Source organism: Brienomyrus brachyistius, chromosome 6 (genome assembly GCF_023856365.1).
Source record: "Brienomyrus brachyistius isolate T26 chromosome 6, BBRACH_0.4, whole genome shotgun sequence".
In the NCBI taxonomy this organism is placed as follows: domain Eukaryota; kingdom Metazoa; phylum Chordata; class Actinopteri; order Osteoglossiformes; family Mormyridae; genus Brienomyrus; species Brienomyrus brachyistius.
The window spans coordinates 2,387,019-2,500,396 of NC_064538.1; the positions used below are offsets into that span (position 1 = coordinate 2,387,019).

At 46.6% G+C, this 113,378-nt stretch overlaps 3 protein-coding genes and 1 long non-coding RNA gene across 6 annotated transcripts; 3 read left to right on the top strand and 1 right to left on the bottom strand.

Moving 5' to 3' along the window:
• The first annotated feature begins 5,117 nt into the window (after positions 1-5,117).
• LOC125745361 (leucine-rich repeat-containing protein 38-like) lies at positions 5,118-21,937 on the top strand. The gene is made up of 2 exons (XM_049018121.1): positions 5,118-5,748; positions 18,254-21,937. Exons 1-2 carry the CDS (start codon positions 5,118-5,120, stop codon positions 18,493-18,495), a joined length of 873 nt encoding a protein of 290 aa, XP_048874078.1. The 3' UTR covers positions 18,496-21,937.
• A 7,406-nt stretch (positions 21,938-29,343) lies between these two features.
• On the top strand, positions 29,344-31,458 carry LOC125744853 (uncharacterized). Its single transcript, XR_007398506.1, has 4 exons — positions 29,344-29,373; positions 29,697-29,761; positions 30,814-30,912; positions 31,043-31,458. It is a non-coding gene; the product is annotated as an uncharacterized LOC125744853 (long non-coding RNA).
• A 5,431-nt stretch (positions 31,459-36,889) lies between these two features.
• vps13d (vacuolar protein sorting 13 homolog D) lies at positions 36,890-91,588 on the top strand. Of its 3 annotated transcripts, none has more exons than XM_049016301.1 (70): positions 36,890-37,385; positions 37,954-38,173; positions 38,258-38,335; positions 38,667-38,857; positions 40,166-40,246; positions 40,703-40,819; positions 41,809-41,913; positions 43,134-43,304; positions 43,675-43,775; positions 43,953-44,121; positions 44,544-44,645; positions 45,138-45,357; positions 45,550-45,774; positions 45,904-46,034; positions 46,132-46,198; positions 46,494-46,670; positions 46,755-46,885; positions 46,992-47,124; positions 47,221-49,491; positions 49,922-50,073; positions 50,348-51,430; positions 51,576-51,666; positions 51,814-51,940; positions 52,070-52,250; positions 52,914-53,138; positions 53,633-53,680; positions 54,253-54,469; positions 54,966-55,179; positions 55,445-55,616; positions 56,014-56,129; positions 56,339-56,566; positions 56,945-57,219; positions 57,453-57,586; positions 58,121-58,276; positions 58,367-58,568; positions 59,255-59,329; positions 59,988-60,185; positions 60,665-60,754; positions 60,851-60,991; positions 61,923-62,054; positions 63,501-63,606; positions 64,452-64,604; positions 65,153-65,288; positions 65,572-65,619; positions 65,768-65,918; positions 66,014-66,230; positions 66,458-66,705; positions 67,700-67,891; positions 68,809-68,935; positions 69,241-69,383; positions 69,457-69,587; positions 69,765-69,940; positions 70,231-70,354; positions 70,895-71,130; positions 71,520-71,622; positions 71,703-71,860; positions 72,505-72,613; positions 73,231-73,401; positions 73,478-73,582; positions 74,089-74,238; positions 74,848-74,997; positions 75,192-75,288; positions 75,453-75,601; positions 76,209-76,343; positions 76,461-76,628; positions 81,014-81,146; positions 82,270-82,465; positions 88,855-88,986; positions 90,799-91,039; positions 91,416-91,588. In XM_049016301.1, exons 2-70 carry the CDS (start codon positions 38,077-38,079, stop codon positions 91,545-91,547), a joined length of 13,341 nt encoding a protein of 4,446 aa, XP_048872258.1. In that variant the 5' UTR covers positions 36,890-37,385; positions 37,954-38,076; the 3' UTR covers positions 91,548-91,588. The 3 variants fall into 3 exon arrangements, with proteins under 3 accessions (XP_048872258.1, XP_048872256.1, XP_048872257.1); XM_049016299.1 differs by lacking the exon at positions 53,633-53,680 and adding an exon at positions 62,590-62,664 and having other exon boundaries at positions 52,914-53,096; XM_049016300.1 differs by lacking the exon at positions 53,633-53,680.
• Positions 91,589-99,156: 7,568 nt separating this feature from the next.
• On the bottom strand, positions 99,157-110,207 carry dhrs3a (dehydrogenase/reductase (SDR family) member 3a). The gene is made up of 6 exons (XM_049016983.1): positions 109,433-110,207; positions 102,610-102,753; positions 101,830-101,949; positions 100,744-100,982; positions 100,240-100,365; positions 99,157-99,718 (listed from the first exon to the last, which is right to left on the bottom strand). Exons 1-6 carry the CDS (start codon positions 109,625-109,627, stop codon positions 99,634-99,636), a joined length of 909 nt encoding a protein of 302 aa, XP_048872940.1. The 5' UTR covers positions 109,628-110,207; the 3' UTR covers positions 99,157-99,633.
• Positions 110,208-113,378: the final 3,171 nt, after the last annotated feature.

A 113,378-nucleotide genomic window follows, 5' to 3' on the forward strand; every position in this document is an offset into this window, starting at 1 on the left:
AAATGATTTTTTTTTCCTCTGCTGCCCCCTGGAGGACGGGCCCCCCTTTGGGTCTCTGCCTCACTATGGGTAACGCTTCGCTCTCCCTGTTTCATTCGAATGCTAACGCTAATGCTGACGTGGTGGCTTGCAGTCTAGACGTGCGGCAGATCTACCTGTAATCCTTCTTCCCATGTGATCTGGAGTTCCCTCGCTCCTCTGCTCCCCCCAGGCCCCGCCCACGTCAACAGCCTGTGGTCAACCAGCGGGCTTCCTGTGGCCTCTTGTGCCGTGATCCGTGGTCGTATCAGCCGATGGAGAGCAGTGCTGTCCCACGCACACGCGCACACGTGTCGACGTTCTGCCCTAAGCGGTACCCTCACGTGCTGCGAGACACAGTAATGGGATAATCTGAATGCGTTGGAGGGAATCTAAGCGAGTCCACTGAAAGGGTAAGAGAGGGTCACGCTAACTCCCATCTGTTCATCCCAGAGATGTGGGAAACAGGGACAGTAGACCATGTAAACATCTGTGTTTACAGCGGTACAGCACCAATCATTATAATTATCATTATTCTGACTGTTTTCATGCACACTAAATAATATAGAAGAAGTAAGCAACTTCAGCCATTTCCCACAATCATTTATTCATTGCCGCATATTAAGCGAGGCCCCAGAATCACAGGGTACGAGGCACCGGACCCCCCCCCCCCCCCCCCCCCGACACACACACACACACACACAGCATTCTAGGGGCAGGGGGACATTAGAATGAGTCCAGGGGTTCCCGAGTGACAGTGGCCCAAAACGATTTGGATTGTAATTGGAATGTCTTATGAGGAGAGGTTTGCTGAGCTGAATCTGTTTAGCCTCCAGCAAAGGAGACTAAGGGGGGACATGATCCAGGTATATAAGATTCTAACAGGTCTGGATGCTGTTCAGCCAAATGGCTACGATATTAGTTTAAATACTAGAACTCTTGGCCAGAAGTGGAAATTAGCAGGAGAACATTTTAAAATGAGTTTGAGGAAGCACTTCCTTATGCAGTGTGTAGTCAGAGTATGGAATAGTCTTCCTGCTAGTGTAGTGCAAGCTAAAACCCTGGGTTCCTTTAAATCAGAGCCAGATAAGATTTTAGCAACTCTGAGCTATTAATTAAGTTCTCCCCAAACGAGCTTGATGGGCCGAATGGCCTCCTCTCCTTTGTAAATTTCTTGTGTTCGTATGTTCTGGGTTGTGAGCACAATGTGACACTGCGGGGGCCCAGAGTCTCTTGCGACCCCCATGTCCAGAGACTCAGACTCCCCTATAGTGCATGTTTGTAGGAGAGAACCAGAGAGCATATGAGGAGCCAACAAGAGCATAGGGAACGCGAGTAAACATGCAGAGGCAGGGCAGGAATGGAGCCCACTCGCATGGAAGGGTGGGGGTGAGGGGGGGCTCCTTCCCGTCCGCTCATCTCTGACAGCAGACATCCGCTTTCCATCGACAAACCCGCTAACATCCACGGAGATGTGAGTCACAGCGCGGGCTGGCAGATGTGCGATAGGCATCCAGTCTGCTGGGTGACACGTCAGTGTCAGAGTGATGGGCTGATCTGCGAGAGATGCCAATCTGAGCGCTCCTGGGGGGGCCCGGCTGCCATTAGGCGCTGCTCTGTTTAATAAAAACTAGTAAAAGCTGCATTATCAAATCAATAAATGGCACTCAGTTCCTCTTCTGGTCGTAATTCATCCATCCATCCAACTTACAGCCACTTATCGTGGATACGGTTATAGGGATTGGCCCACCATTTTGGACCAAAGCTGTGTGTCTTAAGCATGTTTGTTTTACCTGTGAAATGTCTTAATGGTTTGATCTGGCAGAAATGTTTGCTCCGAGTTTATGGGGCGGTTTGGAATCACTTTCAGAGCGATGTGTCTAAATAGAAAAGGTGACTAAACATTCCTGTTGTGCAGCTTAGTCTGTGTCCCCACGTGGGACATTTCGGCTGTTGGGACTGATTAATACCCGATAAATTCTCTGCGGGAAGGTAATTTCTCAGAGATTATATGACCGGCTGTTTGACCCGCCCACATCATTTATCAGTCAGCTGTTTTTCCCGTATCAAATGATCGGCAGGTTATTATGGGCAATCCTGCGGTCACCAGCAGCTTGATGTATGTATTTTCGGCTTCGCCGACAGCAGCTACGCAGCACCAAATTACATTATTTGTCATTCTGACAAAAGACAGAAGCAGGCGGTCATACAAATAGCCGGCATGAGTTCCCTTGTGGGACGTAGCATCAAGCGTAATGGTAAAACAGATTAGCGTGAATGCTGAACCAACCTGTATATCATTTGGGACATTTCAGATAGTTTTCATTAGCTAAATGATTTGTAAGGGTAAGCAGTAATTTGTTTAACAAGCAGTCATCCAGAAGCATCTATTTGTTTTGTGACAAGTAAACCCTGTTAACAATTTTTTGTTCTAGGAATGTTTATTGGACATTACAATTAAGTAATGGAAACGTTCAAAGTGTCCAGTGTTTTGGGTGCAGATCCCAGAATGCTGTCCTACTACTTCAAGAAAGGGCAATGCTAGAGATATCGGACTCCCCAGTCCCAACCAATCCAGCTGTTTTCCAAATTTTCTAGGCCCCCTGTCACTCAGGGACCCTTGGAATCATCCTAACTTTCCCCCACCTGACTTCAAGTACTACTATAACAAAGGCTGACAATATAAAAGCACGCAAAGGGCATGATAGAGCAGGTGTAACACTCTTCCTTTACACCACAAAGGTCATGGGTTCAAGGCTGGATGGTCTCTTGGCAATAAATGCATATAGCACTTCTGAAAAAACAGTATTTTATTACAAAACAATATTTTTAAACATCGATTGATGATGTTAACATGCTGAAATTGACAGAATCTTTGTTAAAATGTAAAGCATGGTAATAACGTCCCTTTAATGTTACTGTAAGGACATTCTTTGCCAATTTGAGAAGACCTTCACAGAACGGTAGCTAATGTTCTGGGTACATTCCCTGTTAGTTGGGAAGCTATCGGGGCTGTTGTTGACAATGCACATTATTCATAAACAACGGCCTTTCCCGTCCTGCTGGTGGGGGTTAGGTCCGCTTAGGGGTGTCACTGCCCAGCCTGGGACAGAAGTGCCCCCCCCCCCAACAGCCAAGCGCAGATGGGGGACTGGCAAACGCTAGAGCAGAAGGTTATCATGGGCTTTTTCTGCCTTGCCACCTTTGAAGGTGGGCCAGGGCGCGTTCGCCAGCCCTCGGACCCAACGGCGACCTGGCACCCTAGCCAGACTCCGCTACGGCTCACAGCATCCGGCCTGCGGAGGGAGCCAAGACGACTGGCCCTGCCCCTGTATCTCTGCACCACAGAGGCTCGATCATCTGATAAGAGGGCCTGGTGGTATCCGAATTCTCGCCTGCGGTGTTGGTAGACTAATCCCTTCCTACCTCATGCTCCATGTCAGATTCACCCTAATTCTACTGCCGAAACACATCCGGCTGCAGCCGTCGTTGAAGATACAGGGCTGTCAATTCTATATCCAATTCTATATCTATATCCTTTACTGCAGTCAAGCTCCGTCCTGCATCCGATATTTAAGCAGAGGTAGAAAATGTGCTACAACTGTACACAAAGCGAACACTGTAATGTCGATTCCGAAGCTAGAAAGGTCACTTCTGCTGCCCATGTTCATCTTAAAGCTACATAGCAGGACAACTCTAAATATTTGTCTCTGAATGCAATATCAGTGCCAAAACAGGATGTACAGAAAACTCATCAGCTTTTAGCAAAAATATTGTTTTCCCTTTGACACATCTCAACATAAGGATCATTCTGTACTACATCCTATCTGCTATCAAATTCTCTTTTAAATCAGTATCTTTGCTAGCTTCAGTTGGCTTAGTTGCAGTGTGTGATACAGGAGACTAACAGAGACAGACTAATTTGTCCTGCTGTAGACTGGTCCAGTTTTGATAAGACAGGGCATTTTCTTTATTTTTCACACCAGCACAAAGAACTGCAATAACTATACTATATATAGTCATAAACTATATTCCAAATTCATATTCTTGAAAAATAAGGGAAAGTCATGGTCTGGGTGGATGGAAATGTGCCGATGGAAATGTCAGGTGGAGGAGAAGCGTTTCAGCCTTCGCGTAACGGGGACAGTGTTCTTTAGACAATGATGCCTCCCAGCGACTCACCATCACACATCTTATTGCACCTCCAGGATAACTATCTGGGTCCCAATGATTCCATCGTAGATGTTTAAGATCCATCACCATGGCAACAGAGCTGCGCTGCCTCTTTTGTCGGACTCCGCGCCTCCGAACAAAGGGAGCCGGAGCCGGAGAGGAAGGCAGACTGACCACCACTTCTGGCCACTCATCACGCCTTACTGGTAGTCTATACAAGTGTGTGTCGAATCAGATTCCCTGGGGCTGGCAGGCGTCCCATTCTCCTCTGCTGGGGCTGGAGAATAATGGAAGAGCCCCCCCCCACCCCACACTGCTGTCTGGAGCGTCCTTTTGTACCGGGGGAGCTCACAAAAGCAGCGAGAATCATCAGTCCTCCCTGACCGATTCCCAAACTACACGGACATTCCCTTCCGAATGGAGACTCCTCCCCCATTCCCCAAACACACACTCGTCCGCACACACATGCAGAGGTGCACACACGCGCATGCACACACGAATGCGCACACCCACATGCATACGCAGATAGCCTGCCCTCCCGCGCCACACCCCCCCCACGCTCTGCCTGCCCCCGGTCTTTCCCACTCCCCGCTCTGCTGACTTGTTTACTTCTGTGCCTGTCTCCCCTCCCTCTCTCCGCTGGCTGCACGGTGTCGCCCCGCCCCTAACTCCTTCAAAAGCGGCAGGCAGTGATGCCATCCCAAGCGCTCGCTACATGATCTCGCAGGAGACGGTGTCCCGGTGTAGCTCCCTGCCTCTGAAGCCCCTGCTCCGCCGCTAGATCGTAATCTCTGGGGATGGAAAGAATGCGTCAGCCTGGGAATTGATTCCCCTTCCTCCGCTCGCCCCCCCTCCCCCCCCCCCCTTTCCTAATCTCCCCCTAACCCCCCACATCCCCATCCACCCGATCCCCCCCCCCCTCGACAATGTTGCCATGTGTTCGCTGGCTCCAGTCACTCCTCGCTTTGCTCTCCTCCACCATGCCGACCTGGGGGCAAAACAGCTGCCCGAGCCGGTGCCTGTGTCCGGACCCGCACACCGTGAACTGCAGCGGCCGCGAGCTGACCAGCCTGCCGGACCCCATCCCTCTGGATGTCCGCCGCCTCGTGCTCTCCGACAACTCCATAACCGGGATCCCCTCCGACTTCCTGATCCTCTACAGCGACCTGGTCCACCTGGACCTCCGTAACAACCTGCTGTCGCGCATCGAGCCGGGCACGCTCAGTACCTCCTCCCGGCTCGTCTTCCTGGACCTCAGCTGCAACAACCTGACGGAGATCCCGCCGGGGACATTCGGCGAGTCGCGCAGCCTCATTAAGCTGCGTCTGGGGAACAACTCGCTCCTGAGCAAGGTGAGCGAAGATGCCTTCCAGGGCCTGACGTCCCTGTGGGAACTCGAGCTGCAGGGGAACGCCCTGTCCTGCCTGGACGTCCGGGTGCTGAGCCGCCTACCCTCGCTACGCCGGGTCCGCCTGGAGGGGAACCCCTGGGTGTGTAACTGCAGCTTCATCAAACTGTTCACGTGGCTGTCTGAGAACACGCTGAAGCTTCCTACAGGTAAGCCTCTTATGTGTCTGTCCTGCAGCCCGCCGGACCCCCAACCCGCTGCCCCCCGGACGTGTGATCCCAGATTACTCTAGGCTTGTTCGGCGTGTGAAGGGGCTCGTTCCCAAAGCTCAAGGATTCCTCGTTCATTGAATCGAATAAAATCCCCATCCCTGCACCCCCAGCACTTTCTCGGTAGATGCTCTGCTGCGGGGGGGTGGGGGGGGGGGAGCACGATCCGGCATCCCCCATGCATCTCCAAACCCTGCTCTCGTGTATTAATTACCCGCCTCCCCCCCATCAGCAGAGTGATCCCTTCCCCCGGAGTCACCCACTGGTGCACAATGTGGGGGATCAGCTGCTTAGTATCTGCCTGGGTGCCCGGGAAGCGTCATGGGCGTGGGGGTCTCAGACCCTGCCCGTGTCCTGCTGCTGGGAGTCACCGCCCGCTCCCTCACCTTCCCTGCCTCTACTCCAAAGCAGCAGCAGCAGCACTGTCACTTTTACACGGCCGTGCCGAATTTAGATTTTCAGCGTTTATTCTCACAGCTGGGAAGCGGATAAAACACAGGTCATACCGCGGTGGTGAGGCGTTGAATGAAAGATTGTAATTCTGTGCTCTGACATCACGGTGGCACATGACAACACCGCCAGGGTCCTTTCTAAGGCGTCTGTTACTGAAAGGAGAGTGTAGGAATAAACATTTGAGAGGACTGCATTTTATTTACCAAGTTCTGATGGAAAATGGAAGGCAGGGGTAGCTACAATAATTTGGCCAGACCGAATTGGGATTCCTCTTGCTAATTTGGCTTTCTTCAAACTCAGCGACTCTCTCTCTCCCTTTCTCTCTCTCTCTCTCCCTCTCTCTCGTCTTCCATTCAAATCCGAATCTCCTTATTGATGTATTGAAGCGAGGGACCCTCTGAGAGGAACAGGGTTCGGTAACTCTGGCTGTAGGACGAGGCCTCGGGATATAATTTGCGTTTTGTGGCTCCCGTGACATGCCGTGCTGTATAAATGAGCATATAATCGTTATGTAAATCACACTGGAAAAAGCTGTCTAAGCGCCTAATGACGGCACCGCATAACAAAAGGATGCGTGAATCACTGTGGGAGCTTTTTTTCGATAATGCATTAGACTGGTGTCATAACAGTGTGGAAAAAAAAAAACACTAAGTCTAATATAAAGCCATTTTCTAATTAGGGACTCTGCTTTAGCACAAATTTAATTTCATGGCCATTTATTCCCTGGTATCCTTCCTGCAGATGGACTCAATTTATTACCAGTGCGTGGGTAACATAGAGAATAACACCAGGATGCGGATGGGATCGATAGAAACTTAATCGTGCTCAAAAAACAGTCCTACAATTAGCCATAACTGACTTTTAACAAACTGGACTCCTGCCCCACACCCTGTTGTGTAATAGGCTGTGTGCTTTAATCATGACAGGGAAACAAATCACATGATTAAAGATATTTGACTTCCAACAAACTCGCCTCCTCTCTGACACACTGTTGTCCCGCAATGTGTCGTAGTGCGATGCACAGGAACTGTTGCGTGCACGTGTTTGATCCTCTGCGTAAAATGCGCTGTCAGGGGAAGGCTGAAGCTTAATGATATCAAGAAGGAAGCTCTCCAGGAGCCATGAAGAGCATGCAGTCAGGCAAGGTGTGTCATGAGCGTTTGGGATGCACACCAGGCCAAAGACTGACAGGGCGAGACCTTAAACTCCACACTTCACTCCAGCAGCTGCCAAGCTTAAGCCGATCTCTTTCCACTGATTAATATTTCAGATTTTGCTTTAAAAAATAACTAGGAAATTAATAATGTGAAACACAAGAATGTTTTAAAGTAAACAATAGAATCAATTTCTTATCTGAAAAGACTGAATTCTCTTGTTTGGTGAGTTGTACTGCTGGATGTTACCTGGACTATTTAAGCTGAGTACCTGCTGTTAAGATACAGAGTTAGAGATCCTTCTGGTACCAGAAGAGGGAACCTTAAATTAGGTTCCATTTTCTTTAAAATCTGAGGCATATTCCCTCGCTCATTCCTCCTGGATCTCGGCAAAGATGTGTGAGAATCAAACTCAAGTTGCAGAGAAGCGTTCCAGCGCATCCACATGGTGCGAGGACACACAGAGACAGGCTTTTAAGAAGTGCGACTCATTGTGTCATTCTTCGTAATGTTGACTAAAATACGTGTTGTTGCCAAAGAATGGGGAGAACATAAAGTATGGTAAGAGCAAACCTCGACCAGAACGCCCGAAGTGCACAGCGGAGACCATTAAAATATGTAAAGCAGTTTATAGAAGCGGATATTTGTGTCAGCAATGAGCTTAGAGTTATATAACACGTTCCTACACATTACAGTAAAACATAGCTGCTCTCTGACCTAGAGAAGGCTTACTCTCGTCTCTCGACATCTGCATCCATTGGTCTTAAAATCATTAGAGTAAACTGATTCACGATTCAATTCTTTGTCATTGTGCATGACAGTACAACGAGACTGGGAGATTCATTTCAGGTTGCCGAGTTTATATTTTGACACAAATTAATATCGCTCTGTTTTTGGTGGGAAATGTAAAACAGCCATAAAAAGCACATGAAGCAGAAGGTCAGGTCTCACTCGTGATGAATATTGTCTAACGGGCTACAGGCACAGTCGGTGATGAACAGTATTGATCGATCGCAGAGTTCATTTTATTCATAAAATAAAGCACTTTTCAGTGACGGCCAATGTCGTGCAGTTTGGCGAGGAGCGAAGGGCGGACTGCAACGGTGCATGTGTGCGTGAGCGAGTAAGGTAAACACACAGGTCCATGCGAGGGTGTCTTAACATGGCTGGACACGCATATCGGAGCACTGAGCTTGGTCAGGTTCCAAAGCATGAGATTACACTGGGGTTTATATTAGATGACAAGGGCTTCTGTAACAGATTGGATGTCCTTACCTCATGTTAAAGGGGCAGCTTACAGAATGCTAATGCAGTGGAGGTTAGCATGTTGTACTGGTCCCAGTGTCATGCAACGTGTTGGTTCAGTGAGTAGGCAGTCATTTGCTCAAGGTGGACCGCGCTGCAGTACATTGAGTGATTATTATACAGTTAACCAGCGTACGTCACAGCAAATCTCCAGTCTAATTCCGGACACTGAGGGCATAAGGGAGGGCCATCCTGGATGGGATGCCTGGTCATCGCGGGGCAGTGATGCCCTGGAAGATTCCAGGGCCCTTGAATGGCTGAAATATTTTCAGGGGGCCTATAATGTCTAGGTACGCCCATCCTCCCGCCCCCCCCCCCCCCCCACGATCACAGGTCACACATAATCACACATTACAGACAGTTTAAAGATGCTAGTTTACTTCTTTTTTTACTGCATTTTTTTTAAGTGAAAAAAGAAAACAAATAGAATAACTATACTAGTAATCAGAGCTGGAAAGTTTGTGTTCAGAAAGTTTAAATCCACTCTGTGAAACAAAATCCTGGTCTGGATTTGTACTTTCTGCAACTGAACTTTCTGCATGGCTAAGCTTTGACAGACATAATTTCATAGTTTTACACCAACATGAAGATCATCCATCCATCCATCCATTTTCCAAACCGCTTATCCTACTGGGTCATGGGGGGTCCGGAGCCTATCCCGGAAGCAATGGGCATGAGGCAGGGAACAACCCAGGATGGGGGGCCAGCCCATCGCAGGGCACACTCACACACCATTCACTCATGCACACCTACGGGCAGTTTAGCAACTCCAATCAGCCTCAGCATGTCCTTGGACTGTGGGGGGAAACCAGAGTACCTGGAGGAAACCCCACGACGACATGGGGAGAACATGCAAACTCCGCACACATATGACCCAGGCGGAGACTCGAACCCGGGACATGCAGATCATTTGAACATAATTTTCTTTGATTGCTTAAGACTTTTGCACACGATTGATTGAATATGTTTCATACTATTTATAGTAATCAAGACTATGGATCTCTAATCTAAAGGTCACTGCTTCATATACCTGGAGGGAGGTCTCTGAGGTACCAATAAATTATTCCGGTACAATAACTCGTTTGAAAAAGCACTAGATGCATTGCAATAACTGCCAGTTAAGCGATTAAGTGTTAAGCGATTTCAAGGGCCAGTCAGCTTGAGTTGCACCTTGAGAACATTCATGAGTAAAAGCTGTAGAAGCAGATGAATCTGCTGCTTCATACATCGGGACGCTTGCTGAAATGACAGTGACAGCAACCAATCCCCATCTTCAACCAGCTTCCTGTGCATTATGGATTTTTAAAGTGTAGCTTGTAGTGTCGTTCTTTAAATCCACGGTTCTTTGTTGTGTCATGCCTTCGAACCAAATTCTCACCTGGCGATTTTTCTGCACCTCGTGTTTTGAATGTGATTCATCACACCTGCTGAATAATTGTGCTGAATGTTAAGTCACGTCTCCATTCAGCAGACGGCTGTTTTTTTTTTTAGGTTTGTTGGACGTTTATCTCAAGCTGCTCCTTTCAGTGACCGAGAAGCAGAATATCCTATTTTCTAGTCTGTCTGTGTTTGGTTCTCACTGGTTAAAATCCCTGCACTTATAAAAGACTCCAAAAATAGCTCAGATTGAAATAAATAGCTGGAAGATTCAATAGCTGAATTTGAAGACATAGATATGCTCACATCACTCAAATCAAAACGTATTTATAGTTCATGGCCATTTGCATGCAGGATGTTCTGGTTACTTATGAAGGGAATTAAAAACACTCAGATAGAGAATATAAGGGCACACACCCTTTATAAAGGTCAATGGTAAAGATTCACGGAAGCACGAAATATATGAAGGGCAGATGTAGCTGCTGGAAGCAGGTGCTGGTCGTGTAGCAGATGGCATCAGCACCATGGTACCAACATATATCGCCGTCTAGTTTCGCAGAGGGGCGTGGCTATTATTAAGCCAATCGGAAAAGAGAACTGCTGGGGCAAACACAGCTGAGGAAATACAGCATAGGTGTGTCAACCTCATTTCAAAAACTGGGAGAAGAATTCCGTGCAGCAGCGTGGCCCGAGATAAACCCCTGTGCTCGTGTAGAAGGTGGTTCTCTTATAGGTTCTCATAAAAACATAATACATAAATACATTAATACATAAATACATTAATATTCCGTAGCCTCAGGTTCCCTCTGTTCTTGCACCTGCTATCTATTGGCCATTTATCTCCACATGTGAATGTTGCTTCATTTCTACAGCCAGTGGGCTCCATAAGACACGCAGACCTGTTTCCTGCTCCAGTTTCTTCCCATCTTTGCAGGAACTGGTAGGAGGGATTTGCAGAAGAAGCGGCCGTGTCTGAAATGGCTATTTGACTAGTTACTCATCTTTACTTTTTGTTTTCAGTAGGCAGAGGTGTTGGCTGCGGCTCCCGGTGTGCAGGCAGGATGAGTCTTGCTGTGTCGCATTAGTGTGGTGGGGGGGGGGCGGTGCATTACAGCTCGCAGTCTTTGGGCTGTGGACTCAAATCTAGCTCAGCATTGCATGTGTGTCCTGATGACTCAGTAGTTTTTCTTCAGATGATTCCTAGTTTCATAGTGACTGTCCCAGTTTTATTACGAGAGAGAGGATAATCCCCCCTAATATCTGATTCTAGCATTTTCTGTTTTCTTCTTTGAGGATGGACACAGTAATAGACTCACGTGACACAATTTTAGTTTTCTTTCTAGCGCTTCCATTTAAGTCACTGACTTTCTCCCTTTTCCCAGATATATTCTGCATTTCAGATGAAGTGTCAGGGTCACGGGTGTGACAGCATCTCTGCGGGGTTTTCTGCCATCGATCACGTGGCCACATGTAGGATGACCTGATTTCCAAGAGTTTTACTGCAGATGTAAACAGACACCCATCAAATGTCTCTGGACGGGGTTGCATAGCGAATAAGCATGACAATACGATACATGCTATAGTATGCAACATACTCTGTTATTTCTATTCAGATTTGATCAAACCGCTGTAAATATAGCTGCACTTCATTTTTGTTAATTAAACCAGTTGGTAGAGTAATTGCATTTCAGCAAAGCAATTTCCATTTAATAATGACGTGATCTCTGTCTGAGCACACGCATATCCTTCTCTCTGAAAAATGATGCAATCATACCCTTCTGACGTGCGCGTGTGGTTGGTAATATTTTGAGACCAACAACAGTTGCAGTCAGGCAGAAGTAGTTGTTTGAAATAGCCTTCAATCTACCTCAAATTTCTTGCATAAACTATTTAGGAGGTTAACCAGTGTAAACATGATACAGACCTGTCTGCAGTGCTCTTGGGTTAAGGATGAACAAATGCTATACATAATTAAAGGCGACACTGAACCGGATCCCAGTGACAACATACCTCTGCCTGTAGCCACTGCAAGCTCAGTAGCAGGACCACCTCCTACAGTGAAGCTAGAACTGGATACAGCAGCAGTGAGATTTTCGTGCAGTGAGAACTTAACGTGGTGTGCCCATCGGCGGCGATGGCAGCGTCAGCGGAGGGGACCCTGCCAGCAGGAGGTGGCATAAATGATCAGGGGGCACAAGGTTTTTGGGACCCGAGCTTGTGTTTGTAAGGTTCTGAATGATAATCCCACCATGGGTCAGGCATGTGTTCTCCATCTCCACACGGAGATATTTCACCAGTGAACACCTGGGTTCAAAATGTTCTGCTGTACTCTATGCTGCAAGCTGTTGTGATAAAAAATACATCCCAGGAATCAAATAGATTAATAAAAAAATGATGGGATTTAAGAATAAGTAAGAATATGAAAGCTGTTTATGTAATAAATGTTTGATTTCCATCTGTCCGGCAGAGGACACGAGGCCGGGGTCCACCCTGGGTGGGATGACAGGTAAATGTTGCAGTCTTAATTATAATGTTAGTATAAATAGATTGTCACAACATCTAAAAATAGCAAAGGACATGCCCTCTGTATGTGTGTGTGTTTGAGTTAAACCCCCCTAACTGAGTCTAACATGGTATCGGCCTCTCATGGTCACCCCCGTCACACTAAGAGGACATCCATGTGCAGAGAACTACGGGGGAGGTTTAAGTCACCGGATCCCCTGCCGGTGGAAAACCCCTCCTGGTCTGCCTGACTCATCCGAACCCCCCGCCCCCGTCCCCTGCTGATATACAAAGCACTGCCGATGACGTCAAACAGCTTTTGGCAGTCAGCGGTAGCCTGTGTTTGAAACAGTCCTCAAAATAGCACAGAACACCATGCTGATAATAGGGTCTTAGTCAAACGCCAAACATTACCCGTGCTAAAGGTGTTTCTAGAACTGCGATAATAACTGCCCTTCATGCTTTTAAGGGCTAACGTGTTGCTATCTTTTAGCTTTGCTTCGTTCCATGTGTCTTTTCAGTACGATGGCCTCCCTGCCTGCTTTTTTGACGACAGTCTCCATTTTGACTGGGCTGCAGGGTCGCTCTGCTTTCGCTGGAGGAGCTGATGCAATCGCGTGCCTGTGCTCCCCAAAACCACGACTCCCCAACCAATCAGTCGTCTCTCGCTTTCTTCCTTTGTTCCGGTTCGCAGGGCTGCCAACTCTGATCAGCTGGCTGGACTGAGATTTTCAATTCAAGACCAGTCTGCACACACATGCTCATACATTCATATGTATGTAACAGTTTTATTACCTTGTAAATAGGCTGCGGGGTTTTTGCAAACTACCGCAACACTCTTGATGTAGCTAATTTTAGGTTTATAATGGATTAATATAGATTTGCATTAAGATTTCTTGTGTAAGCATGGGAGTCTGAAAACACAAGCGTCACACAAAGGATTGAGAATCCAGAGGACAATAATACAGTGTGTGAACTACTGTAAATACAGTCTATTGTGTTATTCTGTTGTTAAAACACTCAATATCATTTTACCTGTAAGAGAGGCTAGTAAGTGATCAGAACGTGAATATCCTAAATAAATTCTCAGGAAAATATGTCATTTAAGGCTGTTATGTGCTCGTCACACTCATTTGCATTTGACTGACGGTGTGGGTCTGTATATGGTTTGTCACAGTTTTGTTCAGAACACAGGAAAGTCCTTCCTCTGAGCCAAAACCGAAGCCATTATCAAACTGGAAATTTAAACAAACAGCTCATTGATATACAGAGAAACGGGGGCAAGGGGGGAATGTCAAGCCAGATCTTATTTAAAAATTACTCCAGTGATGTAAACGGAGCCCAGTGAGGCTTCCTATTAAAGTTCTAATCTCCAAAAAAAGAACCAAATCAATTTCAGAAATAAATTATACACTTGCACACATGGTCTCGCGTCATGTGCTCCTGTCATTCAGGAATAAATAGTATTTAAACTGCTGAGTGACCTTTTATTGTGGGGGGGTTGGGTGCTAAACACGTGGACGACGTCTTTAAACCAGAAGCTGCTGCTTTGCCTGAATTGTTGGGCTGATGTAAATAATGATGCTTATTCTTAATAACAAAAAGCCAAGGAAAAGAATTTATAATTGCAAAACATGTGTAGAATGTGCAGCACAATATTGACAGAAGTATTAACATTGATGTGTATTGATAGTGACTACTTTTTTAGTTCAACCATCCATCCCTCCATTCCTCCATCCATCCATCCATTTTCTGTACACGCTTGTCCTATTCATGGTCATGGGGTATCCGGAGGCTATGGGCACAAGGCAGGGAACAACCCAGGATGGGGCGCCAACCCATTGCAGCGTTTTGAGTTTCTTTAAAATCAGTTCATCTTGAAAACGAATTGTAAATTAAGTTAAATTAGTCAGTGTTACCTCCAGTCCTGCGGTCCCACATCGCTATTCGTACACATAGCACATCACTGTTTAAACACAAAGGTTCACTGAGTCTCCTCAGCTCCTCTCCTTTCCCTGGTGTAAATAGTTACATCAGACCTAGGCAGACAGCAGCTCCTCAATAATTACTGATGCAATTCAGGTTAACTGCCTTGCTCAAGGGTAAAACGACCCAGCCCAGCCCGGGACATGAAGGCTAACCTTTCCAGTCAAACGCCAGCATCATTAACCGCCATGCAGCCCACTTCCCCCAAGAACACACCTTGAGAAAATTAGGTTTCCCTCGGTCAGGTGATCTGACCCCCCCCCGCCCCCCGATTTGGGCCTTTTTGGTAAAGGTGGTGTTGGTGGAGTGACCACTTTGCCTTCCTCTCTCTCTCTCTCTCTGATTCAGCTGTCAAAGAAACAGAAAACCCTCATTCATTGTGCATTTGCATGTTTATACCTTTACTAATTTTGCTTACTCTGCATATAACTATATTGCATCCTGTCCGCCTGCCCCTTCCAGGGAATCAGGGCTTTATGACTCTCGGTATATAGTGAGATAATAGTCCTGAATTTGGTCATAATCTTCTATCCATCTGTGCAATTTCTGTAACCGTTTCTCCTAATCATGGTTGCTGGGGGCCTGGAGCCTATAGACACAAGGCAGGGAACAACCCAGGATGGGGTGCCAACCCATCGCAGGGCACACTCACACCTACGGGCAATTTGGAGACCAATTAACTTCAGCATATTTTTGGACTGTGGGGGCAATCCGAAATACACAGAGGAAACCCTTCGACGGCATGGGGAGAACATGCAAACTCCACACACACGGAGTCAGACTCGAACCCTGATGAGGCTGTAATGCTAGCCTCTACATCACAGTGCTGCCTCTTCTCACAGCGGATGCTTTTTACGGTGAATTGTGCAATGCGAAATTTTTGCTTGTTTCTTTTCCGTCAGTTTTATCAAAGACGAACTACGATTGTATCTATTTTACTCAGAGCAAGTTGACTGCGGCAAACCGAAAAGCACCCTGGGGACTCAAACCTTGAGGCTATTTGCCAAAACCATAGCAATTAGCCTCCAGTAACTTCACCCATTTGCAGGGCTGGTTTGTTGATGAGCTATTTGTCACACCGACATAGAAAGTCATTAGAAACGACGAGTACCTGCTTTTACAACATCACTAATGAAAAGCAGATAATACCTCACTGAATTGTCACAGTATACATAATTTGGCTATAATAACGTGGGCACACACACACAGGCTAAAAGACCAATAATCAAAGATTATTTTTATAAAATCAAAGAATGACTGTATCTGCTCATGGAAAACTATCACGTGTATAAAAACTGAATATAAAGCACATGAATCAAACCCACAGGTGAATTAAATTAAAGGCTGTTGATGTGTGTTGAGCACTCCGTTTTAACCTGCAACTAGACATAATTTCTTTTTTACAATTTATTCTGAATGTAAAAAAAAAAGGCAAAAGGTTTGGTTTGTCCGTGTGAGGAGCCATGCAGATAGTCGAGGAATGTCACATGAGTCCAAACTAGCAAGAAGAGGAGAGATTGAATAGCCCATTTCAGTATTCCCCCTCGCCCCCCTCCCATCCCAGGCACATTATAAAAGACTCGGACACAATCTAAAGTGTTCCAGGTCCCATTCGGCTGGGTCACCTGATGTTCAGCTACTGTTACTGTTTACATTAATCTTAAAGCACAGTGATAGCAGCAACTTATATTGTTGCTTGAACCCCATGGCTGTAAATGTACACTAATGATGTATCTGGGAAACAGCAGCAACAACAGGTTATCTAACCAAACTGTACGTTCTTTAATTTTCTTTAGCTTTAAATTTGTTGGAACGCAATTTGAAGAAAACCACAGTCACATCCACCAATCAGCCATGACATTAAAACCACTTGTCTGATTTTGTGGAGATCCCCCTCGTGCTGCCAAAACAGCTAGTGAAGGCATGGACTCCACAAGACCTCTGAAGGCGTCCTGTGGTTTCTGGCACCAAGTCATTAGCAGCAGATTCTGTACAAGTCCTGTAAGTTGTAAGATGGGGCCTCCATGGATCGGACTTGTTCGTGCAGCACATCTCACAGATTCTCCATCGGATTGAGATCCGGGATTCTGGAGGCCAAGTCAACACCTTGCATGTTCCTTTGCATGTTCCTCAAACCCATTCCTGGACAGGATGCAGTATCCTGCTTAAAGAGGCCACTGCCATTGGGGAACACTCTGGCCATGAAGGGGTGTAGTTGGTCTGCAACACTGTTTAGGTAGGTGGTAAGTGTCAAAATAACATCCACATGAATGCCAGGACCCAAGGTTTCCCAGCAGAACATTGCCCAGAGCATCACACTGCCTTGCCTTCTTACCACAAGACCTGCCATTTCAGAGATGCTCTGACCTAGTTGTCCTGATCCAGATCCTTATCTTCCTACTTCCAACATATCAATGTAAAGAACTGACTGTTCACTTGCCTGAAATACAACGGTACCTTTGACAGATGCCATTGTAATGTTATTCACGTTACCACTCAGTGGATTTAATGTTATGGCTGATTGTTGTGTTCTTCACTAGATACTTCTAGGTGTTACTGCAAATAAAATGCTGAGACAGACCCCCCGGAGCCAGCATCAAATGGCCCCCGTGGTAGATAGTAAATACCAACTCAACAGTGCCAGTATGTAGATTGGTCTTATGGAACTTCCTTGCCTATAGAAATGTTTCTCTCCCCAAAGTGACCCTGTGGTAAAGCCAGTTGAGCAGGGGGTCCCTCCTTGTGCTCGTCAGAGAGCAGAAAAAAGCCCAGCAGCCTCTACTGAGCTGTCCCAGTCCGTGGCACAAGGTCAGCCTCATGCAGCGTTTCAGAGGTTACTCCCGTCATTGGCTCTGGTGCTTGTGGGCCGTCCGTCTTCACGCCGTCACGGCAACATCTGCTGCACAGTCTCACATCACCGTTGTTGGCCTGACAGTCTGGTGGGGGGCCGGTAGCGCACGGTCGGCGGTGGGGCGCGGTCACTAACTGCCTACACAGCTCATGACTCTCCATCAGCATTCACGTCTCGCGAATTAGAACTTTAACACAATGCTTAAAAGAACAGCAACAACGATATTGATTAACCCTGACTCCTTTTGGGAACATCGTAGACTTCAAATAGACTTTAAGTTTTCTGTTGAGATGTGATTGTGGATGTGATGTGTGGGCTAGAATTATCACAATTATGACAGATATAATATAAATGACATATAATAACAATTAAGAAATGTAATAATAACAATTGAGATCTGACAGCTAGTGTCTGAGTTGAGGAGGGTCTGATTCCCACAAGGGGCCCCGTATAGGACAGAAAATATAAGGGGTCCTTAAGATCACCATCTTGACAGCTTTTGCCCCCCCCCTCCCCAAGACCTCTGACATAATTTAGTCACTGTTGACAACCCATGAGTTACGGTCGTTCTGTGGGCCACTGACTGTCCTTCTCTTGCCATATGTAGTGCTTCATCTTGAATTAAACAAAGGGGTGATTGACAGTGAAAGGTAATTCTACCCCCTGTCATGTGCAAAGCCTTGCTAGACCCAAAGACTGATTGAAACCCTATGAAAGTGAAGCATCTTAATCCTTAAGTTTCCTTAAAAATTCTTTAGTCTAATCCTTTCGCCCTGACACTCCCCCCCCCCCACCTCCTTACCCTGTTCCACTGTAGGCATGAAGGGCATAGAGTGCATCATCTCCAAGAACGAGAACCGGACTGACCTCAGCAGACTCTCCAAGGAAAGCTTCCAAAAGTGTCGGGTGACCCCCATGGATTACATCATCGTCATCTTCTCCGGTGTAGCAGTCTTAGTGGCGGGGATCGTGGCCAGCTTCTTCCTGGCCACCACGGCCCACTGTTGTCAGCGCTGGAGTGAGACCAGCAAGGGTGACAATGACGAGAACGATGCCTGAGATGGGGACACCTGCCCCTGTCCAACCCCCAGAGCCTTCGACCCTGATGCAGAGAGACTGGGTGAGGCTGTGAAGGAGGAACCCACACACGCACACAGGTGTGAGGGCTACTGAGTACGTCTGGAAGGAGACTCCGCAGGGTAGAAGAAGGTATTTAGGTTACATTGGCCGGTTTGAGATCTTTCACGTTTTTTTTTTTTTTTTTAACAGAAACTATTTATCCAGGCCTTACTGCAAAAACTGCCAGGGAGAGATTACCTGATATCCCGAAAATGTCCTGCGATTCCTCACAGTTTAGCGGTAGACAATGAAAAGTCATTGGAGCTCATCGATAAAGTAAGCACCAGCTTCTGAAGTGAGCCTGCAATCCAGAAACACTTCAGAGAACCATTGAGCGACATGCGAGTGTTTACTGCAACATGCTCATAGTCAGAGGCCCAGTGTGGTTTTCTAATAGACGCAGCAGGTGACTTTGTAGTGGAGGAAACGTTTTCCAAAGAGTGCCAGATTTTATAGTATATGTTTATCTTTATTTTCTTGACAAAACTACCTCTTCTTTTCTCCTTAAAAATGTCAGTAAAAGTGATAATCTAATATAATTAGTTACAGATTAGAAATTTGTCCCATTAAAATGTGTCTAGAGTTTTTCATCGCATAAATTAAAAGTACAAAATATCAAATTAAAAAGAAAAAAAGCATCTGGTCATTACTAAATGTACTGTAAAATCAACCATTTAAAGTATATGCTTCATGCAGATATGCCTAAAATATCTCGTCCAATTTAGTGAGCGATTTCTTTGATGTGCAGAAATGTTTGACTGTTTAGTGTCATGTATTCATAAGATGAACCAAACAATGGTTTTTGCTATTTTCTGTGCTGTTACTTTGTTAAGAAAATGATGGTGGTGATGGGGAGGAGATGGGTTGTTAGGCAGTGTCCGAATTCAGCCGCTGCATCTTTCGAAGGCTGCATTCGAAGACCTAATGTGTGACAGTGGTCCCGTTTTGGCTGGAAATGCAGCCTAGAGATGCTTTATACTTATACCGAGATCCCAGGATTCATAGCATGAACTGTATTGAAGGGTACAGCCTACAAAGGCTACATAGATGTTATTCTTTGAAGGATGCAGCACCTGAATTTAGACACAGCCTTACAGTGGCTGGCTTAAGATGGGGATCTTTGGGATTACGCATGCTCCAGGAAGGGAATCGGCTTGGCCGAATATATTCCGTTGGAAAAATGTCCTTTGCAAATCTGTGTTGAGAACTTTGAGTTACTGCGTCTAACACTGTGTTCTGTGTCGTTTACTTGTGGGATTTCACATAGAAACCGTACTGACCGGTCTGGACTCCTAAATGACTTTGTTTCTTCCTGGAATGGAAGCAGCAGAGTCCTTGATTTTCAAAGAGTATGTTTGTTAGTACTATTCTAAGGGATCGTCAGCAGCTAATGGTGTTTCTGTGACATTGATTCTCACTTGGGTTTGTCTGAAGCTCCACTGTCACATGACTGGCGTCCGGTCTGGCTCTATAGGAGGAGAAGGCCAAGCTCCAGTTCAGGATGACAGCTCTACATTTGTCAAAATATCTTCATGTCTGTCTGAAGTCTCCAACTGACATACCCTCTCACTACAGATTGGTCGGCAGGCCCCCAAAAATGAAAAGGTTCTTCATAAATGATAGTGAAACAAGGCACAAAATTTACAATAAATTCAGGTACATGTGTGTTGTTAGTTACGCCGAAGATGCAGCAAACCCATCATATATCTGTATCCGTCATCTAAAGAGTTAGGGTTCATGTTGGCTTTCATTTGTTATTTTCACTGCTACTCTGGATTGATTTTCAGTATGTCTCATATTCGCAGGTATGTTCGACGGTATTGCTGTACTTTACTTTTGGTCATGCGTGTGTTACTTTAAATCCTTTTGTTTGCACAATATTCTCAGATGGGGTGTGGATCCATGCACAGGAAATCGTGGTCTTGAAATGTTTCTTCTTCTTCCAAGTTTAAAATTAGCAATATTTAAGGGTAAAAAGGGATCCCATTCACCTGAATAAAGCGTTTTGTGTTTCTCAAAAATCAGACCAGCGGTGGATAGTTCTGGTCCAGAAAGTAAAAATCCAGAACAACATTTCGTTTCAATCAGCCAGTATAAAATCTAAACAGTCACAGTCATAAAGTACTGAACTGGTTGATCAAAACAAAAATTTTGGTCTGGATTATTTATTTTTTATTCTGGACCTGAACTATCCACCTCCGAAACAGACTGATTTTGAGGATTAAAGTATAGCTTGATGTTTAGAAGAAACAGCAATGGTTAGCAGTTAGTCTGGTGACTACGGAGCAAGGCGGCAGTTCCAAGAAGGGTCTTGTCCTTGTGTAAAGACTTGCTTTAGATGAAGTAGCCCGCTAATCTTAGGATAGTAATGATAATCGTTATTCAACGAAAGCTGGTGGTTAACAGCTAGTAACAGGAGAAAGCAGGCTTCGTATAATCACTTCCCTTTGGGTAAGACCAGACAGCGATCCCACCCACTGTGGGTCTCAGAACCTCATTTTTTTCACAGCATGGAGTGAGAAAGGGCTGTTTACAGTCTATTGCTTTTCTGAGGCTTCTACTCAAAGCCGCTCTCAGTTTTCCATCCAATTGTGCAGGTGGATATTTCACTGGAACAATTCAAACTAAGATCACAGGATTTTACTTAACTATTCCCCAAAACACCAAGCCGCAATCCCCTTTCCGCCACTCTTTCTTAATAAAACAAAATCGACTATTGAAGGAAAAATCAATACAACATTCATCAAGTTCGGTGCTCTGCTAGAGGATGTTCTGAATTCTGGAATCAGCCTTCATGCTTCAGATGGCCAGATTAACAGAGAATCTACAAGACAACATACTGACACATTAACACCGGAGGAGCTTCTTCCTGAAAACAAAGGGGACTTAAGTGTGATTATGCAGCTGCAAATCTGACAAGGAAAACAGATTTATGTTCAGATCCAACCAAACAGCACACACAGTCCTGAATTTAATCTCCGGATTATTACTTTAATGATTCTGGAACTAGTTCTTTGTAGGACCCGAATAAAGTAGTTTGTTTTTTATGTTAATAGTGAAACGCCATTTGCTGGAAAATGCTCTTAAAATCCTACGTGCAGTGCAATTTGCTAACCTTACTCTCTGAAATAACTGCATTTTGAGTATGTCCTGTATGTGAATATCATTTTACAATAATAATACTGTTGAAAGAAAAGTTATTAACCTTTTATACTTATATATTCCACTTTATACCAAAATCAAACTCTTTCTTGCAGAGGCAAATATATGCCCTAATAACTATGCTATAAACATAATAAACACTGTAAAATGGTGGTATAAATATATATGTATATGCATAGTTATAAAATTCAAAATGACAAAAATAAATTTTTTCAAGAAATACCATTGTCTGTTGTGTGTCTGATAAAGGCAAACAGGAAATGTAAATGGATCATAACATGGTATTTACATGGTACACAGTAACTCTTTCTGCCACAAATACATTGCGAAACCCTGGTAGTCATTGCACAGTTACTGTTACTATCACAAACACAGTAAACAGCCTGGTCTTAATCTCACAGTGTCTCGGTTACTCCTTTTTACTGTGACAAACAGTGTGAAATACTCTGCATGTTTATTGCCCAGCAATTCAGTTACTCACTGTTACCGACATAGAGTGTATAAGACTCATGTTGTCTCCTTGCATTACGGTTACGGTTTACTGTTCACACAGTGTTAATCTCTCATAGGCATCTCACACTCTTTCAGTTACTCACTGTTTCCGTCACAGTGTCAAACACTTGTGCTCATCCCACACTGACTCAGTCACTGTCATAAACAGTGTTTAACACTCAGGCTGTCTTCTCGTTTCATAGTTACAGTTTACTGTTCACACAATATTAAATACTCTCATAGGCATGTCGCACTCTTTCAGTTACTCACCACTACTGACACAACCAGTTCTAAACACCAGTGTTCATCTTATGGTGTTTCAGTTCCTGTTACATCACAGACACTGTGTAAAATACTTTTGCTGTTATGGTTAGTGTTGCAAAATGCACCGAAAAATGTTTCCATGCTAACTCACAGTTACATTTACTCACCATTACTGTGAGAAATGGCAGGTCTCCCTTTGGTGTTTCAGAGAAGGACTGAAACCCAGAGTTAAATCCTGCCTGGATCAGCCACAGCTGCAACAGAAACTGATGTCATCGGTAACTATCCTGCAGCTGAATGGGTTCCACTTTATTTAAAGTCTTCTGTTCGGGAAGTTCTGAAAACAAAGTAGATTCATCCGCTCCGTCTGCATACCCATTGACTGAAGAATAATTGCTGATACACGGTGGTTTAACAAGTAATGATATTAAGTCGAAATTGTCAAAAGGATGTCAATTCGAATAACTGATGACATCAGAACGTGCCCAAATTATGACATTTAGCAAATGCTAAAGGCTAAAATAGTTTTCTAACAATGAGATCTTAAGGGACAGTGTATTCAGTGTGTTTCTGCAGAACCTCAGCATCTGAACAATGGAGAGTTCGTGTTCTGTGGAGCAGTCTGACAGCAGAGAGTTTTACCTCGGGGGCACAGGGGAGAATGCAAGAACAGACACAGCGGCAAGAATTATAATAGGACAGAACATCTCCCCAGCTAAGGCTCACACAAAACAGAGGATGGACCAGAGATATATGTGTGTGGGTTTAAGGCTTTTTGCACTGAGAGGAAGGGAGCGATGATAACATTAGATTTTTTTTGCTCGTGTGCATTTTTGGTTCGTGATGTTCTTTAAACGGGGGGAGAATAACAACACGAGGATTCTCCGATTGCCCATTTACTTCTCGCTGTTGCCATGGTTACATGGCTGGGGGCCAGGCTGTGGAAGGCTGAGACTAACACTGAGAGGGAGAGGCAAGCAGCTCATGGCACCAGGATGTTGGCACCTTTTCTCCGACGGGAAATACCGCGCGCAATGGGAGGAGAGCCTGCCTGCCTCCAAATGCCACTGCAAAGAAGCCCGTATGTGTGTTATATTATATGCATTCGTGCTTACATACTATATAGATGCTTTTTTGGTTGATGTCGATTTATTATTGCCTGCTTTGCTCACACTAGATTTTCCCTTCTGGTTCTTCCCAGCGATTCATACCAAGCCTGCTTGGTCCAGTTTGCACAGCACAGAATATTTTGCATTTTGCGTTTTTCTTCTTTCAATCACACACACACACGCGTGCACACACACACACACACACACACACACACACACACACACACACACACACGCAGAGCAAAATCCGGCTGGTGAGGAATTATTACAACAAGGGTAAATGTGTAAACGGCCACCAGCTGATCAAGCCGACACGTAAAATGAAAACCTATATTTATCGCTACACTAAATTCTGTGGTTTAGGCTGTATACTGTAAACAGCAGCAGAGATAATTTAGATGATATTTAGTATTGGGTGATACAGAATGGCAGGTTCTCTAGCAAGGAAGGACGACTCTAAAATGTATCGGAAGTGGACTAAATTAGGACTACTGCTGCGTGTAGTAAAACTAGTTATATCACCAAAGTACAAAAAGATTGAATGACTTTGGAGATCTTTCCGCTTGTTTTTACGGCAGCAGATGGTGCTTGACTAACCAGGTCACAAGGTACTTAAAAAGCAATGTATAAACATGCAAAATATTGCAAACTGGCTTATCACGTTAAAAAAAAAATATCCCCATTTATAATGCTATGCATACATCTATCCTACACCTACGGAGAATCCTACTCCTGGAATAAAGGCTGTCGTTTCTGCCTCATCCAGCCCAGACATCTCTCCAGGCCCAGATCCGCAATGGGAAGCTCCACGTGGACCTGCGATTGGTGGGACATGCAGCATTGTTTCATGTCGGGGACAGTTCATATTGCCTTTAGCAGGACACAGTACCTGGGGACTCCTGGAGTGGAAAAAGTGGGCCAGTATAAATAAAGCAGTTGTCACCTGGCCAGGGGTAACAAACTGCGTACCAAACTGGGTACCAAACTGGGTAACATATCCCAGAGAACAACCACCAATGATGTAAGCATTATGGGTGAAACTGTCAGTGAAACTAATAGCTGATGACCATCTCAAGAACACCATCTCATATTAGCTAAAGCAGCATACACTAAATAGACAAAAGTATTGGGACACACCGCTTAATCACTGAGTTCAGGTGTTTCATTCAGACCCATTGCCACAGGTGTATAAAACCAAGCACCTGACCATGGATTTAGGTCTGCAAACATTTGTGAAAGAATGGGTCATTCTGAAGAGCTCAGTGAATTCAAGCGTGGTGCTGTCATTGGATGTCATTTTGCAATAGGTCAGTTAGTGAAATTTCTTCCCTGCTAAATATTCCATGGGCAATTCCGCTGCAAAGCAGAAGCCTTTACAGTAGGAACAACAGAAACTCAGCCATGAAGTGGCAGATCATGTGAAGTAACAGGGTGGAGTCACCAAGTGCTGAAGCATGTAGTACATAAAAGTCACCAACATCCGTTCACTCAATATCTGCAGAGTTCCAGACTTCCTCTGGTATTAACCCCAGCATAAATACTGGGCACCAGAAGCCTCATGGAATGGGCTTCCTTAGCCGAGCAGTTGCAAGCAAGCCTCACATCACCAGGTACAATGCCAAGCGTCTGACGGAGTGCTGCAAAGTAAGTTCCCACTGAAGCAGTGGAAATGTGTGCTGTGGAGTGACGAATCACAATCCTCTATCTGGCCAGTCTGATGGATGAGTCTGGGTTTGGCAGGTGCCAGGAGAATCTGTCTGACTGCATTCTGCCAACTGAAGAGTTTGATGAAGGAGGGATAATGGTGTGGGGTTGTTTTTTAGGGGTTGGGCTAGACTCCTAAACTCCAGGGAAGGGGACACTTAATACTTCAGCATACCAAGTCATTTCGGACAATTCTATGCTTCCAACCATGTGGGAACAGTTTGGGGAAGGAAGGCCCTTTTCTGTTCCAGCATGACTGTGCCCCAGTGCACAAAATAAGGTTCAAAGACATGGTTGGGTGATATTTGTGTGGAAGAATTTGACTGGCCCACACAGAACTTTGACCTCAACCCCATCAAACACCTTCGTTTGCAAGTCAGGCCTTCATGTCCAGCATCAGTGCCTGACCAAATAAATGTTCTTCTGGATGAATGAGCAAAGATTCCCACAAACACAATCCAAAATCTTGCGGAAAGCCTTCCCAGAAGAGTGGCAGATGTCACAGCTGCAACGGGAAGACCAATTCCATATTAATAGAATGTCAGGTGTACTGGCCAGGTGTCCCAATACTTTTGTCCATATAGTGTACATGAACGCAGGTACAGTTAGGTAACATCCAAAAAGGTACAAGTCCTTATTTTAGGACTCTCTATTCAGGATATAAGCAAACACCTACAGCTAGTACACTAAATCATGTGTTACACACATCGTGATGCTGAAATTCATACTGTCATTTGTTGATAAAGTATCCTTAGAGACGGTCACAAAAGTGTACGACGTGGGAAGACAATGCTTGGTTCCCTGTACCTGTCCTGTCTACAGCAACATTGGCAGCCTGGAAACCCAGGCAGGAAGCTGAATGGAGTGAAATAGGAAGTAATGCTACACCTCAGTGGAGACAGAGAGCATGAATAATTTCACATGGGGCCACAGAGGGGTTTGGGTGTGAAGAGACTCGGGTTTCATGGTAACAGGAGCCAAGTTGAGCATGGTGGATTCAGTGACCAGGCCCGCATCAGGCCCGGCCCGGCAAGAAGGGTGCAAGGCGATGGGTGACGGGTGACACTAATCCCAAATTCAGCAAATCCTGGAGACAAGGAAATCAAAGCCGTGGGTCATGGGATTAATCCGACTTTGGTGTGATAACCCGTTAATCCTGAGTATGCTAATTTCGGTGTGCAACCTGGAGTTAAGAAATACCACACCGGATTCTACAAGCAGAATAACACCAGCAGATGTACATATGTCTTTTATTTTACAAGTGAATTTCCCAGAGAAGAAAAGATTATTAAAAACCAGACTCATAATAAAAACATAAGGGCTAGAAGTTGTGGAGTCATGAGTTGGAAGTAAGGGCTTGGTCTGGGGTGCCGGTGTTTGTTGGTCAACAGCATGAGTACTGAATTTTTCATAGGTGGCCGCTATCCAAGGTGCTGAAGGAGATAAAGAAGACATCAGAGTGGCAGCGGAACGCCACATTGGGACATTAATTACATCTTGTAGCCATTAACTCGATATACAGTTGAAAGATGAATCAATGCATGCTTAATTACGGTAAGAAAATTATTAGAAAATAATTATAACTATATAAAAGGAAGTATTTCTATATCAAGGGCTTCTGATGTGACTGGAGTTTCCCATTGGAGTCGTTGTATGGCTGGGTGGGCTAAGCCCCTGGGCCACCAGCCTCAGCATGTCTGTAGGCCTCTGTGCAAGACCCTCAACCCCTGGGTGCTGCTACGGGTGGCTGCCCTTCACTGCCAGCTTGCAGTCACCCTCAGAGAGCAAGGTGGTGGAGGCGTAAAGAGAATTTCCCTATGGGAACCAGTGAAGTATCAGTTATTGTTATTTCCGTACAAACCCTGACGCTGTGCTCCTGAACACTGTATCTCCAGTACTTCAGGGGAATATGCTCAGCAGCCAGTGTTCAGGTAAACCGGTTTGCTAAATCTGACAACCTGGGCCTCCAAAGACCAAGTCGTGCGGCTGCATCTGAATACAACCAGCATGCAGCCAGGGACAGGCTGAGGACAGCGAATGGCCGAGACAACTGATCTATTAGATTTTCAACATGGCGTGATTGCTGGTGCAGCATGTTGAGGCTCTAGCATGTCAGCATGTCACCCTGCTGGGATTTTCACACACTGCAGTGTGTGCAGTTCAGTAAGAACAGCAGAATGAACAAAAGACATCCAAGCGATGGCATAACTGTGACCAAAAACACCAGGGCGAAAACACCAGCGAAGTCAGGAAATGCGATTACACAGACCATTCAGGATTTTGTCTGGCAGCCTCTAATATTTGAGCTACGTCCTCGATACCTACTGTACACAATCATCAGGATTTAACGATGCACAGATACTGGCTTCCCGAAGGGAGCACACATAGTGCACAGTTATTGTACTTCTCAATTGGTTTTCTATATCTATGTTTTAACAGTTATTGTATCATACTTTCCTGACCTGATTTCCACATAACCACACACAATAGCAATATTTTCAATTTTATTTATATAGCGCATTTTCACAACATTACACTGTTTCAAAGTGCTTTATGTTATGCCCAAAGTCCCCAAGAAAGAGATGGCTACAAATCTTATGAATCTTTCTCAGTACTATTTACAAGCAGAACCATCTTCAATCAAGAACGAAAGGGGGCTAAAGGGGTTTAAAATGAATGTAGCACCATCACCTTACATATCCACATTTGGGGTTCAAATTCTACCTATTCTCTGTGCGGAGTTTCTTTGATCTCCCTGCTTTGTATGGGTTTCGTGCTGCAGTCCGCAGATAGATAATTCATTGTGTGCCAATAGCATGTGGCCTGTGATGGACTAGCATCTCTAACAGGGTGCCCACGTGCCTTTTGCTGCCTGGGATTGATTCCAAAGCCCCCTGCAAGCAGGATAAGTGTTTGGAAGATGGATAGTGTTATGCAAAGTTTTCCCGTGCCCCTGAGGAAACATTACACCACCTATTTTGAAGACAATGATAAATAATAGTATAGATCTTCTACTGAAGAAAGTTAATGTATGTTTTTGTTACTCAGATGGGTGATCAGACAATACAGGGTTTCCTTCCCTCGCAAGTCTTGTAAGAATTGATGTCGAAAAGTAATTAACCCAAATGAGCCGTGGATAATTTGTTACCCATGAGCGGTGTCTGATATATTACAATTATATTATAGATATATTACAATTATATTACGCACTTCATTTGGAAGCATTTTGGTCAGCCTGTTTTTACCAGATGTGCCGTAATGTGTATAAACCAACCTTGATTCTGAACTGAATTAATATCCTATGCTGTAATATTTTTTAATCCAGTCACACAGAAAATGCAGTCTGTAAATACACTGAAAAGCAGAGGATCTTTTGTAGAAGGTGATTTTTTCATGCATTCCGAAAGCCTAATGGATTCTCCCCGCTATCACATTTTAAGAAATGGGAGGCATACCAAACTCCAGAATCCCCTGTAAGAGAGGCAGAGCCACAGATCTGTTACTGATGTAGCGTCCGACTTTGAACGATGGCCAGTTTAAAAATGCATGATGCTTGCACTCCTGCAGGCACGCAAACACAGGAGCCTCTTCATACGGGAGGCACAGAGCATGCCCAGAAGACAGTAGTATTCCGCTAGGATGCTGACACCTGTAGTGCTGACACCTGTCATGTGATGCAGGCTTCTGACCGCCCTGCTGATAGTCACCTGCTGCCCTTTTATAGATCCTTTTGTTACCTGCATATGTTCTCAGGCTAAGTGGGACCCTGCACGCTACCTGATACACACAGAATCAAAGGTGTTTATTTTCCCCTTCCATTCCTGCTAAGTTGTCAATGTACCTCCCTGCCTTTTTACTTACATATTTCTTTGCGTCAGATCCTATCGCAGTGATGACTAAATAGCGTCGCAAAATATTTTTTCTAGCCCCTTATTCTGATCAAAGCCACTGTCACGCCATTGTCTGTTACTGGTGAAAGTCAATTACATACAACAATGCACTGCTTCCATCGCAGGAAAAGCCAGTGCAGAGCACACAAATATATCTCGTTTTCCAATCACACTGTAAAAAGTGCTACACCCACAAAGTAGGTTTTATATATTTTAAATATTTGTAATCTAGTTTATTTTATTTGTTTTTTATTAAAAGGTCTCAATATACTTTCTCTTTACTTAAAATATATCAGTTTTTTACATAACTATATATTGTAAATAAAACAATTGCAATTTATTCAGGTTAGTTATTTGTATGTGGTTGTTGTGTACAAGAAATGTTATAAAAGTGAGTTGACATACACATTTTATTAGAGCAGCTGCCGATGTGGCATGTGTGTTCATCAAACTTAAATATTTAAAAATTATTGTAAGTTGGCATTATCCTTTTTTCACTGGCGGGGACTTTCCCACGCAGGTGCAGCATTTTTCTCGGCTGTTGTTCGCTGCAGCGGATCTGGATTTCAGGGACTGGTTAACACGGTAAGTTGAGCAATTTAACCAAATGATTGGTGATGTAAAGTCACGCAAAATCGCTACTCCACTAAGGAGCTGAGGTTAAGTTTGCAAGTTGTACTGTATAGCTAGCTATCCTGCACACATCGCACGCTAAGTTGGCTGCACAGTGTAGAAGCAGTGTGGTCTTGTAGGCAAGATGGCGGTTGAGACCGTGTTGTTAATATGAAGTTAAATAAGTGCTGTAGTCATGTATAGTATGTGTCTCAAGGCTACTTTGGTTTTAATTTTACCAATAATATCACTTTTAATCGTAAGTTAGCGTTACTTTAAACTAGCGTAGAACTAATGTTAACCTGTTTTGTCTATGACGTTTGCCTTACAGTTTAATGTCAAATATTAGTTTAAGTTAACGTTAACTAAAGATTAAAAAATTAAATGAGCACATTCATACTACCCAGAGACTGATCATGAGACCCCCCCACCTCTCATTCTTTAAAAGACAACTACATGTAAGGCATTGTTCTAAAGGTAGCATAGTTTAAGGGGATAGTTAGCCCCCACAGTGAGTTAACATGACCTTGCTATTATGATGATCTAGTGTGAAAATGTATGCCCAAACATTCAGTGAAGTTACACTTCCTCTGTGTACTCCACGACTGTTCTATTGGTTAATAGACATGTTGGCTGCATATGTATGTAATTGCATAAGTAATGCAATTCCCTTGTCACCATTTTCCAAGACTGTGCCTTGCTCCTAAGCAGTCTCTTTACACATGAAAGGTCCACTAAAACTTGTTTAAGAAAGCATTTGAGGTGAGAAATAGACAATGTACTAGAAGCTTGATTCATATTAATGAACACAGCCTACTTGGACAGTTAAATCTCAAATTTGTGAATTGTCCCCTTGACGTTTTTGAGTCACCAACATGCACATGCAATATGCTTTTTTGTTTTGTTTTTTTGAGATGCCAGTGATAGTGTGAGATCTTGTAGTACAGAGCTACATGTATAGTAGGACCTTTAACAGCAATCTGACATCAGGCTGTGAATTTTGATCAGATTTTACTTTTTAACAGGACCCATCTGCCTCTGTGGAGAAAAGGAGAGAAGTGGTCCTGAGATGCCTGATTGAGTATGTGGGGGAGAGACAGGAAGACCTCATCAGTGTCCACCACGTATGTATCGTGCTTAGAGCTACTTGTCTATTTTTCTGTTTGTATGTATTCATATTGTGAGGTATACATATTTATCTCATTACTTGTTTGTCTGACCAAACTCTTGATTCTTTTTTGTCTCCACCAATAGAGTCATGATGAAACAGAGGTGCACGCTGAGCTTGGCAGTTGCCCACTGAAAATTTACATATGCCATCAGCCCGACATGATTGGGATCATCATAGAAGGACAGCCTGTGGTCAGAGGTGTGCCAAACCTGTCGAAAGCATGCTGCCTCCTGTTTGGACTTACCTATGCCCTCGACCTCAAGTATCCCTCAAAAATGGTGTATACCTTTGTATATATATATATATATATGTATGTATATATATTATATCTCTTTGTGGGATTGGACCCCATGCGTCCTAAGCCATCATCCAAGTATGCAAATCTCCTTACCAAGTTGTCTTAGATTATTTCTCAGTGGCATCTGACATTTATTGGCTGTTTTGTAGTCCCTGTTAAAAGTGAAACTGGTTGACATTGAATAAATGTTATTGTTTTCAATCTATCTTCCCATCTTTTTCTTCTTCAATTTAATTTGTAACTGTTTTTGACAAAGCCTGCTTATGTACAGTTAATCACTGTAGTACTTAGACTATATAGCCATTTAGATTTTTTTCTGAGGTTATAGACAGGACTCAATTAAAATGTTTATTCACATTTGATTAGGTTAATTGTACTGAGAAAATAAAGTTAATAAAACCTAATTAAATGAGTACAGGTTACTTGTAGCAACCCATAAATAAGTTACCTGTACCAATAAAAGTAGGTTTATCTAACTGAGCAATACTAGTACTATTAGTTAACTCAACTTGATTTTGTTGTGTTTGTATTAAGTAATGTTACAGTGTTTATTACACTTAAAAAAGGCTGCAAGTTGACTCAACTTAAAACATCCAATGCAGCCACTTGCCTCACTTTTTATAAGTTAGATCTAGGTATTACTTTTTACAGTGCAGGAGTGGTCCTGAAATCATTAATTTAAAAGAGTTTATGTCCTGTTTGGAGCCCCTGGGATTCAGTGTTTAGTGTCCAGCTGGAGAAATACATTTACCGTGTTCTACAATTGGGATTTTGGAGGAAATATACTTGGGAAACATGCTTGCATGATAATTAAATATAAAAGACTGGGAAATATGAGGGAAAATACTGGATTTGGCACAAAGGTTCTGTTTAACAACAATGTTCTTGATGGAAAATGAATTAAATTAGGCCTGTATGTATGGTCCATCCAATATAATGTAACAAACATGATGAAAGATGCTACACTAATTGACAATGACAGTGCACCTTTTCAGTGGATCCTTAGAGAGTGTTTCCCTCACTGCCCCCAGAAAGCAGCTTTTTTTCCAGACCTAATAGTAACTCTATTTCCAGTGCTGTGCTGGATGAGTTTGCCCTCCATTCCAGGGTGAATGTGCTCTGACAATTAAAATGAGGTGCCTAGGGCCAATAGTGTACCCGGGATGTTGAATCAACGTGAATGACTCGTGAATTCAGCACAGTCCTATATTAAAAGTTATGTCAGGTTTTGAACCAGAGGCCTGACCCAAAATCCACCGCACAAGGTGTTATTAAAGTTTAGACTGCAAATACTTCAAAAGGTGCAGAACATACCATGATTTTAGTAGGTGCGAAAATGTACAGACCTTATGAGCTGTTCTGAATGCAAAGTGAAATTTTTACCAGCAATTAAAAAATACTAGCGTCACCTAGCATTGGAAAGCTTTTAAATCCTGCTTTACTGATCACTAGTGTCAGGACTAATGTAAGGAAGGAGTGCATCAATGCTGATAACGGCAAGGAGCACATGAGAAAATGAAGACCATTGGGTAGTAATTTTTCAAGGGCCGATTCTGATATGTCATAATTTGAAACTGTTCAGTTCACCGATCTCCAGAAATATGAGCACGTTCACGGAATCGTGTGAGATTCAGCTTTGGATTGACATCTTGGGAGCCAGTGTCCGAAAAAGGATTTTTGATATGAATGTAGAACAACAGAGAGCATTTCTGCAGAATCATCATCATGTTTACAGGCTGCAGAAGGAAACTTGAGCACAAAGGAAACTCATGCAAACATAGGGACAGCATGCAAAGTGCAATGAACATAGACCCGGGGGCAGGAACTGAACCAATTACTCTGGAGGTGGGATGGGACAGTGCTGAAGTGACTCACCTTCCACCAATCGACATAGACCCGGGGGCAGGAACTGAACCAATTACTCTGGAGGTGGGATGGGACAGTGCTGAAGTGACTCACCTTCCACCAATCGACATAGACCCGGGGGCAGGAACTGAACCAATTACTCTGGAGGTGGGATGGGACAGTGCTAAAGTGACTCACCTTCCACCAATCGACATAGACCCGGGGGCAGGAACTGAACCAATTACTCTGGAGGTGGGATGGGACAGTGCTAAAGTGACTCACCTTCCACCAATCGACATAGACCTGGGGGCAGGAACTGAACCAATTACTCTGGAGGTGGGATGGGACAGTGCTAAAGTGACTCACCTTCCACCAATCGACATAGACCCGGGGGCAGGAACTGAACCAATTACTCTGGAGGTGGGATGGGACAGTGCTGAAGTGACTCACCTTCCACCAATCGACATAGACCCGGGGGCAGGAACTGAACCAATTACTCTGGAGGTGGGATGGGACAGTGCTAAAGTGACTCACCTTCCACCAATCGACATAGACCCGGGGGCAGGAACTGAACCAATTACTCTGGAGGTGGGATGGGACAGTGCTAAAGTGACTCACCTTCCACCAATCGACATAGACCTGGGGGCAGGAACTGAACCAATTACTCTGGAGGTGGGATGGGACAGTGCTAAAGTGACTCACCTTCCACCAATCGACATAGACCCGGGGACAGGAACTGAACCAATTACTCTGGAGGTGGGATGGGACAGTGCTAAAGTGACTCACCTTCCACCAATCGACATAGACCCGGGGGCAGGAACTGAACCAATTACTCTGGAGGTGGGATGGGACAGTGCTAAAGTGACTCACCTTCCACCAATCGACATAGACCCGGGGACAGGAACTGAACCAATTACTCTGGAGGTGGGATGGGACAGTGCTAAAGTGACTCACCTTCCACCAGTCTGTCTATGGACATTTCCAGCTATATTCAAGAAATCAAGAATATTAATATATTTTATTACTTTATATTATTTTATATGGGATGAAGCATGGTGCTGCAGTGGTTAGCATATGTTGCCTCACACCTCTGGGACCCGGGTTCGAGTCTCCGCCTGGGTCACATGTGTGTGGAGTTTGCATGTTCTCCCCATGTCGTCGTGGGGTTTCCTCCGGGTACTCCGGTTTCCCCCCACAGTCCAAACACATGCTGAGGCTCAGTGGAGTTGCTCAATTGCCCATAGGAGTGCATGCGTGAGTGAATGGTGTGTGTGAGTGTGCCCTGCGATGGGCTGACCCCCCATCCTGGGTTGTTCCCTGCCTCATGCCCATTGCTTCCGCATAGGCTCCGGACCCCCGGCGACCCAGTAGGATAAGCGGTTTGGAAAATGGATGGATGGATTGTATTATATTTACAAATCATAGCTGCAAAGGGTGGGCCAACTCATATTAAAGCCTATGTATTAACAATGGGATGTCATTAAAGTTCATGCGTGTGTAAAGGCAGGTGTCCCAATACTTTTGGAAATATAGTGTGTATGTATATATACATATACAGTCCAATTTGTATGGGTTTCGTCCGCAGATGCATCCAGAGAATGAATCATTTCAGAGGATGTCAAATGAAGGCTGGAATTCAATTAACCGCTAAATCACCCGTAATTCATGAATATCTTCACTGGAACAAAAACAGCTCCGTGGGGATGGGGACATTCCAGAGCCAAGGCCGGGAAACCCTGCTCGTGTCCTCCCGGTAACCTGATTGGCTGTCGTGCCTAAACATAAGCGTGGGCTTGGCGGTGAGGCGGGGGAGGAATCGGGGCTGCCGCTCGTTATAACGGGCCCCGTCGGCGAGTGCGCTTTGTGGCACGATGACAGCCCTGCTGACTCATTCGGCTGCAATCGCCGCGAACACCAGCGTATTTCGCGTATTTGCCCATCCGCCCATCAGTTTACGATTAATGCCATAAACGCGGGTTTCTGTATGTTAAGGCGTTTCAACCATGTGATCGTTAAATGTAAATAGACGAGACAGGAAACCCCTATGACTGAAGCATGGTTTTATAGATAAGTAAGATCTTAGGACTGGATGGTACGACACATTATATAATTAGGCTCCATAAAGGAAGACATTTAACGCATGTTCGTAGACCATGTGAGAGAATTAGTACGCATTCTGTTAAATTATTTAGAATGTTTTTGCAGATGCTAGCTGAAGATGGTATAGGTGGAATAGCAAGAGAAAAAAAAACATTTAGCTACCGCGACACATGTCAGGAATACATGACATGGGCCAAATGGAAAGGAAGAGTGAGCAGAAATACTTTTGTTTCTGTGCCTTCTCCTATGCCTCCCACTCCTTCCACGTGTCATTTACTGCCATTAAAAGTGACAGTCACCCAGTTATCACTTTTAGTTCCACCCAAGCGTGTCTACCTGCTAAACAGTCTCGCCTGGCGACCGATCGGTGAACTGCAAGTAAACTTTTATTTTCAATCTGCTCACTAGATGAAGTCCATTAAATTTCTGCTTTAAGAGAGATAGAGGGAAGTTAGAGAGAGTTAACGTAAATACATATTTTTTAAAAAATGTTTGTTGCTCTGTCCAGGTATTAGAAAACGTCAAACCCATGTCTTTTAATTCCAGAATGAAGATAACTTTCATGGACTAACCAAAGACGTTATTTTTAATTGCCTTTAAGTATCTAGCAAACATGGGAGCAGAAGGGTGGTTCAGTGGGTAACCCATTTTCCTCGGATTTCCGGGGATTAGTGGGGTTCGAATTCCATCCCCACGTCACATAGTTTCATTTTCTCCCTTGTATCGCTCCCTGCAGTCCAAACAGGGGATAGCCTAACTGTGCTTCTAAATTGCCCGTAGCAATTGATTCATTCTTAAAACTGCAAATTCATCAAAACTCTGCAATAGATAAATTGGGTAGGATCCTTAATTTATTTATTGTAGAAACTGATTCAATTTCATCCGAGGTTTAAGCTTGTACATCTGTAACATAATCACTTGATTTGCGGACAGTCTAATGAGTCTAGTGTACCTACGTGCTATATACTTTAGATTAAGTGGTTTGAACTACAGTTTCAGAAAAAGAAATCTGCACATCTTCAAATCGCTTATCCTGTCATAGATCCTGAAGCCTATTTGAAGCAGAGTAGCACAGAGGCTGGGGTGCATACTGGTCGGCATGGATAGGGATGCCAGTACAGGATTGCTAGCTTTGGTCAGCTGGCTGGAGTGAGCTCTTCAATTCCGCACACACATTTACATGTACGTAACAGTTTTATTACCTTGCAAATGGTCTGCAGGGTTTGCAAACTATCCAATAGCTTTTGATGTAGCTACTATGTGGTTTATAACGGAATAGTATCAATTTGCCATAACATTTCTAGCATGAGCGTGAGAGATGAAACTATGAGTGTGACGTCAGATGTGTCACAGTTGGCAACCCTGACAATATCACAGTGGGGCAGTGGGTTGCATATCAAGGGTTGTGGGCATGAATTTCATCAGTTTTCATCAATAGTTCGAAAACATGTTGTTATAGGTATTTAAATTGTCTTTAGTGAGTGTGTGCCAAGAAATGGACTGGCATTCTGCCTAAGGTGTTTCCTGGCTGACCAATCCATATCCACCGAGTACCAAAGTTTTTCTGCGTCTAGGTTTATATAGCATCCATCCGCTAGGTGTCCTCAGTATAATTTAAAAATCTAGAAAAATGACGTTTGTAGTCACGTGGCCGGAAGAGCTTGCTATATGTACTCAATATTGTTTTTTTTGTATGTCCGTGATGCTGACATCTAAGGGTAGGAGAGCAAAAAGCACAAGGGAGAAAAACAAACAGTTCGTTTTCTCGTGAACTTGTTGCTGCAGTGTCGCGACCGTAATGACTCAACCGCTGAAACCTGAATATGTCTGTAATAATTAACTGCCAGTTTGAATTAATTCTTGTGTAAAATATTGGACCAACCTTGTGCTGCAAAACAGTTTCAGTTTCCGTATCTCTCTGCAGTGACACTTCTGTAGGTGTGTAGAAATAGTCGTTGTCGAAAAGCACAACAAACTTGATAACGACTTGACTCTCTGTGTAAATAGCCTGCTACCCTGCTCTTTGATTTTGCCTGGTAGTCTCTGTTTTGAAGGATGCGTGTTTGCTCTACAGCCACATAACATGAAGAAGTTTTACATGAATCCTGTGACGATGCATTTTATCCAAACACCCAGATGTTTGACGTAAAGGACGTCGGCACCTAAACTCGTCACAAACAATGGTAAGTTGACAGTTTCTTGTTAGTGAAACCCAAGTAGGCGAGTCACCTCCGAGACCCGTATCGCTGGGTGTCCCTGAATTTAGGGCAGATCTGCAAGGCTAACAGTCATTTAATTAGCCAGCAGCTCACCGTGACAAACATTTTCGTATTTTGCCTAAACCAATTTGAATGTGGTGTCTGCCAGTTTGTAAGCTTATGATCTTGGTAACCAGCCAGTTTGACTAATTAGTTAGCCGTTTCTCTTCGGCTGAGCTGTTAGTTTTATATCTGAATTTTCATCCACTCGGATGTGCAACAGATGGACTGCCACCAAAACATTGCAATGGGGGACATAGCAAGACAAGAAAGTATGTAATACAATGTTAAAATTAGTGTTTGAATTCTTAAGTAAGTCTGTATTTTTTTAAACGTCTCTAAGAAAAGCATCACAACTCTTTTTGAGATCTGATACTCAATATTAAATGGTTGTGTTAAGGTTTAACCTTTTTGAAGGTTGGGGAATCGAGGTACTTATTTCCATAGCACTAGATATAGGTCACCTGACTGTATTGCATTCTCTCCTTACCAGGTCTTGGGGTTAGGATTTGGAGGGTAATTGCTGATGCGTCTCAGTACCTGCCCTATCAGTACCCAAAGTAAACCCTGTGGCCCCCAACCACATCCCCCTATTCCCACATTGTAATCCTTCACCATGCTGGAAGGACTTGTTGCCTGGGTACTGAACACCTACCTGGGCAAATATGTCAGCAACCTTAACACTGACCAGCTCTCCATTGCCCTGCTGAAAGGTACAATGAAAATTCGCATGCGCTGAGATTAGTGTGTCCGTGCGCTTCATGCTGAGTTTGACCCTTAACGCTGCCATGCTTTAGGGGCAGTCGAGCTAGAAAACCTCCCCTTGCGAAAGGATGCCCTTCGAGAAATCGATCTCCCGTTTGAGGTCAAAGCTGGTGAGTAAGAGCCTGTTAGTAGTTTGTTTGCGTGGGGTTTTAAGCATTAAAAGAATGATGACAAACATGAATGTGGAGTAGTGAGGTCTGTTATGGGAGACGCATGTTGCAGCAGAGCAGGGCGGTATTCATTGCTGCGGTGTTTGGTCCTTACTGACAAGTTTAGCATTGCGTTTTAATGTTACCAAACTCCTCCTAAAGATTATACTATCACTGCTTTCAAAATAATGAGCCATCTTAGCTAATGCTAAAGGGCTATGTTATTCTTTGCTAGTGCATTATCTGAGGAAATCTTAACAGGGCTTTGTGTAACCTCGTTGTCATGTTGCAGGCTTCATTGGGAAGATCACTCTCCAGATCCCAGTCTACCGGCCGCACAGCGACCCCTGGGTCGTCTCCATGTCCCAGCTTAACCTGATCATTGGACCGGCCGACCTGCAGGACTTTGATGAGCAGCAAGAGAGGGATGCGGAGCAGGAGCGCAAGAAGCAGCTGCTACAGGCCCTGGAGGACAAGTGGAAGGTGAGATGTCTTGAGTCTAAGCAGTTCGCTAAGTGTTCGTTTCTTTGTTTTTCGCCCGCATCCCCGAAATCACAGTGCATGTTATTCAGAACGCCAGTTTCAGTAAGTGAGGATCGGTGCACCAAGGCCCGTGCCAGACTGCCGCCTGATTCATTGAGCTTCTAACCCCCACAGCTGCCCTTGCTGGTTAGTGGGCCCACAGGAACGTGAACATATAACTCTCTCAGGCCCAGGACACGCTGGAGAGATTATATCTCTCAGCTGGATAAGGAACACCTTGGTATTCCCATGGATGAGCTGAGGAAGGTGTTTGTGGAGTGGGAGGTTGAGGCATGTCTGCTTGGACTGCTGCTCCCATGACCCAATGAGTGGATGGATGGATGGATTATTTATTTAGATTGATGGATTATATAGAATGACTTGTGGTTGAAGGAAATGCTGTGATGCTCTGTAAATGTGTCAGGAGGAGAAAGGAAATGTTACCCGACAGATGAGTAGAAGAATATGACTCTGGCTAACGGATCTGAAACTTCTCATTTGCTGTGCCCTTGAAAAGCACCCTGACATTTATACAGGAGGGGGCAGATCAGAGCTGTGCTGCATCCACAGTGTAACTGAGTGAGTGTGGGAGGTGAATGAAACGCTGGGCCTTAGCGCTGCAGAGAGAGGGGGTCAAGCTAGCGAACAGTCCAGCCGCTGGGTGCCAAACGATGTAGATAAGTCACATGGCAGGTGCTAGCTGGTAAATGCTGGCTGCTGAAACCACAGAGATTGATGCATATGACTGTCGTCTTGTATTTATTGCATATTTTTTTATTTCTTAGCTGCTTTATTGCTGTTATTGTTTCCTTATAAATAAGTGAATATGTGAGAATAAATAAGTATTTTTAAGCACATGTATAATATCCTTATTTATATATATATATCTGAGTATTTATATGTGTGTACATATGTTGTTATGTTGTGATACTGTAGTTAAAAGGTTTTCAAGCGTCTACTTTTTCTGTGAAATATCGCAGTGAATGGTATGGCGGGTTAATCATCTCTGCCAGTGATCATAAGTCACTGGTTCGAACCTCTGGGGCAGCAGAGTGCTTTCACTGTTGGGCCCTTGAAGAAGGTTCTTAACCCCCAATTTCTCCAGGGACAATCTGACTCTGTTCTCAAACGAAAAAAAAAAGTGTGTTCAGTGTGTTGTGGTAAATGAGTCTGCTAAATAGTGTAAAAGTGATTATTGTGTGTGCGAATGAGCTTGACTTAGCCTTGGGCTGCAAGTGTTGAGTTTTTGTTTGTTACTGTGCTTCACAGAATGAGCGAGAGCAGAAGGGAGAATCCTATTGGTACTCTGTGACCGCGTCATTGGTCACCAGGATAGTGGAGAACATCGAGGTAAGCTGTGGATGTTCTTTATGGCTCACTCCCCACTCCATGGATACTCTTATTTCGCTCAGAGTCTTGTGGACTGCTCTCTGTCTTCCAGATTAACTTAACTCGGCACTAAAGCTTAGTTATTGATGTATTTTGCAGATTTGACTGACTTCTCAATCAGCGTGTCTCATTGCCTTGGGGTTATATGCAAGGGCATATTTATAGGTTGAGTATGGGGGGGGGGGGGCGGTGGGTCTCCACCCAGTTTAAGGGTATAAAAGGGTATTGACCATTGTTTTGGGATTGTATTGTTTAGTTTTGATTTTTCTGCCCTCTGACAGAATTCTGATCCTTATTCCAGAACAGAGAGACACCCTTAACACTCTTTAGCTCTCCGCCATTTTATTTTTCGCCTTCTTGATGTGTTTCGGAGTACAGTTAAAATCGAAACTGGTGTCCGGTTTTGTTCCTTTTTAGCTGAAGATTCAAGATGTTCACTTGCGGTTTGAGGATGACTTTTCCAACCCATCTAAACCCTATTCCTTCGGTGTCTGCATAAAGAATGTGTCTGCGCAAAATGCCACTAAAGAGCCGGTGAGTGCTGCTCTAATGCCGTACATACAGTATCACCTCGGCCTGGCCGATACGTCGCCTTTTTATGGTCTATCAGTGTATCGTCACGTGAGATTTAGGATGAGACAATACCGTTTGTATTAAAATACTTTTATCGTAATGCACGTGATATTTGATAATTGACCTGTTAGCATTAGCTTGAATTATGAAGTCATAACACACTATTTCTTTGATGGAGTTAACAGATTCCCAAATGAGGGAATAGTATGAGAAAAGATTTTTAATAGTGTTTACAATCAGGAAATAACACTATTAAAAATCAACATGAGCACTTCGGTTGTGATGTTGCACAGAATCCTAAGATTCAGAGCTAACATCTAATTATTTAGCTGGGAAAGAATCACTTGGTTCATTTAATTAAACAAAACCTGATAGCTCAATGGGTAAAAATATGGTAATTTGCAATATTATTAGTAGTTTTTTTAAGGCCTTAAAATGAGGATCTTTTCTAGTTATGAAATGCGCTTTCAATGATTGTCAGGCTTTTGGTTTCAGAGCCATTTGCCAAATAAGTTTTAGATATAGATTTTTTTTTCTAAATATTCATCTTCTATTTTCAGAGCAATATCATAAAGAAAACTGTCTGTTGGTGGAAATTACGAAATATTTCATGTCATAACTGCTTTAATTGACCTTAAAGCCTTTATTTTTGTCTCATCACTTTTTAAATACTGAATAGTTGAAGTAGCGTATTTGCAAACAGGAAAGGAAACCTTTTATGTGCATTTGGTTTTCACCACACTTTGTTTTAATAAGTGTTTGTAACATCTCGCTTGCCGTTCTGACTGTCAAACGGAACATTTAGCCCATTTACTTGAAAATACTGAGATATTTATTGTGTGTAGCTATTCTGCCTAGAAATACAGAGATGTGGTTTTTAGTCCACATCACTGAGCCCTGAACCTGTCAGGCAAACAAGCAGCAAATATGGCATCTTTCCCCTGCTATAGGTACAGAAGCTCCTGCGACAGAAGCAGCTAGAGATCCGGGATTTCTGTGTCTACTGGGACACGGAGTGCTGCATGCTGGGAAATCTTCCTGTAGCAGAGATCCAGGTAAAACTCCATGGCTGTCAATATTTTATAACATCATTTTAATGCAGGGATTAGCGGTTAGCTCTGCTGCCTGGCGGTTAGCTCTGCTGCCTGGCGGTTAGCTCTGCTGCCTGGCGGTTAGCTCTGCTGCCTGGCGGTTAGCTCTGCTGCCTGGCGGTTAGCTCTGCTGCCTGGCGGTTAGCTCTGCTGCCTGGCGGTTAGCTCTGCTGCCTGGCGGTTAGCTCTGCTGCCTGGCACCTACATGATTGTGGGTCTGAGTTCCCAGCTGAGTGTATGTGTCTGTGCCAGTGTGTGTCTACAGGAGATTCCACTAAATGCTTTCATTGCCCCCCCCCCCCCCAAAAAAATCTCAAAACATGCTGTTAGGTGACTTGGGGACTGAATTGCCCTTAGGGTGAGAGTGTGGGCACTGTGATGGTCTAGTGTCCCACTGAGACTGTCACCTGTTGTGTGCTGTGTCATCACCACTACCCTGCAATGTATAAGGGGTTAGAGAAGATGGATAATGGTTTATGACGCATCATCGTGTAGTTTATTTGAGAACCAGGAAAAGCCGTAGTTCTAATGCAGCCAGTGTGGTGGAGTAGGCTACTGCTGCTCTATATTCAGAATGGTTAGTTAAAAATTAATACTCTAAAAACAGAATGCTCCATTTTTTTATTCATACCCTAGAGTACGTTAAACAAAACAAACGGCATTTTCCTAATTCCAAGGAATATGTGGTGTTTATCTCTTTAAAAAAAAAAAAAACATTTTTGCCTCATCTTTTATGCTTGTGTTTTACATTTAATGTTTTTTTATTGTAGAAGCAAATTCATTGGTGGTCATGTGTAAGACATGTTGCGTCTGGTTACAGTAACATTTCTCATTGGTTGATTTCAGCAGCATAGCCAAAGGTCTAATCTAGCATAACATACACTGCCAGCATGTTTAATATATGTGTCTGCACGTAGATCTTGGTTGTATGAGGTTAGACCAGATAAACTTTTTTTGATTGCAGGGAGAAATTGAAATACAGATACTATCTGAGTAGTGCAAACAAATGGAAAAATACGCAGTATGCAAATGAAAAATGGAAAATTATAGAATATGACAGAAATAAAGAAAATATCGTGGAAAATATGGTTTGTTGTTCTTAAGAAGATGATGATGATGATGTGCTTGAGAGTGGTTTTGTGGTCACTTACGGATCACTGGCTTCCCATAACGCGCCCCGCCAGGAGGCCATGACGCGCTGCATGCACAGCAGAGAGCACCAGTACGTCTTTGAGCCAGTGTGCGCCTCTGTGCTGCTGCGCCGGAATGCCTCCAAGGAGCCGCTGCGATCCCGCCACACCCCACGCATCGAAGGCCAGGTGCAGTTGGAGCCCGTGTCCCTGCGCCTCTCGCAGGTAATTACCCGTTGGGGGCGCTGCTGCGGTCCCGAAGGATGCAGTGCCTGTAGAACTAACCTCCAGGGCGGATTCTGGCTCAGGGTCCAGTGGGTTGGTTAGTGGTTAACAAGGCTCTAAGTCACTTTAGGTGAATGTATTGTTACCGTCGTTTGGATTGTAATGATCTAGTCCTGTGATGCTTAGTCCATCTTTTTGTTCTGCATTACCACCTACATGCCTGGTTCTGCCTGCTGGCTAATTATAGATCATTTGATTGCTGGAGATCATGTAATGCTGGACAAAGTCCTTATTTTGGCCCGGCTTCACCTTTGTCGAGTTGAGCGCTCCCTGTAGATGTTTGCACCTACGTCCGCTTTCTCCTGTTCAGGTGCAGTACCAGCAGATCATGGCCTTCCTGAAGGAGCTCGACCGCCGCGAGAAGGAGATGTGCTTTCGGAGGTGGAGGCCCCGGGTCCCCGTTTCCGGAAAGTGAGTGCGGGTCCTGGGCTCGGCGGCCGGCCGGTGCGCGCTCTTCTCGGCGTGCCTGATGCGTGTGCGCGCGCTCTTCTCGGCGTGCCTGATGCGTGTGCGCGCGCGCTCTTCTCGCCGTGCCTGATGCGTGTGCGCGCGCTCTTCTCGCCGTGCCTGATGTGTGTGTCTTCGCAGCTGCCGGCAGTGGTGGCGCTTCGCCGTCGACGCCAGCCTGAGCGGCATGCGGGAGCGGAGGCGGCGCAGTAATTGGGAGTTTGTCCTGCGGCGGGCGAAGGACGCGCTGCTGTACACCACCCTGTACATGGACCGGCTTAAGGGGGTCCTCCTGGACCCCATGGAGGAGGTAAGGAGCACAAGTCTTTTCTTTAAAATGAAGTGATGCTTCATGTGAAAATGGCAAAAGTACTGACGCACACCTGAGAGCAAAGGTTGGCATCTGAGCACGGGGTCAGGCATTTATCTGGGTCCCCTGGAGCATTTTAGGGGGTTTAGGGCCTTATTCACTGGAGATGTGACACATCTGCTAAGGATGGGATTTGAAACAGTGACCTTCTGGTTACAGGTACAGAGGCATAAATGTCAGTGTATGTTCGTTGCCTGTATATTTACTGTCTAGCTTGAGACACCATTGGCTGGGGATAAATTTTTGGTGTGGCTTAACATACTTGTCCAATAAATCTGATTCTGACCCTTATTCTGTTAACTCAGTGAGCCGCACACTGAGAAAAGCAGAGAGTGAACAGTTTCTGCCATCTCTCCCAACAGAGTGACCTGGAGAGGGTGGAGACTGAACAGAGCTTGGAGGAGCTTCAGTGTCTCAGGGAGGTCGTCCATCACCGCTTTCGTAAGCAGGAGGAGATCGCAGAGGCAAGTGGCTACAATGAGCTTTTCATGCTTAGTCCTGCAGTGTAAAATCTCTGCCGTATGGATGTTTTATGTGCTTTGTCTCATAATGGAGCGGCTTGTTTGCATTAAGCCTTAAAATCCCGAGCCTTTCAGGCTGTGCCGTTCCATGCCTGGACCTGGACGCCTATAATGAATCCGCCGATGATTAACGTGCATGCTAATTTTATTCGGGTATGGATATTGAAAATATGTGCAGTAAACCTCTGTAAACATTGGAGCACAGAGACCAGCGATCCCTACAATCTCTGTGTATTTTTTTTTTTTTTCCCCTCCAAAATAATTTTACCCAATTTTATCTGTCTGTTGTGGCTGTCTGTCGATCTGTGTATCTATCAGCCAATTGGATGACATTTTAAATAAGAGACTCTGCTGTGTTATGTCTCACATCCTCACTCAGATGTTGAACATTGTTTCACTGTAGCCTGATAGGGAACCCTCTCCCATGTGCTGTAGAGCGTTCGAGAACCCATGTCTGACCTGGCCGCCTGTCCCCCCGCTGCCTCCATCCCCAAGAGCGGCAGTTCGGGCATGCTGCAGTACCTGCAGTCCTGGTTCCCGGGCTGGGGGGGCTGGTACGGGGACTCGGACCCGGTCTCGGTGGGTAGCATGGAGGCTCAGGCAGCGGCTGCTGCTGGCAAGCTGTTGACTGACCAGGGCACGTGGGACATGCTGGGTGAGAGTTCAAATTGAAATCTTCCAGAGACAGGAGCTGTGGACCTTAGGTGTTGGTTTATAGCTAGAGCAACCTGCCAGGATGCTTTCTACGCAAGCAAGAACTAAATTTTTATTTATTTTTAGTGAATGTGTATAAACCTCTGAAACGAGAGCGATCTGACTGATGCAGGGAATGTATGTGTGCCTGCAGCCAACGCTGATGACCTCTTTGACCCGCTGGAAGACTCCCAAACTCTAAACACCTTCACCAGGAGGGACCATGTTTTTGCACGTCTTGACTTCCTGCTGGAGACGGGGGCTGTCACTCTCCTCCACCAGGACGAGAAAGGCGCGGTGCCCCATGACAACGGTGTTGCCCAAACTTGGAGGAGTCCTACACCTCTTGAGAGAGGGGTCATTCAGCTGGAGTTCTCAGGTACTTGGATTTTGAATTTATTTGTTAATTTTTTTGTAAACCTGTTGTAACACTTTTTGCGAAAAAAGCGAATCATTCTAATTGTCCAAACTGAGTCTTTTTTTTTTTTTTTTTTTTTTTTGGTTTCAGGAGTGAAGATTGGGGTGGAGTCGCTTCCCCGATCGGAGTCTTCTCTGCTGTCTTTGAAACTTGGAGGGCTTTTTCTGAGGGACCTCACTACCCAGGGAACGATATTCCCTGTGCTCGTCTCTCCGAAACTGGTCAGTGTCGATTCACTGACAGCCTTTTTGCATGAAGTGATTGCGTATGATATCACTTGTTCATCGTACTATGGTATCACTCTTTCCCTTGTACAAGGATAAGATTGCTGTGGGCATCAACCAGACATTTAATCAGGCAAGCGGTTCAGAAACGCCCAGCTCAGGCAAGTGTTATTAATCACAGCAAACCGATTCTTCTCGCCCTCCTCATGGAACCTTGAGCTGCATGCAAACATTGTTTGGATATGTACCGGTGCAATTGTGTAATTTGTAGATATTTAAGGCAGGTTTACAAAGTAATAATGTAGATTAAAATAACTAATGAAAATAGTGATATTGTAACGCCGGTATGTTGTTTGTTTTAAATATAAATAGCTTGTGGTTCATATTTCCATGTTTTGAATTTGTGTCAAGGCACATTGTAACAGTAGGTTTATTTAACCGTTCTGCTTAAATCAGGCTCAGACCAGTCATCAGCAGCACCAGTCTTTGAGATGATCTATGAGCGGAACCCAGCAAGGAGGCATTTCGAGAGGCGCCTGGAGGTGAACACTAGCCCTCTCAATATCATCTACAACCCACAGGCCATCAAAAAGGTGGCTGACTTCTTCTACAAGGGCCGGGTCCACACCTCCGGTAGGCTTCTTAGTATTTTAAGTGCAGGTTGTGGTGATGGAGGTTTTTATTGGCTGGTGCAGTAGCTGACCTTGTACACTTCAGGTTTTGGTTATCAGTCTGAGTTGGAACTGAGGGTAGCAGAAGCCGCCAGGAGGCAGTACAATAAGCTGAAGATGCAGACCAAGGCTGAGATCCGGCAGACGATTGACCAGCTGCTAGTTGGCGAGTTCATCGTAAGGCCTCTCTTAAGAAACTTCATGTTGATATTGTCCATCTACATATCTGATTTGCCCACTTCCTGCTGTGGTTTCCTTAATGATTTAGCATTTTCCTTGGCAGGAGAACAGCAAGCGTTGGACCATGAAGCTGGATATCTGTGCTCCTCAGGTGATCTTCCCAGATGACTTTCAGTCTGAAGACCCCATGTTAGTGGTTGTGGATTTAGGTCGCATTCTCCTGACTAATTCTCAAGGTACCGTTGGATGACTATCATACTTGTGTCATGATTGATTGCTGTTGGGTGACTATTATGAAAATGTACGTATTTATATGATATTTTTCATTGAAGATGAACCCAAGACAAAGCTGAAGTCCCCTCAATCAGAAGCAGATGAGCTTAGTGACGAAGAATACCAGACTCCTCTGGCCACGCCCCCTGCATCTCCCTCTCCTGAGCCAGAAATGGAGCTTGTAGATTCCATAAAGAGCACAGAGCTTCCCATCTGGAAGTCGGAGGGCACGCTGCCGTACAATCGAAAGTTCTATGAAAAGTACTCATTGTCCTTCAATGACTTGCAGATCATGGTTGGCCGGTACAAGGACAACTGGAAGCACCTCCAGGGAAGTGAGGTGGGGCCAACTCATGTTGTTGAGAAATTCAACGTCCTACTTAAGTTGGAGCAGAGGCTCTGCTATACTTCTGACCCTCAGCTCCCCGGTGCAGTTCTATCAGGAACTCTGCCTGACCTCAAAGTGCATGTTAACATGGAGAAAATGATAGCCCTCCGAAGCTGCTTAGCTACTCTGAGCGGCGCAGGAGAAGAGGAGGACTCCAGTCAAAAGATTACAGAGAATGGAAAATCGCCGGACCCTGTAACACTGCGTCATGAAAAAATATTCCAGAGAGAGGATGGCCTTCAAAAATCTCAGGGGTCTACAAAAAATCTCACTCAGAGTGTGATGACACTGGAGCAACACACAAGAGAGGTCCTGGTGGAGTCAAGACTGCTTCTTGCAGAGTTCAACATTAACTACATGCAGCTGGGCATCGAGAGTGGTGGCCGATATATTTCTGTACTTAAAGTTTTCGGAACAAATGCACACTTTGTGAAACGACCTTATGATGCCGAAGTTTCCCTCACCGTTCATGGGCTCCTTCTGGTTGATACCCTGCAGACTTATGGTTCAGACTTTGACCTTTTGGTGGCCTCCCACAAGCATCTCAGCTTTGATGTTCCTACAGGCAGCCTTAGGGAGAGCCAGCCGTCCTCCCCAATCTCACCTGATGGTAAACTTAATGAGTTATCAGATATTCATGGAGAATCCTTGCCAGATTTTGACAAAATGTCCCATATTAGTTCATTTCTCAAAGACCAGGATGCCCTCATTAAGCTAGAGTACCAGTTTGTCAGCTCTGACTGTCCATCTATGAACCTGGACAGCTCCCTCCAAGTGGCCACCATGCAAGTCAACAATCTCGACATTATCCTAAACCCAGAAACAATGGTGGAACTTCTAAAGTTCCTCCAAAATTCTTTCCCTAAAGAAGAGAGCTCATGGACTCCCTCACCCCAACAGTCTTATCACAAGTCTGATGAAGAAGGTTTGAATGAAACCTATCAGTCTACTTATGATCAGAACACAGAGGTAACTGTGGAGATACACCGATTGAACTTGTTACTCTTGCGCACTATTTCCACCGGCACTGTACTGGGTGGAGAGAAGAAAGGCATGAAAATTGCCACAGCCAGCATAAACAGTACCAAAGTCAATGTTTCCATGGGGAGTCGTCTCGATGTCAACGGTTCTCTTGGATGCATTCAGCTGGTGGACCTAACTCAGGAAGGAGGGAAAAGTCAGTCTGTGGTCAGCATTGGAAATGTGGAAGATCTTCCCCCAGAAGGGGAGATGGCCCTCTTCTCCGGCGCTGGTGGAGCACCGTCGGAAGCTCTGAATTTTCAGCTTTTGGAGAAATCACAAGGGGAGTGCTCCCTGCAGTTGCAGATGGCTTCTCTGCACTACAACCATTCTGCTAAGTTTCTGAAGGAGCTCAGTCTCTCTGCTAATGAGGTGGAGGACAACTTTCGCTCCATGTTGAAATCGGCAGCCACCAAAGTGTCCACAGTGCTTGCCACAAAGACGGCAGAGTATAGTGGCATGGTATCGATTTTTGAAACCCCATCCAGGAGGTCCAGAAGGCAGAGTCAGTGTAATTGGCCCAACAGTCTTGAAGATGAGGCTGATGTTGAGGTTCCAGTGGAGGAACCAAAAGTAGATTCTTTTATGGTCAAACTCAATTTAAACATTAGCATAGACTCCCCTGTTGTTTCCATTCCACGAAAGCCAGGCCACCCTGAGCTTCTAGTGGGACATTTAGGTAGTATAACCATTCAGAATTTTATGTCTGAGCAGGATAGCTCAGAGAGGGAAAAGTTGCAGGTTGAGGTTAAAGACATTTGTCTGTACTCACTCAACACCAGTCACTTGGTCCTCCGCAAGGCCACTCGTGCTGATCGTAGCTCCACCTCCAAATTCTCACCCAGTCACAGTAAGGGCAGCAGCCAGGAGGAGCTTCAGTTCACACGTCATGACTTTTTTGAGTCCCTGAACCGTGGGAGAGGTGAGATGCTTTTGTTATACCTTCATCCAGTTAGGAAAGACGAACAGTTGCCTGTTTTTCCAGTGGTATTTGAATAAATACTTTCCAGACCCACACAATCCCACAGTGGACTGGATGGATGGATGGGTTGCTTGCTTGATTGATTTATTAATTGATTGATTGATTTTCTAAAATCCTTTTAGAGGTTTTTGTGGTCAGGGGTTGTAGGAAACCCTAACATTTAATCTTGCTTCATTCAGTCCCTCTTAATAAATAGACCGTTGTATGTAATTTATTGTTTGTCCCCCTCAATATCAAACACTCTTCTGTTTGTGGCAGTTTCAAACCAGCATATAGTAGCTCCTGTAATATGATTGTTGGGTGATTAAAAAACCTCTTAGCCTCTGACCGAACACCGGTTAATCAGCTGTCATGTTTCCCTGTGTTTAAGCCTTTCACATCCTCAAAGACACCACGATCCAGTTCACCGTTGAGAAAGTTCCTGTTTCAGATGACACACAGTTTTCCTTCCTTTCTAACGATGAGCCGTTCCTCAGCGCAGGACAGCTCAGAGTAGAGGGCAGATTTGTCAATGCTGTACAGGTAAATTGCTCCAGCTTCTTAATTTATTTTATTTTAAGTTTTAATGTATCTAGTGCACAAGTCATTTGTTTCAATCCACTGTAGTTAGTGTATATATTTTGCCTCTAGGTGCAACCAGTCAGGGTTTTCATTGGGACCTATGGATCAAATGTGATACTTTTTTATAAATTTTACCCAATACCTGTTAATAACATTTTTTCTTTCCTTCGGTTTTTGTTGATGTAATCAGAGATGCTCCGTTAATGTAAACCATTCTCTCCTTGGTTTATTCTAGGTGTTTCTCGCCAAGCCTGTATATGAGCAGGTCTTGCAGACCCTGGACAATCTGTCCTTTATTGAAGATGATCAAGCAACACCGAGTCAGCCCCCAACTCCGCCGCCCCCCACTCCGTCCTACGCCAAGCTGCCTCGCTTCCCAGATTCGCAGGGCGGACTTTTTGCACACGACCCTCCCTTTGCTGGGCTGTCCTATGCTTCCCTGTCCTCCTCCCTCTCTACGCCCATTCCCCTGCCGGGCCACAGCCCTTCCCTCCGGCCCCCGTCTTTTACCCAGTTGAGGGCCATCTTTCGAGTGGCAGAGTTGCAGGTGCATCTCAGTGCTGACCTCAGCCAGGGCTCTCAGGGCCTGGTCAGCTTGTGTTTCCAGGACCTGGAGGGGGATTTCACCAAGGACCATCCTCAGTCTTTGGCAGTTGAGCTCACCCTTCGTTCTCTGCTAATGGAGGATCTTCTGGAGCCCAATCCAGACTCAAAGTACAAGCATCTCATGGTTTCCAGGGGTGCCCCAAAGCCCTCCACCTTCAGCCGCAAAGAGTACCTCTCACAGTCCTGCCCAACGGCATCCAGTGTCCTTTACCCTGATATGCCCCGTTCCCTCCCAGCCCAGATGGAGGAGGCACAGAATGTCTTCCAGTTCTACCAGAGACACCCCAACACACCATCTTCTGGTGCTCGGAAAACTGAAGACCCTGGTTGCCCAAGTACCCCTCCTCCCTCCCCAACCCCCAACATCCCGGCATCTCTCCAGGTCCCAGATTTTGATGATTCCTTGGTCCACATAAACATCCTCCTGGTGGACAAACGTCATCCTGAGTTCAAGAGCCGCTATGGCAGTGTCAGCCGCAGTGTGGATGTGGACTTCAACTGCCTAGACGTTCTCATCACTCTTCAGACTTGGGTGGTCATTCTCGACTTCTTTGGCATCGGCTCCACGGCGAACAACCATGCTGTGAAAGTTCCTCTAGACCCTACCCAGGAGACACACGGTCACCAGCCACTCTACACCTGTACAGAAGAACCAGGACTAGCCTATGAGGAGCAAGAACCGGAGAGGGTCAACACCAGGCTTGACCTGAAGGTAATTCCGCAAGAGGACTTTGAATACAAAGGATAAGATTAACAACTTGCATTTATTTAAACTTTTTGGTTGTTCATGCAAGTACATGTATTGATTCCTTCCCAGATTGATTGCTTTTCATTAATGTTCTTATTGGTCTTTCAAGGTTCATTCTCTATCCCTCGTTCTCAACAAGAAAACCAATGAACTCGCCAAAGCTAGTGTCTCCAAGCTGTCTGCCCATTTAGAGATGATTGGTAAGTTTACAAACTGGGTATCAAAGTCAAGTTAATATCCAGTTAATCCTATATCCTTGTCACAAAATGCCAGTGACCTGCTTAATGCACTTTGAACTGTGTTCCCACGCTTCCCAGTGTCTTCCTGAAACACGTCCTGTCTTTCAGAGGGAGACTTGACCCTGCAAGGCAGTCTGGGACGTTTATCGCTCAGTGACCTGACACCACATGGAGACCTGTACAGGGAGCGCTTCACCACACGGGGCGGCGAGGCGCTCGTTTTCAACCTCCTCAAGTATTCATTTACTACTCATGCTTACTGATATTCAGTTATACGTGAGACAGGCCCACATTCCGTACGCTTTGTCGTTGCGTTTGCGTTCCGCCCCCAGGTCTCTGAGGCTGCCCTCTCTGTCCCTTGCAGGTACGGTGAGCCAGACCCCTTCCTGAAACGTCAGTGCGACTTGAAGGTGTCTCTGCAGATGGCCTCCGTGCAGTACGTGCACACGCAGCGTTTCCAGGCAGAGGTGGTAGCCTTCATCCAGCACTTTACCCAGCTGCAGGACGTCCTGGGCAGGCAGCGGGCTGCGATGGAGGGCCAGGCTGTATGTCACTTTGGTTGTTTCTCAGTATGCGTACTTAACCGTACATGTGTTCTCATGTACCCGTTTTACATCATCAAAGACAAGTTCCAATACGCAAGAACATAAGTGCAGAGGAGAGTAAAAATCCCCGGATGCCGTTCTTGCCTCGCCCCAAATATCAAGGATACGTCGGTTGCATCCTCGCAGAATGAGGCCAATCCTATGATTCATTGTTTCCCAAGTTCATTCTTGGGAGGCAAGTTAGCAAGACCGGTCTTGCCAAGACCACAAGTACGATCTTTTCATTCTTGGTATTGAAAAACGCCCCTTGTTTTTATTTCAAATATGGTTTGACCTAATTTGAATTTGTAACTCCAAGCTTTACTTTATTAATCTTTGTAGTGTAACTTCAAGTCTTCCTCCAAGCACCTAAACAGCACTAAGGCTCTTTCAAAAGTGCCAAAACAGTGACTAATAATTAAATGAGGAGTCAGTTAGGCCAAAAACAAAACTGTGTTGCTGATTCTTTTGTAGTGTCATGTTTCCTGTTTGCAGTATAACGTTGTTTGTGGCATAAAGAGTCACGTTAATCAGCACGGTGTGTAATAAAGATTATAGGTGCATGCACTCGGACGTTGTGCAGATCCGGCAGTTTGTCAACGCTCTGTCGGCTCTGTCCGGCAGGTGCGGGAACGTCCTCAGCGAGCAGCCCGCATCCTCCTGGACATCGAGGCCGGTGCCCCGGTGCTCCTGATCCCAGAGAGCTCCCGCTCGCCCCGGCTCATCGTGGCCAACCTCGGCCAGCTACGTGTTCGTAACTGCTTCCTACCTGCCGGCTCACGTGGTACATTTTCCCACAAAGACAAGGTAGAGAAACTTACCATGGCACATGCCTTTTTCCCCTCTCTGGTGAGTCTCTGGCCCACACTCTGCCTGATTTGCTACCTGCCTGTTCTCTTGGAGCGTTTAGTTATGCCTGAGCTTGATTTCTGCACTGCGTCTCTCCCTATTGAGCCTGTTTTGGGGTTGCTTCCTTAACCTTAATTGTGTGTATGTGTGTGTTGTTACAAGCCTGTGCCTTTTACCCAAAGCAACCTTCAGGCTTGTAATTTTTGGTGGAAAACCTTTGAGCGTTTTGACAAATGTTAGTAGCATCTTCAGTAAAAATTTTGTTCGTCTTTGTTGTAATATTTTATTCTTTCCTTGGCTCGTCCCCTTCTCTTTCTTTGGAAATTCAGCATTGTAGAATATTTATCAGAGCCAAGCTTGTCATTTGTGTCACGTGCGGATAAACTACCTGCCATTAGTGGATCACCGTTGTTGTCATTTTAAATTTGCAGTACACTGCGTTTAGTCTTCCTGCTGTCATTCACGCATCATGTGTTCGCTTTTGTTTCCACGAGAATCTGGTTTTGCATGCCAGCTTCTTCAAGGATCCTGCCCCCTATGAGGTACCCTGTCACACGGGAAACCTTACTCTCCTTTGGCTCATTTTGACTCTCACATTCCCTTCTGTGCATGCGTGTGTCTATCTGAAGGTTTGGTTCTCTTTCATTAGTCAACTTGCAAGGGGTCTGATCATTGCAAGAGTTTGTTCATTTATTTGTGAGTTTATAGCGTCTCTGTGTGGCGAGTCACTGGCATTTCAAGGACGTTGCTGGCTTTCTCTGACTGCTGTGTCTGCTTGCAGTCAGCAAGTCGCGTAAGAGGCGGCTCACTGAAAGCAGAATGGCCTGCGTTCTGCTAACAGTGCAGAGGAAATGCCAGTTTTGCTCTCCTGTGCTTTTTTTATTACTGTTATTGTGTACTTATTTTTAATTGGCTAATGCCTGTTGTAATTGCGGCCATTACTGTGCGTTCTTCACAGGATGCACCAATAAAACCAGCCCGATGGTCTTTTGATTCAGCACCATTGGGTCCCATTTCCGTCAATCCAGCTTGTTCTGGTTCATGCTTTGGTGTCTGTAGTGGAAACATGGCTCCTGTCGCTTTGGACTCTGCTAACATGTGTTGCATTCTGCAGGACCGTGTGAGAAACGTTCCCCCTGCACCCAACTCTGGGCCCAGGGAGGAGTCTCCGGAGCCGGCCTCCAACGGCACTGGCACTGGCACTGGCACTGGCACTGGCACTGGCACTGGCACTGGCACTGGCACTGGCACTGGCACTGGCACTGGCTTTTCCTTGGGCCGGCCCCAGCCTGCCCCGGGGAAGATGCCTGCTGTGGATATTGTTAGTCCTGGTGAGCTGTCAGCGCTTAACTGGCTGTAAAACCCAAAGCCCCCCAACCCCCTGGCTGTTTTAAGTGTTATTTATATAGGCTGTGCTGTGGAAAAACCTTACTCAGCATTACTGTACGTTGGGAAGGTTAGAAGATGCCCCCTTTAAATGATCCATTTCCATCAAAGCCCCAGGCCCCTTGTGATCATAAAATACACCATTAATAAGATTCTACCCTGGGTGTTCAGGGCATCGTTAATTAGCAAATGAATTATTCAGCTTACAAAGCTTGACTAATGGGCAATCATCACTGCCCGTTAATTAATGTCATAAAGCATCTGAAAAGCAAATTATATAAATGATAAAATGACTTTATACCATAGTAAAATATGTACCGGTAGGAACTTACTGTTAGTTCTCACAAAAAAACACAGGACAAGTGCAAATTGGTCTAAAAATGACTTTGGATGCAGCCGCCCTTGTCACTCTCTGACCTCTGACCTCTGTGCCGCTGCCAGAGGAGCACGTTTGCCTGCTGGACTGCATCGCCCTAGACCTGCAGGAGATGGACATCTTTGCAGCGGAGCGGCTGCCCTGCGAGTCCTGGGACGGCACCAGGAAGCCGCTGGAAGGCGACCTGCTCTTCCCCTCCTACTCGGTGCGCCGCACAGGGGGCAGCCTACTGAAGGAGCGCTGCCGGCTCAGCCTGAAGGTGGAGAGGAACCTGGACAAGTGAGCAGGGGGCCCCCGTCTCTGTGCCTGCACCGGCCAGCTCGCTGGCTTAGCAGAGGCGTTATCCTGTTTATACAGCCGCCTGGTTCGAATAACTCGCTCTAAGCCTTTTGTTGCATGACCTGAAGGTGGATGCCGCTTAATCTCTTTCTGGGAATTGTTTATGCTCTGTGCCATTTCTAATGAACCATTACAGTTGTGTGAAGAAGTCAGTTCATTCCTTCCTGTAACCTCTTCCCTGCCTGAACCTCTCCTCCTGCTGCAGGGAGCTGAGCCATTCTGTGCCAGACATGTCTGTGCAAGGCAGCCTGTCCTCCGTGCACTGCTCCCTGGACCTGGACCGGTACCGGCTGATCCGGGGGCTCCTGGAGAATAATCTGGGGGAACCGGTGGAGGAATTCCTCCGACCCTACAACCTGCAGGACCCCAGCACCTACGTATGGCGAACAGCGTTTTGGGGTTTTTAGCACAAACACAAATGTGCAGTTGGTGGCGTTAATATTAAAGATGTTAATTATAGGCAAGAGGCCGGCAGAAAGGTTGCTGTACATTTAAGTGTCTGATGAAGGGTGAATGGCTCATAGTTGAGTGTGATTATTAGAGAGTTTTCCCTTGTGGGGACATTTGGACCCCTTGATGTAATATATACATGACACACACACACAAATATCCATTAGCAGGAATGTTTCTCCTGACCTTGTGATCTGCTTTGTATTTCAAACTCGACAGAGGTCATGTTTTTTTGTTTTTGCACTGCTGTACCTATTATGACACAATGCATAATGAAACCTTGTAAATGCAAACACTGCCCCCATGTTCCCTGGCTCCCCCCAGACGGTGCTGAGTGGGGATGTGTACACTGGCCTGTCCTTCCTCGTTGACATGATGGACGTCACCCTGGAGCTACTCGACACTCCGGCTGCTACGGGTTGGACGCGCTCTTTGGCCAGGTAGGCAGTTCAGTCTCTGGGAATCCAAATGAAATGCTCTTTGTTAGCCGTCCTGAACTGAAGCGCAGTGCATCAGCAGTGTGGCTGCCTGGCCGCGGTTACGTTTCGCAGGCGCTAGCCGCTTGCAGTAGCGTCCTTCCAGAGCTATCTTGACGGCTTCCCCACAGGCTCGCGGGTTCGGCTCTTTGACCGCCGTGCCGCCACTGCAGGTTCGACTTCCGCAAGTCCAAACTGCTGTTTGAGAGCTTCTCCAATGGGTCCAAGTCTGTGAACCTGGTGTCCCACTCGCTGCTGGCGTACGACACGCGTTACGGGGGGCCTGACTCCACGCCGGGCACCGATGCCTCTGGGGGAAAGCACAACGTGTTCCACTGTATCCTGCAGCCCTCCAGGACCGGGTCCAACCGGGCCACTCTGCAGATGGAGCTGCACTACAGGTTCGTTGGCTGTCCTGGGCCTGTCCTGTCCTGTGCCCAGTCCTGCCCTACTGTGTCCTAAATCCTTTTTGTTAGTGTCATAGTCATTTCAAACTGATCCAATTTAGAAATTAATTAGGTAATAAATTAGTGCTGTTGGTACCCAGTTGATGGAACTCTGTCGGAAAAGAAGGATCAATTTGTGACTTTGAGGGTACAGTTACTTGACACTGGGACTGTTCCCTCAAGGGTCTGCCTCTGTACTCTAGCTGTAAGTAAATTTACCTTTTAAGGTACAGAAATAAGGACATTATTGTTTGTACCCTGGGGAACTAAACTGTGACAGCGCTGTGCCATATTTCTGGCGGTGTAGACATTGTACCCCCCATCCTGGCTCAGGTCCACCCGGGACTCGTCCTGCTTCACCGTGGTGCTCAACAACTTGCGCGTCTTCCTCATCTTCGACTGGCTTCAGCTGGTGCGCGACTTCCTGCGTGTGCCGGCCGAAAGTGGCGCCACCCATGGGAGGCAGCGCTGCCCCAGTGGCGGCAGCGATGTGGGAGCCCCCCCCACCGCCGTCATGCCCAAGACAGTCAAGAGCGGCGTGGTCACCAAGAGGTCCACTGTGCCGGTTACTCAGGAACGTCACCTGGAGATCAAGGTCAACGTGACGGGTGAGGCAGCAGGAGAGAGAATGCTTACGGGAGTCTACGTCTCTGAGCAGATTAGCCATAATCCCCTGCAAGATGTACTCAAATTTCCATTCACTTTCTCCTTTGTTTTTGACTTAATGAGTTATCGTTACATATTGGGTATATTAGTTCTACCTGCAGTTTAATTCAGTCTGAGCCCGGCTAAGTATAACCAGATATCCGTGTTTGTGTTGGACCCTCCTGCTGTGCCACAGGAACGGAGTTTGTGGTGGTGGAGGAATCTTCCTGTCTGGACACCAATGCCATCATCCTCAAGGGCACCACTGTGCTGACCTACAAGCCTCGTCTGCTCGACCGCCCATTTTCCGGAAGCCTGGCTGGCATTGAGGTTGGTGACGCCCATGTCTATGAACAAGTGCAGTACAGTGCTTCCCAGTCCGGTCTTCAGGGACCCGCAGATGGTCCGACGTTAATGCTCCTTCCCGGCTTCCAGTGAAAACGTGGACTGTCTGACAGGGAGCTGGGAGGGAGCAAGAACATGGACTGTCTGTGTGTCACTGCGAACTGGGTTGGGAAACACTGACAAAGTGGCTTGTAAGTGTGTAGAAGAGCATTATTCGTGTATAGAGAAATGTTGCGGTAGAAAATGTTTTTGGTTCTTTGCTCACGAGCCGAGTAGTTGAACCCATTTCTGAGCTCCTACTTTTATACCAGTTCTAAACTGTTCTAAAATGATTAGCTTAATTTCACTTTGAATTCTCGAGCAGGTGCTGTTTGTCCCGATTGATTGTTCTTTACTTAACCGTAACTGTTCCCCGCTGCTTTGATAAGTAGCTGTGATGCTGTGGCTTTTTGTGGCTTCCTGTCCCTGTCCTCCTGTCAGCGTTGATGACCGCGGACATGTCTCCATCCCCGTACCTAGGTGTTCTCCTGCCGGCTCGGCAGTGAGCAGGAGACGGCGCTGTCCATCATCGACCCCGTCAATGTACAGGTTGAGCTCTGTGGAAGCCCCACCTATCAGAGCAGCTCTGGCCTCCTGGATGCCTTCAACATGGAGGACATCCCACCTCTGCTGGAGGTATGCAGGCATTGCAAGCATTTAGTCAGGAGGCGGCAGTCCAAATCTGACTACTACCATGTTCAGAACACTAGAGCGTTTTCTTTACAGATTCAGTTCCCGGCCCTGGACATCCGTCTCTCCTACAATGACGTGCAGCTCTTCCTGGCCATCGCCAAGTCCATCCCCACCTCCAGCTCCCTGGGGCCCAGTGACCTCGCCCCCTGCAAGCCGCCGGGCCCATCTGCAGCCGGCCCTGATTCCTCTGCTAGTCAGAAGGACCTTTTCAAGCAGAAGACGCAGGCCTTACTGGGTATGAGCGTCACTGTTAGAGCCTCTGCTGCCCTTATATTCTTTGCATCTTTTCCAGCTTTCCGCTATATCATTGTAAAAACTTCCATTTACACTATGATGCCACAATATTAGTGAAACGTCTTAAAATTAGGGTGGTGATCAGTGTCAGGCAGCCACCCAATACACATGAGAGTCACAATAAGCAACAGACAGAAAAGCATTAACAGCAATATCTCCTGTACAGTCACATGACCAGAAGCTTAACCTCCATCTGCAGGAAAGTGATGTTGGAAAAAGGTGTAAGCTGTTTGACCGATGGGGTTAAGGATAAAGATGAGATAAATTTGCCATTTGCAGAAGTACAGGTACATTGGAATACTTCTCTTTTCCTCATCTTGCTCTCCATAGCTTGTGGATCTCAGTGTAGGGTTAGCTGACATGCTGGGAGCTAAGGACCTCGCTCAAGGGCCCACAGATATTCCGACCCCAGACGCAGAGACTTAGTCCACTGAGCCACTCGGCACCCCCTAATGAGACCTCGCGGCTGCTGGGGGATTTTGAAGGAGGATTTTCAAATCACGGGGCGATGTTTTCACTCCCAAGAGTAGGAATTCTGGGAAGGAATAGTGGGACACCATGGAAGGCAGGAAGGCCAGGGTGGGTCAGAGCCCTTCTAGGTGAATAACGCATCACTCTCGTCTTCAGAGGGCCAACTGGGCCGCCTACAGGACCTGGGCTTTAAGAAGGAGGACTGTCGAAGGGCACTTATCCTCTGCAAAGGTAGGTGTCTGTGCTCACAGGGAGCGCCACATCGCCAGGGGACTACATGGAAATGCAGACCAAAGTCCTGCTTCCATTATATTAAATGGAAAAAAATATTTCACCACCAAAAAACCCCAAACATTTTTTTTTAATCACTAGAGCATTTTAATCTAGAAAAAAATATCAAAGGCTTAATATGAAAAAACAGTGAAATGTCCAAGAGGATGCAAATGATAGCGAAGACTAAATGCTTATCAATAGTCCGTTCATGCTATACTTCACACATGACGTGCCGAGGAAATTGTGCAGATTCTTTTTTTTTACACGCAATGTTTGGCTGGAATGGTAATGTTGATGTGAATCACTGCTTGTAGCAAGTATATGCTATGGCTGAAAAACATATTCAGGAAATTGAACTTTTAAATTGAAATTGAATATTAACCCTGATGATCCATTATGACAAAGTGAATTACCGCCAATCGAGGGATTGCTGTAGTCAGAAGTGCCAATTGCCTTTGAAAAAGCAATCCTGATATAACAGGTAAATATAATGATCTGACTTTGAATTTCTACTCATAGCCTACAAGTGCTAATTATCACTGTAGACCCATCGTCCAGACGTAGCAGTGACTGTGAAACGTACACGTGTGTCTTCACATGCGCTGTGTTTTGCCAGGACAACTGGACCAGGCTGCCACGTGGCTGCTGGAGAACGCTGAGATGGCCACCTCGTCGGCAGGGGGCGGGGCCGACTCGGCGGGCCACTCCAGCCACCCCCTCTCCGGGGTGGAAGTGAAGGCCGAGAACGTGTGCATCTGCTTCATCGACGACTGCCTGGACTGCGACGTCCCGCTGGCTGAGCTCACCTTCTCGCGTGAGTTCCAGAAGCGACCCTTTCCAAACGATCAGGCAGCTAAGAATGGCCATGGATTGGAGATGGCCGTGTGTCCGGTATGTCATCAGTTCTGTGCCCTGTGCTGCCTGAGACAGGTTCCAGGCTGGTTATGACCTTGTACTGGCAAAGCAGTTGCAGAAGATGAATATTAACAAATGAGATGCAGTTACGTTTAAATAAGTATGAAAAGTAGATTTCGAGCATTATTTCGCAGGTTGAGCGTTTTAATGAAAAACTGCGTTGCGCAGTGGCATGACAGCACAGCTGATAGTCGGTTTAGAGCGGGGTGCTTGGTGGTGCAGAAACTGACATCAGTTATTCCAAGTTGTGGTTTCGATTTCAAAGAATGGGTGAGATCAGTGGGTAACGCTGTCACCGGAGCCGCCCAGTGCTGATGTGAGAGTAGTGTGTTTGTTGTGGTGCTTCCATGTCTAACGACCATAATCGTGCCTCTTCAGGACTTTATGTACTGCAGCGTATTGGCTCCACCCAGGAAGGCAACGCCAGCTTCACGCTTTCCGGAGACTACTATAACCGTGAGCTGTCCGGTGAGCCAGCCCCCCCCTCTCAGGGCTCGTCGCCCAGCGCGTGGCGCAGCTATGTGCCCATTAGCCAAATTGCCACCTCCCATGTGTGCCCCCCAGGCTGGGAGCCCTTCATCGAGCCCTGGCCGTGCTTCCTGAACTGGCAGCAGCAGGCGGCAGGGCGTTTGCACCCCCCCCGGCTCAGGATGAGCGTGCGGGCCAAGCAGAGGCTGGACATCAACATCACCTCAGTCTTACTCGGTGAGTCCTCAGTAGGGTTGCAAACTTCCCAGAAACTTTCCATTGGATGGGAACTTGAGCTGGGAAATTTTGAAGGTCCTCCAAGTCGGAAACTTTCCATGGGTGTAAACAGGGATATATGGAAATTCTCCAAATTTTGCAACGCTAGTCCTCACCGGGCGTCAAAGGTCAGTATTCTTCCATCAGTCGCTACACTGCATTGGCTAGTTTGTCAGGTTTCTAACCGGAAGCTTCCAAGTTCAGTTTCGAACACTGGGAAATGCCCTCGTCTGACATCTTCGTGTTGTACTTGCATATTAACTTGCACTCCAATTAATGTTTTTTTCCATTTTTTTTTATTCTTGCACTAGTTCTGATCTTAATTTGTCTTGCACTGTGTTCTGAAAAATAATCTGCTGTAAATCTATTATCTATTTCATATTTTCACCCATTTGTCTTCATACATAGTGTTCCATGAATCGTTCCTCCTGAATGTCAGATAGTATTGTTATGCTCCAGTTTGGAACGGGCCACGGACAATTCTGGTATGTTTGTCCTCACCGGCAGTAAAATGTCCGAGCCCTGAATTCAGATAATATGGACTCAGAGACTCAAAGAAGAGCCTTAGCCTGCTATAATAACCAGTCTGTCCAGCTGTAAAGTGGATTACAGTGCAATTTATGCCGGTCAGCGGTTGTAAGTTTCTTTTGATCAGCTTATTACTGGTGATACTGCGGTTATTGATTATGATTATGAAAATACTACTAGTACTTGCCACTGAGACTAAAACTGCATTGTAATGGCACTGAAATTTATTACAGTAAGTTAAAGAGCATTGAAAATGTATTGCATAATATAGTACATTAGGTGGGATATAGTACATTGTTGGTTATCTTTCTTATTTTGTTTATAATTGCTGCTTGGTTCCCCCCATTCCCCCCCCAACCCACAGAGCAGTACAGCACCACCAAGAGCTCCTGGCTCGCTGATTACTGCAAGGAGAAGGATGAAGGTGCGACATCCCCCTGTTCAGCACCCATGCCCTGGATGGGCTCCTCTGTGGACCCGCCCTCTGTTGGCCAGAGTAAGTCTCTGCATTTTTAGCCTGTAAATCCAGTGGTGACATTTAAATACAAGAAGATATTTATACAGGTGTGAGATGCTCTGCCTTTGATTTTTAGTGTTAAACATAATTCTTCAGTGGCCAAGGGCATAATGTTGGGTTGAGCATTGAGGGGGGTTGAGGTCTCCAACCATCTAAGGTGTTCCTGGGGGGTTATGCTGGCTGGTTTTGGTTCTTGGGGTGGTTATCAGGACTCGGACGATGCCTTCAGAAGCTCATGTTTAGTACAGGCCTGAGGCGTTCGTACAGCGGAGGAATCTGTTGAAGGTCTTTTGAAGGTCATAGTGTGACTGTCTGCTACTGGGACACGCCCCCCTTTGCGGCTCCTCTGCTCTCCTTTAGCAGTCTGGCGAGTTGGCTGACTGTCATCGCTGGCTTGGTGTTTCCTCTGAGAGGCTACCCCAGCGTTGGCTTTTTTCTTCTCCTCCTCCTCCCCTCCTTTCCTTGTCACATGCGTGCGTCTCTCCCCTCTAACTCTCTGTCTCCCTGCTGTCAGGTCTCCCTCTTTTCCACCTTAGAACTAGGAGCTCAGCCAGCTTGACTTGTCTCGAGCAGCAGATTCGTGCCAGAGGTACAGTGCTTAGAGTGAGCAGCTCTTTGTTCCGGCCGTGCCGTACGTGCGATAGGCCTGCCGCTTCTCAGCCTTGCCGGATGATTCTGTGCCTTTCATCGGGCAGTTTCGTTAATAAAAATGGGGCTTTATAAAGCTTACAAAGAATGGAGGCTCTTGTAAGCTTTATAAGCCATGAAAACGAGCATCCTTAGCTTTCATTGTTGGAATGTGTACGATACTTGTGCAAGTCGCCATGCAGTGAATCGCTTGGTGTCACCTGCAGGTCTTTTTCCTGGTTCTATCGCTTTTTATATTTGTTTTTGTTTGCTTATTTTATTTATGCATTTTCCGCCTGTGTTACCGTTTCATGATTGATTAACAGCCTTCTCCCCAGTTTAAGTTGGCTCATTTGTCAGTGTGTCGTCCCGCCATTTTCTCTCGGTGCGTTTGTTCCCTGTCCTCATTATTGCTTACACTGCATCATCATACGTTTTGCCAAGGGAGGCACGTAGGACATCCTTTGGAGAGAAATGTAAATCATTTTGTTGATCCTACTTCCAGAGGCTGACCACATGATTAATTATTTAGATCAGTGTTTCTCAGTCGGGCCTTGGAGACCCACAGACAATCCACATCTTTGGGAGGGAGCAAAAACGTGGACTGTCTGCGGGTCCCTCTGGACTGGATTTGGAAACACCGATTTAGATGAAGGTAAAGCTGTATTTGGACAGCCAGTTGTAGATGCAGTGCGAGAACTGGGCCCAAACAGGCAGTGATTTTGCTGAGATTGCCGTGGGTTTGCCCAGTGCGAAGCCTGGTTCTCATAGCCCTCTTTACTTCCTTCCGGTCCCCAGTGGATGTCAAGCTGTCCAAACGGAGGCAGCCGTTTGTGCCCTATGCCCTACGGAACCACACCGGATGCACCATGTGGTTCGCCACCCTCACCACCACGCCCACCAGGTGAGACTCCATCCTTCCCTGGATGCCAGGAGACTGAACTTTTGTGGTGATTAGACACTGTCACTGTGTACTGATGGAGCTCCTTTACAAACAACTTGGTTTATGTAATGAACAATAACAGTGATTTGAAGGAATGAGAGTATATCCAATCACAATTCAATTTGTTTTTATGTCGTGCCTTTCACAACAGTCACCCGAAGGCCGTTTGCATGGGTGTATTGTGGTACATTATAGGATCATTAATGCAGAATAATACAAGAACAAAGAAAGAAAGAGAACAAAAGAGAATGAACGAATGGAATGAATGAAAGAGAATGAACGAAAGAAGTACGAACTCGGATGAAAGAATGAAGGAAGGATAGAGAATGAACAAACGAAAGAGTGAACGAAAAAAAATGAACAAATGACATACTAACATTGAAAAAGAGAGAGTTTGCTTGCTAAAATCAAAGTGTGATAGTTGTGCAAATGTTGTGTGCCGGCGGGTCCCGACTTTTTTAACCTGCTTCCCATTGGGCAGTTAATTGGCTCTGACAGTGAACCAGACTGTGATTGACAGTGAACCAGACTGTGATTGACAGTGGTGCACAGAAATCCCATCTCTCGCATCATTGCATATCAGTACTAGAGAGTATCTTAGTCGAATAACACAGAAGGTGTCTATTAAGACCATTATCTGCATGCTGCTGACATAGTTTGATTTTTAAATATGTACATCATTGGGCTTCAGACCAAGTACATCTCCTGGGATTAGAGCCAGTGACCTTTTCAACTATATGTCGACTAGAGGCATCTGACTTTGCGTGCTGTAGGCCTGATGTTAAGAAGCACACTTTCGCCCACAGGGTGGCGCTGTCTCACAGTGGCAGTGCAGATTCCATTTCTGATCCCCACGGGCCGGGTCTGGATGACACTCACAACGTCAGCCAGTGGCGGGAGGTGCTGCCCGGAGAGGAAATCCCCTTTGAGTTTGAGGCCCGGGAGAAACTGAGGCACAGGTGGGTGTGGGGTCCGTGTCTGTCGAGCTCAGAGCATGAGGCCTACTGATTATTATTGTTTTCTGGCTGTATTGCAGTGTTAAGCTGTTTATGTTAAACTACTATGCAAAGTGTCTTATTTATGCCCGTAAATATTTGAGTACATATCCATCCATACACCTGCTTCTCCTGGTGGATATTGTGGTCAATACGGTTGGGAATGTAATGCATTACCTGTTTAATGTTGGACCCTCCTGGATTTTGTACACAAATCTTTTTCTGCCGTTGCTAAATTTTCCCTGTTTTTTTAACAATTAATATATTTGTTAATGTTGAGAACGCATGTGATCCAGAGTAGAAATGGGTACAGAGAATGGGTGGATGAATGGATAGAGGAATGTTTATATTTATTTGAAAATGTTCATGTTTGTTCCAAACATAGACTGAACGTTGGGTATTGTGGCAGTAGCAGTGGTTTGTCTTTGACCTTTGAGGAGCAGCCTTGGTCTTTATCAGGCAGATTTGCGGCAGCGTCCTGCTCGTTTTGAGTTTGGCTGACCTTGTTCCAGGCACACCCATGACCTGAAGCTGCATCAGCTACTGGTTCGTGTGGGAGGCTGGGAGCAGGTAAAGCCTGTCTCCGTGGACAAGGTGGGGGTGTTCTTCCGCTACGCTGCCCCCGATCGTAACAACCAGTCCAGCACCGTGAGTCCCTCTCAACTGGCTTGAAAATAACATCTCACTCTGTTGTTCGGATTCTGGGAACCACTTCATTCTTGTGGAATAAGTATGGAGAATTGCAGTCTTTCTGCTTAGGGTCGAAAGTGCTGTTTGTTGCTATGGTGACTCTCTGATTTGATCTGAAAGTTGAGACCTGCCTCATTTTTAGGTGTTGCGGTGTGACACAAGCTCAAAGGAACTCTGTCTATTTGTCTTTCCGTTTTTTTTGTACATAATATAAAAACTGATCGGCTCTTTCATCCGCTAGGTTGGCAGCCCAATCAGTCGGACCAACATTATACATCCTCACGTCTACGTAAGTCCATCTTTGTTTCATAAAAAAATCTTTGTGGAACTTACCTGAGGTAGAATTCTTATTGAAACTGACGTTCAGTGTCTGCCCCGATTTAACAGAATCATAGGAGTTTCCTGTCTGTGATTTTCTTTGTCCTCTGCCGGTCCAGTTCTCGGCCCTTCCGCCAGTCAGAGTCGTCTTCTCCATCACCATGGAAGGCAGCGCACGCAAGGTCATCACAGTACGCTCAGCGCTCATGGTCAAAAACCGGCTGGAGGTTCCCATGGAGGTCCGCCTGGACAGTCCGTCTGCCCCCGACAGTGAGTGTCACCTTTCTAGCCCCCCCAGTAAGTGAAGTGAAGTTTTACTTAGTCTGGGATGCTTCAAGCCAACACTCATTTCTCATCGCCAATAGAGCCAGTGGTTCTTCCCCCAATCCTGCCTGGCGAGTCGCTTGCTGTGCCCCTGCACCTTACTTCCTGGAGGCTGCAGGCTCGGCCCAAAGGCCTGGGCCTCTTCTTCTGCAAGGTTCCGATCCATTGGACCACTGTAGAGCGGCCTGGCGAAGTCAGCAGCAGTAAGAGGGAGTGTCAGTCGGTGGACTTTGAGGACCACCTCAAACGAAGCTTCAGGTATAATGGCCGTGCGCAAGGCGAAGGACTGTGGATGGGTACATCATGTAGATGTAGGAGATGTACTTCATCATGTGCACTTCCTGAAATAAGGACACTATTTCTGTAGCTTAATAAGACAATCAAGTATGACTGCTGATGACAAACATATTCAGGTCAAGTTCAGACACATGAATTTGAATAGATCCAGTGGAGTTAGTAAATGGATTCATGTTTCTGGCTCCGAGGTTCTGCGTGGTGATCAAGAAGGAGTTCTACCCTGAGCAGCAGCCCGCGAAGGCCGTGCCGGGGGCACCCAAGGAGATCTACCGGCAGCCTGGCCACACCATCTACCTGCTGCCCACGCTGGTCCTGGCCAACCTGCTGCCCTGTGACCTCAACTACTACATGAAGGGCACCACCATCAAGGGCACCATGAAGCCTGGCAGGGAGGCCGTGCTGCACGCCGCAGATACCTCCCAGAACATGGAACTGGGTGAGGCTCTTAGCTAGGCTACCTGCCGGTGGTTGGCTCAAAACCCGAGAAGAGTCATGCTGTTGAATCCTTGAAGAGCACTCATAAGTACTGAATCTGGATGTTTTGGAAGCGTTGGGAGATGTTCATATAGTACTCCATTCTGTATTATAGTTCAATAGTGCAAGTTAAAGTCCCGGAAATCTCCTTCACTTGCTAAGTTCCTTTATGTCTCCACCATTTGCTTGTTAGGTGCTTCCAGTCTCCAGGTCCATAACCCAACCCAAAGACACTAACCCAGCTCTCTTTGCCCCACCTTCACCGATTATGCACCACGCATGTTTGCATGGGACCTTCCTGATTTCAGTACCATCTCATGGTCTCCGTTCATGCTTCTATGACTTGTACTGAGCATGTACACTGTCTTATTTATTTCTTTGTCGGGGGGACATTTGTGGTGAGATTTTCAAACACTGCTCTTGCATAAAAATGTACTGCCTTACCAATAATTGCTTGACAACCCAATAAAGCCTAGTTTGGTCATACAGTGGAAATGGTTTCCTGCACATGGTAATCCCTCCCAATGCGTAGCAAATCCCCCTTTCTCGCACCACTCTTAATTGGTGTGTCGAACAAAATAACTAGCTATGTAAACAGGAAAACTGACAAAGCATCTGCACAGAGTTTATTTTATCGCATGTTTATATCTATAGCTACGTGTTCCAACCCATACTTCCTATTGCATTTATGGTGATATTCTGGGATTTAGTTGGGCTGCAGGTGTCATTTATGCCTGGATAGATTCACTCATGTGGTTCTAGATCCACTCGGGTTTGCAACCACCAGATAATCCATGTTGTCTGGTCTGAATTTGTTCAGCTCCCTTTCAGGGCTCTTAAAGGTCTTACCAGAACTGGAGGGTGTTCTGCACTTGATGTCCATGGCTGAGGCTGGCCACCCCCCCCCTGTGTAGTGCGTTAGCCTTAACTCTGGACGCTCTGCTCTCTCTCGGCAGGCGTGCTGCTGGAGAACTTCCCCGAGTGCAAGGAGCTGCTGATCCCGCCGGGAACCCAGAACTACGTGGTGCGGATGCGGCTGTATGACACCAATAAGCGCCTGCTGTGCCTGACCATCCGCATCGTGCTCCGCGCCCAGGGAGCCCTCAAGATCCTCATCTCCTCCCCCTACTGGCTCATTAACAAAACCGGTATGCAACCTGCAACCACTTGTGACCAATCCATACATGCTATATCAATATCGTACGATCAAGTAGCATATGGCTTTTAAGCCAATTTTTGTTTTTGATTCATATTTAATTGAATACATTTTTATTGGTGTAGTGCATTTTCACAATATTACGTTGTTTTTAATAGGTTAACACACTCCCTGCCCAAAGCCTGCAGTGAGCAAGCCAGAGGCGACAGTGGCAATGAAAACACAGTAGTATGAAGAAATCTTGGGTGGAACCAGGCTCTAGGGACCGGCAGAGGAAGTCAAATTAGCAAAGTCCTGATTTTATGCACTGAAGTTTTAGTCAGGGTGTAAATGCAGAGTCACAGGCAGCAGGGCAGGGGCAGGAAGGGCAACGCAGGCAGTAGGGGCAACGCAGGCAACAGGATAGGCAAGATATTTTGCTTTTTTTGTATCTCCAGGCAGCACTCCCCAGGTTGGGTAGGCGGGATTAAAAGTGCATTAGCCTTATTAGGGGAGACTAGAGGCAGTGCAGACAGTTACGTGATTCTACACTGACCGTAAACCTAAGCCCATGTGTGCAGTGGCCATTGTAAATGGTAAATGGTAAATGGACTGCATTTATATAGCGCTTTTCTACTCCTACGAGTACTCAAAGCGCTTTACATTTCATGCCTCACATTCACCCATCCACTCACTCATTCACACACCGGTGGCAGAGGCTGCCATGCAAGGTGCCAACCTGCTCACCGGGAGCAATTTGGGGTTCAGTGTCTTGCTCAAGGACACTTTGATGGGGTCAGGAGGAACCAGGACACGAACCTGCAACCCTCCAGTTGCCGAACGAGAGCACTACCTCCTGTGCCACCATCTTCCCAAATTGTTTGCCTTGATGCTACTTTCTGCTCCCCTCCCACCCCCCCGCACTTCCAGGGCTCCCCCTGATTTTTCGCCAGGACAACGGGAAGACTGATGCAGCCGGACAGTTTGAGGAGCACGAGCTGGCAAGGAGTCTGAGCCCTCTGCTCTTCTGCTACACGGACAAGGAGCAGCCTAGCATGTATGGTGCCCTCCTGCCCCCCCCCACAATGGATTAACACATCTTATATAGGTCTTTTGAGGACTGCTTAGTGCTTAAATGCATGGATTCCTCCCTCTGAGGTTGCCTCTTCAAGTCCGCTTCGGAGGCTGATAGTAGTAATACCTCTTATATTCGTCTTGAGGGCCTTATGACCTACAGGTTACCTATTCGTGTGTGTAAGTACCTTCAAGGTACGTACCTGAAGAGCTCCATTAAAAACATTGTGCGGTATGTTTTGCACAGGTGACTTCCTTCCTTCACTTCAGTGCAATTTTTCTTTCCAGGTGCACGATGCGGATTGGGAAGGGCATCCATCCTGATGGGGTCCCGGGTTGGTGCCAGGGCTTCTCTCTGGACGGGGGCAGCGGGGTGCGGGCGGTCAAGGTCATCCAGCCTGGGAACCGACCCGGACTCATCTACAACATAGGCGAGTGGCTGTCGAGGCACGAGGGGGGGGGCTGATCCAGTGGCAGTTGCTGAATTTCTGGCTATGATTGCAGGCATCAACGTGAGGAAGGGGAAGGGTCGCTATCGGGACACGCACATCGTCACCTTCGCTCCCCGATATCTGCTGGACAACCGATCCTCCCACAAACTCGCTTTCTCCCAGCGAGAGTTTGCTCGAGGAAAGGTGAGTGCTGGATCTTGTGCCGATTTTAAGCTAAATAAAAACCTTCTGAAATTATGGAAACTAGGATAAGCCGGAGTGAAGGTGGTGATGATGACGATGATGACTGTCACCTGACTCTGCTGCTGAGTGCCTACAGACTGATGACCGTGCGCCGTAGTTATTCCGTTTCTGTCTCAGGGCACTGCCAACCCAGAGGGCTACATATCAACTCTTCCCGGCTCCAGTGTGGTCTTCCACTGGCCCAGGAACGATTATGATCAGCTGCTCTGTGTGCGTCTCATGGACAACCAGAACTGCACCTGGTCGGGAGGCTTCGAGGTCAACAAGACCAAGTCATTCCATGTCAACATGAGGTATGGCGCCGGAGCTTGTCTTCACCACAAACTTAGGTTGACCTCAGGCTTGGATGTGACCTATGTGCAGTTTTACGTTGCATAGCTTATTTCGCCATGGTAGTGTATAAATACAAGCAGTATCTAAAAGGTAATATAAGTGCTGCTCAATGTTATTAGAGACCTTATGGTTCTTATTCATATATGTTAACTGTGGAACCTCAAAACACCCAATATTTGGTCCCTCTGATGACTGATTTTGTGCCTGTTATAAGCATGAAAGGCTGATTTCTATAACAAATCTTCATCAGGGACAATTTAGGAAATTGCTTCTTTCTTCGTGCTGAAATCACCCTCAAGGGGGCAACCTATCAGATCTCCTTCACTGACACCGACCAGCTGCCCCCACCCTTCCGCATTGACAACATCTCTGAGGTGAGGGGCGCGTCTCAGCATCAGGCAGAAAAGCACCAACCAGTGAATAGGTCACATTTTTATCGTTAGGAATGTCAAAGTGGGTTTCACGGAAGAATTGAAAAAATGATGAATCCATTTTGCCAATATCGGGAAGAACTTATTTATTACATTGATTATTTTTTACCCCCTCCGAAATACGAATTGCTTTATGGCTGTAGTGAAATACTGAGGTGATGCAGTGGCTTTGTGATGCTTGGTGCGTTTCCATTTGGCCTATTTTGTTCCCTATTCAATTTTCCAGAGAAGGAAAATTGCTCAACTAGCATCAGTTATGAAACTGTGTGCTGGACCAGTCTTGGGCAGCTTACTGACCTAGTGAGGGATAAGTGTTTGGAAGATGGGCGGATGGATGACCTTGAGTGGTATCATTTATTGCTCTTCAGTTCTCGTTTTATGACGATGTGCGCGAGCTGCCTCAGGCTACGGCGAGTCCTCAGAGCCAGAGCTGCCTCATCTGCCCATCAGAAGTGACTTGCTCACCTTCTCGTCTGTCTCCAGGTGCCCATCCAATTCTGGCAACATGGCGTGATTGACCATCGCCTGCACACGGAGGTGAAGGCCGGAGCCGTCCTGGAATATGCCTGCGATGAGCCCACACTCCCCCCTTACCTCAGCCTCACAGTCAAGGGGGCGGGGTCGTCTGAGGTCACAGCGGACATGAACTTCTTCCGGGAGTACAACAAGCTCTACTACGAAAACTTCATCTACATAGCGGCCACATACACCTTCTCCGAGTAAGTGTGAGACCGGCTCTCACTGTAAACGAGTGTTTCTCAAACCGGTCCTTGGCAGCTGCCCCAGACAGCAAAAATGTGGACTGTTTAGAGCTCACTGAGGACTAGGTTGGGAAACACTGCTGTAAATGTTCACCCGTTTTCTGATTGTGATTCATAAATGTTGTCTTCTGTGATACTTCTGTGTAATAAACGAGGATTATCCGCCCTGTGAAGTGCTGTGAGATGTCATGGAGGTCTGGGAGTCGTGCCAGGGGACATGTGACAGACATCGACTCAGAACCCAGATGGTTTCCATGCTCGGTTTGATTATGTGTCACAATGGTGCAGAAGCAGATGGACGGATGGAGACACATGGCCTGTCGATTTAAAAGTGTGATGTGTTGCAGGGATGCGGAGAACCGGCCCGTCGGGAAGAAACGGGCTGTGGCGTGTGCTCAGCTAGTGCTGGACGTGGAGACCAAGACCCAGAGAGTCATCCTGAAGAAGAAGGTAAGATGTAGTTCCGTCATGGTCAGAAGTGGGAGAGCAATGTTGGGGCTCCTGAACATGTGTGGCCTTTCGTCGCCCAGGAACCAGGGAAGCGCTCTCAGCTGTGGAGGATGACTGGCTTGGGCATGCTTTGTCACGAAGGCTCCTCCCCCCCTCAGAGTAAACCCGCCCAGCCCCGCCCTCTCAACTCCTCCCTCGTCCTTGATATTGCGGGATTGGCTGCTGTCACTGACAACAGGTGGGAATCATTACGATCGTCACGATCTGTGCACCGTCAGGCTGGAACCAATTATTCTGTTTGTAATTGTTGATGGTGTAACTCATTACTGAAACTGCAGGCTTCGTGAAGCCCGATTCAAGCAGCATTTGAGACGGCGTTTCAGGAGAGATCCGTATATCTGGTGCATTTAAAATATGACAAATATTACATTTTTGGATGGATACGTGACCCTTCTATCACAACAATGCAAATAGTAAAATTTCCCTCACATAGATGTTGTGCTGCAGGTTCTAACTAGGTTAGAGTTTAACCAGGTGTGTTTTCCCGGCTTTAAAAGAGAACAGGGGTTTCTGTAACCTGCAAGTACAGAGTAAAATGTCGGCCATTTCCCTGGCATTTCCTCCTGAGTGGCCGAAGATACTTTGTCTGGGTGCACGACGGGTTCACCTGGTTATATAACGCAGTCTCCTCTGGATATTAGCCCTTTCTTCAGAGATCTTTGCCATTTCTCCAGTGTTTATGAAACTGAAGACCTAAAGAGCACTTGCAAACATCTGCTGATGATAGAAGCGAAGCTTGTGTGAGCTTAATGAGGAACACGTTGGCTGGTCTGTGAGAACCTGTGAGAACCGTGTTTCCCTGTATGCCCCTCCCGTTCCCAGCTACGAGCCTCTCATGCTGAGGAGACCAGACTCACGACGGAGCACCACTCAGACGTGGCACTTCTGCTCTGGCATGCTGACGTGTGGTCTGCCCAGACTGGTGGCTCAGGTTGGTGTCCGTCAAGGTGCCCACCGCACCAACAGCTATAGGCATCAATATGGAGTTGGTCCTCTCTTTGCAGCAATAACAGCTACCACTCTTCTGGGGAGGCTTTCCACAATATTTTGGAGTGTGTCTGTGGGAATCTTTGCCCATTCATCCAGAAGAGCGTTTGTGAAGTCAGGCACTGATGTTGGACGTGAAGGCCTGGCTTGCAATCTCTACGTTCTAGTTCATCCCAAAGGTGTTTGATGGGGTTGAGATCAGGGCTCTGTGCAGACCAGTCAATTTATTCCACACCGGACTCACCCAACCATGTGTTTATGAACTTTGCTTTGTGCAGTGGGGCAGAGTCATGCTTCTCTGACCTGCTCCCACAAAGTTGGAAGCATTGAATTATACAAACTGTCTTTGTATGCGGTTATAGCTGCAAAGGGGGGACCTCGATACTGATGCCTATGGATTTAGAATGGGATGTCATAGAAGTTCCTGTAGGTGTAATGGCCAGGTGTCCCAATGCTTTTGTTCATATAATGTATGTGTATGTGAGTGAAAATGACCATCTGTAAGTAGTGCTGAAAATTAAGAGGACCACGTAGCACCTTAGAGGCTTGTGTCTTCTCCAGGTGAAGGGTGGGCTTCCCGGGCTGTACGACGGGGCAGAGGTCGTGCTCGGACCCAATCTAGCGCTCCTGGACCTGCCCCCTGCGCAGCAGTTTGTCAACCAGAAGATGCGGCCGGGCTCCGGGGTGCTCTCGGTGCAGGTGCTTCCCGACGGGCCGACTCGAGTCCTGCAGGTGAGTCTGGTCTCTGGTGGCGAACCACGGGAAATCCAGAGGTTCCTCTTATCCCCCGTTTGATACCTGTTTTCAGGTGAGCGACTTCAACCAGCACCGCATGACCCGGCACGCCTCGGAAGCAGAGGGAGAGCAGAGCCAGGAGAGCGAGCAGGCTGCGGCCCCGGAGCAGGAGCTGGAGGTACGAGGGGGCTGGACCAAGCTGCCACTGCTGGTGGCCAGTACAACGGTGCCATGTAGGAAAGTCTGTGGGTCTGTGGGTAAACTTACAGTTTAGCCTTATTTTATTTATAAATCATCCAACACACCCGTGTATTTTTTGACTTGCCCACTCCCTCACCTTGTTTGCCTAATCAGTACCTCATCGAGTTATTTATCTAATTAAGTTAAATAATTAAGCTGGTGGTGAAGTTTAACAAATACATGGCATGTCTGGTGTGCTTCTGAGGAGATGGAACCAAAGAGGTATTTATCTAGTCATCAGAAATCTGTTTTCTTGGAACAGAAGAAATTCTTTTTTGATTGTGTTACTGTTAATTTGCACGTTTCACTATTACATTTTGTTTTCTTCAGAGCGAATACACACTTACTACCCAGATAAATAGCCTTTTCACACATTTTCTTTGGCTGCCTAAGACTTTTGCACAGTATTATAGGTTGTGAATGGCTTCCGTCTGGCTCTCCCAGGTGCTTCTCAACCTGGAGGATGGTGTGGGTCTTTCCCTGGTCAACAAGCTGCCAGAGGAGCTTGTGTTAACCACGCTGTCGGGCATTGACGTCCACTTCACTCGCACGGCTGCCAGCCAGGTGCTGGAGCTGAGCGTGCAGAACATCCAGGTGAGGCGCCGGATGCCGTGCCAGACGGCACCAGTTGGGACTGGCTTGCGTCCTCGAGGTTTCTGGGTTGAGGGAAAGGATTTTATGTTGTTTGTTCATTAAACAAAACCAGTTCACTGGGCTGCACTTCAAACAGCCACACTACACATAATGGAAAAAAATAAAACAATTCAGGCATCCGTCTGTTTTTTAGTTACTAAGCCTTCAGAATCACTTTAACGACTGAAAAAATAAGTAGAATATCAACAGTGTCCCCTGAGGTTTCCCTAAGTACGTTGGCAGGAGCTGGCTGCTGTGCACACAGATATAATTTTATACCTGTTTTCAGACAGAGCATTTCTGCTGCTGAAAATTCAGTAAGTTGTGTTAAAAATATTAAAGATGATTGAGGAAAAACTGAGAATCCATTTAGCCTCAAGTTACTGCAGTAAGTTTTTGATTATTGTATTGCTAACTACGCCTGTAGTTGGGTCGTACCAAGGCTGAACCTAGGTGAGTTCTGCTCCTGTTATGGTGGCTCTGCTCACTAAAGCAGCCTTTGGCCTCTTCCCCCTCCACCCCCTCCCTAAACTTGGTATAACCCGCCGTCGCCGCCTTCGATCCTGACAGGTGGATAACCAGCTTCTGGGCACCACGCAGCCAGTGATAGTGTGCGTCACGTCCTGCTCCGGCGAGGGCAGCGTCATGGAGACGGGCCCAGCCCTGCAGGTCAATGCGGTCAAGGTGCCCAGCAGGCTCTCGCTCACTGAGCTTTTTAAGGTAAGCAATGCCCACTGGCCCGGTGCTCCTCTAGACACAGTCCATCGGCCTGTCATCTGCTCTCAGCGCTTCTGATGAAGTCTTGTGAGATTTCTCGTGCCATATTTAAGGTCCAGCAGTCTAGGCCTATTTAGAGTGTATTGCCAGTATTGCACTTTTGCCCTATTTATATGTGGGGAACCTTCTCATTCCAGCACCTGATGGTGACCACCAGCCACTTCACGGTCATCGTCGAGGAGAAGCTGCTGCTGAAGCTGCTCAGCTTTTTCGGTTATGGCCAGTCGGACGCCGGTACGTTGGCGGAAGGCGCTGGTCCCCGGGGACAGACCTGCCTGTGTGCCCTAAAAACTTGACTTAAGAGGGCTAGTGATGTACCCAGCTGTTATGATGGATTTCAGTGGATGAATATCTGCTCATATGGTGGCCTTGATGACAATACCTCTGTCTCCTTTCAGAGCTGGAGAAGCTGGATGAGAACCTGTACGAGAAGCCCAGCGAAGAAGGTGGGACTCCCAAGCGCTACTACTTTGAGAACCTGAAGATCAGCCTGCCACAGGTCAAGCTGAGTGTCTTCACCTCTCACAAGCTCCCCCCGGACCTCAAGGTACCTGCCAGCCAGTTGGCAGCCCACTCTTCTGTCCTTCACTCCAGAACTGTTGTCATCTATACCATAAAAATGCAGAGTGCAGTGTCTGTTCTGCCAGGCTTTTCAGTTGCTTGACTGGTTTAGTGTCACCACCTTTGGCCACAAGGGGGTGTAAGAGCCCTGTTTACATATCATTGTGTTCCATGCTCCAGTTAACCTGAATGCTATGACAAGTTGGCTGTATACCAGTCTGTCTATTATTTTTTGCTCCTTATTTCATTGTGGGTATGTGAGTTTATGTATTTTTTTTTTATTTTCTAGGGATGTAATTGTAAAATGTTGCAGTTTTAAAATGTGTGGATTGTGTAATTATGATCATACATCATCAGTTAGAATATTAGTCCTCTATTATCCTGTCTTATTTTCAAAGGGATTATTGAAGTAAAAGAGAAATTATTCAGATACATTTGCATCTTCCAAAACTCATTAGCTCAGCGCCCCCTCCCATAGTGAACTGGATCTTCATCCTCATACCCCCCCAAGTCCCTGAATGTCCTCCGTTCCCTCTTCCCACCATAGGTCAACACTGATGGGTCCCTTGATGTCTGTCTTGTGTTGCTTCTAGGCTCTGAAGGGAACTCTGGGATTCCCCCTCATCAGATTCGAAGATGCTGTCATCAATATGTACCCTTACACCCGGGTCCATGCCTACGAGACCCAGGAGATCATCATCAATGACATCCTGAAGCACTTCCGTGAGGTGAGCTCATTCAACAAGTCCATTATTAGACGAATTCTGTCATCTGTCCACGTGATGGGCTCATGTCCGCCATGCAGGTACAAGCTAGCGGGCAGTAACACTGATGGTTGCCCCCAGGAGCTGATGGGCCAGGCAGCCCAGATTCTGGGCTCAGTGGACTTCCTGGGAAACCCCATGGGTCTTCTGAATGATGTCACCGAGGGCGTCTCTGAGCTTATCAAGTATGGCAACGTCGGCGGCCTCATTCGCAACGTCACCCATGGCGTATCCAACTCTGCTGCCAAGGTAGGGGTCTTCGTACTCCGGGGAAGAGTCCCGCCATCGAAACAGGCAACAGGGGAAAGGTGTAGCCCCAAGTAGCCCCAAATGTCCCCCTCTTTGGGTCAGGTGGTGCTCTGTGATCCTCGCATAAAATGGAACCTTTCTCTGGTGATAAAGTATCAGCTATCCAGCTATGCTCATCATGCACTATCCTTCCAGCTGCGAGTGGGGGGAGTGATAACTGGATAGATAGATGGATACATACATACATATGTACGTACTTAATTGATCCAAAAGGAAATTAATTTAATGAGTGTAACATCCGCAACAATAAGCCGCACTGTCACTGCCTCTTGCAAATCCGATTTATATGTCAGACGCTTCAAGGTTTTGTAAGACGTTTCTGTCAGTAACCTCTGCTTATTTCATTTGCATTTCTCACTTTGCGATCCGCTAATTAATTACATTTGCATGTGTCTGAAGTGTTCTGTCATTTACTTTATTGAACACGACTTGCGCAAGGTATGAACAGTGCTCAAAGGCATTGGAGGATCCCTTTGTCAGACTCAAATGGGCAAGCTATGATTGTAATACCATGACGTTAACCACTGCGCCCCCTAATGGCTGTAACTGGAGTATATTCCATGGTCTTTCTTAAAGCTGGTCTCATTTAGCTTAGGTGCATTAGCGGCCTCTCTGTGGCCGGCTTTGTCCCGCAGCCTGTTCAGTGTATGGTTTGCCCTGTAGCTCAGCAAACCCCGGGTTCCTAGGCCCATATCCAGGTGCTGACCCAGTCTCCCCTTCACCACCAACCGAGCTGCACCATCCTGAGCAAATCCCACCTTTCAGCGTCCGCCAGCCCAGTGTAGCCTGCGCTGTTCGGAGAGCTCGCTCGTCAGCACAGGGCACTCTCGTCTTTGTCCTGCGGGGGTACAGACAGCCAGCAGGTCTGCTCGGAGAGCCCCGTCTTGGCTCTGGGAATGACACTTTCACCCAAAAGCGCTCAGGAGCCAAGTGGGCTGTTTTCCTTTTTTCTTAATCTTCCGCTTATTGCTACCTTGGATGCAAATGCCAAGAGGAAGAAAAGATTTCCGGCACTTACCAGCATAACAGTTACGGGAATGCTTTGGGACTTCTAATGGTGCTTATCTCTGTTTCTCTTTTATTGGTGCTGATGTTATTTGTGTTTCATTAAGTTGATTTATGTATTTGAGTTCTGGTTAATAAGAGGAGAAACTAAAGCAAGGTGTTCTTCTGTACTGGTGTAAGATCCTAGCCTTTCATGGTCTCTGCTTACTCGCCTCTGGAGGCATTTGTCTCCTGACGTCCATTTGCTTTTGTCCTGCTTGTTCCTACACCCATTCACTGGAAATTAAGATGGGATCACTGGTTCTCATTGACATTTTGCTTAAAGCCCATCATCTAAGACGATCCTGCGTGCTTCCACTGGACCCAGCAGAACCGTTTATGACCCTCTTCTGCCTGAGTAACGCAAATCGCTTCTAGCCGTTTCCTACAAAAAGAAGTTGCCCGGACGTTTTGTCATCGGCAGTGGATTCCCACGCTTATTTCGAATCGAAATAGTTTTCATCCAGAATAGTTCATGATAAAGAGATTAAGCCTATTGTCTGTACCCAGGCTGGTAATCCGTCTTTCCCCTTGGTCTCGGGAAACGTGTGGTGCTGAGGTCCAAAATGTTTTATAACTTTGCGTGGTCCGACGTTGGCTTTAATCTCTTACATTTTTGTTGATGCTCAGATGTTTCATAAGCTCAGCTGGGGTCATGTGTCATGGTTTATGAGCTATCTGTCCCCTTTAGTCTGTTCCACAACAGGCCAGAACCCGCTAACTGATACCTTCTGTACGTTTTACATACTCCTAACTCCATGAACTCAAAGCTTCATTGTGAGAGAAGGGAAAAAAAATTCTCCCGCTTGGACGATATCTGAAGGAATGGCTCTAAACTTTTAAACTCTGGCTGTGCCGCTCGAACTTGTTCGCCAAAATATCCCTTCAAAAAAAAAAAAAAGGGTGGATTCATATCCTGAAGGACCAATCAGTGGTCAGAACGTGACTTGTCCTCCACCCTTTCTCTCCAGGCCTGTTTTCTGTCTGTTATTGTCTCTGTTCACGAACGTTTTATATATATTTATGCGTTTCTCAACACATCAGTCTAGAAATATGCATATGTGTTGTTTGTGGGGTTCCCCCCCTTCTTTTTTTTTGAGGCAGGGGGGGCCTTTTTATGAAGTTGGTGGGAGAGGATCAGTAAACTTGAAAACATAACCCCCCCTGCTCAGATCTGTTTAGTGTTTTGGTTTGGATTTGCGAGACATAGCTGTGCGCTCACACACACACACACACACACTCACTCACACACACACACACACACACACACACACACACACACAGATACACAAAGGACTGTGAGAGAATGGGAACTGGCCTTCAGATGAACCCGCCCAGGGTCATCCCAAGTTCACGGCTGGCTCTCTCACCGACGGTGCGATGTGGAGTCTGTTTGCGCAGCACGTGGCCTTTGGCAAGGAGCATCCGAGGCAGTAAGATGAGCCCACTTCCAGCAAGCACCTGCTGGGGCTGCTTGGAGGTGTTTGGGGGAGGGAGCTATGGGGGTGGGGTGCATTTCTGGGCAAAGCTTGGTCAGCTCTGAAAACCCAGCGAAGAATTACTCGCCTAATGCGTTGAACAGATGGATGAAACACCAAACTCGAAATGTAAAACTTAACGTCCCCATAGTTTAACTCGACAGCAAAAATCTGTTACTTGATGTGCTTTTTTGTTCTTTATATAACCCTGACCACCTTCCCTGGGGTTTTTTTTACGCCTTTGAATCCACATTTATGTAACACGATTACACGTGTAGAGTTTCAGATGCTGGGCTGAGCGTAGATAGGGTGGCACGGCCTGGCCGTTTGTTTTGTTAAGGTTGGTCTGTTTTCAGTGCTATAAACCCGACGATCGGCTGCAGGGTCGTATAACTCGTACCTTGCTAAATTTTCAGTGGTTAAGGCTCCATAAACAATCCAGAGTTTCCTGCAGAAAGTCCAAGGCTTAAATATTATAAGCATTGGATACTGTCAGATGACATGTTAAGTAGTTAACTTACAGGTAACTTAAGGCAAAATTGTTTTCTTTTTGTTTTTAGCAAATAACAAATGCTTTCTTGTTTATTCTGAAAGAACTAGACAGTGTTGAACATACTTCATATCTGTTTTTCAAAAGTTTGGAGAAGTAGAATGATAATTTTCGGTGTTTTGCATTAAGAGCGACGGTGTTGACTCGGTTACACAAGGCAATGCGATGCACTGTGTTGCATGTGATTTAAAAATATCACATATATCAGGACTAAAACATCGGCTTTGTGGTAGCAGTTACAGATTGAGATACGCTGTGTGTTGACCGTATTGCAGATCTATAACTCTCTTAGCAGAAGTTAGATATAGGAAAGAAATTTTATGCTTTGTAGAGACATACTTTTAAATGCAAACCTTTGTTTTTTTAGGGAATAAAAACAATTTTCTGCCAATAAGCTTTTTCGTTTTGAATGTGCCTCAAATAATGTTGTCTTTGTATTCTCGGATAGATCCTCCTTCAGAAATGTTCAAACGATCTATTATCACAAAGGTCAGGAAGATCTTGGGGGGGATTTCTGACACAGTGGGTAGTGTAACCACCAACACCAGGACTTTGATTGAGACAAATGAGGGACCATCAGTCACGCTCTCTCAGGCCCATCCAGTGGGGCATAGCTGGCTAATCAGGCAGTTCACGTAGACAGCCCCGTGGGGGCCCTTTGATAGGTTATAGTGCCACCTCCTCTGTCTGCTGTAGGGAACTGCAGAGAGATAATGAACTTAGATGATTGGTCAAGCCCATTCAAGCCCTTCAAAGGCCCTAAGCATGGAGTCTCTGGCCAGAAGGACTCTTTTCCAAGACTGAAGCTCTACACAAGAGTTTGAGTATGTTACGTAGGTGTCCTCCAACAATGCTCTTACAATGCTTTAATTGGCAAGTTCCTAAGGCGTCCTTCAAATATAACAATGTGTCTCTGTCTGACCCCAGACTGGTCTTTATTGGAGCCAGAGTGGTTTTCCCGCAAACACCCCAGCCGTCTAGAAGCCGCATTCAGACTGCCGGCCCGTTTGAAGTCCTGTATAAACTTTGCTTTGTACGAATCTGCCGTGGCCTCATTGTTGTGCAGACATTCTGCAGGTCAACCCGAGGTCTCACCTTGTCAGCTGGAGCCCTCTAAGTTCCATTCAGACCTGCTCTTTATTCTTCGGCATACTTAGCATGTCTTTGTGTCGTAATTGTGAGCAGGAGCTGGGCTTCCAGTTCGCTGACCTTGAAGCAGAGGAGCACTGAAGTAGACTGTCTGCTCCCCTCAGTTTGCAGGAACCCTGTCGGACGGGTTGGGTAAAACCATGGACACAAGACACCAGAGTGAGAGGGAGTACATCCGTTACCATGGCGCCACCAGCGGAGAACATCTGGTGGCAGGGATCCATGGATTGGCACATGGTACAACGCAAGCTGTGTGTGTGTGTGTGTGTGTTGGGGGTTGGGATGGGGATGTAAACATCGTCTAGTGCAGGGACTCTCAAAGTCCAGACTGTGGTCCGGATGCGGATCAAACCGCAGGTTAATCCAGACCAAGCCGATAATGCACCTTATCGACGACTGTTTAATGTGAAAAAGCTTACTGTGGTTCAAAGTATAAAAATACAATGCAGAACCTCCAAATTTTACACACACATAACTCATCATAATCCTCCTGTTAAACCAGTCTTTGTTAAGTTCCCGTTATTGTTAAATATTGATGTCTGTATTGAAAGTTATTGTTAATTCATTCAGGTTCATGAAATGCTGTTATTGAAAATTGTTCCGTATTTTGAACAAAAATCAAAATTCTGATACGGACCTGCGATGAAAAAGTTAGAGCAGCCATAGCTATTGATATTTAATGCTATCTTTCCAGTGACAAAACGCTGAATCCTCGAGGTAAATCGCGCCATTAATTTCTGCCTTGTTTTCCACCTTTATGTTTGTCCCGGAGGCTTTTTGCTCTTTATCTTCATGCTAAGCAGACATTAGCGCTTGTTAGAGAGCCCCCCCATTTCCCCTTAGCCTGGAGGTGTCACACCACTGTGATGTGACTCATTGCTGTTTGTGGCAGGAGGCCTGTGCTTTTCCTCTCGTCTCTTTAATGTCGAAGTTCACAGCGAGGGAGGTGCGTCTCGTCGCGATGAAAGATCGAGTTATGCTCACAGTTGTCACTGCGGTGTAGACAAGGACTCCGTTTGAACTGTATTTAGCTGTTGTTATGTTAGCTTGATGATGCATTCCTATATTTGGCTGGTGTCTTGTTACATGCTAGCCGTGTTGTTATAATGTTTTTTAAACGGAATCATCTATATTAAATGCCCCATATTTGTTCATTTTACTTTCAAATGAAACGTTCCCTCTGCCAGCACAACTGCCATTAGATTCTCAGCAGTCTAGGGGAAATCCGGCCTCCTGTCGCTGGTGGTAGTGCCGGTATCCATTACCGCTCTGGTGACAGGCTGTCCGCCCCTGTGTGAATGCCAGGTGCGGGTGTACTTTGGGTGACGCCGAGCCTGTCCTGCCCTGTCCCACCCCGCAGGCATCCTGGGAGGCCTGACCAGCGTCATCACCTCCACCGTGGAAGGCGTGAAGACGGAGGGTGGCGTGAGCGGCTTCTTCTCCGGCCTGGGGAAGGGCTTGGTGGGTACTGTGACCAAGCCGGTGGCCGGGGCACTGGACTTCGCCTCCGAGACGGCCCAGACCGTGCGGGACATGGCCAGCCTGAGCAACCACAGGTTTGAGCGAGTTTCGTCTACAATCTACAAAAATGTTCCCTGGTTTGAGCCCCAATGTGGGCCCTGAACTTAAATCCTCCAGAAAGGCTTAAAAGAAACACAGTAAGCCAGTGTCCACATGCCTAGGTTGATCGTAATAATGCGAATGATATTGTGTTATTCAGCATCATCATCATCAGAGTTGGCTAATGCTTTCTAATCTCGTGAGGCCTCTGTCCCCTAGTTTGAGCTTGTAACCGGAACCCTCTGGATGTAATGGGACTCGCCACGGTATTCAGTGCGCCGTGGGCTCAGTTGTCACGTGTCGTGATGTTACGCGCCCGGTGTGTGTGCGCCACCCTCCCCCAGCTGACCAATCAGCTTACACGAAAGCTGCCCAGTGCGCTACATCACCTGGATCGTCTTTCTGCCAGGATGTTTTCAGTCACTCTGCTGCTGGAGCTCACATGAAATGTCCCCCGGTGAACCTGGGTGCGTACGCCGAGCAGTGTGTGGATACCCACAGGGCTGACGTGATGTAACGATGCTCGAGGCGGTTAGGGGCTGGCTACCATTTCACAATAAGCTGCCTTTTATAGCCAGGTAGCTACGTATGAAGCATCGATCGTAAAACGATCCTGCTTCTTCTGCATGCGGCTCTTTCCGCCTGATTTGATCGGACGCTGTTCATTACCGTCCGTTCTACCAAATGGGGAAAAAATGTGTGTCATCAAGATCGATTTCTGGAGGCCGCCTGTTAAATTTTTGCTTTGCGATCTGCTTTCGTGCCATGGATATCCCGGGTTAGCTCTCAAATATTTAATGCGACAGTCACCAGAACTGACTGAGCTGCAGGTCCTCTTTGTTCGAAAAGAACTCGCAGAAGTTAAAATGCCTGCATGGCGCGAAGGTTCTTGGAGTGCGGAAAACGTGCGTGACCAGCCGTGTGACCTTGCTTGATCTGCCAGAAAACAAAGGTCTCCATCCCGCTGAGTCATGGGCCGGGGAGAGGCCGTCCGGCGCTCACATCCATGGTATGCATGGTAGGGGCATATACCTGTCAATATTGTAGGAGCACTATATGCGTTTTTAGGGAACAGGGGGTTTGGGCCCCTCCAATGGTGAAACAACCATCTCCATACACCCTCTACCAAATCCTGGGTACTGGGGTCTTTCCTTTCCCTGGCTCTTCTCACTTGGGACAGGGTAGTGCTAGGGGCTGTTTCCAGCTGGGGGAGCCCCCCAGTGGACTATGTCATGATAAGATAGGCCTCTGGGGGGCAGGGCGTTTGTGAGGTGACTTAGGAAGGAGTCACCGGAGCGTGCCGACCGCTGCAGGGTGCCCACGAGGTCAGCCACGGGTCACAGACGAAACGTGCCTCACCGCAGGCTGCAGCTGACACACTCGCGCGCACACACAAACACACAAGTGCGGAGGAAGCACTAATATTCACTCCCATAGACACTTGTGTCCCATCGTACCCGTATTGACACTTACACACCCCGAAATACGTGCCCGCGTTTGTACTCTTGCCGATGTATAGAGGCACGCATGGGCGTATCCATTTCCTGGGGACTTCCCCTCAGGTCACATTTCATGTCTTTAATGACGCCTGATCCCAAACCACCACAACATGAAAACATTTAGCTGTTTTACCAAAGCAGATGGAGCCCAGTAAGCAGTATCTACATGAACAGATTCTTGACATTATAGGGTATCTTGCTGCTTAAAGTCAATGCCAGTACTCCAAACTAAGTGAATTAGTCGTCCTCCCCCCGGCCTGTTTTCGAGGGTTTGCCTTCATACAACCCTTGGTCTGTTGCTGAGATGCGTCTACCTCCAACCATGCGGCAAGTTTGCAGATGACAAAATGAGCAGGTGAACAAACGAATACAAATGAACGAATAAGCAAGAAATACCTTCCCCCCCCCCCCCCCTTTCTGCCACTTCCTTCCCTTACATCAAGCTCACCTTCTCTGCTCTGGCCCTGGCCCTGGCCCTCACCCCCCAGGAGGGCAGTCAGCTCCGGCTCGGTTACAATCCCAAAACAAAAAGCGAGAAGTGTCATGGCGGGAGGGCACGGGAGGGGGTTTCACTCTCAGCGTTCACCCAGCATGCACGGCTCCCAGCATGCACGGCTGCCTTCTGTTACATTTATTGTTCTGCTAAAGTATTTCGGGTCCAGTAGACCCAAACCTCTGGCAGGGTGGGGGGAGCTGAGAGACGCCACGTTTGGTTGGCAGCCCGTCACTGTGGCGCTGCTCAGCCCCACCCTGGGCTTGAACTCGGCACAGCGTTTCGTGGCTAGGCCGCGTGCCAGGGAGCGGCATGGCGCAGAGAGACGGAGGCTCGGCAATAAAGCGATTTCAATTCTGTCAGCGCCTGTCGAAGTTCCTCCGGGAGGGAGCTCTAGATCACTGGAGCGGTACGAGGCAAACGTGTGGCTGGTGCTTTTCTGTTTTGACACAGCATGGGTGTGTCTCAATATTAACCCCACCCCCCCTGCGCGCCACCCCCTGACACAACAGGCAGGCCGCCCGTGCAGGAGTCTGCTGTAGCCATTAATGTCAGACTGGCTCTATTCCAAGGCTAATACTGACCTGAGGTTGAACTCTGCTGTTCCACCCAGCCGTCTAGGGAAGGACATTGTGTCTTTACGGCTTCCTGGTCCACCCCGGGGAGAGCTCCGGGTGTTTGACACTCAAAGCAGGCATATCGCATTGGCAGGCCTGGCAGAAGTGCAGGAAGAAGCCTGCTTCGAGGAACCAACCCGTCGACGAGGTCATGTGACACGTTTACCTTAATGGCGGTAACATTTTAGTAATTATAACCCAGGGAAATGGCCTCAAGTCGTGGGTAGATGCAAAGTTAAGGATCTTTATTGGCTGCTGGGAACATGATGGCGAGGATTTTTGCTCATTCGTATTAAACAGAGATAGTTTGAAATGTCTCTTATGTCACGTTAATATGCCTGTTGACGTGTTAGTGTTTATAAAAAAATACGTTTTTCAATTGTATCCGATACCCACGAGCACATGTGCGGGTTCCTCTGAAAGTGACCCGCAGAACCGAAATCCCAGCTTGGACTTTTCTGTCCCTTTTTTTTCTTGCTTTTCGAACACTTTGAAATGTGCATGATGGTTCTCATTATGCGCTTTTGAGTAGCGCACACACTCGTAAGATGTTCACATTTAATTCACTTCTGGACTGGCCATGACGCAGATGCCTTCAAGTGGGGGAAAGATCTGTGAGAAGCTGAGATCATTCATATTGTCGCTGCTCAGGTTTGGCATTAATGCTACGGTTGAGCCCCTGAAAGATGGTCTCGCTTCTCTGTCCTCGTCGTGCCTCCTGCCCCCCCCCCCCCCCCCCCATCCCAGATTAGCAGCAGCTGTGGGTGCCCCACCCCTGGTTGAAAGGGAAAGGCAGATTTTAACACAGTGCCGCCTTTGTGCGTCGACTGGAAGCCATCTGCTCCAATCAGAGGAGGGCAGCTGGAGACTCAAGCCAGATGTGGGGGCTGGGGTGGGGGGGCGGATCCCAGCCCGGCGGCGCAGGGGTCGTCCTCACCGGGAGCCCGGACCCGGCTCAGCCCTGGCGCTCCCTGCGATTGGCTTGTTTCTCTGGCTCGTCAAGCGCAAAAGCCTGTTTGTTCTATCCCCAAGCCGCTAATTGGTTAACCGTGAGTGTCACTTGGGAAAAATGTAAAAGGGAACGATTGTGGTGCACAGCGAATTTTCTGAACGTTCGAGCTAGATCAGTGCCCAAGCATATACATGGGTGGATAGTGAACATTTCAGTAAGAGAATTATCCAGAGATATTTTGCCTAAGCCTACTGGCTAACTGAAAACGTATGGAGTTTGTGTTTCAGACTTAAGGTTTTTTTTTTTTTTAACATTCCATTCTTTTACTGATTTTTCTGCAATTAACATTGAATTTGCTATTTGCTTTGCATCGATACAGAAGCTGCCTGATGAATAACATCTTGTCTGAAGATCTCAGTGTCCAGCCACATTGCACAATATGGCTATATTTGTTTTTGTTAGACCTATATGGCCATTCACACCATAACGCAGTGTGGGGGGGTTGAAGGTAATGGCTGTTTTCCTGCCAGGATGGTGTGCGGTTCTGCAGAAGTTCCCTCCCCTCTCCTTCGACATAATGTGCTGAATAATTCCTTACAGGCCTAAGGTGTCCACACATTTTGGAGGAAACACAGGTAGGGAGGGTCTGGGGGGGGAAATGAGAGGGAAAAAATCAAAGAGAGTCACTTCAGGAAGGAAACGAATACCGGGGTCAGACGCGAGCACCGCCAACTGCATGTATTAATGAATTAACTGTCTTGCTAAGGATTGGCCCAGTTTCATGTGCAGCACACAGAGTCCGTCCTTTGTGTGGACTGGCCCCAGAAATCAGGCCAGAGGCATCTGGTCTCTCCACCAGTCCGTGAGTGTGTGGAGGAGATGTCCACGATCGGGGTCGTAGGTTTCATATTAACACTGGGGGGGGGGGGACAGGTATATCGGGGTCAAAGGTGTGACGTCACGTTGCCTTAAAAGGCAGTTCTGTAGTCGTGCAGTATGCAGTTTATTTTTATACCCTATTGCTGTTATAATGTATAAAGTGAAATTTAACTTCCCATTTTACTGTTATTCACCTTCACTAATGTGCTGGTTTGTGTGTCCTGCATTGTGTATGTGGGAATTATTAAAATTATGCACGATTTTGTGAGATTCCACCACGAATGTCAGGCCGTTCGTTATGGAAAACTGGCCTCACCTCAGGGTCCACTATGATGCTCCTGTCATTGTCCTGCATCATGTCTCTCTCTCACATACATGCCAACTTTCACACATGAAATTGTGAAGATCTTCTCCTAGAGACCCATAGAAGTAAATAATGGAGATTTACTGAATCTCTTATTGGTAATAAGTGGGACTTTCTGTCTACACTGTTTATGAACTAAATGATTCTGAGTTACTGGTAAGTGAATGACTGACTTTATGGTGTTTCCCATAAATGACACGTCTGGCCACCTTCTTCGATGGGCTTCTTGCTCATTCTTACGCCGTTAACCAACCCAGCTAGCTGCAGTTTGCACTCCTTCTCCAAATAAAAACGTTAAGAAGAAAACTTATGTAATGAGATTTGTGTTTTTGTAAACCAGGCATTTTATGTATCGTTATTGAGGGGGGCGACCCCCCCATGTCAACACTAGGGGGGCGTGTGTCCCCCATCCCCCCCTAAATGTATGCCTATCTCCAGGAGTCCTTTTTGTGTGGAAGATACGCCGCCTTCCTAGGATTCCGCTGGACGTTGGGTAGCCGTTGACGTGCTGTGGTCGGGACTCTGAGCCGGTTCAGTAACGCCTTCCAGCTGTGATCTGTTACCCTTCCAGCGGTTTTCCCTGGTCTCCCGCCTGCAGGTTCTCGATTTACGTGCTTCGCATGTCAGCTCGTTTCGCTGTGAAGCTGCGTCTTCGCTCTTCGTGTTCTTGGCGTCCGTGTCTGGAACAGGTTTCCGGAACGCGGAGCGGCATGTCGGCTCTGCGCTCGTATTGGTCCGTCTGTTGGCTGATCTGCTGATGTACTGCGTTTTCGTTTAATACGAATAATGCGTAGGGTGTTATAATGGCACCTGGAGGATCTTCTCATATAGTTTCACTGAGGGCCTTTGCAGTTGTGTGTGTTGTAGATTTTTGTTGCTTACCTGGTGCCTTCATCCAGAGCGACCCACAGTTTGCACTCATCTGCACAGCTGGACGTTTTACTGGAGTTACTCAGGTTAAGCATCTTTACGTTTTATTTATTCAGCAGCAACATACGATCGAGAAGGCAGGCTCAGACGGTACCTGGAGCAGTTGGGGGTTAAGAGACTTGTCCTGGGGCCCAATGGTGAAATCACTCTGCTAACCCTGGGATTTGAACCAGTGACCTTCTGATCACTCCTAACCTGCCGAGTTACACACACCACATCCCTTGTTCAAAGGAAGTACGTCTGGGTTCCCCGGTTCCGGTCCTGCAGGGCCAGTATACAACACAGTCAGCTGGTTTTCCTGCTCAAACACACCTTAGTCAACTAATTACCAGGTTTATTGGGAGTGTTTGAGCAGGGAAATCTGGAGACTGTGTTGTAAACTGGCCTTGCAGGACCGGAACTGGGGAACCTAGTCTGGAACATGAACCACCAGCCTTTGGGTCAGTAACTGCTGTCTTGAAGTTACAGGCTTATTTCCCATTTGCTTAATATTTTTACAGTGGTGGTGATTATGATGATGATGATGATGATGATGACAAAGGCAACATTCACGGTGATAGAGGAAAACCTATTCGGCAGAGACTTTATAGTGGTGGTTAGCAGTGGCGTCGTCATGGCGCCCATCCTGATGCCCCTCCCATCTGCCCACAGGCTCGGTGTACAGCGGGTCAGGAAGCCACGTTGCTGTAAGGGCCCCCAGGGTCTGCTGCCCCGCTTCTCGGCCCCCCAGGCGGACGGACAGGAGCAGCTCTTCCGTCTGACGGACAACATCCAGTCTGAGTTGTGAGTGTGCTCGCCTTCCCCCCCCCCCCCCGGCACCGCGTAATTTTGGGGGGAGAGACGCCAAGTAGCCGAGCGTGCCAAAGTGTAACGGTCTGTTACTCCAAACCACAACTCTTATTATGCTTTATGGGACTACAAGCCTTTTCAGAAGTAATTTTCAAAGTAATTTAAAAGTATTTGAAGTCTTTACTGGAGTTTTCAGATTTATATTCAGTTCTTGGATGCTGTTCATATGTCAAAATGGATTTTTCCGTGGACTACAATTTTTATTTTTTGTGAAGCATTAAAAATGTATATATAATGTAATTGCTTCTGACATAGAATGTCAGAGAACAGTTATAAAGTTCGTTTTTAGAGCAGCTCACAATCAGGGATTTGCCAAAACCACAGCTGTTAATAACCCTTGACAGAGACTTCAAAGGCTCTCTTAAGGTCTTTTTCCCCCATTATGGGCTAAGAGAAGAACCTCCAGCTACCATTCTGCCTTGGAGGTGTGGCCTGTACATCTCCAGCTACCCCATTCCACATTGGAGGTGTGGCCTGTAGATCTCCAGCTACCATTCCGCCTTGGAGGCATGGCCTGTAGATCTCCAGCTACCATTCCGCCTTGGAGGCGTGGCCTGTAGATCTCCAGCTACCATTCCGACTTGGAGGCGTGGCCTGTAGATCTCCAGCTACCCCATTCCGCCTTGGAGGTGTGGCCTGTAGATCTCCAGCTACCCCATTCTGCCTTGGAGGCGTGGCCTGTAGATCTCCAGCTACCATTCCGCCTTGGAGGCGTGGCCTGTAGATCTCCAGCTACCATTCCTACTTGGAGGCGTGGCCTGTAGATCTCCAGCTACCCCATTCTGCCTTGGAGGCGTGGCCTGTAGATCTCCAGCTACCCCATTCTGCCTTGGAGGCGTGGCCTGTAGATCTCCAGCTACCATTCCACCTTGGAGGCGTGGCCTGTAGATCTCCAGCTACCATTCCGACTTGGAGGCGTGGCCTGTAGATCTCCAGCTACCATTCCACCTTGGAGGTTCGGTCTGTAGTACTGGTGCTATGCTTTATTTTCAGTGTCTCATAAAACACCAAAGGTCTCAGTGGCTTTTTAGCATATGTTTACAAGGCGCCGTAATTATAAACTGTGCCATTATCCTGCTGACGTTAGTTAATGGCTGTGGGTTCCTCTCCCAGAGCAGCTCTGCGGCTGTGAGTGTCCGTTTGTCATCTCTGGCTAATTAATCCAAATAACAGGAACCCCTGCCTCTCTGTGTGGCCTTTCGCCCTTGACGTGTTAAACTGACCATTAGACTTGTAGGCTTCTGCGTGTGTGTGTGTATTTGTGCTTGTTTGTGTGTGTGTGTGTGTGTGTGTGTGTGTGTGTGTGTGTGTGTGTGTGTGTGTGTGTGTGTGTGTGTGTGAGAATCGCAGCTCTGCCCGAGGCTTCAGCTCACTCGCCTCCTCACCCTCCTGCCCGCCTCCTCTCTCTCGCCTCCTCACCCTCCTGCTCGCCTCCTCTCTCTCTCTCTCTCTCTCTCTCTCCCTTTTGTCTTTGACTATTTTGGAATTCAGTTCCACAGGTGCAACATATTAGCTCTTCTGCTGTTGCATTTCTTGGATTAGTTTCATCTGCTTTCATTTAAGGTGTCGTGTTTCTTTGCGGTTTTTGCAAAACCTGTCCCTGCTCGGTTTTCCCGGTCAGAGATGGTGCGAAGAGCATCACCAATCACCTGTGCCTCCACTTGGCCAGTTGCTGCTCTTCCACCCATCGTTCTTATGCTGTATCTTCAAGTACCAAAACTCTGCTCGTTTCCGGCTCCCGTACAGCTTCATTGCCGTGGAAGCCATCGACACCTACTCCGTGCTCATCTCCTCTAAAGTGGTGTACTTCCTGAAGCCAGGGGAGTATGCTGACCGTGAGGCCATCTTCTTGGAGGTCAAGTATGATGACCTCTACCACTGCCTGGTCTCGAAGGATCACGGGAAGGTCTACGTCCAGCTCACGAAGAAAGCGGACAGCACCAGTAGCGGAGTTGCCATTCCGGGCCCATCGCACCAAAAGCCCATGGTGAGTGATTGAAGAAGGTGTTGCATGACGAGATCAACCTAAGAAGTTTCCTGCATACAATTAAGGGGGAGCTAAATGATGTGACAAACTAGACTGTCGATCACTGACTGTTTTAACCTGTTTTGTTTACTGCTCAATGCTTCCTGTTGGGTTAATTCAGGCAGTGATCGACAGCAGACAGAGATCGCAACCAATGCAAGCTTTTGAAGCCTCATTACTCCCATCATTAGACAGCATTACTGTTAATGGGGGATTGAGCACCAGTGTTTGCATTTTATGTGAAGATGCTTCTGCTTCTCGGCAGTGTTTGGCAGCCCTGGATGGCTCGTTGGGATGTGTGTAACTTGCACAGACTGACTGCGGTTTCATGTCGCAGGTTCACGTGAAGAACGAAAGCCTCGCCATCAAGATATCTCAAGAGATCAACTACGCCAAGAGCCTATATTATGAGCAGCAGCTCATGTTGCCGCCCAATGAGAATGAAGATAGCCTGCTGCTGGATTCCTGACTGACCAATCGGATGGCAGTCAGATGATTTTTTTTTTTTTTCCCCCCCTGAACAAAGTGAACATTGAAAACACCAATCAGCCCTGCTGGGAGGCACTTTATTTTGTACACCGATTAGGACACTCAAAGAAGCACATCTGTAAAATAAGTCAAATATGCACCAAGCGTTATTTTACCAAGCTCTGTAAGTATAGGACTGCAAAGAGAAGACTAAAAAGATATTTTATTTTACAGAGATGTTTATAAAAGAATCGTACGGTGTAAGTGTATATGCATACATTGACATGTATATAGAGTTCAACACTACTGATGATATGAAGCTGCGTACCAATAAGAGGTAAAAGTTCACACTTTATGGAGGAAATGGAATGAGAGATGGTCACATGTGGCTGCCTTTGCAGTAAAAGCCCTTTGTAAATAGGCGCTTTTTGGGTGACATGCACTGTAAATTGCACTCGTGCTAATGCAAGAGAGATTCGTAGTGTCTGGGGGGGATCGACAACATGCAGTCATCCTCACCCATGAGAACTCCGGGGGGGGGAACACGCCACTGAACGCTATCGCTAATGAAATACGAATATCTACCCCTCACGTTCGCAGTCCGCTCCATACTGCATCTCTGTGCTGAAGAGCATCATCTGAATACCTTCCTTTTAACACGCTTTTGCTGATAAAAGGGCGTTTTTATCGCGTGATTTTTATTTTATTTTTCTTCTTTCCCCGTCCACCTCCAATGGCTCGAATCATGCTCGATCCAAAAAGCCGTGCTGCCAGGAATACCTAGACGTGTTTCATTAACTAGAGCGCCGCATCCTCTGAGCCCTCAGAGCTGACGTATTGTGCTTTTCTCCCCCGTTAATCATTATTTTTCCCTATGCAATAAAATGTTCTGGCTCGCTATCAGAAATGCCCAGAATGCCACTTTGCTCTGCATCCCTCGCTAGGCCATTTCCCCGCCACGCGGATGATAAATGTCTCTGGATAAGACTGGCCAGCAACGGTCTCCTTTTATCTCTTAACGGCGGAGGCAGTGACCAATAACCACAGACCTATCAGGCGTTATCGGCTTGTGCCTACGCAGTGCACACACTCCTGGCCGCCTTCTCTGACAATAGCGCCGTCTGCTTCGGCGGGCTCACCTCGTCGTCCGTGCAATCAGGGCCTGCTGTGTGCGGCGTTGTCTGCAGTGATCATCTCCTCATTGCTGGGAAGGCAGTACAGACCCTCCATCCGTTACTCTTGCTCGGGGTCAGACTGTTATCTGTTCTGGTCCCGCTGGTCAAGTGCACATCCCAGCCCTTCTGATGTTCTGCGGTTTGAATGGACGTCTTCCCAAAAAGAATGATTTCTTTAATTTACCCTTGTGCAGCTTTCTGGGGTTTTTTTTCTCAATACTTGGTCGAGCCACTGAATGAAGCAATTTATCCTTTTCCTCCCCTACATGTTATAAATACCGTCTTAGGAGTTTAAAAGCATACGGTAGGTTGGTGTGTGACCAAATGTGTAACTCTGGTGTTAATCCACGCTTCGTGCCGTCTTACGTCATTTTTCCTGTATGCTTAAACCATTCGCGGGCTTTAACGCGCTGCGGACACTCATGAAACACGTTTTCCTGACTGTTTTGATAATCCATTTATTTTTCCAGGATTCTAGTAAATGATCTGACTAGACCAGTTTTTCAGATCTGACAATAGTCGAATAAAATCAGTGTGTGTACAATGTGCATATATATATATATATTTGTGAACACTGTGTGTGTGTGTGTGTGTGTGTGTGTGTGTGCGCCCGCGTTCATTCAGGTTATCCGCTCTCTAACCCCAGTGCATCTCTGCCTGTCGTCCGCCATTGCGGTATGTGTGTGTATTAATCTGCACAATGTCTCAGGACCACGCTTAACATAAAAAAGGTGTTGGCTCACGCAAGAACTAAGTGTTCAGGCCAGGCTGCTGGTTTCCAGACCCGTACACTCGACCTCTCCATCTTCTTGCTGGATATGGCCTTGTGTTGCCGGCCTTCTGTTGATGTCACCGTGCAGGATTACACACGTCACATGCAGAGTCCAGCTTTGCAGCGCTACCCTTGCACTGATCTTCACTTAACCTTAACCTGCTGTCTGCAGTGGGCGTGTGTTTTGGTGGGGTCAGACCCCCCCCCCCCCCCAATCCCCATTGCAGGAGGGACAGCTGCTGACGTTCGTAGGGTGAATGGCTCAGTCTTCGGAAGGGAAGGTGAATTTTAATGCCTTCTGACTTAAGGAAAAAAAACGTTGAAAATTTAAGAGGTTAATATTGATTATTTCTTTATTAAAATGAAACTGAGCATAATAGCTTAACTATAAAGAGACTGAAATTAAATTGTTGTGTAGTAGTGGAAGACATACTGACAGCCCATAATGTGTCCTGGTTATGGATTTCCTCGATGAAAGCTTTAAGAATGATGTTATGCGACGTTTGCCGTTGCAGGAAACCTCTGCGAAATGTCTGGTCCCTGGCCCCCTTGCCAGCCAGCAGTGTGTTCCTCTGTCCTACTGATTTACATGGAGATTAACTTTTCTATCATTTTAAAGTGTACAGATTATAAAGCTTGATAATAAAATTAAGTGCATTAACTGCAAGCCTGTGGTTGGGACTTTGTAACTTTGTATCTTTCCCTTTCACTTAATTTGGGGGTCAGTTATCGATTTCTGAGGGGAGAAAATGACAGCTCTGGAAAAAATTAAGATCACATTGCAGTTGTTTGTTTCACTCATTTTTCTAATTGCGGGTGTGCATCTGTGAATCATTTTCTTTTGCAAACTGCAGTCTGGTCTGCTGTCTCATTAATGAAGAGCTTCTTCCTTGCTTTATACGACTTCAGTCCGGCTTTTTGGAGCCTGATACAAACTGTCCTAGCAGTGAACATCACACCTGCACTTAATGTTCCCTGTTCTTTTTGAAGGTCTCTTGATGTCATCCTCTGATTCATGAGAAACTGTCGAATAAGTTAACGGTCATCTCTGGCATTAGAAAGTCACTTCAGCCCTCTACCTGGATGGTTGAGCCTTCTGGCAGCAGAACCAGAACTAAACCAGGATTTAAAAACACAAATTTTAAAGTGTGTGTGTGTGTGTGTGCGCCAATGATAGTCACTGTGCTGTCAGGATGACAAAAGTGCTCGCAAGTCTCCCACAGACTAACCAGGGGGGTGCGGATCTCTCCGGGTCCGTGGGCCATGCACATGCTGCCTGGTGATGGATGGGCTTGGTGCCGTGGCTGCCAGCCCTTTAGCCCCCCATGATAACCGAGCGTTCTGCATGGAGCAGGGTGCTAGCATAGCACTAAGCTCTAGGTGCTAGCAGAGGTGCTAGCATAGCACTAAGGTCTAGGTGCTAGCAGAGGTGCTAGCATAGCACTAAGCTCTAGGTGCTAGCAGAGGTGCTAGCATAGCACTAAGCTCTAGGTGCTAGCATAGCACTAAGCTCTAGGTGCTAGCAGAGGTGCTAGCATAGCACTAAGCTCCAGGTGCTAGCATAGCACTAAGCTCCAGGTGCTAGCATAGCACTAAGCTCTAGGTGCTAGCAGAGGTGCTAGCATAGCACTAAGCTCTAGGTGCTAGCATAGCACTAAGCTCTAGGTGCTAGCAGAGGTGCTAGCATAGCACTAAGCTCCAGGTGCTAGCAGAGGTGCTAGCATAGCACTAAGCTCCAGGTGCTAGTAGAGCGACGTCTATCGCTTGCTACTGGCAGCCATGTTGGGCCAGTGGAAACCATTCTGTCATTTCTGCTCTCGTTCCCCATTAAGGTTCCCTGATCTGTCAGCCAGGAAATCTGGCCTCAAATGGATTCCCGGCACTGAGGCACATTCTAACTGAAAATCTTTTGGTTCCTCTCATCCCAGCTTTACAGTCTGTCTAATGCCTAACACAACCACAGCTGAAAAGTCATTGTATAATGTCAACATATTCTGCTTTAAAAGAAAAAAAAAATCCACGCCAAGATTTTTTTACCAACCAGTTGAGTCCTCTGTGACTGACTCTTTATACACAACTGGTTGGTAGAAAGACAATCTTGGTCTGGATTTGTAGCTTCTGGGCCTGAAATGCCCAACACTGGCATTACCTCCTCCTTACCTCCTCATTGCTGTGTATCATGTCACCTGGTGCTTCAGCAATCCACCAGTTTCGATCTGTCTACAATCGGAAGGTCTCTGCCACAGGAGAAGCTCTGACGATTACTAACTGGCAAGATGCTTGCATTCAGATGTGATGTTTCATGCGTCACTCTGGCCATGCTGTGACTGCTGGGATTTTCAGGTGTCAGGTGACCCACCAAGTCGGAAGAAGGGAAATAGCCAATCAGAACCATTCCATGCGTTCCATGTGTGCTATGATTCTCCACAAACATTCCAAAAATATCTTAAGATGCCCCGCATGTGGTCTACAGAAGTAACAAGTAACAAACAGCACCAGTTTAACTTATCTAATCCTGTCCCCATGCGTGAAATTCAAATTCAGTGTCTTGAGGTAAATACCCATGCTGGAGTATGCAAATCAGCCTTGTTTGTCTTTGCGATATCACATGAAGACAGATGGCGTGCTTGGGAATTCTGGTAGAAATCTTTTATTTTGAAACTGCTTCTTTTATGGGGCAGCATTTATACGTCGATTATCTCCTTCCTTCACATTCCGTGTAGTGTTGCCACGGCGATCAGATGTAGCGCTGCTGGTGGGATTTCCCATGCAGGTGAGCCCTACGTACCCCCCCCCCCCCCCCCGAACCACCACCACCCCTCCTGTCCGATCTCAGCTTCTTCTCCACCTGTGCCGGACCCCACGGAGCTGCCTGCTTCCCCAATCGGGGAGTTCATCTCTGGGTGAGTCGCCTGCCTCAGCAGCCTCCTCTAATTTATCCGCTGTTTGGCTAACCTCTCCCTGAACTCCCCCCCCGAGATATGAGCTGTCTTCTCCGACATGCACACTGAGCCACGTGCTTCCTTGGGCCAGTTCACGCTTGATGCTTTCTTTCCGTCCACGACGGCCCCTCGTTCGGATGAACAGAAGTCCAGGCAGATTACGGTTTTCTCCCCCCCCCCCCCCCCCGCCACACTCTCACATAAATCTCAGCCACATATCTATAATATATACACACGCTTATACAAATGTATGATTGCGGTTTGAATGTGTGACCTCACCATGCATTCCAAACCCCCCCCACACACACAGACACAGGTCACATACTGCTCACAGCATGATCTCTGCGGAGGAATTTTGTATTCGCACAGGGCGGTATTTTCGGTTTGCTTGAATCCAAATAAATGTTTATGAGTCTTGTCTCGTAGCCAAAGGTCATGCGCTCTTCCCATTTACTGCAGCTGTAATTGTTTGGCACTGGATCTCACTGCACTTGTTTGGAAAGCGTTAAGATGGAGTTGCACGTCTAAAAATTTGGCCTGCCTGCTTCCATGTTGTTTTATAGGTGCACGTTTAATGGATCCTGTCAGCTTTGTCTGATACTTTGAGACAAATGTTCTCTCGCAGTCGGGTTGTCGATGGATGACGTTCAAAGTACTCCGTCTGCGCACATGTATTCTCAGCCAGTGCTGAGAAAAGAAGAAACTCAAAACTTATAACGACAGACTGTGTGTTTTTTTTTTTCCTTCGTCTTCCCAGCCTCAGCTCTGAAATTCATCGTGCTGAAAGAAAAATTAATGGGGAAGCAACTTTAGACATATTAATCAATTCAATGCGTACGTTTTTTTTTTTTCTTTTACGGTTGAGCTTTATGGCGTTCCCTACCCCCACGGAATATAATAAGCAATGCATTATTCGGTTGTGACCTACTAAATCGAGTAGCACCGCTCGCAGAATGTTGAAGAACGACTTTCCTAAGAGGGAATGAGTATCACATTTAGCTGCACGCATTGTTTAGATTCCGGCGAATGATTGTCATTAAGAGGCTAACTTTACTTTGTATATTTGAATCTCACAGCACTGATTAGGACTACATACCCCCAGTGCAACAGCGTCATGTGTACATAAACTATGACCAGAGTTCCTTTGTGTTCGATTTCCAGCGTGTTTGAGCTAAGGCCTTTCCCCGCGTATCCAGGTCAGACCTTCATGTGTTGCGTACGGCTAAGTGTCGTGGTAGAGAACTCATTCACGTTAATATAAATCGCTCATTTCACACTTAATTCGTGTTAATTGGGTGACAAGAGGCACCGGCTATTCACCAAAAAAATGGAGACTAGGCTGGCCTGCAGAATTCTCATCTGGTGAAGGAGCAAGGAGAGGCTGGGTGAATGAACAATGGAAATCCTTTAAACAGCTAAGTGCTTTGAAACCTGCAATTTTTCTCCTATGATTTTAAGTGGCAAATGTAAAGGATACACCCTCATGCTCAGCTGATGCATTTTCCAGATATGACTCTGCTCTGAGTGAACGTTCAGCTTTGCCAAGACGGCCTGCTTCTCATATCCCCCAGTCCCCTAGACTCTATTAGATTTACATGCACTCAATCAAGTAACTGTTTTTTTTTTAAGAGCTTTTTCTGTTTGAAGTCTGACTAAACGGCCCAGGTTTAATTTAGTCTAACAGATAGGCAGTGCTAGAACAAGCCTCAGATAAGGATTGAACAAATAAACTAACAGATCAGTGACCGTTTGCATTAAAGTTCATCCATCAGCCCATGTGTGCCACTTATCCTGCCAAAGGTTGCAGTTGCACGGTTGTCACGGTTATTAAATGCTGTATTTTTATGTCTGGCTCCGGATTTTAAATCGCTGCTACCACAGTGACTGTAGGTAGGAAATGCAGCGAGATGCTAACATACTTAGATGACTACAGTGATGCATCACACACTCGGCAGAATCAGGCAGCGCACTGGCGGTCCCTCACTGGCGGTCCCTCACTGGCGCCTTGGCTTTTTACGAAGCGCATGAAATCTCCATCATTCGTCATCACCGTCCCTTGAGCAGCACTCTCTGGGAGAGCTAGCCGCGAGCCGGCATGGAAATCCCTCCAGACGGCAGGGATGACTCTGACGCCTGAGGGATCTTGTGGAGAAGGATCTTGCATTAATTTAGAAAACAAGGAGAAATCTTGGCGCTGAAGGGCTTTCGCTGCCAAACAATGATTTTTTTAACTGGAATGGGGAGAACGAGCACAGCTGCCTGTAATCTTTATATAGTTTGGACTTTATGAGCCTCTGCCACCTCAGATCTCCGTCCCAAATTGGCCGATGGGGGGGGGGGGGGGGAGCTCATCCAGTGGATTTCACCTCTAATTTAGGTTCTTTCCTCTCCATGGCGAACTCGCCCGTCGGTGACCGTGACCATGAAGCCAGCTTGTTGGCCGGAGAGGAAGTCGAAACCTTATTGTTTATTGTTAGTGTTCTACCCCCCACCCTTCCCAAAAGAAGGGAGACAACCCCCTTAGCCTTTAAGCTGTGGGCTCCCCTTCAGCACACTCACTTCAGGATGGGGAGGGGGGGGGGTGTTGTGACGATACTGCTGGGTGCAACTCAATATCAGGGCTGGTGGTGCGCTGCAGTGACCCTCAAAAGCCCCCCCCACACACACCCTTGCATATGTGAGTCTGCTGGTCGCTGCTAGTCACATGAACGTATAGAAATGTGCAATTATCAAGTGAATTTTATTCAGTAATTCAACACAGATAAGATTTCATTTGTTTTAGAAGTTTAGCGGGTGGAATAACTTTAAAAGAAATCGGAAGTTTCTAAGGATTTCGGAGTAAAAATCTGGTTATGAAACCGTACAGAATTAAACTGGAGTCCTTTGGGGAGGTTTCATGGTTCAGGCCGGGACGCTGCAGGTCTTCCTCACCCCTGGGTTGCCACTTCAGAATTAACAGGAACATTTCGAAACATGAATGGCTCAGGGACAAAGAATATGAAACGGCGTCCAAATATGCCAAAGTCTCCCGAGACGGCAGAAGCAGGGCCACAGACATCAGACGGCTCCCGAAAGGTCTGCGGGGCCTCGGCTGCCTCCCCCAAGCTGCGGAGGTGCGTTGCGGGCTACTCGTCTGCGTCTGCGCCGTGCTCCTCAGACGCTGATGTTGGCTGCTGGTCGTGAGGCTGGCCCCGCCCACTATGTCCGCCCCTTGAACGTGTTCATGCAGGTGTACGTCCCCGAGAACCTATGAATTTCTTCAAGGGCAAACTGTGGTAGGAAGCTGTTGTGGAAAGATACAAAGAGACGTTAAGTTCTGCTGATCTGCGTCAAATTTGCTGCTGATACTACTTACTAAACTACTCCTAAGCTTTTTTCCAGTAACTATGGTGGTAGAAGATACAAAAAATGCTTCAGATTAATTAATTGTTTCAGTGATTACAAACACCAGAATTAACTTTAATGATACTGGCAGTTATTGGTATATATTTAACCTGATCAGTAGATGCTTTTATCCAAAGTAACACACATTTTTGAGGGGGGGGCAGGGGGTTACTCAGGGCTCCGTTGATGAAATCACTCTGGCAGCTATGGGATTTGAACCAATGACCTTCCGATTACAGGTATAGCATCCTAACCCGCTGAGCTACACATTGCTACACCAATCCTGACCCTCCCCTTCAGGTAAACAACCACGCCACTAACATGATCGTTAACATTAAAACAATGTTACTGAAGCAGATGAGATTACGACGTGGCACGACGACCCCATGCTGTCTGCATTTTGATTGGAGGCAGGCCCACCTCTTGAGGATGACGAGGGCGTGCATGGTCCATGGCAGATAGACGAAGGCCTTGTTGCTCCTCACCGCATCCACTGTCCGTTGGGCAACGAGCTCCGGCTTCAGGGGAGGGAAAAGCTGGGGGAACCTGGCCAGGGTCCGATGGCACAAAGGGGGTCACTACCCAGCCGGAACAGGCACTCTCCCACCACAGGTGCCCCCGCCCACCACAGGCCCCCCACCCACTTCGGTTCTGATTAGCCTGTCGTGTGGCTTCCTGGATGTTCGGGCTGGGGTTCTGCCGTTGGCCGTAAACCGATTTGCTACAGCAATCGTCCAGCTGCCAGATGTTAAGCTGCTTTATTGTTCTGTTTGGCTGATGCTTTTTATCCAAAGCGACTTACAGCATTACGCTTGTATACATGGGGATGTTACACTGGAGCAGGTCAGGCTAAATATGTCAGCCGGGGGCACCTGGTGGGTCCACAGCCTGTCCCCCGGCCCCCGGCCCCGTCCCCACTCTCACCGGATCCTCATGCCTTGGAACATCTCGGTGTTGGTGTGGAAGGGCAGCACAGTGGTGCAGGCCATCCCGGGGCAGTCCAGCAGGCCCAGCGTCAAGCTCTCCATGAAGGCGAAGGTGGCCGCCTTGGACGTGCAGTAGTCGATGGCCCCGGGGATGGAGGACAGCGACAGGATGGAGTTGACGCAGACCACGTGGCCGTCACACAGCCCCAGCATCCGCGGCAGGAAGGCCTTCGTGGTCTGGAGGGGGTCAGAGCGGGGTGGAGGGACTTAAACCCTCTTTGTGATAGAGTGTAACACAGATCTGAAACACGAACATTAAACCTCTTATTGTTTTGCTATTATGGCCTTTTTTGAGATAAATGCTGCAAACCCAAGTCAGGCAACAACCTGAAAAGAAGCAGGAGGGGGGGGGTGACCAAACACTCCCCGCAGCCCCATCACTGTAAACCCAGAGCTGACTTGAGTTTTTGATTGACTTCACAGATGTTTGAGCTCCACCGCATAGGGGCCCAGCTCAGAACAGAATGTTTGATCGCTGGTAAAGTAATAAGGCACGACGCTGCAGGCATGAAAGCGGCGGAGTGTCAGACCCTGGCGTGTGCGCAGCGTATCGGCGTTAACCCCCAAATGCAGAATTCTCCCTCCCCACATGTTCTGTAAGCCAAGACGGGCAGCACGGTGCCACGTGGGGCTGCCTCTGACCCACCACCGACAATCGGAGCCATTTCCGCCCGCGGGGCTCTGGCGTCGTCCAATGGGATCACAGCGTTCTCCTTGAGGAGCGGCCTATCATCATTAACAGACTTACAGGCCGGGTTTTGTCAGCCTCCATTTATTTTGTAAATGGAATGCGCAGCTTAGCGTTAACTTTTTGTGTCGGTCGTGCCGGTTGTGGCAAACGCATTCCATGCGCGCCAGCCGATCGCTGCAGGCTGACTTGTAGCCACGTAACCAGTACGCCCATTAGCTGTGGAAACCTAGCGAGTTTATCGTGAGGAAAGCGGGCAGCGAATTTCCCCCAGCATGACGGGCTGGTGGCACCTGCGGACAGAGAGCGGGCCTGGTCCGTCCCTGCAGAACTCACCCAGAACTGGCCCAGAGTGTTGATGTGCTGTGTTTTCAGCAGCGCATCGTCGTCGCTGTCAATTAAGCTCTTCCCGTGGACCACGGCAGCGTTGTTCACAAGAATAGTAACATCCCCCACCTACAATGAAAACAAGTGCCATTTATATTTTGACACAGTAAAACCCGACACCTCCCAGCGGTTCAGAGAGGTTATGCAATTCGTCTCATTTTTTTTATTCTCCCTTTTCGAGTGCTTTTCTTTCTCCTCCTTTTGCTGGGTTTCATGTTGCTCGTGCTGACAGAGAATCATTATTTGTTGTTATCTTATCCAGACTTCTCAAACGGAGTGTAATCTATCCCGGGACAGGCCTTTGAGGAATGCAGATGCGTCGAGCCTCCTGACGTTCCCGCTCGCCTGAAGTTAACGTGTCCCGCAAGGGGCCGTGCATAACAGCTTCACCGGCACTGCAGGAACATTCAGGAACGCTTATGTTGGCCACCACATGCTGCTAGGCGACACCTTTTATGAACTACACTTTCAAAAACATGCCCACTTTCCCAAGCTTAGAATGTTAGCCATCTCATTCTGTGAAGGACCTCGACACCTTCACAAGCATTATAAACATTTTAAATAGCTACGTGAGCAACCCGGCTACCGAATCTCTTAGGGAAGATCTAGAAGATCTTCAGGATGCGTTTATTATCTTTCATGACTTTTGCATAGTTTGCGAAGCCGTTATAAAGATGCCGTTTCCCTGAGCACTTTTCTCCTCTGGGTTAATTCGGAGGAGATCCTTACCTTCTCCCTGACCACCTTGGCCTGCCTGTACACCTCCTCCCGGTTGCCCACGTCACACAGGAAGTAGTGGCACTCCGTCCCCATCTGCTGGATCTCGCTGCACGTCTCTCGCAGGCACCTCTCAGTGCGGCCCCAGAGGATCAGCTGAGGAGAGCCAACGTTCATCTCAACCAGTTCATCTCAATCATGCAGCTGCTGGGAGTTTGGTAGTTCGGAGTGATGAGCCATTGTGGCCACATAAATAAAAGCAATTTATGGTGGAACTGCGTGAGTGTCGGCCTCCTGTGGAGCCCACCGGCTGCTGGCAGCACATTCTTTTGTCTGAAAGACGGACCGCCCACCCCCCCCCCCCACACAAGGGACCAGAGTGGGGGCCTGGCGAGGCGGTAGGTTGAGTGCCGCCCACGCCTCTCCAAGTCCTTATTGTTCTGCCCCAAATGGCATTGCGGGTGATGTTCAGTGTAAGTGGTCTGTAATCCAGAGCTGCCCCAGCCCTGCCGGATTTGCCTGATTCAAACGCGGCTTCAGCCCTGATTTGCTTATTTACCTAATTATTTGGTCCCAGACGTCCCCTAACCTGGCGTTTCAAGTGCAAATGAGGTGCCAATTAAACCCCTCTAACACAAGCAGGACTTTATTTCATTCGCTCTCTTTGAAGAGCATGAGTCACAGCAGAAGTTCCTTTCAGGATCATGTGACCATCACGTTTCTGGGCCACGCTTACAATTTGAACACAACTTGAGGGTCACACATCGAACCCACAGAGCTGCAAAGGCGAGGAGATCTTCCCAGACTTCACATGCTCCTCCGTGGCCCTCAGAGAGCAGCTGGGCGGCGCGGGCCGGATCTGTCCTCGGCGATTAGATCCGTCTTCGGGGTCAGGAAGAGGTAATGAGGAAAGCAGCGAGGCCATAGTCTCAGGCCCCTGCGTGTACACACACACACACACACACACACACACTTCCTCTAATAGATTACATGGCTCACTGAGCTGAGGAACTCAGCAATTTTCGGGTCAGGGTGCTTCACGCAGTGCGTGTGTGGACCACACGGTGGGGAGGGGGTTGTTTGGCTGAGGTCCAGTTCTTGGGGTCAGTTTCTGAGTTTGAAATCCGTGGAAATTTCCCCAGCATCTCTGAGTGCCTGAACTAGCTACCACATTTGTAACCGTTTACCCGCATGCAGAATTCGGGGTTACACCCCCCCCCCCCAGTCCCGACAGGCAACCACTGATAAATACCCATGGATAAGCGAAGGTTTCGTTCGATGGTGACGTACACCGCACAGACTAATCGCTGTTTAAGTTCTGATTGAGCTTTTGTTAGTGCTGCTGCATAGTGTGTAATGATTACCAGTAAAAGGAGCAGTATGTGTACTGGTTTTCCAGCATAGTTGCAGTTCTCCATAGCTCCATGTTCTGTGTACACTGGAATGCATCTGTTGTCCACATTTTGTGGTTTGAATTTATTTATTAATTAGAAAGCTGGAAATGTATTAAACCAGCTCTGAGACTGAAAAGCACCACTTGTTTAAACACTTGGCTACCCGCCACCCAGCAACTATGGAGCAGTATTATGGGATGTGTGGGCTGAGGTAGGTACTACAATTAACAGGCACTGTGTCTTACATCAGGGATACAGGCATATGCCCCAGAACACTTCATCATTTTAGAATAACAGAGATAGAGCACTACAGAGCCCCCCCCCCACCTACCCACCCAAGGCAGTCACCTGCTGCTGTTCCATTAGCACCATGACCGTGGGGTCAGGCTGGGGGCAGTGTGCACCCCCACCCTTGCTGGAGTAATTAATGGTAGCGCTGACTTCCTCGGCACGCTACCGTCGGTTTGGGGTCTGCCGCATCTCGTCAGCTTCAAAGCGGAGCCGAGGTGGGGGGGCAGGGTACCGTCTCCCCAAAGGCAGGTGACACCCACCAACAGCTTTACGACCCCCTATTTAACCCCAAGCTCCCAGAGTAATCCTCAATGACTGTCAACATCCCGGGTGTCTGTCTCTTCCAGCCATTGGGGCTCTCACGCCCCTTAAAAGGAAATTATCCGAACGGGATGATTGCTGACATCTCCTGGCTTGGCGATAAAACTCATCACTGAAAAAAGGGAGAACAAGCAAGCTGAAGCCGACAGAACCAGGCCTGGACCCAAAGCAGCACAACCATCAATGCCAAGCTTTCGCGGTGAACGTCTGCAGTTTGCATGTTCTCTCCACGTTCAAGTGGGTCCAGGTGAACGGAGACCTGGGCTTGTGATGTGCGTAGAAGGCAGCAACGCAGAAAGTGCCCGGCCTTGACAGCTACTTTACCTGGCTTAAATTAACTGAACTAAATAAAATAATGGGTGACCGCATGTGTTCGGCAGAGCCCTTCGGATCAGATCAGTAAATTCAGATGCACTTTTCTGCAGTTGCTCTAGCATTAGGTTCTGATCTAGATGGATCTTGAAACAGAGGAAGTGGACGCACCGCTCCGGCAGTTCCACCCCCCCCCGTGCTCCTTGCCAGCTCCTGTGTGTGTGCCTGTGTACATGTGCACACGCTCCTTTTCCCCGAGTCGGGCGGGGGGGTGGTTTGGCACACAATAACCGATGACATCATCGGCCTCCCCACACTGACTCGCAGGCTGACCTGCCCGTGAACCCATACTGGTGAACGATCTGCAAGATGCTGGCTCCCTCTGACCGACACGCACCTCCCTGGCCACTCAGCCACCTGGGGAGGTGCAGCTATGCTGCTGGCCGCAAACCCAGAATACAGATCAGCCCGGCGGCCCGGGCCTCATCCTCGGTGGCGGGTTAGGGGCGCAATGGCGGGCATCGTGCTCAAACCTCGACTTTTAAAAGGCTGCCGGTAAATACCTCGCGGGCTGTAGGATTCACAGCTTGCCCGCAACTGCTAATCAAAATTTTACGATGAAACGACAACAGGATCGATATCCAATAAGAAATCTCAGCTTGAGCCCAGCACATCAGGACACGCCGACAAGGTCGATCCCCTCCTTTGTGAGCCGTAAAAATCATAGCTCCGCCTCTAGTTCCTGTTCTTCTCCTTTAGCGGAGGATACTTGAGGGGATGGTCTGTGGCTGGGCTCTGCAGACAACTGCTCGTCATTTCAAATGTAAATGCTTCGCTCTCCCTTGACTTCCCTTTGACGGCCTCCATGGGGACAGGGCGCTGTCGCAACTCAAAGCCGCGAGTCCAGGCTGCCACTGCGCTGAATCGTCAGACGCGAAGTTCAAGGAAACACCTGCCTCACTTTCACCCCTCCGCGGAAAAAAAACAAAGACCAAAGACTCGTGTGTCAGCCGCGTCTGCCGCAGACTGTACCTAGGGAGCGAAAAACAAAGAGCAGAGACTGCGCATCACAGGCAACTGCGAGCGCAGCTTGAGCAGGCGCAAGCCACGTCCCAGGGGTAAAAAAAAAACCTCATATCAGCAAGTGAGAAAGTTATTTAGCTTACAGTTTAGTTTTTGCCCGGCTGTACCACTTGATATATTGTTGCTGCGGCAGCTTTTAAGAAATGTTCCCAAGGGTACAACAGTAAGGCACACGCGTGGATTCCCAGACCCAGTTTATTAACTATCATGTCACCATGTCTTCTGTATACAGAGAGTGTACTTCAGTTCCTGTACTTCATGAAACTACAGCAGTTCCAAAAGTTCTGTGCATTTGAGTAGTTGGTCTTACTCATAAAAAAAAAAAATAAATCACAAGATTATAGGGCCCTGGGATTTTTCTGCACGGAACAAGCGAAGAATCAAGCCTTTGAAAATACCGCTGATTTGTGCAGGAGTAGCGTTGCAGTTCATGCGGGGTCAGGGAGGTAAAACCAACCACTTTGAGTAACAGAGCCTTTAAATCCCAGAACTGCGTCAGGCCGGGTGCAGGCGAGGAAAAAAAATCTTCCCGTTTGGAAAGATGGCTCAAATGGCCAGAGGCAAGAGCAATCTCCATGAACCTGCTGTCAACAGAAATGTGTAAACGCCGAGAAACGCAGGGGAGAATCCCCCACCGCTTCAGAGCAGGTGCCCGTGGTCCTGTCCAAGGCGGGCAGCCTTCAAGTCAACATGTCACTCCCTTCAGTCAGTGTGAAGGTAGTGCCACAGAGCAGCAGGCAGCATAGCAAACATCAGACTGCATTAATTTAAAAAAAAAAAACCTTCCCAATGCAGCATGTATCAGCACATGGCTGGTTTCACCTACAGCTTCCAGTGCTTCTTCCCAAAACCACCACCTTCAAACTTCTGCAAAGACACCAAAGGCTCTCTGGCTCTGCTTTTTTTATCAGCTCCACAGCAAGATAATACAGTTAGATGAGGTGTTTTCTACTCATCTGCCCCTTGGGTGACCCTAAGCTGACAGCCAGTCTCAACTGAAAAGCACCAATGTTGAACCATCGGATAAAACACGCCAGTAGCCCGTGGCAACGGCGACACACAAGCCGGGGTCCGTGTCACAAAGCCAAGGTGTCCCAGTGTAAACCGGCTTCATCTTTGGTGACTTGCATTTAGCCCAGACTACCTTAAATCCGACAAGTTATAAGCAAGAAATCCTGCTTCCTGATACAGGCCCTTGATCTAAGCATAAAAGCCACGCCCCTTTCTGTGCGTAAACATCAGAGAGGAGCGGCACCTGTCAGCGGGAGGTGGATTGTCTGCTGTGTCGAGCCGTTCATTGTCCTGTTAGTCTGAAGGGCAGTGCATCCCTTTAGAAGTCAAACACTGCAAGTGTGTGTTCAGACATACAATACAGAGAGATGGAGACCTTGGACACGTTCAGTTGTTAGATGTTTTGGGATTTATGGTGATACGGACTGTTCCACCCAGTGCACCCTAGCAAGACACAACCAGCCAATTCAATACGTTTTTAGCTCGAACAACAACTCAAACTTTCCATTACTGGCTAACACTGCCACTGTTAACCCAGAGAGTTTTCCATGTCATTTTTTTTTAAATAAGCTTTAATAACATCACAAACAGTATATATCAGGTATTGTAGGCCCATTATACAATTTTTATTAAATTTACTCCCAATTTAAAACCATGTGGTCTAAAGTCAACCGCAACATGCTTGGATGTTCTCATTTGCACATAAACCACTGCAGCCTGTAGCTGGACGTCACCTGAGTATATTTGGAAACCACTTTGCAAAACATCTAGCTCAAAGCTGAAAGTCCTTCCTATTTTAATGTTTAGCCTGTCAGCTTTCATAACAGGGCCTTGCTGCCCTAAAAACATGGTGGGGGGGGGGGGGCAAAGATTTATTTAACCCAACATTCACTACAGTTTTGCTACTGTGATACCAACCCATGACGTTCACTGCACGGCATAGCATAGCTCTAGGTAAGTAAATGTCCTGACCTCTGCAGCAGGGGGTGTGTGTCGAATTCAACCTGCAGAAGGGCACTGGACTGTTGATTTTAATTCCACTCCCCCAGCATAACCTGCCCCATTTGAATGATCCCTCCTATTTATACCAATGCACTTGCTCAGAGCCATTTACGGGCACGGTATCCAATGGCACTGACCAGGAGCCTGTCCTGGATGCACTGGGAGCACTGGGAACAAGGCAGCATACACCCTAGGCCAGATTACAGACAGCAGTTTCAGTGAAATGCATGTGTGCAGTGGGGTCACATGTAAACACAGAGATTCAGTGGCATAATCAAATTTGCCAACCTAAAAGTATCAGGGAGAAAATTATTCGCACTGAACCATTGTACTACCCAAAACACAGCACAGATAGATTATTGCCATAGCAAAGGGGGGAGGGGTGAGATTTAATCTCAGGAGGTGGCAGGAAGCACTCACAAGTACCCCGCAATCTACACAACTGTGAGACTTCCAGCCAGACACCCCATAGTACGTGAATGGTGCAGACATAGTATAGAGTAGCAGTAATTCATTCAGTTTTTGCATATCGCCTCTTACTCTAGAAGGGACATAGGCACACCTGCATATATGACTGAGAGCAAATTTTGAGCAAATCAGGGCGCCAGGATAGCCAGCATTCAGGAATTCGAATTCGCTTCACTTTGGTCTCCGACCAATGTGTCTGAAAACAATGTCACTGTTTTAACGAGGCTGCTTGGAACAATTCTCCTGTGACCTGAGACCTGCGGAAACATGACCTGTCCTCATATACTGACCTACTCTCATACCTGTTTCCACATTTCGCACAGAAAGAGACAGTTCGGGAAAACACCACCCCCTTTAAAATCATTAGGACAGTCCTGAAATCAGAGTCTTCCTATTGACGACTCCATATCCTCTGCCAGACCCGAAATCGCTTTAGATCCATTAATCATATCTTGAATATGTGAGAGTGATTTGACTTAGACCGGCACAATATAAAAGGTAAACGAAATGAAACGGAATATAAAAACTCTTAACAGCATTTGTTAACCGACACTTTTACGGACTGCAATGAAATTCACCAGACTTCACCCCCCCTTAATCCCAGAGGATTAGCTCTTAGGAAGGTGCTTCACAGGCATGACTCGGGCAAAGTCCGACCCCATATGCTTGATACACTTATAAAACTCTGTCCAAAACCTATTGACTCTCTGATGACAAGCCTGTGCATGCATTAGCTTTCGGCTGCGCTTTCCAATCAATGCTGTAATATAACAGCATTTTGTCACTAATATTGCTTTGGGACCGAAAGGCAGGCAGCCCCAGGTGCCTTATAAAGCGGAGACTGACCCGCTGTCTCCACCGTTCCATAAACCTGCATGCAAACTCTTTAGTGTTGCTCGCAAACAAAACGAGCGTGTCGCATACACAAGTAACGCAGGGTAGGGGTACTTTACCTTTTTCGCCCCTTGTTTGGCAAACTCCCTCGCCAGGTGCCGGCCAATTCCCCTTCCACCGCCCGTGATAAGTACCACCGATCCGCTCAGGTCTTTCCGCTTGCACGGCAGCAACAGGTACACGCACGCCTTCAGTATATAATACACCATTTGCATAGGGAACCGTACAACGGCACTTAAATACTTAAGATCCATATTTTTTTTTCCGTTGGGATAATTAATTCCAGTCTTGTTCTTTCGGAGTTGGTACAGTATCTGTAAGTACAGCTCCTCGATCACAGGCTTTTCAGGACTGCTGTTCCCGACGTGAAAGTGCCCGATCAGCGTGTGCCGTTTCTTTCACTCCTGCCGTTAAGATTTCAGGATCAAACACGGCGCTCTCCGCGGATCCCCATGCGGAGACCCTCCTCTCACTCCCGATCACGGGCACCGGCGAGCAGTTTGTACCAAAATGCGGCCGCAGTGTGTGACACAGTGGCGTAAACTTTGCCCCGGTGAGCGATCCAGGCAAGGCTGCATGCCTGTCACGGTTAAAGAAACGCACCGATGTCGCTAGTCCTCTTTTTTTCCTTCCTGTGAACCTTTGCTGAAAGGTGGGAAATAATTAAAAGACAATACTTATTTATTAACAATAATAATAAACCCTTAAAATATAAGTCAAAACAATGTAATTATGCTGTGCGGCTGGGACCGGGAACCAAATCGATATATGGGACAATCGTATTTAACCTAAAGAGGTTGTCAGATCCGGCCCCTTCCTCAGTCTATTTTCATTCCCGCAGTTTCTGGAAGACCTGTATCTGATGGGGAGTTTTATAGACCATTAATCCTGATTGACAGTTTAAGTGTTTAGGAATATTGCACTACTGTGTTGTCTGTGAGTGGCTGTTTTCTTCCACTGCCTCCCCCACCCCCACCAGTCATGCCACTGCTCCGATGGGAGCCAATTATCGTCAAGGTATTTTTCACGCTGAATTCGACATTATAAGCTTTTATACGGGACCCGTTAAGTGACATATTTTTAAGGGGTCTGATTTTTCTAATCTACGATTGTGTAAATGGCATTTAAAATCTGCTTCGAAAAAGTTTCAAAGAACTTGGATTTCTGGTGTCACAGAACAGCGCGCAGATTTATTTTTTTCTGCTTTAGTAAATTAATGTCACCAGGGCATGCAGGCAGTGTACCATCCTTCAGATGTGTTTCAGAGATTTTTTTCCTCTCACAAGATGTCTCCCAGAGTGATCGCTGTAATTATAAATTACATTTTTACCCTCTTTGCTACAGTGAGAAATACGCCTATGACAAACGCGCATCACGCCGTATGTAATTCATTCTGTCTGGGGTCATGTAATTGATGGCGTTGCCAAGTTATGAATTTACGCTGGCATAAGATTTTTCCTCTAAGGTATTATCAAAGCTGCTGCTTTTTATGCTCCTGCACCTTGTACAGCCATGCAGTTGCCACCGGGAAATGCCCTTTTCCTCCTTCGCTTGCCCTTTGCATGTGTGAGCCGGGCTCATGGTGTCAGGCTTGTACAAGTGTTAACACGCTCACGATGAGCGATTTCAGCACCTTACGCGTCACCCTGGTACTTTTTTGCTGGACCAGTTATACAAGAACTGCAGGGCGCACCCGTCATGCGAAAGGTGCTTGTTATTTCCACTGAAACGGGGATCGCTTGGTGTTTCTCTTAACCTGTAATGGTATATATTGTTTTTTTTCCCCCCATGCACCTCAAATGTTAATTTCTGCTACGAAATATCAATGTATTTTCATATCTTGTTGATGACAGTGCACCAGTCACCGGAAAGTTCAAAGGTACGTTTTTATCCATGTAAAATGCCCAGTTCTTGTTCTTGCAGATTTCCGTATAGCTTGGGAAAGGACATTCTTGGACTGGAGAGTTTTATGGGGAAAAAAATGAAAGCGGACTTCTTATTAGATATGACTATGTCAAGAAAGAGGTATACTTTCAAAGGATGGATAACTTGCCTAGCTTCTGCCATATTAGCTCCAACCCCGCAGTAATGTAGGCCTACACTGAAACATCAGTCACACATATTGGACCGAATGTAATTCCTGCGCAAAAATATGACACGTTAAAAGCACTTACTAATATCTGCTGCCAGGCTGGGATTGCGGGGGTGGATCTAATGTTGCTGCTTATATTCAGAGCCAAAAGGCAAAGATAGAATTCCGCAAGAAGAGTCATAAAATCCCCGAGTACCTCTCAGCTCTGTCACCAGCCAAGGTATCACAGGAAATGCACAGGAAACGTACTTTAATGTTACTTGGGGAAAAAAACGGCAAAGAAGTCATCTTGCATGTTTTCCGTTCTGTACTAAGGCCTTGTTTTTATATTGTAATATAAGTAATAATAATAATACAACTTTAATCATTCTTCTGTTTAATGCCTCAAGCCACTGAGGTTGATGTGAATACGTATAATATGGTATTTGTAATATAACTGACATTAATAATATTCCTTTGTAGATACTCTTGAATCTAAGATATTGTATTGTATTTACCATATTCTCTCTAATACTTCACAGTAAGGATTCAGATATATTACAACAGGAATTCAACCAACAATTCAGAGGTCTCCACTGCCACCTACAGATGCCTAAGGAAGTCGCTAAGGAAGCATATCATTTTATTTCTGAATCCGTTATATTTAATTTTAAATACGCCCTATAGCCGCAGATATGTAGTTTTATATGTGCGTATGGGAGAGGTAACGTGCTTTCGTACTTTTCGCATTTCGGACAAATGGGGTCTAACTTTACGATGTAATACATTTCAGTAATACATATTCATGAGTGTCCTGTACCGAATTATTCGTACAGAATGTCACACAACAAAAGAATACTACAAAATAAGCGTTTTAGAAAATTAATCTATATACGTTTTAATTTTTCATATTGTCTTGAGTTCTGTACAAAGTATTTTTGGAGAAAAACTCTTGCAGCTCTCGTTTAAGCTGATCTGAAGGGCGGACGCATTGTCTTCATGGCTTTCATCTTACAGGCTGCAAAGGCTAAGATAACGTTTAGGATATGTAAGATTATGTGCATGAAAGGGCTCAATTCTGCTGATTGCTCGTTTTAATGCGTGGGAATCCTTGACATTTCTTACAAAAGTTGTGTATGTATCCTAGATATTTTGGAGGCTGATGTACAGTTTAACAGAACATTAACACAGTTTTTAGAACAATGATTTTGTGTTACAAAGTAACATCAATTATTCTCAAGATGTCTTGTTTATATGTAAAATATCATGTTGTCTTTTTTCTTAAATCTGCACAGAGTATATTTTGTAATATCGTGTTTATTTACCCAGAAAAAAAAAATCACTTTTGTAACTCTGTTTATTGAGACAGTTATTCTTACTCTTCATAATATATGATCTTTTTGTATTTTTATGAGAAACACCTAAGAAATACATGATTTTATGGCCTTTCCATAATTTACTGAGGCAAAGGGAAGCATTAAAAGACCCAACTTGCTCCAAGCAGAACACTTACACCCTCCCTCCTGCATGTGAGCTTTGCACTGCAGTAAGCATGAGTCAAGCCTGGTCTGATCAGCAACCTCTTGCATCAGCGCCGCGCTGCTGTAGCGAAGCAACATTAATGTTACTGATCAGCAGAGCTCTGACTGATCTGGAACCAGTGTGGAGACGACTCGGAAGGGGATAAAGTTCTTTTAAATTTGGTGAAATTAGGTCATGTAACTTTGCCCTGCAACAACAAACACTTAACACACTTGGGTTTAGAGTTCTTGTGTATCTACTTATCATGGCTTTAGATAGAAGCATCTGTTCAGTTAATATTTAGGTGACTTAAAACTCCTAAACAACCTAAACATGGTGTACAAACTGGCGACCAAGTGCGGTATTTAACGCAGCAGCAGTTCTTTGTGTTTGCGTCAAAATATGAGTCCGTT

Excerpts from the sequence above, each read along its gene's own strand:
- vps13d (XM_049016301.1), top strand. The coding sequence starts at position 38,077 with ATGCTGGAAGGACTTGTTGCCTGGGTACTGAACACCTACCTGGGCAAA. Across the intron at positions 38,174-38,257 it reads CTCCATTGCCCTGCTGAAAG|GGGCAGTCGAGCTAGAAAAC; the intron begins GTACAATGAAAA and ends GCCATGCTTTAG. Across the intron at positions 76,629-81,013 it reads TATCCAACTCTGCTGCCAAG|TTTGCAGGAACCCTGTCGGA; the intron begins GTAGGGGTCTTC and ends TGCTCCCCTCAG.
- dhrs3a (XM_049016983.1), bottom strand. The coding sequence starts at position 109,627 with ATGGATCTTAAGTATTTAAGTGCCGTTGTACGGTTCCCTATGCAAATG. Across the intron at positions 102,754-109,432 it reads CCAAACAAGGGGCGAAAAAG|CTGATCCTCTGGGGCCGCAC; the intron begins GTAAAGTACCCC and ends GGCTCTCCTCAG. Across the intron at positions 100,366-100,743 it reads TTCCAAGGCATGAGGATCCG|GTTCCCCCAGCTTTTCCCTC; the intron begins GTGAGAGTGGGG and ends GACCCTGGCCAG.
- LOC125745361 (XM_049018121.1), top strand. The coding sequence starts at position 5,118 with ATGTTGCCATGTGTTCGCTGGCTCCAGTCACTCCTCGCTTTGCTCTCC. Across the intron at positions 5,749-18,253 it reads CACGCTGAAGCTTCCTACAG|GCATGAAGGGCATAGAGTGC; the intron begins GTAAGCCTCTTA and ends GTTCCACTGTAG.